Source organism: Camellia sinensis, chromosome 6, assembly GCF_055761805.1.
Source record: "Camellia sinensis isolate YWXY chromosome 6, ASM5576180v1, whole genome shotgun sequence".
NCBI lineage: Eukaryota > Viridiplantae > Streptophyta > Magnoliopsida > Ericales > Theaceae > Camellia > Camellia sinensis.
Window position 1 is genome coordinate 104010672 of NC_138966.1, and position 144179 is coordinate 104154850.

At 35.3% G+C, this 144179-nt stretch overlaps 4 protein-coding genes and 1 pseudogene across 9 annotated transcripts; 1 reads left to right on the plus strand and 4 right to left on the minus strand.

Annotated features, from left to right (window-relative positions):
* The first annotated feature begins 20128 nt into the window (after positions 1-20128).
* Positions 20129-26085, plus strand: LOC114300881 (uncharacterized). Its single transcript, XM_028245762.2, has 6 exons — positions 20129-20442; positions 21252-21384; positions 21542-21645; positions 23631-23802; positions 23904-24044; positions 24118-26085. The coding sequence occupies exons 1-6, from the start codon at positions 20393-20395 to the stop codon at positions 25531-25533; spliced, it is 2016 nt and encodes a 671-aa protein (XP_028101563.2). The 5' UTR covers positions 20129-20392; the 3' UTR covers positions 25534-26085.
* A 1927-nt stretch (positions 26086-28012) lies between these two features.
* LOC114300859 (somatic embryogenesis receptor kinase 1) lies at positions 28013-36934 on the minus strand. The gene is made up of 11 exons (XM_028245743.2): positions 36351-36934; positions 35454-35586; positions 35282-35353; positions 32683-32826; positions 31721-31792; positions 31551-31622; positions 31358-31470; positions 30735-30866; positions 30314-30655; positions 29659-30053; positions 28013-28595 (listed from the first exon to the last, which is right to left on the minus strand). The coding sequence occupies exons 1-11, from the start codon at positions 36436-36438 to the stop codon at positions 28281-28283; spliced, it is 1878 nt and encodes a 625-aa protein (XP_028101544.1). The 5' UTR covers positions 36439-36934; the 3' UTR covers positions 28013-28280.
* A 15503-nt stretch (positions 36935-52437) lies between these two features.
* On the minus strand, positions 52438-102685 carry LOC114300867 (exocyst complex component SEC6). 6 transcript variants are annotated; one of them, XR_014332730.1, is made up of 26 exons: positions 102370-102676; positions 99335-99373; positions 99070-99158; positions 98832-98922; positions 98006-98095; positions 97818-97897; positions 97341-97433; positions 94818-94844; positions 91126-91233; positions 90801-90939; positions 90657-90701; positions 83160-83215; positions 82139-82247; positions 80800-80940; positions 80516-80695; positions 67856-67939; positions 67663-67749; positions 67255-67299; positions 65070-65148; positions 58526-58595; positions 58350-58437; positions 58113-58202; positions 57805-57921; positions 57377-57439; positions 56699-56917; positions 52438-53018 (listed from the first exon to the last, which is right to left on the minus strand). XR_014332730.1 is itself a non-coding variant. In XM_082874362.1 (25 exons), exons 1-25 carry the CDS (start codon positions 102496-102498, stop codon positions 56786-56788), a joined length of 2271 nt encoding a protein of 756 aa, XP_082730488.1. In that variant the 5' UTR covers positions 102499-102685; the 3' UTR covers positions 56549-56785. The 6 variants fall into 6 exon arrangements, 3 of the variants coding, with proteins under 3 accessions (XP_082730488.1, XP_082730489.1, XP_082730490.1); XR_014332729.1 differs by having other exon boundaries at positions 52438-53023; XR_014332731.1 differs by lacking the exon at positions 52438-53018 and having other exon boundaries at positions 56549-56917; positions 57805-57943.
* LOC114300883 (ethylene-responsive transcription factor FZP-like) lies at positions 52584-52982 on the minus strand. Its single transcript, XM_028245763.2, has one exon. The coding sequence runs from the start codon at positions 52980-52982 to the stop codon at positions 52584-52586; it is 399 nt and encodes a 132-aa protein (XP_028101564.2).
* Positions 92977-94040, minus strand: LOC145792525 (ribosomal RNA small subunit methyltransferase, mitochondrial pseudogene; annotated as a pseudogene).
* Positions 102686-144179: the final 41494 nt, after the last annotated feature.

Sequence of the window (144179 nt, forward strand, 5' to 3'; positions counted from 1 at the left end):
CTCTTAGAGACATGCGACACCATGATCATGATGATTCATTATTAGGTGTTATCAAATCTAGTCTTGCTTATGGACCGATTTACTTTGAATGTTTTCCTAATTTCAAAGTATCTTTAATAGACCCTAATATTCTCAAGACTCTTACCCTTAACATCCAAACTAAATGTTACAAAATGGACTCTCTATCTTTCAATATTATGGTTTGTTATCGTGTTTATCTCAAAGCTATGACCACTTCTTGTCCTGACTTCAAATATATTGTTCCAGACCTCTAGCAATCCACCATCTTATTTCATGGTCATCAAGAGAATGCTGGAATAATGGTTCCTCAAGTTATAACTTGGACATACGTCTTACAAGCTGATGCAGAAGATACATGGGTGATTCCTAATGTTGTTCCAACTATTAGATAATGATTTAAATAATCTTGCCACTATAACTGTAGCTGTTAACAGGTGATTCTACCTAAGATCAAATGGTCAACAATGGCCTACTGCCTAACGACTCATAGACTTCTGCGACTTGGGTGACACACTGGTTATATGAGAAGAGACTAAATCAATTCTAAGCCTAACTTGGCTCTGATACCAAAGGAAGCCTAGGTATTATATTGTATATTCGTGACAGGAATTAGATATAGATTGGATTAGATACTAATTAAACATTGTAATTGTTTTTGGAGTCATTTTACATAAACTTGTTTTTCTTTGATCTTTCTTTTTTAAAGTAGAAATTCTTTGACTATAATTAATAATTAATTGACCTGATACAAGGGATAATAATAATCTTAGATTAGACAGTTCTTCTTGTAAATCAACAATATATTACTAACTATCATTAATTTCAATATGTAATTCAGAAATCAAAAGCATACTAGATAAACATCACACTTAGGCCTCATTTGGGAACATGCCCTTTTAGTAATTTTTTAGGTATTTGGCTAAAATATGATGTTAAAAAACTTGTATGTTTGGGAACAACTTTTTAACTTTTTATGAAAAGATGTGTAATAAAATAATATAAATAATTAGAAGTGGGGAAATTGAGTTAAACTTATGAGACTTCACTTGACCTGCTGTTAGGTAAAGTAATGCCAAGGACAATTTTGCAGCATGAAGTGACATGTGCTTTGGGGGAAACATGGGGGTTGTTGACAAATTTATCAAGAAGGTGCATACGTATAAAATATTTTTTTTGTATATAAAAATATTTTTAAAAATCTTTAAAATATTTTTAAAATCTAACATAATACAATAAATGTATAAAAATATTTCTAAAAATCTTTAAAATATTAACATATGAAAAGTACAAAAAACAAATTTTTTTTTTGTATTTATTAATTTTTGTAGATATATGTGTACACATATTTTACTTTTTCCATACATGTACAAGAAGGTGCATACATGCAAAATTTTCTTCAAATTTGTAATATACTAAAAACAAAAAAACAAGGAAAATGAAAAACCAATTTCCAATGATGGCTGCCTAATACACGATCTTTGATGAAGCGATAGTGCTTAGGTTTGTAGGATAAAAATTGTAGGCTTTTCGATTTTTTTGGTGACTTTTTAACTTTTAGACTAAAACTGCCGTTTACCAAACGAGGCCTTATATTATATTAAAATCAAAAACAAAATGGAAGAAGACTTACAAAGGGTCACACTCTTGGAAGCAAATCGGACAAAGTATCAAAGATACACAAGCACACTCACTACAAGCACACTTACTTCACACTATAATTACACTCATGCAATTACACTCTGCACACTCCCACTAATACTCACAATTTACAATATGAAAATTCTTGAGATTAGGAAAGCGTGTCCACCTCATATGGAATGACTAGCTTTTATAGAAGAGATGAGTCAGGATTGAAATTGTTTGAAGTCCGCAAAGATAAGAAAGAATATCCTTTTGGGATTGTCGGTGAAGAGAACATTATTGTTTCTTTTTGTCGATGGAGTGACCATTATTGCTTTGCACTTGGCTTTGTCGGTGGAGAGAATCCACTTTATGAGCTAGCACTTGATTACTTGAATCACGGGTTTGCTTTACCTTAAAGGGAGAATCCACTTTATTGATATTATTGTCCTTGAATAGTTGCTTTGGGTATTATGGAAGGCTGAGATCACATGTCTCATAAATTATTTAGGTTCACACCTTGACACGTGTCTGAAAAGTCATCAATAAGGTTTTGAGTGGGGTTCCTTAGAGATAATGCTGGAGAAATTATTGGAGATATTGTTGGTTGCCTTGGTTTGGTGAGAATTGGTGGAATAGTTTCCAATACAATGTTCTCATCTGAGTTTGAAAGACATTTTGCTTCGTCCATTGGATCATTTTCATTTTAATAGCTTTTTTGTATTTGTGTTCAAATTTTGATTTAGAAATTAAGGGATACTTGTCCTTTAACTTTTGTTTTAGTTCTGCTTTTAAGGCATCATAATCAAAAGATTTTGATGATTTGGGACTAGAGGAAAGCATGAAAAGAGCAGGATTAACAGAGGCCTTTTGTTTCTGTTCTTTGTAACTTGGGAATTTTGTAATTTCTTTCATTACTTGGAAACAATCAGGCTGAAGTATTGTATAGAACTGAGATTGTATACTGTCAGGCCATGATCTAGGGAAATTTGAAATCAATAACAAAGTATAGAAATTTAGGAAAAGGAGGAGCAACCTCTTTTTGATAAATTTGATAGAAGTTCAGAAAAGGTTCTGGAAGGATGGTAAATTGAAGTCCAAATTGATGCCACCATGGTTTGAACCAATTAAGAATGTCAACAGTAATAATTTCAAAATTAGGGCCAAAATGGATCCAACAAGAGTGTTGAAACAACCGGATTTGAAAATAAAAAACATAGAACCAGGCTTTTTGGTAATCATAATAATTGCATTGATTGGGTTTAATGTTTGTGTTTAATATTTGGGTCTAATGTTTGGGTCAGAAAATTTGTGAAAATTGGTGGGATGACTTCCCCATTCCGTGGGAGGAATGATCTTGAGAATGTGGAGTTTGAAATATTGTTGAAGACTTTTGTCTTCCTTAGAATATACATGCTCGACAGAAATAGAGCGGGTTTTTTCTAAGATTTTCTCATAAAAGATACTGGAATGTTGACCAGAAAATGGTTTAGTCCTTAGTGCCAAGAAAATGCAACTATTTCAAACCTCTATCTGATTTCTTGGCCATGTCAGTCACAAAGGCACAATGATTCCCGTTCAACGATCTATTGAATTTTTCAATAAATTTTCTGATGAAATCCAGGAGAAAGCCCAATTACAACGTTTTTTAGGTAGCTTAAATTATATATTTGAATTTTACAAAGATCTACATAAAGACACCAAAATCCTTTTTACTCACTTATGGAAAAAACACTACTCCTTGGACACAAGAGCATACTTTGGTTGTCCAACGCATTAAGCAATGATCCAAATTTTTACCCATATTGTGTTTTCCAACTATTTACAAAATTGTTGAGACAAATGCTAGCGATATTGGCTATGGTGGCATACTCAAACAACTTTATAAAGGTAAAGAACAATTAGTTCGATTTACCTTTGCAATCTGGAAAGGTCCACAAATATGGTATTCTAGCATTCAAAAGGAAATTTTATCTATTTTTTCTTGCATTTAGAAATTTGAATCTAATTTACTTAATCAAGATTTCTTATTACACATTGATTGTAAGGCCGCCAAGGAAGTTCTTGGAAAAGATGTCAAGAATATTATTTCTTGACCAGCCTTTGCCTGGTGGCAAACAATTTTATGTGTTTTTTATTTTAAAATAGAATATATTCGTGGTGATTCCAATTCACTTTTTGATTTCTTGACTTGTGAATTTTTCCAGAGATCTCCAGACACCTCCGTATCAAGACCTCTGCCCCCACCAAAAGCTTTTAAATATCAACATATTTTTAATCATTATCATCATCGCTCTATTGAAGTTAAAAAAAATTATTCTTGGATGACGCACAATCTCTAAACTTATTCACAGGCTACTTCCTCCAAGAGAGGACCCAGGCCTTGTTTGGTTTGTTTTGCAGAGAAATTTTTGGAAAAAATTCTCTACAAACAAATTTTCAAGATTAATCAAACCAAACAAATTTTTTCAAACAAAATTTCAAAATTTTGTTTGGTTACCTACTTTCCAAAATTATTCGCTCTCTCATACACATCAAATCAATCACTTTTTTTAAAACTCTCTCCCCAAAACAATTTTCCAAAACTATTTCTGAAAAAAGACAAACCAAACAAGTTTTCGTACTTTTTATCTCAAAAACTACTCTACAAACACAAACCAAACATACTCCGATACTAAGCCTAAAACATTGTTTCTATCACCAATGACCATGGTTACTACTATTGTTTCTATCACCAATGACCATATATATCGCTTACAACAACATTCCGATACTAAGCCTGAAACATTTATTTCCCATTATTTCCCCAACAATTGGCATTTTCTACAACATTCTGGCCAACATTCTTGTATCTGTTATAAGAAAATCTTAGGAGAAACCCGCTCTACTTTGGTCGAGTATGCCAAACTCCACATTTTCAAGATCATTTCTCCCGCGGAATGGGAAAGTTATCCTACCATTTTTCGCAAATTTTCTGACCCAAACATTAAACCCAATCAATACAATTATTATGATTACCAACAGGCCTAGTTCTATGTCTTTTATTTTCAAAATCGATTCTTCCAACACTCTTGATCGATCCGTTTTGGCCATAATTTTGAAATTACTACTAGTGGCATTCCCAATTGGTTTGAACCATGGTGGCATCAATTTGGACTTCAATTTGCCACCCTTCAAGAACCTCTTCAGTACTCCTCTCAATATACTGAAAATAGGTTGATCCTCATTTTTCAAAATTTCTATATTTTGTTATTGATTTCAAATTTCCCTGGATCATGGCATGGTGGTATACAATCTCAGTTCTATATAATACTCAATATTTTTCCCGCTAGATTGCTTCCAAGTGGTGGAAGAATTACAAAATTCCTGAGAAACAATATCTTGACAAATTACTCACTTTTTACAAACAATAGAAACAAAAGGCCTCTGTTAATCTTGCTCCTTCCATGTTTTTCTCTAGTCCCAAATCATCAAAATCTTTTGATTATGATGCCTTAAAAGCAGAACTACAAGAAAAGTTAAAGGACAAGTATCTCTCAATTTTTAAACCAGAATTTGAACATAAATACAAAAGAGCTATTAAAATGAAAATGATCCAAATGGCCGAAGCAGAATGTCTTTTAGACTCAGATAAGGTTATTGTATTGGAAACTATTCCCCCAATCCTCACTAAACCAAGGCAATCAACAATATCTCCAATAATTTCTCCAGCATTATGTTCAAGGATCCTCACTCAATACCTTGATGACAACTTTCCGAACACGTGTCAAGGTGTAGACCTAAATAATTTATGAGCCATGTGATCTTTGTCTCCCATAATATCCAAAGCAACTATTCAAGGACAATAATATCAATAAATTAGATTCTCCCTTTCAAAGTAAAGCAAACACGTGATTCAAGTAATCAAGTTCCAGCTCATAAAATGGATTCTCTCCATCGACAAAGCCAAATGCAAGGCAATAATATGCAAAGCAACAATGGTCTCTCTACCAACAAAAGCAATCAATAATGTTCTCTCCATCAATAATCGCAAAAGGAGATTTCTCTCTTATCTTTTCGAACTTCAAACAATTTCAATCCTGACTAATCTTTTCTATAAAAGCAAGTCATTCCATGTGAGGCAGACACACTTTCATAATATCAAGAATTTTCATATTGTAAATTGTGAGTATTAGTGGGAGTGTGCAAAGTGTAATTGTAAGAGTGTAATTGTAAGAGTGTAATTATAGTGTGAAGTAAGTGTGCTTGTAGTGAGTGTGCTTGTGTACCTTGGATGTTTTGTCCAATCTGCTTCCAAGTGTGTGATCTTTTGTAAGTATTCTTCCATCTTGTTTCTAATTTTAATATAATATAAGTGTGATGTTTATCTAGTATGATTTTGATTTTTGAATTACGTGGGGAGATTAATGATAGTTATCAATATATTGCTGATTTACAAAAAGAATTGTCTAATATAAGATTATTATTATCCCTTGCATCAGGTCAATTAATTATAGTTAAAGAATTTCTACTTTAAAAAGAAAGATCAAAGAATAACAAGCTTATGTAAAACGACTCCAAAAACAATTACAATCTTTAATCTGTATATAATCCTTATCACGAAGATATAATATAATACTTGGGCAAGTAACTAGGGAAATTATAGGATGTTCCTAAAGTACCATATGTCTATACTCCTTAACCAATCATCATTCAATATGCCCCCTCATATTTTTCAATCACCCAACACAATACCGCACCTACTTACATTCTCCACTAATTACAATACTATGGTATATCACGTGTTTATACTCTGAGATTACTGTAACTATTAATCAATTAATGACTTTTTGCATACATCATGTCATACACTACACGGAAGTATTGGATATTCCTAAACTACGGTCATGTGGTACTTTAGATATTATGATTGGTGTAGAAGGTGAGATTTATGATTTTGTGTTGAATGATTGAGAAATATGAGAGAATATGGTAAATCATGATTAGTAAAAGAGTAGAACACGTGATGTTCTAGAAATACCTAATAATTTTCCTATATTTCAGTGCCCAAATTATTATTTCTTAATAATTTTTAATTAAGTAAAAAATATTTTTTTTAACACGTATTTTCTATATCAATCAAAATTTTGGATATGGTACCTAAATCAAATTTGGTTGCCTTTTAAAACTTATTTTTTGATTTTTTTCTCGAAAAAATTTAAAATTTAACAAAACTAAACAATAAAATATAATATTTTTAAACTTTTAAAAATTATTTTTTCATTGAAATAATTTTTAAACCAAAATTAAAAAATATAACTAATTAATATATGGAAAATAAGATCCACACACAAGTATGGAGATTCGAACTACTAATCTCCTGATAAGGTGTAGCCCATTAGTTTAAAAATAAAAATAAAAATCAGAGTTTGATCATTGTAACAAATAAATTAATGAATTTTTAATTTTATCAATTTAGGGGTTGTTTGGGGTGTCCTAAATAAGTGCACTTTTTTGTCTTTTTGGACTAAAAGTTGAGGAAAAAAATATGGATATTTGGGTTAACTTTTTGATTTTTTATAAAAAAAATGTGTATTAAAAAATTATATAAAGAAGTGTGTAGGAGAAAATTGTGTAGGAGGCCGTACGGACTGGCAGTGGAGTGGGCTGGTGGAGTAGATGAGAAATTATTGTCTCCTTCTCGGGCTTTGATTGGGTGGTGTTGTTTAGCGCGTGGAGGCCCACCGCGGGTCCCATTTTTCTAATCGGAACCGTTCAATGTGTAAAACTCATCGAGTACTATATATTTGCAAAAATTCACGTTGATTGGATATCGATAGCTATCTGATCGTGTCAGTTTTTTTTTTGTTAACTGTTAACTATAACACCATTCATTTTTATATAACACTGATTTGATCATGTAGTTAGCGATATCCGATAGACGTGATTTTTTACAGGCATATAATACTAGACGAGTTCTACAAATTGAACGGTTCATATTATCAAAACGGGACCCATGGTGGGCCCCAATGGGCCAAACTTTATCATCCAATTTAGTTTGGGGCACACATGGAAATTTTTTTTTCCTTCCTTTCACTGAGTAGTTCACCACGTTAGTGACCGAAAAGTTGATTTGAATGAATATTTGTATATTATTTTTTAAATATTTTTTTTAGTGAATAGTGATAATTTTTTAACTTTTTTGGTAACTTTTTGGCTTTTTGGAAGGTTGTCAAACCAGCCCTTAAATCCTAGGGCTGCACAATGAATCCGTGAAATCCGTAATCTGATCCAGTCCAGTCCAATCCGATAGGTTTGGATTGATTTTTTGAATCCGCGATTCGGTTTCAGATTGAAGAATTAAAAATCTGTAGTCCACGGATTGGTTCCGGATTGAACCTCATGGTTCCGGATTGGAACCGATCCGGACCGTATACAAATAGTCTATATTTTTATTATATATTCTCCCCCTATAGTATCTTCTCTTATTCTATATAAAACCTAAACTCAAACCTAAACCTGTATAATATCTTCTTTTATTACTTTTGTTTGTTAGTTTTTAGTTTTAATTTATAATGGTCTAAATTCTTATGGTAAAACCAATTTTTTTATGGTTGTTTAAATTCTAGAACGGTATGTCGCTATTATAGAAAAATATGTTGCTATTTTGAAACTAATATAGCGCTATGTTTATCTTTTTATGAAATTAAAGTGTTATATATATATATTTTTATTATTTAATTATGTGAATCTGTGGTCCTAAACCGATTCAATCCGTGTTTACATGGATTGGTTCGGATTGGTTCCATGATTTAAACGGATTGGATCGGTTCCAATTTTTCAGGAACCGTTCCAATTTTTCAGGAACTGTAGATAACGGATTGGTCCTGATTTTACCCCAATTCGGTCCAATCCGGACCATGCTCACCCCTATTAAATCCTAATCTTTGGACTTATTTTCAATCTAAACTATAAACTTATTTTCATTAAATAAAATGATCAGAAAAAAGATATTTTAGTCATTAAACTTAATGTAAGTGTATATAAAATGTCTAAAGTACTAATTTTCGGTTGAGTTTCATGACTAAAATATCATTTTTTTGTTAGCTTTATTTAACGGAATTAGACTAATAGTTTAAATTGAAAATAAATAAAAAAAAATTAAATTAAATTAGTAAAAGGGCACTCAAACCAAAAGTCCAAAATTAGATTTTCTTTGTCCAAAGGTGCAGATGCTGTTTTTCTTTGTCCATGACAAGCTATCATACAATGACCAAAATACCAAGCCACTTCCGTCTCTTGCTTTTATTCCCTTATATCTTTTTCTTTGCTCAAAATAAATAAAAACTTTCACCTCACTCACTCTCTCTGGAGGTGTTTGGGAAGGATTTTTTTTGGTTTTTTTTCACTAAAAGACAAATTGATTATAAAACCAAAACAAACAAATCCAAACAAAATATCACATCAAATCCCATAATCATTTCACTTTTTCTCTCACAAACATCACATCCAACTATAAAAAAATCTAACTATCTTCCCAAACACAAAAAAAAATTTATCCAATAATATCCTACAACTAAAAAAATCTACAAAAAAAAGCCACTTCCCAAACCCTCTCTCTCTCCCTCTCTCTCTCTCTCCCTCTCTCTCTCTCTCTTCTCGCAAATTCACAGATCCTCCGTTGCCGCCGTGACCTCTACTATTAGAGATTTGCAACTCCTCGTCGTCAACTCCTCCAGCACCATTGTTCCTCTTTAAAATTAATCAGACTTGTAGTTGTTCCTCTCTAAAATTGATTGGACTCGTCGTTCTTCTTTGAAAATTGATCGTTCTTCGTCATCAACTTCCTTACCATGGAAGTTTCAGTAAAGATCAAGCAAAGAGGTTCGAAGGTCTATCTCAGATCACGAAGGCCAAAGGCAGTCCGCCACTCCCCTGCTCTTGGATCCAAACCCCCTGTCATGACCCGAACCTGCCCCTATGGGTTAAGGACATAACTGGCCAGTAATCAAGGGATTACCTACTGCCTCAAACCAAACAAGACATAACTCATCAGAGAAAGGGGCCAAACGGAAGCAATCTAACAAATTGTCCATAGAGCTGTGCTTACATGGCACATCATAACAATCCATATACATACATGTTAATAACTTACATCAAAATATGTAGTAACACAAAGTTCTGTACACACAGGATCATTTAAGTCTAAGTCAGTCAAACCCAAAATTTATGTACAAAGTACTCCAATGTTTTCGCCAATATAATCAAACCATATCAAAAGAACAAAAGAGGCGAAAACAAGTCTCGTGCGTGAGTTGTTTGGGCTGACTCTTCAAAAGCTTGACTGTTTCTCACATACTTCATTGAGGCTAGGTTTGGACCTCCCTTGGCTCACCTACAGACACATGAATGAGCGTGAGCGAAACCCCAGTGAATAATATCAAATAAAGAAGATATACGGATGGTATTTAGAATAACATACATCAGACGGCCTTGGGCCCAATTCATATTTATATCTAGTATATATATATATATGTATGTATAGGTCAAGTGACTGCAGTTCCAAACACATCAAACGGCCTCGGGCCCAATTCACTCATATCCGACGGCCTTCGGCCCAACCGTTCCTGTCCGACGGCCTTTGGCCCATCCATTCATGTCAGACTATCATTCATGACAGACGGCATTTGGCTCAATCATTCATGTCAGAAGGCCTTTGGCCCACCCAATTGTATCCAACGGCCTTTGGCCCAATCATGTGGCATAACAGATATTTGTCCCTAATTCAATTTAACAAACTTATAAGACTTACATGGAAGTAGGCAATTAGACGAATAACATATTTCAAATATCTTTATTAAGATATTACTCACAGTGTTCTGCAGGTGGATTCACCCTTGAGGTCAACCCTACACATTACATAACACATATGGGTCACAAACGATTCAATCTGTTCTTAATTCATACATCCCTCTTAGGCTTCTTTCTTATTCTTTTAACTCAATTATGATGCTCAATGCATGCCTAAGAGTGCTTAGAAATGAAAGAGAACGGGAAAACGAAACACAGAACACCTATACAAAATTTCTGAAACAGGGGTCCCCGCTCGAGCGTAGACTTGGCTTCTCGAGCGGACCCATTAGGTCTGCAAAAGTACTGGTTGCCTTATTTTTATGCTTGAGCGTGACTTCGGACGCTCGAGCTGAAAGTCACTCTACATAGCTCCCCGCTCAAGCATGAACTTACCCGCTCGAGCGGACATCTATGCCTGCAAAAAGTTCTGGGAGCTCGTATTTCACGCTCGAGCAGCGATTCCCCCGCTCGAGCGGACTTCATGAATTCTGGGTTTTCCAGAATTCCCTTTGAGCTTCAATCATGTATTCAAGTTGATATTTCTTGCATCTTACTGCCCATATTTCTCATATATGTATACTAACATGATACAAACACCAATTACAACATTATGAAACTCAAATCTCATGGATCAAATACATGCATGCCCCAAATCATACCAAATTTATTTCCAACACAACAAATTCATACATTCAACACCCATGCTTCTATGAATTGCACTTGCATGTGGAACACAACTTCTATTCTCAACTTAGATGATGAAGAGATGGTCAAATGTATGGACTTCAACTAAAATCTCACATGGATTATACATTTTATGCTCAAACATGCAAATTCATAGCAATTTCTCACATGCATGAGTACATTGACTTCCAATTCATCAAAACCAACTCAATTCATGTTCTTGATCATCATTCAACTTTGAATTCACAAAGTTACAAACTAAAATCCATGAATTAACTCACCTAGAGGCCCAAATCTTCCAAATTATGGTTAGTTCTTGAGTGTAGTTTCAAGATCACCAAGTTCCTTAATCAAATCTCTATCTTGAGCTCCCTCTCTCTCTAAATTCGGCCCCTCTCTCTCTCTCTAGAGTATAATTTCAGATGTTGAGCTCCAAACAACCAAATGAGAGTGTAAATTGGCCCTTTATATAAGTTCCTCTAATCACATTGTTTTAATACTAATTAATTGAGCAATAACTCATCAATTTAATCTATTTAATTTGATCCGAATCAATTTTCAATTAAATTTCACCGTGGGCTCTAAAAATTACGCTAATCACAATGGCGTAATCAATTTCGGGTTTTGTGGCTAACAGGGCCTTCAATTTAATTTCTAAAGCAGAAAATTAAACAGATTTTCTTACGGTGAATAGATAGAAATTCAAAACCACATATATTCATATAAATGGCACTCAAAATCATATCAAACATATAATCACAATCATAATTAAGATTAATTAGCATGATACGGACCAGGGTTATCACAGTCTTCCCCCCTTTAGGAAGTTTGGTCCTCCAAACTTATTTTACCTTTGTCGGGAAACAAATGTGGATAGCGCACTCGCATTTCATTCTTTTTTTTCCATGTGGCATCTGTCCCATAGTGTTCTTTCCATTTCACTTTCACCATTAAGATGGACTTGCTTCTCAATCGTTTTACTTGCCGGTCAATGATTCGTTCCGGCCATTCGGCGTACTCCATATTTTCATTAAGAGCTGCCCAGTGATAATCAATCACATGAAACGGATCTCGAAGATAACTCCTCAACATTGATACATGAAACACATTATGGACTTGTTCGAATCCCGGTGGCAAAGCGACTCGATAAGCAACTGGACCAAGCCTTTCCAGAATTTGAAACGACCCAATGTAACGGGGCGACAACTTACCCTTATTTCCAAACCTGACTTGGCCTTTCATCGGAGTCACACGGATAAACACATGGTCACCAACCTCATACTCGAGAGGTCTTCTTCGAACATCTGCATAATTCTTTTGTCGGTCCTGAGCTGTTTTGAGCCTTTGCTGAATAATTTTGATCTTCTTAGAAGTGTCTTACACAATTTTGGGCCCAAGTAAAGCTCTATCCCCGACTTCTGTCCAACAAATTGGTGATCTACACCTTCAACCATACAAAGCCTCGTATGTTGCCATACCGATGCTGGAGTGGAAGTTGTTATTGTATGCAAACTCTGCGAGTGGCAAATAATCTTCCCAACTCCCTTGAAAATCCAAGGCACACATTCTCAGCATATCTTCTAATGTCTGTATGGTCCGTTCTGATTGCCCATCTGTCTGTGGATGGAATGCAGTACTAAGCCTCAGTTCTGTCCCCATAGCCTTCTGCAAACTCTTCCACAATCTAAACACAAATTTCGGATCTCTATCCGAGACAATGGATACTGGGACTCCGTATAAACGGACAATCTCATCAACATTTATTGTAGCCAGTCTATAAGCATTAAATGTAGTTCTAACAGGTAGCAAATGTGCAGATTTAGTCAGTCTATCAACTACAACCCAGATATAATCCATACCTCGGGGAGTTCGGGGTAGACCAATAACAAAGTCCATAGTCACATGTTCCCATTTCCATTCAGGAATAGGGAGGGGTTGAAGTAGACCACCTGGTTTCTGATGTTCAGCTTTAACTTGCTGACATTGAAGACATTTGGACACATACTCTGCAATTTCTTTCTTCATTTTAGGCCACCAATAGCTCTGTTTCAAATCCCGATACATTTTATGATTGCCCGGATGCATAGCAAATACTGACTTGTGAGCTTCATCCAGAACTCTTTTCTTTAGCTTTGGAATATTTGGAACACACATTCAGTTTTGAAACCTTAACACTTCATTTTCAACACTGACTTTGCTTTTGGACTTGTCTCAAATTCATCGATCACTTTCTTGAGGAATTCATCCCTTTTTTTTTTGTTTCCGTTTAATCACGTCAATGATTGCCAATTCAGCTGAGATAGTGGCTATCAATCCGCTCTGTTCACACAATACCACTTCAATCTCAGACTTCTCAAAATCTTGCAAGATCTCTTTCTGTTCAGTAAACAAACAAGCCAAATTCCCCATTGATTTTCTGCTTAAGGCATCAGCAACTGTATTAGCTTTCCCGGGGTGATACTGAATTTCAAGATCATAATCCTTTATCAATTCAAGCCATCTCCTTTGTCGCATATTCAACTCCTTTTGCGTAAAAAAGTATTTCAGACTTTCGTGATTCGTGTAGACTTCACACTTTGCCCCATACAAATAACGCTGCCAGATTTTCAAAGCAAAAACAACTGCGGCCAATTCTAAATCATATGTTGGGTAGTTTTTCTCATGTGGCCTCAACTGCCGGGAGGCATAGGAAATTACCCTTCTATTCTGCATTAATACACAACCCAAACCTTTAAAAGATGCATCACTAAAAATCACAAAATTTTTCGTACCTGACAGTAGTGTCAAAACCGGTGCAGTGGTCAATCTTTTCTTCAGTTCATGAAAGGGAGTTTCCCTTTCGTCATCCCATTCAAACGGTTGCCCTTTGCGTGTCAGCTGAGTAAGGGGTACAGCTATTTTTGAGAAATCCTTCACAAAACTCCTGTAGTACCTGGCTAAGCCCATGAAACTACGGACCTCTATTACATTTGTCGGTGTAGGCCAATTCACAATTGCCTTTATCTTCTGTGGGTCCACTGAAATCCCCTCTTTGTTGATCACATGTCCTAAAAATATGACTTCATCTAACCAAAATTCACATTTCTTTAGTTTAGCAAATAATTTATTTTCTCTAAGTATCTGTAACACAGTCCTCAGATATTGTTCATGTTCAAATCTATTCTTGGAGTATATCAAAATGTCATCAATAAAAACCACAGCAAATTCATCAAGGTAAGTTTTAAAAATTCGGTTCATTAAGTCCATAAACGCTGTCGGAGCATTAGTTACCCCAAATGGCATAACAAGAAATTCATAGTGGCCATACCTTGTTTGAAACGCGATTTTCTCAACATCTTCTGCTTTCACTTTCAACTGATGATACCCGGATTTCAAATCAATTTTGGAAAATATTTGTGATCCCTGCAACTAGTCAAACAGGTCATCAATACGAGGTAGGGGATATTTATTCTTTATTGTTACCTTGTTCAATTCTCGATAGTCGATACACAAATGCAAGGTTCCATCTTTCTTTTTCACAAAGAACACTGGTGCACCCTATGGTGAAGTGCTAGGTCGGATAAACCCTTTGTCAAGCAAGTCTTGCAATTATTCTTTCAGTTTTTTCATTTCAACAGTAGCCATTCTGTAGGGAGTTTTAGAAATAGGCTGGGTGCCTGGCATAATTTCGATCGTGAACTCTATCTCCCTGTCCACCAATTCCCCTGGTAATTCATTTGGAAACACATCTGGAAATTCGCTAACAATAGGGATATTGTTCAGTTCAACATTCACAGATTGTTCAGATAGCACACAACACAAATAACCCTGGCACCCTTTCCTGATTAATTTACATGCCTTCATTGCAGATATTAAGTAAAGTGGAGGCACTACCCCCTTACCCACAAACACAATTTCTTTATGTTCTGGTGGTTTAAATACAACCCGTTTTGTCACATAATCAATGGTGGCACAATATTTGGTTAACCAATCCATGCCCAAAATTACATCGAAATGTCTAAAGTTCAAGGGCAACAAATCTACATATAGGATAGCATCCTCAATACGCATGTCACAAAACCGGTATATAGATTCACACAATACAGATTCCCCAGATGGAGCAGATACACATAGCAGATATGGTAATAATTCTAGAGGTCTACTCAGTCTAGATACAAATACACATGTTACGAAAGAGTGTGTTGATCCGGAGTCAATTAACACAAAAGCATCCTGATTACATATAGAAATATTACCTAAGACAACTGCGTTAGCATTCCGTGTATCGCCCAGAACAAGCGCAAAAACTCTCCCTTGTCTCACGGTATCTCTGGTGGTAGTAGATCTCATAGTATTTCCCGGCTTCGGGATTGATGCAGTTGAGTTAGCAGCTAGCTTTCCACTGTTTTGATTCCAATCTCTGGCTATATGCCCTTATTTACCACATTTAAAACAGGCTCTTGACACATGGTAACAAACCCCACGATGCCTTTTACTACAAATATTACACATTGGGGATGTATCTCGTGAAGAATTTGAAGTTCCCGAGGAGCCCATATTCTGTTTCTTTGAAAATTTCTTCTTCGAAAAGAAGCCCTGTCTTTTGTTACCCGTCCAATCAGTCGTTGATCTGGTCTGTCTAGCTATGTTAGCTTCTGATATTATGGCCCGGTCTAGCACCCCAATATAGGTTTCCAGCTTCAGGACATTTACCCTTTCTAAAATATCACTTCGAAGCCCACCTTCAAAATGCCTCGCTTTTTTATAGTCAGTATCGATCACATGTGGTGCAAACCTAGCCAATTCAGTGAATTTGGCCTCATACTTAGCCACTGTCATGTTGTCTTGTTTTAGTTCCATGAACTCCGACACTTTCCTATCACGGACACATTGAGGGAAGTACTTATCATAGAAAACTTCCAGAAATTTCGTCCAATTGACATCTTTATGATTTTCATGCATTAACATCCACCATCTTCTTGCTTCATCTTCTAGCATAAAGGTAGCTAGAAGTACTTTCTGTGTCTCCGAACAAGGGAACACTTCAACTAGGTTTTCGATGCGGAGGACCCATGCTTCGAATTTCAACGGATCTAATCCCCCATGGAACTGTGGTGGTTTTATTTTCTTAAACTTTTTGGTGAGAGCTATTATTCGGTCATCATTCTGATTATCTGGCACAGGTGGCACTGGAGGAGGAGGCGGAGGGTGTGGTTGTTGCCACTGTTGTTGCCACTGTTGTTGTTGCCTCAACGTCTCTGCCATTTCCTGAATCAATCTTGCCATTCTATCCATTCTGGCAGTAGAAGACTCCTCTATTTCGTTACCTCTTGTTCTCACCATCTGATTAGACTTGCATTATACTTTATACAAAAGTTTCACAAGTATGCATATAATAAAGAGCATACATATTCACATAATTTATAATGCAAGTAGTTCATAATCATATAGCGTACAAGCATTTATCTCAAAGCATTTAAGTACATTCTTGATGTTTTCAGATTCATACATCACATGAATGCATCCTAGATCTTTTCTAGATGCTTATTGCTCAGTGGACAAGTGTGTGAGTTATTAACTCATGCTCTGATACCACTCTGTCATGACCAGAACCTGCCCCTATGGGTTAAGGACATAACCGGCCAGAAATGAAGGGATTACCTACGGCCTCAAACCAAACAAGACATAACTCATCAGAGAAAGGGGCCAAACGGAAGCAAACTAACAAATTGTCCATAGAGTTGTGCTTACATGGCACATCATAACAACCCATATATATCATGTTAATAACTCACATCAAAATATGTAGTAACACAAAGTTCTGTACACATAGGATTATTTAAGTCTAAGTCAGTCAAACCCAAAGTTTATGTACAAAGTACTCCAATGTTTTCACCAATATAATCAAGCCATATCAAAAGAACAAAAGAGGCGAAGACAAGTCTCGTGCGTGAGACGTTTGGGCTGACTCTTCAAAACCTTGATTGTTTCTCACATACTTCACTGAGGCTGGGTTTGGACCTCCCTTGGCTCACCTACAGACACATGAATGAGCGTGAGCGAAACCCCAGTGAATAATATCAAATAAAGAAGATATACGGACGGTATTTAGAACAACATACATCAGACGACCTTGGGCCCAATTCATATTTATATCTAGTATATATATATATATATGTATATATAGGTCAAGTGACTGCGGTTCCAAACACATCAAACGGCCTTAGACCCAATTCACTCATATTCGACGGCCTTCGGCCCAACCGTTCCTGTCTTTCGGTCTTTAGCCCATTCATTCATGTCAAACAGCCTTTGGCCCATTCATTCATGTCATACGGGCTTTGGCCCATCCATTCATGTCAGACTATCATTCATGACAGACGGCCTTTGGCCCAATCATTCATGTCAGACTATCATTCATGATAGACAACCTTTGGCCCAATCATTCATATCAGACTATCATTCATGATAGACGGCCTTTGGCTCAATCATTCATGTCAGACGGCCTTTGGCCCACCCAATTGTATCCAACGGCCTTTGGCCCAATCATGTGGCATAACAGATATTTGTCCCCAATTCAATTTAACAAACTTATAAGACTTACATGGAAGTAGGCAATTGGACAAATAACATATTTCAAATATTTTTATTAAGATATTACTCACAGTGTTCTGTCGGTGGATTCACCCTTGAGCTCGACCTTACACATTACATAACACATATGGGTCACAAACGATTCAATCCATTCTTAATTCATACATCCCTCGTAGGCTTCTTTCTTATTCTTTTAACTCAATTATGATGCTCAATGCATGCCTAAGAGTGCTTAGAAATGAAAGAGAACGGAAAACGAAACACAGAACACCTTTACAAATTTTCTGAAACAGGGGTCCCCGGTCGAGCGTGGACTTGGCCGCTCTAGCGGACCCATTAGGTCTGTAAAAGTACTGGTTGCCTTATTTTTTCGCTCGAGCGTGACTTCGAACGCTCGAGCTGAAAGTTACTCTACATAGCTCCCTGCTTGAGCATGAACTTACCTGCTCGAACGGACATCTATGCCTGCAAAAAGTTCTGGGAGCTCGTATTTCACGCTCGAGCAGCGGTTCCCCCGCTCGAGCGGACTTCATGAATTCTGGGTTTTCCAGAATTCCCTTTGAGCTTCAATCATGCATTCAAGTTGATATTTCTTGCATTTTACTGCCCATATTTCTCATATATGTATACTAACATGATACAAACACCAAATTACAACATTATGAAACTCAAATCTCATGGATCAAATACATGCATCCCCAAATCATACCAAATTTATTTCCAACACAACAAATTCATACATTCAACACCCATGCTTCTATGAATTGCACTTGCATGTGGAACACAACTTTTATTCTCAACTTAGATGATGAAAAGATGGTCAAATGTATGAACTTTAACTAAAATCTCACATGGATTATACATTTTATGTTCAAACATGCAAATTCATAACAATTTCTCACATGCGTGAGTACATTGACTTCCAATTCATCAAAACCAACTCAATTCATGTTCTTGATCATCATTCAACTTTGAATTCACAAAGTTACAAACTAAAATCCATGAATTAACTCACCTAGAGGCCCAAATCTTCCAAATTATAGTTAGTTCTTGAGTGTAGTTCCAAGATCACCAAGTTCCTTAATCAAATCTCTATCTTGAGCTCCCTCTCTCTCTAAATCTGGCCCCTCTCTCTCTCTCTAGAGTATAATTTCAGATGTTGAGCTCCAAACAACCAAATGAGAGTGTAAATTGGCCCTTTATATAAGTTCCTCTAATCACATTGTTTTAATACTAATTAATTGAGCATTAACTCATCAATTTAATCTATTTAATTTGATCTGAATCAATTTTCAATTAAATTTCACCGTGGGCTCTAAAAATTACGCTAATCACAATGGCGTAATCAATTTCGGGTTTTATGGCCGATAGGACCTTCAATTTAATTTTTAAAGCAGAAAATCAAACAGATTTTTCTACGGTGAATAGATAGAAATTCAAAACCATATATATTCATATAAATGGCACTCAAAATCATATCAAACATATAATCACAATCATAATTAAGATTAATTAGCATGATACGGACCAGGGTTATCACACCCCCTCTCTTTCTCTCTCTTTCCTCAACTCTCATCGTTCGAAGCAACGTCACCGTCCTCTACTCTGCCATTGCCACCTCAATTTCAGATTTGAGCGATGAAACCCTAGCCTTTGCCGTCGGAAGGCCGTTGTTGAAACCCTAGCCTCCTCAAGAAGGACGTGTTCTTCAGATCTCTCTAAACTCAGATTTGTACATTTTGAAGACAGATTTGGATTTCAAAAACATGTCTAAAGCTCTCTATGGGAGATATGAGCTCTCTTTTCTCTTTTCTTCTTAAGGATATGAGCTATCTTTTCTCTTTTCTTCTTAAGGTTATGGTGATGGTGATGATGATGATGATAATGATGATGATGGAGCTATTTTTAATTTGTTCAAAATTATGCTTTGTGTTTTTTTTTATCTAAAATTTGGTTTGGCTTGGTATTGCAACAGATAAAAACATATAAAATTTGCTCTTCAGTTGATCAGATGATGATGAGGAAGATGAGGAGGGGAAAGGGAGAGAGAAAGAGAGAGAGGGAAGAGATTTGTTGGTGTGTTGTTGCATTGAACAGATAGATATAAATTTAAACAAATAAACATAAATCTGACAAATAGTTAAAAAATTAAATAGATAAAAAAAATCAACTAAATTAAGGAATAAAATTAAAAATAAAATGTCCTTCAAAATTAACGAAAAGATTTTTCACCAAATTATTTCACAAAGAATGAACATCTTACCAACAAAAAATATTCACGAAATCTAATTCTTTATAACTTTCTTAAATTGGATTTATAACTAAATTTTTCGTAATAAAATTTAAAATTTATTTTCTTACCCCTTATAAAAAAAAATTTGTTGGTTGTAAATTCTCCAATAAAATTTAAAAACTCAATTAATAAATAGAGTTCTTGTGTAATTAGATAAAGGAAGGAGGGAGAGAGAGAAAAGATACTTAACCCATCATCGACCGTATACTATTCATCACATCACATCACAACATCATCGTCTTCTTCTGATCTCCCTACTTTCCTTCTCTCATATTCTCAGATATCTTTTTCTTATTTTGTGCTCTTTCTGTTGGGTTTCAATTCATCAGTGCTCTGTGATCTGAGAGAGAGAGCTTCGAAGCTAGGACGATGTCGATGCTCGATTCTTTCTTCAGCAAGGGTTTCAAAGCTGCCAAATGGTAATTTTCTTCGATTCCTCTTTGCCATATATTTTTATCTGTAATTACCGGTAAATTATAATTCTTACAACTTTGGAATCTTAGATTTGGTTTGAATTATTGAATTTTTGGTTCGTAATTTCAGTGGATTTCTGTTTTCTTCGATTTTCTTACCTTCCAAACGGGGCATTGGATTGCCCAATTTCAACCCTTCGCTGTGTTGTCATTATACGTAGAGGGTATTCCTCTTTTAGCGCGATCACAGTTTTAAATTTATAATTACGTGTAAAATTTGAATGAATAATTGTCAGTGCAGTTCTATGTTGGGTTACTGGTAGATTCGTGTGCTTGTCTTTGTATGTCAGCAGTGTAGTATTCTAGTTTATTTAGTTATATCTTTGATTTGGGTAGATTCTTGAGTTTTTGGTTTGTAATTTCAGTTGATTTCTATTTTACTCAGTTTTCTCACCTTCCAAACGGGGTATTGGATTACTCAACTTGAAATTCTTTGCTGGGTTGTCATTATAAGTTTTATATAATTAATTGATACCCAGAGTTCTTTTAAATGCAATTTACACTCACATAGATGCACACATGGATGTAATATGCATTACAGTTGTTTAATTGAAAAATTATGGGTAAAACGGAACGAGTTACATCGTTGACTCGAAATTGTCAATGCAGTTGTATGTTGTGTTACGGGTGTTTATTTGCATTTGTGTGTGTTTATGCGATGCATCGTAGTATTCTTGTATATCTAGTTATATCCTATATACAGCACAATTTTGTCGACCATTGGTGGCTTTAACAGCTATGTTTGTTATTTACAGCAAGACCCTGCTGAAACTGACAATTCCACGCATAAAGTTGCTAAGAAATAGGAGAGAGATTCAAATAAAGCACATGCGCCGAGACATTGCCAAGCTCCTTGAGACTGGTCAAGAAGCTACTGCTCGCATTCGGGTAAAAGCCAGTTTTTTTCATTTTTAGAATCTCATTTTGTGTGTGTTTGAATGGGAGCATAATGCATTCTTTTGTTGAGTTGTAAGAGTCTTTGTGCTTGTATTGTGGTAGTAACTTTGTTTTCTCCTTTTACTTCTATTTTAAATATCCTGTTCAGGTGGAGCATATTATCAGAGAAGAGAAAATGATGGCTGCACAGGAGATCATTGAGCTATTTTGTGAACTTATCACTGTCCGTCTTCCCATTATTGAAGTGCAAAGGTCTACTTCTGAATGAAAATACCGACATTATATGTTTTTTTATTACTCTGAAATCTTATTCTAATTCTTGGTCTACACATGTAGTCACTGTATATAACTAGTTTGAGGACTATGACAAAAAGTGTGCGCTGGTATCAATGTTGATTTCAGATGCATAACTTCATGCCTTGTAATTGGAAGATTTTGGTGTGAAAGTTTTGCATATATGCTTTGGATTTTGTAAATAAGTTTGGAATATTAAATGAAACATACGGGAATGCAGCAAAATCAGGTTAGCAATGTGGGCCATCTGTTTCATGTTTTTGGTAACTTAAGATTTGGGCCTGAAATAATTTTCTGAGAAAGGGGTTTATTTACCAGTAGTAGGAAGGTGCCTACTACTGTATACGGATAAAATAAAATCTCTTGGCAGTTGTCCTAGAGACCTGGGATATGTCAACTTCATTTGGTTGGGAGTGGTTAGCCCTTTATTGTGTCAATGAAAGAAAGAAAGAAAGATGGGTATTAGGCATAAGACTTATAAGTTATGTCCATATAGAAATTTCTTTTTAAGCATTGTGGTGCTAAACATATTTGATTCTTGTTACATATTTAATTGCAGTTTTCTAGTTTTTAAATCTGGATGAGAAATTGTTCTGGAAATTTTGTTTAATCGTCAATGGTGATTTGTGGTTGGCCTCTATTTCAGACTATGTTTCTGTAGAATGTCCCATCTTCTGTACATAGCACGCTGAGATGCATCCATATTTGTATGATATTTACAGAGAGTTCATGTCTTTGTATGATTACTTACAGAGAGATCATGTCTTTGTATGATACTTACACAGAGATCATGTCTTCGCATTATACCATGTGAGCTGAAAAGATTGTGTCTCTAAACAACAGCCAGATTGAAAGGGCTAATAGAAAAAATAGCTTGTGAGAAACGATTAAAGAGCGTGAACACTAGTTTTTGCAAGCTCATTTGCATGTGAGTTAATGCTGATGTAGCATGGAGCTTGATTGAGAATGCAACATTACAGGATTTGAAACTTGAGTGCTTGACCAATTCTCACTAAAGTATTAAAATCTTAGTGCAGGAAGCCCTAGGGGCTCACTCAAGCTGATCTTAGGCCAAGTTTGGCATGATTGAAAAAAGACGAAAAGTCAAAAAGTCACTATCCTATTTAAGTCACATCATCTTATTTAAGTCACATCACCTCTCTAACACATCACTTCAAACCCAACCCAAACCCAACCCATATTTCATAAAAAGTCAAAAAGTGCACTTATTTAGTCTTCCCAAACTAGGCCTTAGTCACTTTATATGAGTAAGGACCGGCTCTTAGCAAAGAAATAAATAAATAAATAATAAAAATTAAGAAAGGAAGGAAGAAAGAAAGAGAAAAAAGAGCCATGTAACAGCTGACATTGCATGAATTATTTTGGCATTGTAGTTTTTGGATTACTTTCAAATTCAGCAAGTTTTTGTTCAGTTTACCAATCGATTCAGCATGAGGAATTAGAAACATATTTCACATTGCCCTTTTTGTCCTTGAAGGAGCGAGCAATAAATGAAATTTGATAAGTTTGACAACTTACGGTATGGTGTTACCTTGCTTTGGTTTATAGAGCTTTTTTAGTCTCGTGTTACTCTTGTAAAATGTGCCTGGATTTGTTGGTGTTAATGCCATGTAGTTTGTCAAAAATTGTAGCTACAGTACTCTATAATCCGTCCAATAGAGTAGAATGTTACTTTGATATTTCATCAGTTAAATTTGGCTGCAGATACACCTTCACATGGGTCTCACCTTCTGTTTTCACAACATTTTGTAAATGTGTTTTATTTCTTTTATTTGTGTCAATGAATCTTGATTCGTAATTTCTCTAACTTGTTAGCTTCTTACGTTCTTTTATCCATATGAATTTATACTCTACTTCTAATCAGTCAAAGTCAGTGTTGTTTATCTCCTAAATTAGTTTCAAACACCCTCGATGATAATCAGGGAATGCCCTTTAGACTTGAAAGAAGCAATTTCCAGTGTGTGTTTTGCTGCGCCAAGATGTGCGGATCTGCCGGAGTTGTTGCAGGTTCAAATATCATTTGCTGCGAAATACGGAAAGGAATTTGTATCAGCTGCAACCGAGCTTATGCCAGAATGTGGTGTCAACCGCCAGGTTATATATATAATTATCATCTAATTTCATACTTAGTTGTGCAATTAGCTGCCTTTTCTTCTTCTTTTGTTTAACGATTTTTGTTTGTTTTATAATTTCAGCTGGTAGAACTGCTATCAGTTCGTGCTCCTGATCCTGATGTGAAACTGAAACTGCTGAAGGAAATTGCAGAAGAGCATGAGTTAGATTGGGATCCAGCTGCCTCTGAAACTGAATTATTGAAGCCGCATGAAGACTTATTGGTACATATTTGTGTATTGATTGCGTTGATTTCACGTTTCTTTTCATGCCTAATCTGTGTGTTCTTGCTGCCAGAATGGACCAACTCAGTTTGTCAGTGCATCCAAATCGCCTCTTCCCAAGGAAAAGCATGATGAATCATTGCACTCTGCCTCCGAACAAGACCCCAATGAACAGTCAGATTCGGACACTGCCTTTGACACGTTAGATTTTCCTGAGGTTCCTAAAGTGTCAGTACGGCCAAGTATAGGCACTGTTTCAGCTCCAGAAATGCTTCCTTTCCCAGAAGTCAATATTGAATCAGCAAAAACTTTTGATGCAAATGGAAGTCCATCACATGAACCGCACTTCAAGCCTGATGATGAAGTGTTTCTAGAGAAGTCAGTAGCTAATAGTACTGAATTGCCCAAAATTCCCGTTGGTTCAATGGAAGATAAGCAATATGTGCCATTCATATCTGCCCCATCACTATCTTCTGCGACGTTTTCTGTGAGACAAAGTGAGCCACCTCCACCTCTGTCTAGGACCAAAAGTGAAGCCAATGTGGATTTGCAGGATGTGTTGGCTGCGGCTCACGCTGCTGCTGAAACGGCTGAACGTGCTGCTGCTGCTGCTCGCTCAGCAGCTAGCCTCGCTCAGATCAGAATCAGTGAACTTGTCAAGAAAAGGAGTGACGAGATCTCTGATGGTAGTAGTGTCAAGAACCCTTTTCATGCAGATACTTACGAATCCGCTGCGGTGGATAAGCCACATCTATCTCATCAAAACTCTTCAAGTGATAGCAGTGGTATTTCAAATCCTCCCACCCCACATCAAGAAGTGTCAGGTCTTCCTTCATATGACGATCCCAAAATGGAATATGATTCTCCCCTTTCAAACAGACATATTCCTGGACTTGACACTGCTCATCACCAACCTCAGAGGTTGACTTCGATGGATGATGAATCTTACTCATCATACCCAAGCTTGTTTACACGACAGGACTCGAATCTCAGATCTGGTGTCCATTCGTTCTCCGACAATTACCGATCCACCAGTGAGCAGCAGGTGTCAAGTCTTCCTTCATATGATGATCCCAAAGTGGAATTTGATTCTCCCCTTTCAAAGAGTGACATTCCTGGACATGACACTGCTCTTCACCCACCTCAGAGGTCGACTTCAATGGATGATGAATCTTACTCATCATACCCAGGCATGTTTACAAGACAGGACTCTGATGTCCATTCGTTATCAGACAATTACCGATCCACCAGTGAGCAGCAGGTGTTAAGTCTTCCTTCATATGATAATACCAAAGTGGAGTTTGATTCTTCTCTTTCAAAGAGCGACATTCCTGGACATGACACTGCTCATCACCAACCTCAGAGGTCGACTTCAATGGATGATGAATCTTACGTATCATACCCAAACTTGTTTACACATCAGGACTCTAATGTCAGATCTGGTGTCCATTCGTCTGCAGACAATTCCCGATCCACCCATGAGCTTTGAGTTGGCTTATCATCTGTCTGCCTTCCCTCTTTATGCTTTTTTTGGCTCTGGTGAGTGAATTCTTGAGTATTTGGTACCCATCCACCCATGAGCTTTGAGTTGGCTTATCATCTATCTACCTTCCCTTGTATGATTTTTTAGCTCTGGTGAGTGAATTCTTCAGTCTTTGGTCTCTTGCAATGTCAATTTAAGTTGTGGCTGTAAAGTGATGAAGTGATCAGACAATAGACATAACAAGTTTGCATGTCATGGCTGCCTTTATGATAATGAAATGAGGTGACAGTCAGAGAGTGTTCCTCTGCTTGAGTAATGGAAAGGAAACACCATGCCAAGGCAGTTCATGCTACATTATACGTCTGAGTTTGTATGTAGGAACATGTGATGTATAAAAGCTTCATGTATCTTCAAAATAAAGGTTTTCTTTCTTCTTTCAGCTTCCATTTTTTGTTTTGTTTTGGTGTTTTTGTTTGTTTGTTAGTGTGATTATGTTCAGAACAAATTACATGAACATTTTGTTTTTTCAATGATCATTTCCTTGTATTATTATTAAAATATTTCAATCTAGTTACCTGTATATACATGTATTCATATTTCTGTCAACTGGTGTGGTCAGTCATTTTAGAACCAGGCTTGTTCACCAGCATTGAGCTTGGAGTGGCCTCCTCTGAATTGCATTGTGTGGATACTTTTTGCAGAGCCTTCTTGAGCTCAAGTGCCCATCGAGGCTCTCTGAACTCTACTCTTGCAAGCCTCCTCGATGAGTAAGACCTTTGAGCGTGTACTTTTGGTGCTGCCCCCAATCATTCCTAGTTAAAAACTAGAGTTACTTCAATTTACATCACAAAATAAGCTTTCATTACACTTGTTTTCCAATTACATTCTCTTTCAAAATTTAAAACTTCATTTTTTATGTCCTCACACTGGGCATAACACCAGACAAATCCTTATCTTTGCACCACCAACCTTTCAAATTGTAACTTTACCCTCATCCCAACCACCACCCCTGGCCACCTCCAACCACCAGCCCTCCCCCATATTGAACCCCCCTTTCCCAGCCCCACCATCGTGCAAGAGAGAGAATAGATCTAGGGTTTTTCAAGAGAGAGAATATTCCTAGGATTTTAGATCTAGAGTTTATGGAAGAAGATTAAGGGGTGGAGGCTATGGAAAAGGAAAACTAGAGGCGGCGGCGGCAACAAGGGGTGGCTGTCAGTGGCAGCAGGGGTTCTAGACCAATGGAGATGGCGAAAAAGTGATCGGTGATATGAGAAATTAACGGTTTTAAATTTTTTGAGTTTAGGTGCTGCATGGTAATTTTATACAAAGAAAAAATTTAAATAAAAAGATGAAAAATGAGATGTAAAGAGATTTTTGTGGTATAAATAGAAACACGCAAGATAAATCAATCAATCATGCAATTACAGCCAATGAAGCAGATTGGCCTCACAAAGAGCTGACATTAGAGTTTACCAAATTTAAGTCAACATCACAAGATTATGTGCAAGTTTATTTACAGTGTGTTTAGTTAAAGGATTTGAAAAAAAAATAATAATAATAATAAGAAAATATATAAATAAAATATGAATAAAATATATTTAAATTTTACCTAATTTTATACATCTTTTTTCTTTTCTTTTCCAAATCTCTTTCTAAATCTTCCAACCAAATCCAACGTTATTAGACAAAATATATTAAACTCATGAAACATAGTTTACACAAGAAAATTAACAGCACATAAAATAGACAGTCTGTCCATCCTATACGTTATCAAGGTCAGATTGGGACAACAAAACCGTTCGAGAAACCCAAGTCACTCCTAAAAACATGCAAAATTTGCATCTCTGAAAATCTTCCTTCTTTAGCACTAAGAGACTCCTAACCTAGAGACACCCAAGTAGCACATTTTTGTCTACAAAAATTGCCAACACATTAAATCCATTCACAAAATCAAATTCTAACAAAGATCAATTTCCTCTGCAACAATGGCAGATTGCAAATGCCTTGCATATCGTATGGATACAGTAACTAAAGAGATCTACCAACCATATCTACAAAATAATATCAACTTCCACTAGCAGCAAGAAATGTATTGTAAAATCAAATTCCTCACTCTCATCTATACTGTAAAGATGTGAGGCTGAGTGTATGAACTTTGAGTCTAAGTGTATGAACTTCTAGACAAGGCCAAGTGTATCAACTTCACATAGGCGTACAAATTTCAAGACTAGGGGAAGCAAGCATACCATAAAATGACTAGCTTGAACACCAACCATGCTCTATACCTATCCTCTCTGTGGAACTGACAAAATCAAAAATAAACTCACGGCATGCGATGGTTTTACCTAGCTCAAAACAGGTTTATATCACACTACTAGCAAAGACCACACCCAGCAAATATAGAGCATGGACACCAGTAATCAGTAGTCCCCTTCCTCTATCCTTGCTCGTCATTAATTTTCAACTCGGCCAAGGCTACAACTTGTTAAATCACCTTAAACTGCAAATATTAGTGTGGATTACAAAAATTCTGTCAATACAAATTTATATGCACAAGTGTAATGAATATAATTCACAAAGGGCTCTTACAGAGTTACAGTAGGCTTAAAGGAGGATTTTGTTAAAAAGAAGAAAGAAAGAAAAAAAGTAAGAAAAAAAAAAAGGAAAGAAAAACAGAAAACTTTGACAGCCAAAAACAAGAGAAAAAAAAAAAAGAAATACTTTTTTTCTTTACTTCAACCATGAATGGGTCACCTTGGACCAGATAACTCGAATGCATGTAGATTTTCTGTCGAGTCAACAATCCAGTCAGAGTGTGGGTGAGGTGCGAGTTCAACCTCCTGGCGAAGAACTTCTACCTTTTGCCACTCATCCCACTTCTCTGCCAAGCCGTCACCCTCTAGCATTCTCACCACTTCCGACATCTTAGGTCGTTCCATTGGGGAACCCTGCGTGCAGAGCAGCGCAACCTGTATAAGCTGTTCCACTTCGGACTCCACATAATTGTTCTGCAGATCGGGATCAACAAGCATTTCTAGCTTCTTCTCCTTCAGAAGTCCTTTTACCTGAATAAGAAATGTATGTCTGATGTTAAAAGCTTATATGATGGGACATATAACATAGTGAGAGTCTGATCATTTGTGCAACTCATTTTGATAACAAGACAATGAGCTACGAAACTGTTCGAGATGCAATAAGCAAAAGCTAGAGATCCCAATCAATTGCTCGTTCAATTTCGGCAGATCCTGTTTCGCTGTTCCATGTTGCCACATTGGGTGGGTATTACAGTTCGTGCAGCCATATGTTATGCGGATTCTTCTATTTGCCCCAAAGTACTTGTGGCCACTGTATATAATGTGTAAGGGTGTGAGATGTGTGTCCGATACCCGTACCCAGTTTAACCACTTAGATCATCAAAAAATTTTAAGATTTTGAAGAGGAAAGAACTCATAATTGCTCGTAAATAAATATTTCTAGTCTCATATGGATCCGAGAGATTTCACAAGTCTTGTTTAATTATAAGTATGTTTCTATGTAATCACAATATCTAATCTAAGAATGTTATATAATATGAAATGTGTGTGTGTATGTGTTCATGATAAATCTCCGTACCCATATCTAACTTTTGAATACATATCCCAATATCCTAAAATTTAGGTTTATGGAGGTTGATGCTGACACGCAGCTCCACCTGATATTCATAACCAAATAAATCCATGTAACATAGGTTGAGTCATGTCACGATGAGCATTTCATATCTGAAGGCTTCATAAGGGACCCAAACCATCATACGAAGATTCCTCCCCTAAGTTATACTAATACGTCCACTTTTCTTCTCCAGTGTCAAGAATGAAAATAATGGTGAGAACGCAAGCACAATGAGCAAACACATGTACCGTTACCATATGCTTTTAGCATTATTTCCACTCTTAGGGTTTATGTGGTCACAAAACTAACACTGCCTGAACTATCTAACAAAAGATGAATCTGCTAGGCCAATTTAAGCTTATTAAAAAAGACCACAAGTAAAACAAAAGCTAAGTGCAACATAAAGATCAACTATAGGAATTTTTTCATGAACAGCACAATAAAATCAATAAAAATGTACAGAAAAATATTAATGCATACCCAATCAAGCAACATGACATCATCATCATTTGCAAGACGAGCAAGATCAAAAGCTCTTTGTCCTGTTATTAGCTCCAGAAGCATTATTCCATACCCAAAAACATCAGTTTTCTCGGATGATTTTCCAGTGGAGAGGTACTCAGGTGCTATATGCCCAATTGTGCCACGTACAGCAGTAGTGACGTGGGTGTCCTTGTAATCCATAAGTTTAGCCAAGCCGAAGTCTCCGACGACAGCCTCAAACTCCTCATCCAACAAAATATTTGCAGCTTTTACATCACGGTGAATAATCTTTGGGTCACAGTGATCATGCAAATAAGATAGTCCTCTTGCGGATCCCAGTGCAATTCGCTTCCTTGTCGGCCAATCAAGAGGTGGTTCGGAGGGAGGGCGCTCTACAAAAATGCATAAACAAAATAGTTAGTGAAAAATTGAAGGTGACATGATCTTTCTTTCTAGTAAAACAATCTGCAAGTACCAAATGATAACTAGATTTTAAGAATGAGATCAATAATGCTCAAAGCATGAAAGGAAATGGGGGTGGAAATGCTGATCCCCAACATAAATGCTACGGCCATTGAAATCAAGCAAACGTGTGTGAAAGCAGTGAAAAATAAAGCACTGACAAATGTATATAAATGTTAAAAAGAATTACCTCTTAAACATGATGCAACACTACCATTTGCCATATAGGGATAAACAAGAAGCCGCTCAGTTGGTGTCATACAAAAACCACGTAGTCTAAGGAGATTCCGATGCACAGCCATGCTGATCATCTCAACTTCTGTTTGAAATTGCAACTCCCCGCCAGGTGTACGCTCCTCCTTTAGTCGTTTTACAGCCACCAATGTGCCATCTGCCAGCCGTCCCTTGTATACCTTACCGAATCCTCCTCTGCCCAAAATATTTTTATTGCTAAAACCATCTGTTGCAACTTGTAATTCTCGCAGCGAAAACCTTTTAAGCTGCCCCAGATGAACCTCTGGATCCTCTTCAGCTGCAAAGAAATGTAAATAAGTGGTAATCAAACAGTAAGATACGTTCAGTTCAACCCAGTTCTCGATTAATTCACTAACCTGGCACATCAAAGAAATATTCTTGTGGTTTCCTCCGACGCCACCATGCAAATGCAATTGCAGGCACAGCAAACAGCAGAGCAGCACCAGCAGCAACACCTCCAGCAATTGCTCCAGTGGCACCATTCCCTCCTATTTATATTTAAAGAAATAATAAATTCCATCCCCTTCATAACGACACCATGTAAAATCAAACTTAATCACATTAACACAGTTGAACTAGGATTCAACAAAATTAACAACAATACAACAGAAAGGATAGCCAGAAAATTACTACTTGCACAAAGTTGAAACTGAATCGGTAGAGTCATTCACAATTGTGCAAATTAAAATATCAAATGATCTTCAACAAATGACTACAGAATGCAGATGTCCCTGCAATTTTTTTTATTTTTATTTTTTGAATTTCAAAGTTGAGAACGAGCTACTCAACCCACCCCACACTTGAAATGAAACTGATAAATGCACATGCACCTACTCACACAATAGCACTTCAATAGCTGATGATAAGAATAGTTGATTTATTCCAAGATGGAACTAATCAGGCCAAAAGATGAAAGACATGCCTTAACCTACCCAACATCATATAATGAGAGAAATTTAAACAATTATAGAACAATCACCTGGAGTTGAAATTGGTGGCAGCGGTACAAATGGAGGTGGCGGAGAAAATGGAGGAGATCCTGGGCAAGGGTGTCCGGTAACCGGACCACAGAGGTCCAGGTTATTAGCAAAACTGTAATTGGAAAATCAACCATTCATCATTACCCATGAAATCAGTCTTGATGAAAGTGGATCAATTAAACAGCAACAAACCTGATGGGTGTAAATAGTGAAAAGGAACCATTATCTGGAACTGTTCCTGCGAGATGGTTGTTTGATAGATCCCTGCATAACAATGCAATACAAGAACATCACATGTGAGAGAGAGGGGGCGGGGGGGAGAAGTTCCACATCAAGAAATAATGAGACAACTTGGCACTCACAATACTTGCAGTGATGAGATATTAGTCAATGACATAGGAATGGGACCAGTCAAGCTGTTGTTGTTGAGCCGGCTATCCTTACATGGCATTGGAAGAGTATGTTAATATCCAAGATAAGCAGAGAGATGTTATCATACTAATCAAAATTGTAAGCATAAACAGGAGAAAAGTTGGAATATGTTAGAATACAAAGTCTCTCAGTGTGGAATCATGTAAAGAAACACAAGGAATATTGTGAAGAATGTTGAAGCTGAATGCCAAGTCCATTTGCTGGCTATATATATGTCAAGAGCCCATATCTTGTTTTGCCTAACGGATAAATATTTAATATACATTTTAAAACAAGGTAACTCCATCCATTTTTTGAAATTTTGTCTTGTCAGAGACTCTCTTGTTTTCATTAGTATCATAATCATGGCTCAAATGCATGTTTACAATATTGTTTGGGCAAAAAATAACATGAATCTTTTGCTTCCAAATTATTATACATGAGACCAATAATTAAAAATAAATGTTGTTTGCAAGGTGTATTTGCTAGGACGCACAGGAAAACTCTGGGTCCAATTCTAATTGGATAAAAAATTTGGACAAGAGATCTAATTGATGACGGGGATTTTTACTTTTACTTATTTATTTTCTCTAATTGAATCTTTAATTTTATTTTCTCTGATAAAAATACTTTCGCCTATCCTTCTTACCCTCATCCCTCCAACTGTCACTTTCCATTAAAATTGCAAAGCCATCTGTTTAAATTCTCAGAAAACCCCATGATTTCCAGATCATTAACGGATTTCTGACTTCAACAACACAAACACCAGTCAAAACCAACCAATTCCTCAAAATTGCCAGTACCATTACGGTGTTAGACACTTGTCATGCGTCTCACCAACTAGTAAAGAAAAAGCAAGAATAACTATAAGATTAACAGTAAATAAAATCAAGTAAGAGATAAGAATACACACAGGAAGCGCAGTTTCGACAGTTTGCCCAAAGTGTCTGGAATGGGACCAGTAAAACCGTTCAAGTAGAGATCCAAGCTCACCAAGTCAGTCAGATTTCCAAGGTCACTAGGAATTGGTCCACTTATATTATTACTGTAGAGTTCCCTGTCAATAACAAATTGAATCAATGATTTGCATATGAAAATTCACAATAGCATATACATACAAGTTAAAGATTACAAACAAATCATAAATACATGCATGAAGCCATCTATTATAAAAGTATTTTCTCCTTTAAGCGCTCAAAGGGTAGTCCAAACTCCAAAGCCAGTTCAAAGCAAAACTAATCAGGACAGGAATGAAACTCAACATCTAGCTGGAAGTTAGAGGAACATTCAAATCAAGCAATCCATTCTTTTTCTTTGGCTGGAATTTAGCTGGAATAAGCAAACCCAAAGACGGATCTTACAGAACAACATCTCAATATGTAGTTATATGTTTATAGGATGCAAATTCATGCCAACATCTATCTTAGGTGCTACAGTCCTACACCCAAAATACTTTGTTAGTTCTTGTATTACAATTCATCCTCATCATGCTTTTATTTTTTATTTTTGGGGTATTTCTTAAAAGAACAAAATTAAAGGAAGAAATTTTTTGAATCGCTAAATTTAACAGAAATTGCTAGGATATTTTTATAATTTTCTTAGCAGAATATGTTTTCTGCTTTTTCTTGTGTTTTGTACAATGAAAAATGAAAGTGAACAAAAAATATTTTTTGTGGTCAACAAAAAATGAACTGACTTGGGTGAAAAACTAAAAGCAGACAACCTATTTTGGACCTAACAAGCTAGGCCAGAGTCTTACCAACACGAACACTAGTATCCCCATCACCATCATCACCCCCTGCCCCTAACATCACACCACAACTTCCATCACCGCCACCATCACACCACAGCCATACCACACCACCCTACCACCATCGCTGCTGCCAGACCACACCACTCAACCACAACCACTAGTATCATCATTTTCAGGGTCACAACCAAACACAGGAAAATGTTTTCTGTTGTAGACGTTTTTTGGAAAATATTTTTCTGCAGAAGCATATGAAGAGTTCATTATAAATATTTTTCTTACTCTAAAATCAAATTCACCAATTAAAATAACAATTTTTTTCGCTACATTAGTTCTTACATATCTTCATTTTTATTCAGTCAAGATTCTATTTTCACCTCAAGTTTTGAAGTAATAACTTAGTTAAGAGTTGGTTTGGTGAGAACCATAGAGAAGATTTCTCAAGATTTACTAAGCCTAAAATTTATTCATTTAAATTGTGATATCCCTTCAAACTAATTCCAAAAATCAACCAAATTTTCACTTTTAAATCTATCGATTTTCAATAGCTAGAGATCAAACAAGTGTTATTAAAGGCGATAGGCGCACTGAAGCACCAAGGTTTCCTAGGGCCTAGGCGCAAAGCACAAGGCGAGGCGTAGGCTTCATCGAAGCCAGGCTCATTTTCACGATAGAAAATAGATAATTTAATATAAGCAAATAATTCATAGCTCAACATAAGCAAAATGAAATATCAAATATTTTAAAACATAGATACTAACAAACAACAATATTTTATTATAGACAAATAATTTAAGGTTCACATAAGCACAAACATCTATCCAACTCATAACTATTTGAAAATAGCAACAAAATCTAAGTATCGAACAAGATAAGCATAGAGAAGGAGATTGAGGAGATGAAGAAGAAGAATAACGACAACCGTTAGTCTAGTACACCTTTATAGAATTAGGGCTCAAAAAGTGTTGGGTTGCAATGTATGTTTAGGGATTTAATCCTTTGTAGCTGTATGTAAACAAAAAAATGAGATTCACTGAAATCAAGGGTTGTAATTGTAATAAACAAAGATTTTAAAAGAAGCGCACAAGTCGTGCGCCTTGAGCTTAAGTCTAAAGTGCACACTTCATGCGCCTTTATGGGGCTTTTTTATATCGCCTGGCCAGAGATGTTCCGAAGCGCATTGACTGCGCCTTGACAAGCCTTGGGCCTAGGCGCACCTTTAATAACACTGGTTCAACCTAAATCATTTGAAACTCACCGGCCTTGGCTTTTACCGCATTCATTACATCAGGGCCAATTACAAATTAAATAGTTTCCACTCTTCCCTACTAGTGTTAGCAAACTCTTTCTCCTTATACTATCCTTTGCAATGCTGGTCCTTCCCACTCACCAAAAGTAATAACTACGATATTTGGTAATAAAAAGTGTAAGCCAAGTATCCTGTGATGCAAAAAAATCCTGCAATCTAGATAATTCCACCTTTTCTTAACCAAATCCAACTCCTTAATTCATTAGTAAATCCTATTACATAGAACATAATTGCTGTCAGTATATGCAAGAGAGAATATGAAACTAGTAGCCAGTGTAATACTGGATAATGTTATTCACTTGTTATTTTGGGACAAGTGAGTACTTGATTACCATTGTCTAGTTGAAAACAAGAAGGGGGCGGGGGAACCAACTACGCATTGTTGACCTAACAATCATAAAATAACAAACTAAAACAGCAAAACAAAATCCATAGCATGAGATCAGAACTTACAAGTACTGTAAATTTTTCAGCTGGCCAAGCTGTGGAACCAACTGACCAGATAAAGCTGCATTGCCAAGATCACTAGCAAAAAGATAGGAAGAAAGGATAAATCATATACAGTACCATGTGCAAAGTAACTCATTAAGTCACTCTTCCAAAGCTATTATGTCGGGTTACTTACACTCTTATAACACTATTATCATTGTTACATGTAACATGAAACCATGTGCAGGGGTTGACAAGGGTAGGATCCCAACTCTGTAGCACATTGTTGGGATCTTCCAAGTTGGTTCTTAAGCCATGCAATGCATCACCTGTTTATAGATGCAAGAAAAAAGCAATTAGATGCCAGCTATAACAATACATAAATAAAGATATGTTATCAAAATTTTGGACTAGGTAGATCAAAAAGAATATTCCAATTGCCACAAACAGCAGCAAATCCAATTAAGATGGCAGACTTAAGTTTCAATATAGGATTATGCAGAATTGGTGGAAACAATTTTAACTTGGTAGTTGGATAGTGTTGGAAAAAATAGCTTATTAAATACAAGGCAATATCAGGAGATCTTAAAAAGGGACTTAATTAATTAGGAAACATATTAGAACATCTTCCAAATGTGTAACACATCTGAGTATCATCCATTCTGTGTGCATTGGACTAGTTATACAGGCAGCACATTAAAGAAACAACAATGCTAATTGGACACAAAAATTGCACGAATGGACAAGATTTATTTCTCAAAATCCTATCCATTCATTTATTTTGTGTTTGATTCATGTATTGTTCATCAACATACAATGAATAGCATTATCTAGAGATAAATGCAAGAATCCAATTGTACTACAAGAAGATCAGCCACCATAATTATTAAATGTACCAAATTTGCAACAAATCACATTAATCAATGTCAGATGAAAAGAGAAATTCAATTATTTCCAATCTACGGAAACTTTTATTTCGCATGTTCAAGTATAGCAAACTAAAAATGCCCATTTGTGGAAGCAAACAAATAAAGATTAGCATTTGAATGAATAAAAAAGGAGCTAAAAATCAAAAGCATGAACATCAACACACCTTCCATATTAGCAAAAATGGACCTCAGTGGATGAACCACCATGATCAACCACAAAAAACATGATTTCACAACCAACTCTCTCTCCATCACTACCTAATTATATATGTGTATATATACCTAAATCATACAAAGATGGACAAGTAGATACATATCGAAATGAATAATATGTATCACACTATCACCACCCTGTCAGTAATCTTTTCCCAGATCCAAAATACTCAACACCCAGAAACAGCATTACGAAACCCACAATTCCCACAAAACCCTAGCTCTGGAGTAGCTAAATCTCCACCATTTTTGACCCAAAAACATTCGGGAAAACCAGAATCGAAAGCCGATCTCATTACACAACAGCAAATGAAGCAATAAATAATTTTTTTTTAAAAAAATCTGCAATTGTTTCTCTGCACACAAGACCCTTTTGCTTCAACTTTTTTTATCTCTGTGACTCTCCCTCTCTCTCTCTCTGATTGTAAGAAACCTTTTCACATCTGTATACCCTTTTTCTCTCTCTAGAACTCTTTCTCTCTCTGGTGTTTTGTTTGGGTTTCTCTCTCCACTCAGTTGTGTGGCAGAGTGGTATAATGTGCGTGTGTGCGCTACTATTATATCTTTTTGCGTGCACTGCTTTGAGAGCTGCCCGAACGGTGGACGGGCTACCCAGACTGCCCCAACTCGGTCAAAAACGGCCTTCGCCTATATACCTGCACAAGAATGATACAACTCTCTAAACGTAAATAATGCCTTCATTCGAAAAGTGGGTTAATTTTTTAATTTTTTTTTGATTTTTTTGACTATTTTAATTTGGGTAAAAAAATTTGATTTGGGAAGAACTTTTTAATTTTTTGGCCTTTTTGATTTTTTTGTGAGAGAAAAATGTAATGATTATGAGTTGGATGTGATTTTTTGTTTTTTGTAGCTAAAATAGCTTATTTTGTCTTTTGTGGCTAAAATAGCCAAAAAAAAATCCGGAAAAACCCTTCCCAAACGAACCTAAAAATGATCTAATAAACTCTAATAATATGGAAAATCAAAATAATAAAAAAATAGTTCCAATTTAAAGCACTAAATCAGTAACCCTAAAAATACTATTAATAAGTGCTATTTTAGAAACAAAATAAAAAATCACGTTTTTAAACAAAATATCCAAAAACGCAAGTGTCAAAAACGTAACAAAATTGGTTTGGAAAGTGCCAAAAATATAAGTGTAAAATTACAAATTAGGGCCTATGACAAAAAAATAAAAAAAAAACAAAATTTCTTATGTTAGGTATGGGTATTTTGGTTATTTTAATTTAATTTGACACCATAAACAAATATTAAATTAAAAAGCAAAAAGTCAACTTTTTACCAACTTCCTAAATCACTTTTCAAAAAACTAAAAAGTTTGGTAAAAAATCAAAAATCAGTTTTTTACAAACTTCTCAAAACACCCCTAAATTGGCAAGTATGAGAAAGAAAGAAAAAATAAATAAAGGTTAAACTATCACATTAATAATGGGGTTCACATGATGCCATGTCATTAATGGTGCATTAATGGTGTTAAATTAGTAGCATGAAACATTTTTCAAATATATATATATAAGATACAAACATCACTATCACAGTGGGGCTCACACTCAATTAGAGCTCCTAGAACTTTTTTATTAGAACTCTCAAACATTTTTGTTACTTGGGATGATTTAGAAAGTTAGTTCGAAGTTAGGCTGTATTTGGTTATGTGTTTCAAATATTTTTTCACCCACTAATTTGAGTGTGATATTTATTATGAACTTTCAAATTATAATTTTACATTTACTTTTGAAAACTTCTTTTAAGGCGGGGAAATTTGGCTAACTCGGTTGTCCTCCTGGATATTCCCTAAATGTCCGACCAGTTGATCAGCCGATTGACCATAACAATATTCAATTTTTTTTTTCCCCTTGGGCACCTGTTATTTTTATATTGTAAATAAAAAAATATTTTCAAAATTTTTTAAATTTTTATATGAGTTTTGAATAAAATTTTAGATTACAACAATGATAGAGACCACTAATTTTGGAGCTCTAAAATATTACTAATGACATGACACTCAATAAAAAAAGAAAAAAATACAACATCAAGGCCAAAACATCAAATCATTCATGGTGGGGTCCACTGCCACATCATTAGTGACAGCACTAATTAGTGCTCTCACTCATTTTCCTTTAGATTATGTGTTTTGTTATGACTTGTAAATTTTTTAATCAAATAATTTTTCTAATTTCAAAAACTCAAAACTCCTTCAAAAACTCAATTCAAAACTCTTTTCAAAACTTATAACCAAACAAATTTTTCACGCTTAAATCATAATTTCAAAACTCATAAACTCAAAATACAACTTTATTATCAAATCATATTTAGAAAATTCTACCAAATGTTATCTTAGTTTTTTGGGAAATACTATGTACCCTAAATAATCTACCAAATATTTTACCCATGTGAAAGATTTGGTAAAATATTTGGAGCCTCTAACATTACTCTTAGTTTTTTAACTTTTTTTTGTCTTTTTATGTATAAAAAATGTAAGAAACAATGTGATTCAAAATAAGTTAAAAGCTATAAACGAATTTTTTACTAGCTTTCCAAATTGTCCCTTGCTTCGATTCGGTTGCTACTTCTTTTTTACTAAGGTTTTGTTTAATCCATATTCTTTTAGTACATTATTTTATTTAAATCATAATTATACCATTTGTGTCCTACCACTTTCTTACTACATTATTTCAATCCCAACTTATATTTATATTTTTTTTATAAAAAATAAAAAAAAATGCTAATCTACCACTTTCTAAATAACTCCTTAAATTAAAAGTTGGATTTGATAAATTTTAAATTTAAAAAAAAAAAGTAAAATATTTTTTTAAAAATAAAATTATTGCTTAAAAATTCATGCGTTTTTAAACGTTTTAAAAAAACAACAAAAAGTTCAAACTTTACTAGTATTGAAAAGTGTAAATACGTTGACTTTTTTTTTTTTTAATGATTTGTGTGGAGAAAAACTTGACGATATTTGTTGCCACGGCGCTCCGGTGACTGACTGTTTAAATGAGTATTGTCTGAAATGCTTTAAGAAAACAAAGAATTCTGACTAGTGGTCAATTAAGAGAATTTTCAATATTTAAGTCAAGAAGCTTGAAAGAAATAGAACGAGAGAATTTGAGTGTAAAATTGTTGCATACCTTATTTACAATTGGAATCAAGTATTTATTCCTTCCAAGTAATTGTTAGAGGTGGTTAAGCTTCTCATGCTACTCGTCGTGTCTGTCTCACTATTGCTAGGATTGTATTTCACATTTGCAATTTCTAATAGCGATTGGTTCTTGTAGGATCACGCGTTGAATCCTTTTTAGTTATGGTTCGTGCCTATAAACTAGCTCGATCTTTCGAGTCGACTTTTCATTCTACTCGGAAGTACTACTTCTAGTTGATTACTATGAGTAACTCTTTTCTAACTTGATCAGGAGACTGAACTCTATTCCTATTCGGACTCTTGAGATTTGTAGTTCGATATTTAGAGCATCTCCAACGATAGTAGGCATTTTACTTATCTAAATATTACTATAAAGTATACATTTTATTTTGTCTGTCAACTGTTTCATGTTTTTACTCTAACCTTACTCTTTATTTTAGTTATTCATCTAAATACTATTAACTTCATAGAATGTCACATCAGCAACAAAGATGGAAGGAAATAATCCTAATAATTAAATACATTTTGCCTAACTTTGAAGACTAGTTACATGTAGCTAGTGAATGTGAGCTGAGCCAAAATGCCTAATCATATGCCTAGTGCATTGAAGTTGAAAAAATTGAGTCACATTAGACATTTTGACTAACAAGCATCATATGCCTAGTTGGTTGGAAATGCTCTTCCTACGTGACTTTTTATTAAAATATTATACTTTTTATATCTTTCTAAAAAGTAAAAGAATTTATTAACGATAAAAAAATATAAATATATATTTTTTAATTGTTGTCCTGTAAAGATAAGACATGTTGCGGGAAAAAAAATTCAATTGTTAACTAAAATAACCTAATCAATTGGCTAAATTTTTTTTTTTTTTTGGCTTAATAGCTAAAATGTAACTAGAAAAAGTTGTAGTCAAATAGAACCTCAATATTTTAGTTAAAATTTTTTAAAAAATATAAAAAAAGGTCAACAATTTTTTCACTATTACAAAAAAAAAAAAATCGAATATTTCTTTCATTTCAATTTACTTTTTGCACTTTTTTTTTTTTTTTGTAAGAAGTGATTTTTTTTTCAAAACATATATGATATTTTTTCACTTCATATTTTAATCAAAAAGTTAAACAATCACTACAAAAATTACTTTCCAAATGGGACCAATCGAACTCTTCAATTATGTTAATTGAAAAATTGGAATTGAGCATATGCTATATATTTGATTTTGTTATTATTTTTATTTAACACAAGGAGTAATAAAACTTATAAATCAAAAAAACTTAATTTGTTTTGGCAATAAACTAGTTAAAAGTCAAAAAAATCAGTACCAAAAATTAATAGCTAAAATGTTACTAAAAAAAGTTGTAGCCAAATAGAACCTCAATATTTTAGTTAAAAAATTTTAAAAAGTTATAAAAAAAAGTCAACAAATTTTTCACTATTACAAAAAAAAATCGAATATTTCTTTCATTTCAATTTACTTTTTGCACATTTTTTTTTTTTTGTAAGAAGTGATTTTTTTTAAAAACATACTGTACATGGTATTTTTTCACCTCATATTTTAATCAAAAAGTTAAACAATCACTAAAAAATTACTTTCCAAATGGGTCCAATCGAACTCTTCAATTATGTTAATTGAAAAATTGAAATTGAGCATATGCTATATTTGATTTTGTTATTATTTTTATTTAACACAAGGTGTAATAAAACTTATAAATCGAAAAAACTTCATTTGTTTTGGCAATAAACTAGTTAAAGTTTAAAAAATCACTACCAAAAAGTCAACTTTTCTCCATACTTTTGTATATGAAGTCAAGAAATTAATTAAAATAGTTAGTTTTCAAAAATATATATATATAAAAAATCATCATCAAAATATATTGGACCATCTCCAATGGTTACTCAAACATTTTATCAAATTTAAATTTGATGAGAAATGAGCTCTTTTCCTTCTTCAACGGTTGCATCAAATAGGTATCAAATTGAGAATTTCACTTTTCTTTCATCAAACTAAGGGCAAAGGTGTCTTTCATCAAATCACTGTTAATTACCGTTACCGAATGTCTCCCTAGATGTCCCCCTGGATGTCCTCTCGGATGACCACCTCAAGACAAAAATTTGTGTTGGCCGGTCGATCGCTTGGTTGGCCACCTCAAGGCAAAAAAAAAAAAAAAATTACACTGGCCGATCGATCGGTGTTCGAATGAAACTCCAAAATCCTCTATTGGAACATTTGATATCAAATAAAATGTTTACTTAAATTTGATGAAAAAATTAATGCACCATTGGAGATGCTCTTATGTCTTACAAAAAATTTCAATGTCTTAAACAGCCAATTTAAATGAGGCTTTGGTCTGGCTAGATAGAAGAATTAAATTTACAATTTAATGTCAAGAATATAATTTTATTTATTTATTTCAATATCTATTTAATAGCTACATTAAATTTTGGTCAATCTAATTGTACTAAAAAAATTAATATAATTATGTTAAAAATATAAAATTAATTATATTTTTTTCAAACTTTAGAAGAAGTTAGTATAAAATTAGTCATGCACAACCAGAGTTAAAAAAATATAAATAAATAAATAAAGTTTAAAATTTTTATGAAATCACACATCGATACATGTTATGTATGTAAGTATGCATAGAGTAGAAAGCGACAGGAGTGTGTATAACCCCGGTTTGCGGACAACGTGGGATCCACCCTGTCTCGGAGAGGCCAAATCCTAATCGATACTCCGTTTTTGTGAAAAATTACGAAACTACCACACTTTTGTCCAATTTTAATGTACACCAAAAGTATATAGTAATAACAAAAGAGTCAGCTAATAAAGACCACTTTGAGATTTGAGACCTCTTTGTCCAATAGTGTTTGTTGCTTTCTTATTTTGACAATGGCCTCATGTTTAATTTTGGAGTAATTACAAAGTAGGTGAAAGATGAGAGTACAATTAAAAGAAAAAAACATGGACAGTACAATCAATTACACATCTTTTAAATTACAATAAAGATAGAATATTTTTGGAAGAATGATATAAAAAAAAAAGTACCAAGATTTAATTCTTATTATAAAATAATTTTTTTTTATTTTTAATTTTATCATTTTAAATTATAATATTTTGATTTATTTTTTATATAAATTATCTATCTATTTACATTAAGTAAAATTGATGGAAAAATAATATTTTCAATATTTTCTAAAAATATTTTATGTATATATATTGAGTTTAATGACTAAAATAATATTATTTTTTTCAATTTTACTTAACGACAAATATTTTATGTTCATATATATTAAATTTAATGACTAAAATATCATTATTTCATCCGTTTTACTTAATGACAATAGGTGAATGGTTTAGATTAAAAATAAATCAAAAGATTATGATCTAAATTAAGGGCACTCAACCCATAAATCTAAATTTAAACTTTGGGGCAAATTACACTAATAGTCCCTATAGTTTGGGGCTTGTGTCACTTTAGTCCCTGACTTTTCAATTGTGACACATTTGACCCTGAATTTTGAATCTTGTTCCAAATAAGGACAATTGAACATACTATTGCTTAATTTCAAGGGTAAAATCGTCAATTTGATAAAATATAAATTAATTTGACAAAAATAAATGTCAAAAAAATATTTTAAAAATTATTTCTACCTACCAAAAATAAAATTATGTAAAATTGATAAAAATTAATAAAAATTACATGATTAATTTTTAAAAATTAATTTTACATGATTATCATCCAAGTACATAATAAAAATTAATTTTACATGATTATCATCCAAGTACATAATAAAAATTAATTTGGTAAAAAAAAATATATCTAAAAGATTCATCAATTTTATATAATTTTATCTTTAGTAGTTAGAAATAATTTTTAAAAATTCAAAAATAATTTTTTGACATTTATTTTTGTCAAATTAATTTATATTTTATCAAATTGATGATTTTGCCATTGAAAAATCTAATAGTATCTGCAATTGTCTTTATTTGGAATAAGATTCAAAATTTATGGTCAAATGCGTCACAATTGAAAAGTTAGGGACCAAAATGACACAAGCCTCAAACTATAGAGACCATTAATGTAATTCACCCTAAACTTTATTTGTCCAAAAGCCCACAAGCTAAAACATTATGTCCATAAGGACATATTTAATCAAAATGACAAAACTACCCCTATTATATCTATATCATAACAAACACACAAGGCAAATGAGAGAGAGAGAGAGAGATTGAAACCCTAGAGAGAGAAATTAGCGAGACCTCGTCTATCGTCGCTGCTCTGCCACTGCTGCTCTGCCACCGCTCACCGTCGCTCTCTTTTCCCGACTTCACCATCTTTCTCACTAGAGTTGCCGCTCCTCTCTCTTTCTCTCTCACACATATCTCTCTCTTCATCTCCAACGGTGAACTGGTAATCTGAACTAGATCGTAAACCGTCGACCTTGCAGAGAACTTCATCGTTGTCCATTGAAAGATGACAATCTGTTAACTGATCTAACACCGATGATCTCACCACCAACGAGTTGGAGATGGGGCCATCGTGAGGGTCTTGGCGGGAGAAGGCAACGAAGTTGATCTAATATGTTTGTCGATGTCATGACCCAAACCTACCCCTTATAGGTTTAGTGTCGTAACCGGCCAGTAATCCTTGAATTACCAAAGGCCTCTGAATAGATTATCATACAAAAAATGGTTGCGGAAGTAGATATATAAAACATACATAATCCCTTGAGCCATGCAAACTTATATGAAACAGAATATTTAAAACTTCATAGATACGTATCTAAAAATCATTCTCACATTGTACCCACACACTTAACTATAGCATCTTAAGTACAGCCAACGAAAACAAATCAAGTCTTATATATAGAAACAGTCGGAGCTTATAAAACGGGATACTTCAGGAACGTCCACGTGAGGCACAATGGTTGGCTTGACAAAACGGAAGTTAGACAAAAGCCCTTAGGCCTGGTCCTACACACACTTACCTACATAGACGTATATACAAACAGTGAGCTAAAGCCTAGTGAATAACATTAATGTAAAGGGCTTAGTGAATGAATTCTAAACATATCATATTCATTAAATAGATCATAACAGAATCATTTATCATATTAGAACATAATAATGGTACATCCCATAAAACATATCATATTGTCTTTCAACTAGAGTAATCGGTTCCGGATACTGATTAAACACATATCACCACAATGAAATGACCAACGAGATCTTGTAATCACATATATGTCATAGACTCATATTAACATGTCGTTTCCCATGACTTGGGACTATCTATGAATGCCATAATAGATTCCAAACATAAGACATTTGTTCACGTAAACAAATTGCATTTCAGAAATCATAACTTATCATATCACATTGGAACATAATTCATATGCACATATCTTTACAATAATGTTACTCACAATGGGCTTCCAAAAATGGTTGGTCAGCCTCTAATTCTCGACCTATAATCAAAACGTACATAGCACAAAACACGTCTTATAATTACACTTACACATGGCCATCACGGCTTAGCATTCTTTACATGGATTCTTATTTTTTCTTATCACATTGCGTAAAAACACACTTGTAATCTCTTAACTTAGTACATTCATATCTTAGTGTGTTTCTAATTCATATCCTCATTATTATGGCTTAATTAAGGCTTAGAAATGTCTAGGATGCAATGAGGATGCCAAAATGCACTTTGAAGCACTTAGTTAAATTTTTGAAAGTAGGGTCTTCGCTCGAGCGCAACTTTGGTCGCTCGAGCGGCCTGTAAAATTCTGTAAAATTTTTGGGAGCTCTCATGTTACGCTCAAGCGCAACTTTGGTTGTTCGAGCTGAGGATAAAAAACAAAGGTGATCGCTTCAGCACAGGTTGTGTCACTCAAGCGTAGTACTCATGTCTGCAAAACTTTTGAGAGCTTGCATTCTTCACTCCAGCGGTTTGCGAATTTTTTTGGGTTTTCAAAACAGAGTTTTGAATTCCAAACATGCAATTTAAAGCTTAGGGTCATGCGTGGCTTGGTCAAAAACACAAAATTACTTTAGAAAACAGATATACACGACCCCTTAAAAATCATTTGCTTTGAAATTTCATGAATTTACCAAAATTGAACGCAATAGCTCATGTATGCAAGATTTCCAAATCTTTTTCTCTAAACTCATAAATTTATCAAATTTGAGCTCAAAAGCTCCATGCATGTACAAAATCTCCTTTCCAAAACATGTATTCAAAAGGTAAACATGATGAATGAAACATGCATGTACCATATAACTTACAATAACAATTTAGATGCTCAAAATCAAACTTAACATGGTAAGGTTCAACATGTATGTAAAATTCTATTCAAAACTTTTTAAACATGAAATTTGCTTACAAAACTTGATCTAATATGCATGCATGTTAATTTCATGGTCTAAACTCAACATAAATGATAAAGCTCATGATCAAAATGATGATTTAATACTCATATATGCATGCATGTATGAATTACAACTCAGTTCTTCATTCAAAGCTCAAAATATGCATTTAATTCTTATTTTTCATGTTTTCTCATGTTTGAAGACCTAGGTTCACAATTTGGGAGTTGAATTCTTACCTAGAGTCTTCAAATTCTCTTGTTCTTGCACAATCTTAAGCTCACAAATAATAATCTTCAAATCTTCCTTCATATTTCATTCATTATCTTATTTTCTCACTCTAGAATTAGACTCTCTCTCTCTCTCTCTCTCTCTCTCTCTCTCTAAGATGCAAATATCAGATTTTGCTCTCAAAATGGTGAAGTTGAGCTCACAAATGAGTTCAAGACACAAACAAATCACATTTATAAAGATATAATGGCTTATTACAATAATTAGAACATTTGGCAACCAAACACAACTTAATTAAGTAAACTAAATCAATTTTTAATAAATTTTGCCATATGATTCTAAAAATTCCAAATAACATATTGATGTAGCCAATTTCAATTTTGGATTTCGATAAGGCTTTCAATTTTCAGATCAAAATAAAATTTCAGACGGATATTTCTACGAGTAACAGATAGAAAGCCAAATAGCATACAAAGTACACAATAAACACATAATTTATTTTAATCACTTAATTAACAGTCTTAAATGGATTAGTAATTAATTACGGATCAAGGTTGTTACAGTTGGGGTTCTTGTTATCGATCTCATCATCAACAAGCCAGTAGTTGTTGAAGAATATAAGAGCTTATCTTCAATGGTGGTAGCATCCACATCTCTATCTCTATCTCTCTCTCTCTCTCTCTCTCTTTCTCTCTCTCTCACTCTCTCGCTTTCGCTCTTTTCAACCCTCGATTCTCATCTCCGTCTTTCCTCTTCATGAAAAGGTTATAGAGGCGTCATCACCATGACTAGTTCCAACAAGACAGTAGTCTCTCACTTTCTTATCTCATTTCAATTCATTTTCTAGATCTGTCATTGAGGCGTCGAATTGAATGAAATATGTGAATTTTATTATGAGTCTATTTATGTGGAGTCGTTGATTGACGATAGGGTTATTTCATTGACTAAATGATTATGCAAATGCTAATTTAGTATTTTTGTTTGTTTTATTGTTCAAATTTGAATTTTTTTTTTTTTTTTTTTTTTTTGGCTTGCATTTGAGAGTTGACAATCGTTTTGACACATCCAAAACTAGATCCATCTTTTTTCACTACAAACGAGCTCGGTTTCCAACCATCGCCGCCTTCGAAGACCAAATAGGGCACTCTATCTCTGTATTTATGATGGACACCAAAAAAAGGAGATCGTCCGACAGTGACTTTTTTGGAGGTAACGAGGCCATTTTACATACACAACTTTATTAAATGGCCTTTGGCTTCTTTTTCTCTGTCTGTCTCTCTCTCTCTCTCTAAGTTGCTTTAAATGTTGTTTAAGGAGATAAAAAATGTATTGTAGAGTGGGTTTTTTTATTTTTTATTTTTATTATAGTTGTTGTGATAAAAAAAACATATATATAAAATTTTTAATAGATAAAAAATTTAAAATATAATTCGGGAAAAAAAATTGAATAGATAATAAAATTTGGATAGATAGAAAAAAAATTAAACAGATAATACAATTTAGACAGATATTTGAAAAGATAAGGCGAAAAATTGAATAGATAGGCAAAAAATTTGAAGAGTTATATAAAATTTTGAACAGATAGGTATAAATTTGAACAGATAGTCAAAAAAATCAAACAGATAAAAAAAAGTCAACAAATAAGTTAAAGGGTAAAATTGAAAATAAAATGTTATTCAAAACAAATAAAAAGACTTCTCATTAAATTATTTTACAAAAGATGGACCTCTCACCAATAAAAAATATCCACTGGACCTAATGCCTTATACCCTCATTGGGTTGAACTTTTCAATAATTTTCTCTTAAATTAACAAAATAAAAAATTAAGGATTTGTTTTATATAAAGGTTTGAGTTTATTTATTTCTTTTATCTCTTATCTTTTTGTTTTTTGTTTTTTTGTAATTTCTCCAATAATTTTTAAAGTGTTGGGTTTTTATTTTTATATTTATAAATTTAAATATGAATTTGAGATAACTTGATGGGCATGTGGAGACTACCACAGGCTCCGTTTCAATGATTCGAACCATTCATTTTGTAATATCCTCCATGTATATCATTAATGACAAAAATTAAGTCGATCTGATTATCGCAATATTTTTCATTTTATTAGGTTTGTTTCTAAAAAAATGATGGTTCATTTTTTAAAAATATACTTATCATCCAATTTTTTTTGGAGACTATAAACCAAAATGTTATCAAATTGACCTAATTTTATCTATGAATGATATATATTGAGAACTCTACAAAATAAACAGTTAAAATTATCAAAACGAGACTCATTGTAAGTCTCACAAGTTCTTTAAGTTCTCTTAAATTAAAATTTGAGTTTAAGAGAAACATCACCACTTTTCAAAAAATTACAAATAGATGAAATTTTTTTAAATGATAAAAAAACTAAAGATATAGGGAAAATTGTCATTTTAATATATGGGCAAAATAATTTAATATATATTATGCCATTATTAGAGGGGAGTTTTGCACAAATATGTTAAAGTTGTAGAATTTTCTAATGCAATTTATTCAATTATAAAATGATGAGTATACTATCAAGTCATACCAAATGTTACAACCGTTGGATTAGTGTTTCCTACCAACAATTTGTGGGACCAGACCATGGCATGACTGGTGGTATATGCTCTCTATCATCCTTACATTTGTAAGATCATGGGCACAACATAGTGGCATCCACTGTGTCTATAATTTTTGTAACAGTTAGACGATAAAGGTCTATATTGAGAAAGTAGTTAAAACTCAGTTTTTTAATTTTTTTAAGATCATATTACTTTGTTTTTATTTTTTATATATTTTTTTTTATAAAAACTTAAAAAATTAACTTTTAACCTACTTTTCAAAATATTCTAAATTCATAAAATTTACTCAGAATTTTATTCAGAAACAACAATGTATTTATTTAAGGTTAATTGATGAAAACTCTAATTTAAAGAGGAAATAAGGAGTTAGGTTTGCTGGTTTTTTTTTTGGAGGGGTAAGAAATACACTATTTGTAAAATATTGTAGTGAGAAATACATTTTGTTATTTTGAAAGACTTTTTATTCTTAGTTTTGCCCTTTCAATTTTTATTTATCTATTAAAAGTTTTATTCTATCTGTGTGATTTTTCTATCTGTTGAAATTCTATCTATCTGAAATTTTCATCTACTTAAATTCACCAACCCTTATTTTCTCCTATTTGTTGAAAGACTATTTTTTCTTATCTGTTCATTTTTTTTCTTCTATCTGTTCAAATATTAAAATATCAAGCCAAACCCTAGTTTTTTTCTATGGGCCTTTGATCTAGATCCGTTGTCTTCTTCGACCACCGTGGAAGGTGGTGCCGCCATCCTAGGTGCTCACACAAAGCGAGAGTTTTGGAGAGAGAAAGAACAAAAAAGAGAAGAGAAAGATAGATAGTTGGCAATCAGAGATCTTGATCTTGGGATTGGAGGAAACGACGACGACATTGCCGGTGCTAGTGGCGGAGTGGTCAGAAGAGTGAGACATCGCGGGGTGGCTTTGATATGTTGCCGAATAGCTTTGATCTGTTGACCTCCTGTCGATCGATCTTCAACGGCAAGGTCGATCTGTTGTCGAATAGCTTTGATTCGACAATCGTCCCTGCAAAACCCTTGCCGCCAATCGTAGTTTCAAATAGTGAAATTGACAATGGTGGATTAGTCGGAGGAGAGAAGAGAAGAGAGATTTCCTAAATACAGGTCATTGGTGGGAGAAGATACTGTTGCGGATGAAGGCGGTGGAGCTCTAATGGCAGCGGTGATGAAAAAAACGCAGATGTGAGAGAGAGAAAGAGAGAGAGAGAGAGAAAGCGGGAGAAGGTTTGGGGACATGGGGTTTGAAGAGAGAGATAAGTGTATAAATATATATAGATAGTTGATCATTTTGTAGAAACATGTCCTTATGGACATAGTATGTTAGAGCATCCACAATGGACACACTAAGCTGTGTGTTAGTGTGAGGTGCCATGTTTTGGCTAGTTGATGGTGTTGTTTGGGGCTGCAATGGAGTTGTTAACGTGTGTGTTAGTGGTGTGTGTTAGTGTCAGATGTTAATATGCGTGTTATCTGCAGCGAGCGTTTTAGCTAGCGAAGGAGAGAACGAATGTGCCCCCCGGAAGTCCCCCGGACGTTCGACTCCGAATCCTTCAAGAAAAAAAAAAAAAAAAATTTTTAGTCTTACCGGTTGACCTGTCAAAGGCAATTTTCTTTCTTTTTTTTTTTTTTTGTTTACTTGTTGGGATTTTTTTTTAGACTTGAAATTTAATTTTGGGCTTGAAATTTTTGATTAAACTAAATTATTTATTTATTTTATTTATTATATACATATATATATATATATATATATATTTAACACACACCTTAACACATCCATTGTACCACCATTCATTCACTATTAACTCACTAAATTAACAAACTCTTAACACATATTTTTGGATCCCACTTTCAACATTTTTTGTTATATAACACACACTTCAACACACAATTTTAATAGATCCATTGTGGATGCCTTTAGTGCCTAGATCTATGGCTATGCAATTTTATAAAATGGACCTATGACTGAGCTCTGTTTATTTCATATATAAATCTCACAATACATTAATTAAATCTCAACCACACACCTTCTTTCATGGTAATTTTCCTGACTCTTTTTCTGGGTCACAATGGAGTTTATGTTGTAAGTTCATTTTCTTCTTTCTTGTAAATAGTTTCATCCTTAAAATTTATACAAAGACTTTTAAAATTGTTTAATTTTTGAGTTGGGGTTGATTTGAGATAAGAAATTTTAGTTCGGTTTACCTATTTTATAAAATTTTTATTTTTTATTTATATATTATTTAGTAACATAATAAATTAAAAAAAAAACAAAGATAAGGAATATATATATCCCTCTAATTAAAACATTTGTTAAAGATTCAAAATCATCTACTATTGGATAATAATCCAAACTTAACTAAATTCATTTAAATGGGCAAATTCATTTACAACCCAAAATTTAGTAGTTCAAATATACAGAGTGAAGTGGGCAAACTTAAAATTTATAAGTTTATTATAGGATTGGGTTGTGAATAGCTATTTAGGGTCAATATCGGGTCAAGACGAGATTGGCCCGACATTGAGATAATACATACTCTTATTATATAATGCGAGTCTAGTCCAAACCCAACCCAATCCCGTCGATGTCCACACTTAGCCGAACACCTCGTTGATGAAGGCTAACCAAAAATAGGGTTGAGCAAAAAATGAAAATAATCGCAAATCAGTCTAATCCAAAACAAATCGTATGGTTTAATTTGATTTTTTTAATATTCGATTCTACCCTAGTTCACAAAATAGGTAAACCGCAATTCAGTTCACGAATGTCTAGTCCTGATTTCGATTTAGAGTCAAACCGGACCATTTTTATATATACACATACATAACTTATTATTTACATACACGTTAAGTATATGACCAGTACCCCATGTTGTTGTCTGCTGATTATTTTGTAGAATCTGCTCTTGATTTTTTTTAATTAATTGAAGAATTTTTGTGTTTTTTTTTGTGTGTGTGTGTGTGTGTCATTACAGTACTTGGCCTTAATTGTTGAACAATATAATTGTTTGGAGTATTGCATTGAACAATAATTGCTTGACAATACTCTTTTGTTAATGAGCAGGAACAATTTGGTTGATTGATGTTTGGAAAATAGTTAGGTTTTTTTTTTTTTTTTTTTCCTTTAAAAAATGATGACATGTTCCTTCTTATCTGAAAAATGATAGCAGGTTGCATTTTTTTTAATAAAAAAATGTCAATGATTGCATGTTGCTTATCAATGTTTGAAACATGATGCATTTTGTTTGATATTTGATGTATTGAATAACTGGTTTCAAATCAAACTAAATTGAGTCTCAATATGTAGTTCTTTCTGATTTGATTTTATAATTTTTATGATTTGTTTTAGTTTCAAGTTTTATAAAATCATAAGTAATATTTGATCTTTAATTTTCTACTAAACTGAATCAAACCGAACCATGTTCAGCCAAAAAAATCCATTTCTTATTTGTAATTGTACCGTATATTTTGTATATATCATACTTGACAATCTAATTCATTTTTCACTCCAGCATGCAAAAAAACCAGATCACTGTTTCCATTCTCTCTATTTCCTCTCCCCCAATTCAAAATGTGCACACAGCACACAATTCAGAAAATTTGTAACTCTTTTTTCCTTTTTTTTTTAAAATAAAAATAAAAATAAAAATAAAAATAAATACTCGTATGGTTAACTACTCCAAAAAAGTACTGCTATATGTATCAAATTCAACCCATCTTTTCAATTTATCAAATCATCAAAAAAAATTAGATGTAAAGCAAAAGAAGCAAGCATTTTTGTCACATGCAAAACAAAAACCTTGTAGTAGAGAGAACTCAAGGAGAAAAGGAGAAGTTGCTAGGTTGGCTAAAACTCTGTAAAATGGAGGCAATAAAAAGTGACTCATCACTTTCTTCTATATCTGGACTTGGTGGTGGCGGTGGCGGTGGCAGCGGTGGTGGTGGAGGAGAGGGAAAAGCCGAAAATGGGTAATGAAAATTAGTCCGAGCTCTTTCAATGCCGCTGAAGGAGATGGAAGAGAGATCATAAGCCAATGCAGCTTCCTCAGCAGTGTCAAAGGTGCCAAGCCAATGCCTCTCCTTTGTGTATGGATTTCTTATCTCAGCGGCGTAACGGCCCCATGGCCTCCGGCGAACTCCGAGGTATCCACTGGAGTGTCTGGAGCTTCTTCTTCTCTTGGGGTTTCTGTTGAGCAAATGGGGAAGATTTTCCATATTGGTTGCTTTGGAGAGCTTTAAGGTGGTTCATAACTAGCCTTATATACAAATATGGAAAGAGTTAGAGAGTTCAAAAAAAAAAAAAACATTAAAAAAATAAAGTGTGTGACCTAAATCCAAATTTAATATTATGTCAGTTATGCTTCATTAATTTAAATTTCTTTTATCAATATAATTTATAAATATGAGGAGAATTATATCAAATTAAACAATTATAATCACTCAACATAAATAATCCATAATGAGAATATTTTTTGAGACATTTACACATAAGTCACCAACCCTTATTCTCTATTAAGTCTTGACTAAAAATTTTTGGACCTTCAAGTCTCATTAATTTTTAATAGTCAGAATCGCCTTTCAAAGATTGTTCATCATTTATGATTATCTATAAAAGAATATGGTGATTTAACATTTATTTTGATTTTCAAAACTTTAAAATATCAATTTTCAAATTGAAAATAAATAAAATTATGTTTTTTTTGTTAAAAAAATTGAATTATTATTTTGTACAAAACTGAAAATTTTATGTTTATAAAAGAGTATGATGATGGAACATTGATGTGCAAAACTAAAAAAAAAAATTAAAATTAAAAATGAAAAAACTGATAATGTTTTTAGTTTTAAAATTAGAAAAAAACTGATAATGTTCTCGGTTTTATTAGATAGTTGAATCAAACTAATAAGTTGAAGGGCAAAAATGTTTAATTTCATGCTCTGTTTTTTTTTCATCAATTAGTGAAACAATTATCTGAAATATTACTATGCAAAATTAATAATATTTTTAGTTTTAAAAATTGAGAAAAATTGATAATATTATCAGTTTTACTAAATAAGACTTATTGATTTAAAAAAATTTAGATAGAACCTAAGCCACTATAACATTTATAAATAAGGCTTTTAGGTAATTAAGGGTCAATGGGCTAATTTATAAATATAAAGAGAAATGTATCATTTTTAATCGTTTTTTTTTCTTTGACGAGGATTTGCAGAAGTGGCAGACTCAGCTAGCCCAGTTGGTTAAATGAATTTGGTTCATAAATTTTATTTTTTGACAAATTAATTTTGCCAATAAAATAAGGTAATATAAATAGTAAAATTATATAAAATGATGTAGCTGATTTTTGTCTTACCATTTCACAAAAAAAAAAAAAGCCTCATCAGGTACTCTATTATGGCCCCATTTGGTAGAGTTGTGGAAAAGTGATTATAGATTATAACTTAACAGATTATAACTTACCGCTCGATCAAAAAAAAAAAAAGATTATAACTTACAGCTGTGAACATAAGCTGGTAACCTGTTTGGTGCAGCTGTGGAATTATAGATTTAAGTAGCAGAGTAGTGTTTGGTAAATAAGCTGTAAAATTTTTTTTTACTGTATAATTGTCATTTTTGCCCTTAATGTTGTGATTTCATTACATATTATTTTTTATATATTCATTTTAATTATTTATATCTATATTTATTTTCTTTATTATTATTATTATTAATTGTGATTTTAGTATAAAAATTATCAATTTGCTCATCAATTATTATTATTATTATTAATTTGTTCATCAATTATTAAAATTAGTATCAATTTGACCATCATTATTATTATTATTATTTTTCATATTATTCTTCTTCTTTATTATTATTCATTTTAATTATTTTTAGTGATATTTCAATTTTTCATTTTTAGTGATATTTTTCATTCTTCTTCATTTTTAGTCATATTTATTAGTATTATTATTATTTTTCATTCTTCTTCTTTATTATTATTATTATTTTTCATTTTTATTTTTAGTGATATTTCATTTTAATTATTTTATCAATTTGCTCGTCAATTATTTTTTCAATTTTTCATTTTAGTAAAATTATTTCATTTTTTCATTATAAAATTAATTAGTGTCAATTAATTGCTTAAGTAGCATCATTAACTACTAAAATTATTAATTAGTATCAATGCTTAATTAATGGCTAAAATGGCTTAATTAATTCTGAAAAGTAATTTTTTAAATTTTTTTCGTATTAAATATTAATTCTATTTTTATTATTTATGAAAAGTATTTTTTTATTTTTTTAGTTAATATTAATATTGATTTTTTTTCTTTTTTTTTTCAATTTATTTTCTAGGGTTTCAACGCCACTGGCGAATAGCCGCCGGTGGCTAGGGTTTCTTGGCAGATCAACACAGGTCGAGAGCGAGCGAGAGAGAGAGAGAGAGGGATGGCGGTTGTTACGGTCTCAGATCGCAATCGCGATCGCAAAGAGAGAGAGAGAGTGAGTGAGTATGGAGCAGATCGTGATCGTGATGGCGGTGGTTAGGTTTCAGATCGCGATCGCGATGGCAGTGGTGACGGGAGGTTCGTGAGAGAGAGCTCTGGTTTGTTCGCCAGCATAGAAGAGTTTTGGATTGATCGCAGACACGAACAATGCCGAAGAGAGAGAGAGATCTACCGCGATCGTAGAGAGAGAGAGAGAGAAATCACGCCGAAAAGAGAGACAGATCTCACCGGAAATCACCGCCGGAAATTGCGTCGGAAATCGCCTCTCAAGTTTGTCACTCTCGAAGTGAACAGTGACTGAGTTTGGGGTTTATATATTGGTGTTTTGGTAATACTTGAAGTTGATGAGGGGCATTTAAGTAAATTTAGCCTTCCTTCTCAGCTTGCCGTTTAAGCTGATTAGGAAAAGCACCCCCATAGCCACTTTTCAAATAAGTTGATTTTTAGCTTACAAGAAGCTATAATCTGCATTCTTAAGCTACACCAAACACTTCAAAATACCTTAAATTAAGCTAAAAACCGAAATAAGCGACTTATAAACCCTACCAAACAGCCCCTATATCATGTTCATAGTATTTTTCACAAAATAAACCCATTAGAAATTTAAGGCCATAAAATTCTAAATGTAGGAGGTCACTTATAGATATATATATATATATATATATAATGGTCAAAAGTGGGGTAGGTATAAACCCACTATAGACTTTAATTAGTGGGTGCATATATTATGGGTTGCTTCGTTTTGTTTCTCTATGTGGCTTGTTTTTGTGCCTCACTTCCTTATTTTCCTCACTCATGACAACTCTTGGGGTGAGCATAATGCTTAAATCACTACACACCATCATGTGATTGTTCCAAATGTTGTCTCTCTCTCTCTATCCAACTCAGAAAGCCACAAACACATGCTCTATGGGTTGTGAAGAAGCCCTATTTTATACTTCAATAATACCTTGAGAGCAATATATGCACGTGTACTCCACACAAAAAATAGCAAAGAAGTCCCATTGAGACAACCTAGGTTTGCTGCTAGAACAATACTATATATGTAATGAGATTTATATTAATAAATACAAGTGAGACTTATTAAAAATAAGATAAGAAAACTATTTACATATAACATTATTTTTATTGATACTCAAGTAAACATTCGCTACAAGTCTATATGAGGGAAAAATTGAGAGACTTTTCTAAAAGAGTAAAATTAGAGGATCACATAAATAAGTGAAGGAATGTGCTTTCAGGTTGATGGTAATAGAATATTTGCAATCTAAGCAGGAGATGGCAAGTTCGACCCTAAATTTGGTTAGCTGTATTATTATCTTAGACAAGTTCACACTACATTATTTGAAATTTTCAAATGAAATGCAAAATTGTCAAAATCGAATGTTGCAAAAGGAAGAATTATAGTCAAAATAGGCAATAAAAAATAAATGAAAGAATATTACTTCGATTCATAAATTTGGGCCGCCAAAATTGCGTGAGGTCAATGACTCATGCTGTTATTTATCCCAGGATAGAAATTTGAAACAGAACTAAGTCAATTTTCGCCACAGAGATCCTTTGGATTGATTCAGGCACTTCACCCTCGGAAAAACAAAACCAGCCTTTGGGGGGTTTCCATTTTCCATTGAATGCTCGTATATCTCCTTACACTCTTGTACAACCTGTTTGACAAAGAGAGAATCTTATCCTTCAAAAAGAAAGCAAATTTTTTACAAAAATTTAATTTTAAAACTAGATAGGATTTTTTGTTGCTACTCCTATCGTCAAAAGTTTTAGAAAAGTTTGAGGCTTATAATGGTGGGGAGAAATAAAAAAAACAAGGAGATTATGGATTTCCTATAAATGAATTAGCAAGGTAGCACATCAAGAAATCAAAATTGGCATCACCATATGTTACCATTTATTTCTATCATTTAATTAAATTTATTTTTTCTTTCAATACTTTAGAAAAACTACATCCTTCTGTGATTCCACTAAATGGTCTCTCACAATTAGATTAACAACGTGTTTTTCAATATCATGCTATCTAATTCCAGAGAACTGTCCTAAAACCCTCTATTGGCGGTTCGAGTTTCCTCAGACTTCGGTATTGAGGATCCAATTATTAAGAATATACATACCTCCTTTGCATCCTTCCGTGGTATGCCTTCTCGCAGTCCCACAAGTTTTTCGACGACCTCGGGCTGTATTCCCAAGAAAAAAAGGGGAAGTTTAATCAGAATTTTCCATGCAAAGGGATTCAGAAGAGACAATAGTCTAATTCTTTCCCAGGTTCAAGACATGAAATCAAGTCAAAATAAACTAAAGGCAAAGTAGTGTATACTAGTACTCAAATAGCAAGGGGCTAATGCAGTAATTTGTAGCTTGACACCTTGGAATGTGTAACCATAAAACAGATCCGTCTTTGAAAAATGCCCTATGTGGCATTTTTGAGGGTTAAATTGAATAAATACAACGGTTAGTGTTGTTTCCCTACTAATGAAGTGCCTTCAGGCACAAGCAATTTCGTTCGTGTGTTGCAATCACAAAATATTGTTCTAGAACTTACCGGGCAGTCAGGGTGATGCTCAAGGATATTTGTGTAAATGAGTGTGAAAGTATCCAAACTTTCAGCAGAAGCAAGCTCTCTCAAGTCACTTAGAATCCTCACTCTGTTTTCAACTTTCTGTAGCATAAACCATAGTATTCTGTATTAAGAAGCAGCACAAACAAATAGATAAAAGAAACATATCAAAGAATCACGACATATCCAAAGATTGTTTGTAGAAAGGATATTATTAACTTGAATCATACATTACACATACAACTCAAGGCTCTACAATTTAAGAATTTCAATAAACATGGGTCAGAACTTACAGAAATATTAATATACTCTCTGAAGAAATCCATGAGGACTTCTTCATCCAACCTCATTCGTTCAATTGTTTCCTCCTTGATGTAATTTTTCTACAAAAAAAAGAAGAAGAAGAAGCACCATTTGGATAATAAAAAAGGCTGGCTACATGAGAATACATGCTAAAGGATATCCAAAAAATGAAACTTAATACTTAAAAAATAAAATTGAATCATAATATAGATTTTCTTTAACAAAACCTGGGCAATTAGATGATCAACATAAACAACTACAGTTTCTTCCAGACAAGCTTCAACAAATCTCCTAAATGATCTTTCTTCAATGTACCTGAAGAGAGCACAAGAAATTTAGAAGAAAAAAAAAAATTTGGTATGTGGAGCAACAAATGGAACCAAGAATTCTGAAGCAAACTTACATTTTTACATCTGTAAAATAATCACCAAATGTTGCAACTAGGTACTCTGTAACCTGCCCTTCAGACCATTCTGAGAGATACAGCAGAGAAAATCAACATAATTTTTCTAAGACCGATAAAAACTTAGATTCATAAAATTAACTCAGATATGTTGTTTTTAATATGTTAGATTAAACTATTGCAATATAAAAGTTGAAATTTTCTGAAAAATGGACAGCAAATGATTACAATTTACAACATAGTCTAGAAGAAAATATGACATTCTAGCTTTTTATTTTATTTTTATTTCTTTTCCAAGGGGCTTTTTTATATTTAAAAGTGTAACTCAAGAATATGAAATGCAGGTATCTACAGTCTAAACCTCATAATGTGGTAGGCAAACATAGAGAACTCAAAGTACAATGTGGCAAAAACCTTATTTTTGGATTATTTTTTGCTGAGTCCTTGTATCCTTCAATTAGAGGTGGCTAGAGTGGCTGCAGCGGGAGTTCTTTTGGGGTGGGGGTGAAGAGGTTAGAAAATGATCAATTTGTGAAGAAAGGTGGTGGTGGTGGCAAAGTATGGTGTGGGATGGGGGATTGGTGTTTTGATGTTGTTAGGCAAACACATGGAAGGAGTTCGTGGACAGGATCTGGCTAGGGAGGGAGGAGTTTTGGAAAAGAGTTTGTTATTGGGTGGAGGTGGGGGATAGAGTGAGGTTTTGGAGGGATAGGTACTGTGGAGAGGTGCCTTTGGAGGAAAGGTTTCCATTGATTTTTGGCATTGCGAAGGATCAGGAGGCGGCAGTAGCATCTTATGGCTCTGTACAGGGTCAGACAGTGGTGTGGAATGTCTAGTTGCGGTGAGAGGTACATGATTGGGAGATGGATCAATTGGAGTAGTTTCTGGGTTTCTTGTATGGGGTGCGTTTTGGGGGTGTGGGGGTTGATCACATGGTGTGGATCTGTCCTAGCTCCGAGGGAGTGTTTTCAGTTTCCTTGTTTTATCATAGTATGGAGGATGGGGTGGAGGTTTCTTTTCCTTGGAAATGTGTTTGGGTGGTGGGGTGCCCATCTAAACTTGCTTTCTTTGAGTGGACAGTGGCCTTAGGGCATATTTTGACTATTGATAACTTGATTCTGTGTCGTCATATCTTAGTTAATTGGTGCTGCATGTGTTGTTGGGACGCGGAGTCGGTGAATCATTTGCTTATTTATTGTCCAGTAGCTTGTCATCTTTGGATGCTCATTGTTGCTATTTTTGGTTTGGTGTGGGTTCAACAAGCTTTGGTGTTGGCGGTGTTGCAAAGTTAGGCTGGGGGCGGGTTGAGAGGAGGCGCAAAAAGGCGTGGGTGCTTGCAGGTCATTGTTTGATGTGGTTGGTTTGGTTAGAGCAGAATAGACACATTTTTCAGGGGGTGTCTGATTCAGTTCCGTGTTTGGAATGTCGGTTGCTCACTGTGTTGCATAGTTAGGTTACGGTTTCGGTAGGTCCAGATGTGTTAGCGTTTGTCAATTTTGTTGAGGACTTGATTAGTTAGGCCTTGGGCTGATTTGGCCTTGTTTTTGTATTCTTTGCATCGCCTTGATACTTTTTTAATAAAGTTAATTTATTTATAAAAAAAGTCCAACCCTTAGTTACATCCCTGCACTTGACAGCCATACCATGTCCATGTAACATGGCTTCTATTTAACAAACTTGAGTTATTACTTAACAGTTTTGGTTTATAGCAACATTGGTTTCTTCTTCTTGTTGCTGTTTTTTTGATAAATTGGCTTTTTGTTGTTTTTAATTTTACACTTGTTCTTTTATGTGAATAACTACATAAATCTTAATTAATTATTAGATAGATTTCAATTTATGTTCCAAACATTTCTATGTATTATCAAATTCCTTTTGTCTCTCCTAAAACATTTCTGAAAGGTTTCTGGTTTTTTTGCTTATCGAAACAACAGACCAAAATAAGAATTTGATACTTGGGGACCAAGCAATCAATCCTTGTGCAAGAAAGGCCTGCACAGGGGCTCCAAGGCTTAGGAAACATTGACCTATCGATTGCATGGGGCCATAAAACCAAAGCTGAAGCCCTCCCTAACACCAATTGGTTTTAGGAGAGATGGTGGAAGCAGAGTGCAAAAAGATCCTAACACAAAGCCATACAAAAATAGGCATAGATGTCATGCATAAGACACAAAGAACTAATAAAACCAACACTCATATATCATTCTTTAGAAAGCGTCTATAGGTCATTAGCCTCAACCTTAAAGTCCATGCCTCAGATTTATGATAACAAAATGAGGACTATAACTCAATCATAATTCATATTATATGTTTTACACCTGCATTTCATATTCAATGAGTGGAAGATAGAATATTCCAATGAAATTGAAACTAATTATGTTTTCCAAGTTCTTGTCTTTGAGTTCCTCAAATATTATATCTTCTTACCTTAGCATAATTGAAGTCTTTATGACTACTCAATTCAATGACAAGTTGACAATATAATTCTCATGTGGAAGCTAGGGGGAATTGGGCCACAAGATCTAGTGTTAGTTGATATGAGTTCTTACATTGTTTGTTAAACCAAAAACAACGATATTCATTCTATAATTGTAGTCACTAATATGATTTTACCATTAAAAATTAGTTAAGTTACCAAAAATATAATTACTCAAAACAACACGACAATGTATGAGGACTTAGCTTAATGCCTTGAGGCTTAAACATCAAACATTCAGAAACTATTAAACTATTATATGCCTCTACTCTACCCTTTAAAATATCACTTACAAATTAGGGAATATAAAGATAGAAGCTGTAGAAATTTTAATGTATAAAGAGAAATAGAGAATTGTATAGATATTGATTGTATTATTGATTGATATTATTTTGATATCTATTACAATGATTCATGATTCCTATATATAGAAGAGGGTGAGTGTGTAGTAGGTAAGGATTATTGATTGATATTATTTTGATATCTATTACAATGATTCATGATTCCTATATATAGAAGAGGGTGAGTGTGTAGTAGGTAAGGAGTAGGTGAAGTGGAGGTGGTAGTGGTGTAGTGGGTTAGGTTTAGTGGAGTAGGTGAGGTGGTAGTGGTGTAGTGGGTTAGGTTTAGTGGAGTAGGTTTAAGTGGGTGAAGTAGGTGGAGAGTAGGTGGATTTTAACAGCCCCCCGCAAACTCAAGGGGGATAGGAACTAACCAACTTGAGTTTGGAGAGAGTAACAAAACAAGAAAATACATAAAAATAAAAGAGGATAAGAGACACTGTATGGTCGTGTCAGACCATTGGTGAGGACACTGGATGGCGGTGTCAGACCGATGTAGAAGACAGTTTATGGGGTCATGTCGGACCGTTGTAGCAGACACTGTGTGGTCGTGTCAGACCGATGTAGAAGACAGTTTATGGGGTCATGTCGGACCGATGTAGAAACTAACCGGAATCAATGTCGGGACAGTTTACAGAGTCTTGTCGGACGCTTTGAAGGAGCGAACCGGAATCAATGTCGGGACAGTTTACAGAGTCTTGTCGGACCCATAAAGGAGCTAACCGGAATTAATGTCGGGACAGTTTACAGAGTCTTGTCGGACCCATAAAGGAGCTAACCGGAATCAATGTCGGGACAGTTTACAGAGTCTTGTCGGACCCATGAAGGAGCTAACCGGAATCAATGTCGGGACAGTTTACAGAGTCTTGTCGGACCCTTAAAAAGTCGCACCCTCAAAAGGTGTGCCCAATCTTTCAAAAAGGCGTGCCATCAAAAGGCGTGCCCAATCCATAAAAAGGCGTGCCATCAAAAGGCGCGCCTACTTCATCAAAAGACGTGCCCGACAGAAAGCGTCAAGCCATCAAAAGGGGCGCCTGACACGCGGCGATGCACGTGATTGACAAAGCGCGTGTCGGCCTCGTCGTCTCTGTCTTTATAAACCAAAGCGAAGTCTGAGGCTTGGAAGCATAACAAACCAGTTGAAACCTCTTCGTTCTCTGTAACATTCTGTAACCAACCCTTCTCTGAAACACTCAGCAACCCAAAAACATGGCTTCTTCTTCCCGTTCAGCTACCCAGAACATAGCCTCTTCTTCCCGTGGTCTGCTCACTCTCTTTCCCGACCTCAACGAGTCAACAAGAGAGATAACTGGGGCGGTGGCCTGTGAACCTCAACCAAACACCTCTGGTTTTACTCCGTTGAACTTTCCGATGCGGTCGGTGGAGCAAAAAATGGCAGTGCAAACGGATATTGAAGCTAATCAGTATACATTGAAGCCCTGTGTTGAAACTATGACTGCGGTCACAAACTTGTCGCACCGGCTGCAGAGTAGGACAAATGAGGTGCAGCAGTTAAACGCCCAACTGGCTCTGCTCCAACGCATGTATAAGGATGCGCGAGCAGAGATAAGTGTGCTAAAGGCGGAAAATAAGGAGCTGAAGCGGAAGGCCACCGTTATGTTCCGATTTGGAGGTCCTCCATATGCTGTAGTGGAGGAGCAGGGTGGAGTGATCGTGCCCAGTGGAGTGGGAAACACGGAGGCAGCACTGTCAAGGGCCGCCCAGGACGGAGGCAAGAAGAAGAGACCGGCAGAGTAGAGAAAAATCCCACGGTTCCGATGTGTGTGGGTTTGGTTCCTCTTTTTTTTTTTTTTTTTTTTTTTTTTTTTTTTTTGTGTGTGGTGTAAAATGGTGATCGGGGTTGATCCCGGAGATGAATAAAAATGGGTGTTGTGCAAATTTGTAAATTGTTTGTTTGTTTGTTTGTTTTTTTTTTTTTTTTTTTTGTTTTAAGAAACAAGAAGATAAAATAAAATAAATAAAGGTAAAGTGGGGGTAGCGTGAAGCAGCATGAGTTTTAAAAAGTGAGTAGGTATGAATTAGAGTGGGAATGGATTTGTATAAAATAATAATAAAATAAATGAGTGGAGAAGGGTGGTGTGTAAAGTTGGAAATGTAATGATGAAATGTGTGTGCGCCTCGTGAAGCAAAGCATCTAATAGCCCACTGTTTGTTAAAACTGGCAATGGTTTTTTTTTTTTTTTTTTTTTTTTTGGTAAGAGCAAAAGTGACAGACAAAAGTGGGGCGGTGGCTAGACAAAAAAAAGAGGGTTTGTGTCTGTGGATTAAAAAAAAAAAGAATTTGTGGATTTGAAAAAGAGGAGAGAGAGAAGAATGCCTCAATCAAAGCACCTAATCTCGTATGAACCGGCTTTGGTAATATAACGGACCCACTCAAGTGTACTGTACCCACTCTTTTCCCATATCCAACCTCAGCTTCTCTGTCATTGACAGCTTCTTCATGGTGCCGATGGTGGTGGCGCAAACCTGAAGCATTCTCCACAGTTTGATGCAAGAAGCTTTTGAATCCAAAACCCGATTCGTTCCCTTGATGGGAATTCATGGTGCTCTCCCCGATTTGCTCTTTAGCGTCATCAATAAGGCTACCACTGTGGCATGAGTCTGATACAATTGTAATGCGGCAACCTTCTGGTACCTTGTCTACAAACTCCCTAAAATCATCATCAGCGATGAGATTCATGTCAGTGGGGACGATGCATCGTGCTCGCCGGTCTCGGCGGGGAGACGGATGCCGTGGCCGCTGTAGTGAACGAAGAGGAAGTCGCCAGGCTGAGTAGATCGGAGGAGATCGGAGAGAGATCTGTGATGGTGAGTGGCTTCGGGAGGTTCTCGATGGGATCTAGCGTTTGGTGGCCGTTAACAGCGGTGATACAGATCTTTGAAAAACATTTTGGATCATCACTGATGTGTATGAATCAGACGCCGAGAGCAACGGCGCGGTTGGCGAGGGAGGTGACGAAGAGTGAAGGTATGTGTAGAGAATTTTAGCGGACTAGGTTGAGGTCCGGCGGACGGCTAAGGTGAGGTTGCCGTCCGCCGGTGAAGCGAAAATATTAGGTTCTAAACCAGCTCTGATACCATGTAGAAATTTTAATGTATAAAGAGAAATAGAGAATTGTATAGATATTGATTGTATTATTGATTGATATTATTTTGATATCTATTACAATGATTCATGATTCCTATATATAGAAGAGGGTGAGTGTGTAGTAGGTAAGGAGTAGGTGAAGTGGAGGTGGTAGTGGTGTACTGGGTTAGGTTTAGTGGAGTAGGTGAGGTGGTAGTGGTGTAGTGGGTTAGGTTTAGTGGAGTAGGTTTAAGTGGGTGAAGTAGGTGGAGAGTAGGTGGATTTTAACAGAAGCTAAAAAGATGATATATCTATCAATTAGTTGCTCAACATAAAGATACTGTGGACAAATTACAAGGCTAAGTTAATCCTTTTGACCACAACCATCATGGAACATAATAGAAGATGTACCAACAACATCTTCCTACTATTCACAAAATCCATAGTCTGCTACTCCTAAATGCATTTGGACAAGTTTATGCATTGACAATGCAAAACAACCACAAATTGAAGCTAATTCACAACAATGATGAAGAACATCTGATCATATGGAGTTTCCATTAGCAGATTGCAAATATTTTGTGATACAAATTATAAATAACTCAAGAAAAAAAACCATAGTGATATTAATTTATTTACCTTTTTGGTAAAGCTTGACTATTAATTCCAGCACTCCAGGATCTTCAATGACGACACTAACAGTCATATGCACAGCTTCCTACCATCAAGGGGAAATTAGGTAGAATAACCATACAGGCAGTAACCTTTCTAGAAAAAAAACAAATTTTCCTGAAAGATATATGATGTTTGCCAAGTAAAATATCACCAATGGTTCACTAGCTCTAGCACTTAAATAAAATCGTGACTAAACATGAAATTAGAAGATTGACTGGAATGAGATGGGGAAAAATCACAAAAACAGAACAATATATTTTTTTTGGATTGGCACCGGCGTGTCCGGATCAAAGCCCAACTAATCCCCAATGCATAGGCCCCCGGCAAGAAGTTTCCCACAAGTGCATCATGGTTAATTCAAGGGTTTTTCCCCAGTCTGACGGCCCCAAGAAAATGTCAGCACCTAAGAGGTTTCGATCCTGAACCTTGGAAGGAGCACATCCCCAAGACCCAAGGCCTTGGGACCAGGCCAAACAGAGAAATAATTTTTAGCAATCCCTTCTCTGCATCTACTCAATTCTGCCATATGGGTAGACGTCTCCCATCATAAAGCAGTGCAGCAAGAAATTTTAACACTAACAGGATTCAATAAAAAGAGCTAGCTGAAATTCAGTAAAGAAAACAAAGACCATTCTTTTCAATGATGAAACTGAAAGAGACAAGTAATGAGCATATATTATCATGTGATTATCAAACTAAATTATTTATCAGCAGTACATTTTATTGCGCTCAGTAGCATACTGACACAAAAATTCAAGTTCTTGTGAAAAAGGGGTAAATTACACTTGCCCCCCCCCTTAAAGTATGACCTTTTTGTCACTTTGGTACTTAAAGCTGACATTTTCCCTATTTGGTCACTAAACTATTTGGTTTTTCCCAATGTGGGGTGAGTTATAATGTGGGGTGAGTTGTAGGGGGTCGGTGGGAGAGGTCATGGGGAGGGAGAGGGGATGTTTCACTGAAATGATTTTACATAAAGATTTTTATTGAATGTTTTTACTTAAATGATTTTACAAAAAAAAAGCATATATATATTTAAAAGAAAAAGTCCATGGACTGCCCTTGGGTAAGGGCCGGGTCGAGTTGGGTAAGGATCAGCCAATCACTATTCAACTACGCCAAATCAACATCATTGTTCAATACACATCTACCTACACATATAGGCTTATAACCATTATCTAATAAGGAAACCAAAAAAAAAAAAAAAAAAAGAGGAAACAAAAATCCTGATGAAATCAAAACTCCTAAATAAATGAAAATTCTGAAATAAACTAAACTTTCCAATCAATTATTCTTCAACCAACTGCTTTTCCTTCCCCATCAATGACTCATCAACTTAATACCTCTATGGTTATAATTTTGGATTTCTCCTCTATTTTAGATATAATATAAGTATTAAACTACTTTTTTTTTTCCCCACTCGCTCAGCATTTTCCTAGTCATTACAATCTTATTAAATTTTTTCTTTAACAAACCCTTCTCACCTAACATTTCTAAGCCTCAATAGAGATACCATCTGATCTTAAAGTCTTACTTGATTTCAGTACAATTTTCACCTCACACTTTATTATTTTATTATAAAATGTATTCTCTAGTTCCATCAAGACTACCATTTTCCTCTCCTCTTAAGCTTTGTAATTGTTAGTCCTTCAACAGTTTCTCAAAATAACCTTTTGATTTGTCCTTAATCTCTTCATCCTTCACCATTACGCTTGAATTTAAGCTGATTAAAGGCTCTTGATTTTCTTTTCTAAACTTCTTTTGTTTTTTTTTTTGATAAATAAAATTTTATTACGAAAGCATCAAGAAGATGCTAAGAGAAAAAAAAACTAACCCCTAAAGCCGGGGACCTAGATCATCAACAAAGTCTAAGAAAACAAATAAATCAGGATCTAAGTTTGTAAATATTATTTTCTCCAAAAAATGAAAAGAAACCAAGAAAATGTAAATAGAAAGCAATATAGAAGAAGACTAACCATATATTTTTAAAGGCTCAGCGTCACTACCAAATAATGGACAGGGAAGCCCCAATATAACCTTGGGCCCATAATTAGATGGTTACAGAATATAGAGGTAAAAAAAAAAAAGACAGCATGAAGCATATTATACTCCCACAGTTGAAAATTTGAGGGTATAACCGTCAACATACCTTTGCAACCTCCAGGAAACCTTTGCAAGTGTCTTCAAAATTAACCTGTGGAAGTGATAAAAAACAAATTTAAAAAAAAAAAAATATGTTCCACAATCTTCAATGCATAAAATTTATTCACTAAAGTAATATATCAAATTCACTTGGTAATCTACAAGTATGAGACTCTTGAAGAATTAATGTTGTTAAAGACAGCCCTTGGGAAACTCTCATTACACCGATTACTCATTTTCATGCATATTCTATGGGGATTGGGGAACACAAGTCATCCTTTCACAATAATGCCAAGAAAAGTACAGCCAAATTTGGCAGCAAGTAATATGGACAGAAGGCCCAGAAGTGAACTAGCAAGAGATCAAAGGAAAGAATGTGAGAAAAGAAGTGTATCAAGTAACTAAAATAGCAAACCTGTTCAGCATAGTTCTGTGGAAGAGCTTCTAAAGTGCTGTTACTCAACTCCATTGCAAGATCATAACAACGCAGATTGTTGTTAACCTGTTAATGTGTAAAAATTAACAGCAAGATATAAATGGTATTATAATTTGAATTAAAAAAGTTAAATGATATAGCCATATGCTACCGATCTACAAAATTCACACACCAATGCACATAAAGGTTCTAGACCAATTTCAGAAGCCGGTTCTTCAAGTGTCTTCCTTTCAGCTGCTTGAAAATCAATCATTACCTAAAGAAATGCACCATGTACAAGGATATTATTAGCGCATATTCTACATAAAGACCTAATATTCATAGGTTTGAAACCCTAATTTGAAATAGGAAGCTAAATTAGAACATTATTGGGAAGCTTAATCTCTAATAAAACAAGAAACTAATTATACTAAGATTGTAATTAAACTATAAATAAAAATAAACCAAACCAAACTAAGCCTTTTGTTCCTACAAAAACCTATAGGTGCAACGGTAAGAAAGAGTGATTGGATTACTCTAAGTGGAGCGGCTAGGGGGAGAGGAAGACCTAAGTTAATGTTAGAATTTACCATCACCTACCACCACTACCACCTCACCTACTCCACTAAACCTAACCCACTACACCACTACCACCTCACCTACTCCACTAAACCTAACCCACTACACCACTATCACCATCCACTACACACCATCCACTACACCTACATCTATATAAGGAACCATTTGTAATAGACAGAATATAACAACAACATTATATCAATTAATAATACAATTTCTCTATTTTTCTTTATACATTAAATTTCTACATGGTATCAGAGCAGGTTTAGAACCTAGTATTTTCGCTTCACCGGCGGGCGGCAACCTCACCTTAGCCGTCCGCCGGACTTCAACCTATTCCGCTTATTTTCTACACATACCTGCCATCACGCAAACTGAAGAGCTTAGTCAACTTCCTCAATTTTGGGACCAGCACCACTACCACCAGCAGGAGGAGCATCATCATCATCCATAGCAGCACCACCGGCACCCTGGTACATCTTGGCAATGATGGGGTTGCAGATGCCTTCCAGCTCCTTCATCTTGTCCTCAAACTTTCTTCTTGTGGTCCTCATCCTCAGCCTTGTATTTTTCGGCCTCTTGTACCATCTTCTCGATCACTGTAACTATGCTGTCAACAGCTACTTTCAGAAGAAGAGTCAAGTTACTGGCAGCTGTGATTTCACAGGCACTGCCACCACCACTCAGACCCTCACTAGCTCAACTTCTGGATGTGTTTATCCCAGCTCTGCAGGGAGTAGCACCACCCCATCAACAAGCACAACTCCATCCACAACCACAACTACTCCCTCCTCTATATTTGGCCTGGGCCCCACAGGAAGTGGCACCAGCATTACCAACACTGACAGCAAGGCCAGTGTGACCCTCCACCAAAACAAACACTTGTTTTTCTGCTCTTTAGCTCTAACCCTTTTGTTCTCAGGCCCTATCTTTTTTAGGCTTTGAAAGATTATTGGGGTTATTGATGTGAGGGGGGTATGATGTGTGGATGATATTCTGCCGTGACAGCTCGAGCAAAGCATGTGATATTCTGTTCCCCACTCCTCTTTCTTTTCTTTTCTTTATTTTCCACTTCCAAACCCTTTATTTTTTTATTCTCTTTGATCACCCACGGGTAGGACCTTTACACCCAGCAGATTCTCCCCTTTCTTTTCTTTTCTTTATTTTCCACTTTCAAACCCTTTATTTTTTTATTCTCTTTGATCACCCCCATGTCTGACCAAACACCACTCTTCTTTTATTTCACACTTTTCTTTTATTTTAAGATATATATATATATATATATATTTTATTATAATCTATTTCTCCTCTCCCTACTTTTATTTTATTTCATTTTATTTTTTTTTTCTATCTTTTTTTTTTTCCATCAATATTTTATTATTATACCACTCGTTAGTGAGCATCACCCTTTTTCCATTATCTTATTATTATTTTTTTTTTATATTCCACAAAAAAAAAAAAAAAAAAAACCATTTACCAATTTGCACAACAAACCATATTTTATTCATCTCAGGGGGTCACCCCAATCCACATTTTACACCACAACCAAAAAAAAAAAAAAAAAAAAAAAAAAAAAAAAAAAAAAACCACACAAGATCACCATCACAACAATAACAGATTTGTTTTCTTTTCTGCAGACGGCCACCCACCGACCTACTCTGCCGCCGGTCTCTTCTTTTTGCCTCCGTCCTGGGCGGTCCTTGACGGTGCTGCCTCCGTGTTTCCCACTCCACTGGGCACGTTCACTCCCCCATACTCCTCCACTGCAGCATATGGCGGCCCTCCAAATCGGAACATAACGGTGGCCTTCTGCTTAAACTCCTTATTTTCTGCCTTCAGCACACTTATCTCTGCTCGCGCATCCTTATACATGGGTTGGAGCAGAGCCAGTTGGGCGTTTAAATGCTGCACTTCAACTTAGAAAATATGAAGAAGAAGAACTCCGAAAAATATGAGGAAGAAGGAATATATTTCTGTTATATTCAAAACTTCTTATCTTACAAGATCAAATGACACTCCTTATATAGGAGATATTACAAACATCATCATAACCCATTATATGCCACTTACATATTATATATTACCACTATCTACCACTATCATATTATATACATGCCACTATCTACCACCAACACCACTATCATATTCTATACATGCCACTATCTACAACCAACACCACTATCATATTCTATACACACCACTATCTACCACCAACACCACTATCATATTCTATACATGCCACTATCTACCACCAACACCACTATCATATTATATGCATGAACACAATTTCCAGCACTCCCCCTCAAGCTGGTTTGAAGATATCTTCCATAGCCAGCTTGCTAGTCAGCTTATCAAATTGCTTCTTGTGTAGTCCCTTCGTTAGCACATCAGCTAATTGTTCACCTGTTGGAAGGTAGGTCATACAGATTATGCCAACATTGATTTTCTCCTTGATGAAATGTTTATCCACTTTTATATGTTTTGTGCGATCATGTAGAACTGGATTATGAGCTATAGATATAGCTGCTTTGTTGTCACAATAGACCTTCATAGGTGTCGGGTGAGAAAACTTTAATTCTTCAAGAATTCTTTTAATCCACATTACTTCACAGATTCCATGGGCAACAGCTCTGAACTCTGCTTCTGCACTACTTCTAGCTACCACATTCTGTTTTTTACTCCGCCATGTAACTAGGTTCCCACCTACAAAGGAGCAGTATCCGGATGTTGATCTCCTGTCTGTAACACTTCCTGCCCAGTCTGCATCTGTGTATACTTCAACTTGAAGATGTCCATGTTTCTTGAATAGTAAGCCTCTCCCTGGAGTTCCTTTCAAATATCTTAAGATCTTATAAACGGCCTCAAAGTGCTCTGCCCCTGGTGAGTGCATGAACTGACTTACCATGCTGACTGCAAAGGCAATATCAGGCCGCGTATGAGACAAGTAAATCAATTTCCCTACAAGTCGCTGATATTGTTCTTTCTCTTAGACTTCTTCAGCCTTAGCAGCTTGTAACTTCAAGTTAGGCTCGATCGGAGTCTCCGCCATCTTACAACCAAGCATACCTGTTTCTCCAAGGAGATCAAGAACATATTTTCTCTGATTAACGAATATACCTTCCTTGGATCTTGCAAATTCCATTCCGAGGAAATACTTGAGGGCTCCCAGATCCTTAATGTGAAATTCTTTTGCGAGTTTCTCTTTGAGAGCTGCTAACTCTGCTTCATCATTACCAGTTAAAATGATGTCATCAACATAAACAATCAAAATTGCAATTTTACTGTTTTTTGAATGTTTATAAAATATTGTGTGATCTGCTTGACTCTGCGAGAAGCCACAACTGATAACTGCCTTCCCAAAGCGTTCAAACCACGCTCTTGGTGATTGTTTGAGTCCGTATAATGACTTGTTCAATCTGCATACTCTGTCACTTCCAAGTCTCCGCTCAAATCCCGGCGGTAGGCTCATGAACACCTCCTCTTCAAGATCACCATTGAGAAATGCATTTTTAATGTCAAGTTGATGTAGAGGCCAATCTGAATTTACTGCAAGAGATAACAGTATTCTGATGGAATTTATTTTAGCAACAGGAGCAAACGTCTCCTGATAGTCGATCCCATAAGTTTGAGTGAAGCCTTTAGCTACCAGTCTCGCCTTGTATCTCTCAACGCTTCCATCTGCGTTACATTTTATCGTAAACACCCATTTACACCCAACTGTTTTCTTGTCTTTGGGTAGATCAACTATCTCCCAAGTACCACTTCTCCTTAAAGCATTCATCTCCTCCATGACTGCTAATTTCCAATTCGGATCATCCAATGCTTCCTGTATATTCCTTGGAACAAACAAGTGTGAAATCCTAGATGTGAAAGCTCTATGGTTTTTAGACAGTCTTTGATAGGAGAGGTAATTTGCAATAGGATGTTTAATGCAATTTCGGACACCTTTCCTAATTGCTATAGGTACATCAAGGTCGGAAATAGAAGGAATAGGATTACCTAAAATTTCGATGCCAGAACTCGGGTGGACATTCGGGTCATTAGGATGGACATTCGGGTCATTATTCCTCAGATGAAATCGCTTCCTAGTATAAACCTGAAGCTCAGGATTTAGATCATTTTGTAGTACTTCTCTCCCTAAACAAGAATCTTCTTGACTAGGCACCATAGAACTTGGTTCTCCTAAGTGATCATTATCAGACAGATGTGATTTTTGTGTAGGATAAATGACATTGGGGAGCGGGATAGAAATATCCCAAAAACGGTCTTCTACTCCACTTGTCTCCCCCTGAAGAGAAGTGTTGGGGAAATAGGATTTTGTTTCCACAAATGACACATCCATACTTATATGAAATTTCTTGTTTTGAGGATCGAAGCACTTATACCCCTTTTTGTTTGAGGAATAACCCAAAAAAACACATTTTATAGCACGGGGGTCAAGTTTTGAACGAAATTGACTGGGAACATGAACATAGGCAGTACATCCAAAAACTTTGGCGGGTAAATCAGAAAACAACCTCGTGTCAGGAAAAAAAGTTTTGAGACAATCAAAAGGTGGTCTGTATGTTAACACCTTTGTAGGCATCCTGTTTATCAAATAAGAGACTGTTAAAATTGCTTCACCCCATAAATATTTAGGAACATGCATGTAAAACATTATAGCACGTGCTACTTCAAGTAGATGTTTATTTTTTCGTTCTGCAATGCCATTTTGTTGAGGGGTATCCCGACATGTAGATTGATGAAAAATCCCCTTTTTTTCCAAAAACTCACCCAACTGCTCATTGAAATATTCTGTTCCATTATCAGAATGTAAAATACCAATTTTGGTTTGAAATTGGTTTTCAATCATATTGTAAAAATTTGTGAATAAATTTTTCACGTCAGATTTTTTATTCATCAAATAAATCCAACATAAGCGGGTATGGTCATCAATAAATGTAACAAACCATCTTTTACCAGAAAGAGTAGTGATTTTAGAAGGGCCCCAAACATCACTATGAATCAAATAAAAAGGTTTTGAAGCCTGGTAAGGTTTTGGCAAATAAGTAGAGCGATGAAATTTTGCAAAAATGCAACTTTCACAATGAAAAGAAGAACAATCAATCCCTTTAAATAATTCTGGAAATAAATGTTTCAGATAAAGAAAACTAGGATGTCCTAGCCTATAGTGCCATAGCATTATTTTTTCTCGAACAGAGATTGAACTGGTACTATTAAAGCTCTGAGCTTTTTTATTACTAACAGGTACTTCATCAAAGTAGTAAAGACCTTCAAGCATCCTAGCACGCCTGTTAAAATTGATGTATTATTGATTGATGTTTGATTGATAGATTACAAGATTGATATTATTCTGTATATATTACAATTCCTATATATAGAGGAGAAGATGGTAGTGGAGTGTGTGATAGTGGAGGTGGATGGTAGTGGAGTGTGTGATAGTGGAGGTGGATGGTAGTGGAGTGTGTGATAGTGGAGGTGGTAGGTGTGGAGAAAGATAGTGGAGGTAGTAGGTGAGTGGTAAATTCTAACAGCCCCCCGCAAACTCAAGGAGGATAGAAACTAACCAACTTGAGTTTGAAGAGAGGAACAAAACAAGAAAATACATAAAAAAAGGATAGGAGACACTGTATGGTCGTGTCAGACCATTGGTGAAGACACTGAATGGTGGTGTCATAACGTTGTAGAGGACACTGTATGGGGGTGTCATAACGTTGTAGAGGACACTGTATGGTGGTGTCATAACGGTGTAGAGGACACTGGATGGCAGTGTCAGACCGATGTAGAAGACAGTTTATGGGGTCATGTCGGACCGTTGTAGCAGACAATGTTGTGACAGTTGTGGTGACAGTTTACGGAGTCTTGCTGGACCCTTGTAGAAACTAACCGGAATCAATGCCGGGACAGTTTACAGAGTCTTGTCGGACCCATATAGAAGACAGTTTATGGGGTCATGTCGGACCATTGTAGAAGACAGTTTATGGGGTCATGTCGGACCGTTGTAGAAGACAGTTTACGGAGTCTTGTCGGACCCTTGTAGAAACTAACCGGAATCTATGTCGGGACAGTTTACAGAGTCTTGTCGGACCCATAAAGGAGCTAACCGGAATCAATGTCGGGACAGTTTACAGAGTCTTGTCGGACCCTTAAAAAATCGCATCCTCAAAAGGTGCGCTCAATTTGTTAAAAAAGGCGTGCCATCAAAAGGCGTGCCATCAAAAGACGTGTCCACTTTATCAAAAGATGTGCCATGAAAAGGCGTGCCATCAAAAGGCGTGCCAGGTTGTCGGCGTCAAAAGGCGCGCGATGCGCGTGGCTGCCTCTGTGTCATGGTCTTTATAAACCGAAGCGGAGGAGGCAGAAACTGAGACAGACTGCTTAGAAAGAGAGGTTTTGCTGAGAAGAAACTCTGTAACACTCTCTATAACACTCTGTTGCCCAGAAAAAATGGCTTCGTCTTCCCGCGGGCTGCTCACCCTCTTTCCCGACCTCAACGAGTCCACAGGAGAGAGAACTGGTGCGGTGGCCAGTGAACCTCAACCAAATACCGCTGGGTATACTCCGTTGAACTTTCCGATGCGGTCTGTGGAGCAAAGAATGGCAGGGCTGTCGGATGTGGAGGCCAATCAGTATACTTTGAAGGCATGTGTGGAAAGCATGACGGCGGTCACAAATTTGTCGAACCGGCTGCAGAGTAGGACAAATGAGGTGCAGCATTTAAACTCCCAGCTGGCTCTGCTCCAACGCATGTATAAGGATGCGCGAGCAGAGATAAGCGTGCTAAGGGCAGAAAACAAGGAGCTGAAGCGGAAGGCCACTGTGATGTTCCGATTTGGAGGTCCGCCGTATGCTGCAGTGGAGGAGTATGGAGGAGTGAACGTGCTCGGCGGCGTAGGAAACACGGAGGCAGCACCGTCAAGGGCCGCCCAGGACGGAGGCAAGAAGAAGAGACCGGCGGCAGAGTAGATAAGAAAAACAAATCCCGCCTGTGAATGTGTTTTTTTTTTTTTTTTTTTTTTTTTTTTTTTGTGTAAAAGTGTAATCGGGGTTGATCCCTGAGATGAATAAAATATGGTTGGTTGTGCAAATGTGTAAAATGGGTGCAATGGGGTTTGGTATTTTTTTTTTTTTTTTTTTTTTTTTTGTTTTAATAAGAATAATAATAATAATAATAATAATAATAATAATAATAAAAAAAAAGAAAAGTGGGTGGAACCAGCACATGGTGTTGATTGTAGGGTGCATGATGGTAATATAGAAAAATAAAAGAAAAGTGTGAAATGGTGTGGACAAAAGGTGCTGTGAAAAAATAAATAAATAAAGAAAGTGAAAGGAGATAAGAACAGCATGATTGCTGTCATGGGCGGTGCATTTTTTTTTTTTTTTTTTTTTTTTTTTTTTGAAAAGAAGAAAAAAAAAAAAATAATAATAATAAATAAATAAATAAACAAAGTAGTAAAACTCTTCTCTCTCTCAACATCACGTGGGTGGTGTAAAGAGAGTGGTTGTATTGGAAAGACAAAAGGCAGTGGAGAAAAATATTAAAAGAAAAAGAAAGTTGCGTGGGGTTGTGTGCGCTGTGTCGAGGGTTTTGGAAGGGAGTGAGAGATAGTGGGTTGATTAAAAAAACAAGAATGTGGGTGGCATTTCCTTGTGGCTATGTGGACAGCTGTATTACCCTTCTTATCACGTTCATTCAGTATTAAGTGATCAGCAAGCAATAAATCCTCAACTACCGAAGTATCCTGACCCTTTACAGCCATATGGAGTGCTGTTTGGCCTTTCTTATCTTTGACAGAGAGAATTCCTGGATCTCTGCTTATAAGTGCTTCTACAATTCGAAGAAGGCCATATCTTGCAGCTGTGTGTAATGCAGTTTTCCCATTTTTCCTCACTATCCGCATTGAGCTGGCATCTGCATCTAATATAGCATTCACTACATCCAAGTGATCCTGCACAGCAGCTGAATAGAGGGGGGTAGTGTTTGAGGAGTCACATACCCTACAAAGTTCAGGCCACATGCCCAGAAGTTCCTTCACAATCCCCAAGTGACCGCGCTTAGCGGCGACATGAAAAGGGTGAAAATCGGACTTGGACCTGATCATGGCGGTCTGTAGATCGCAGAATTTGAGCAAATAACTGAACATCTCTTGAAAGTTGTTCTCGGCAGCGATGTAGAGAGCTGTCTCGCCCGAATCGTTCTGCAGAGCCATAAGAGATGGATGATCAGACCCTTCATCCTCGATGAATCGCTTCAGCGATTCGAGGTCGCCTGATCGGACGGCCGAGAAGAATGATTGGTGGGTTATGAAACGCAGAGACTTGGAGTCCATGTAGTAGGGTTTCAAAATTCTTGGGGCTTTGTCCTCTTTCTGTGTGTGTGTGTGTATCGAGAGAGAAGCAGCTTTTGAACATTGTTTACATACCATGCAGAGTAGTAACGTCATCAAACAAAGACAGACTTGTAGAGAGAGAGAGAGAGAGAGAGCATGTGTAGAGGTCCGGCGGGCGGCCAAGGCGAGGCTGCCGCCCGCCGGTGAAGCAGAATTACTAGCTTCTTAACCTTGCTCTGATACCATGTTAAAATTGATGTATTATTGATTGATGTTTGATTGATAGATTACAAGATTGATATTATTCTGTATATATTACAATTCCTATATATAGAGGAGAAGATGGTAGTGGAGTGTGTGATAGTGGAGGTGGATGGTAGTGGAGTGTGTGATAGTGGAGGTGGATGGTAGTGGAGTGTGTGATAGTGGAGGTGGTAGGTGTGGAGAAAGATAGTGGAGGTAGTAGGTGAGTGGTAAATTCTAACAACGCCCAATCATCATCCCCGAGTTCTGGTCCTGAAATTCACAATGGGATTCAAAAAATGTAACACGACAATTAGAATCCTTAGATAGTTTACTGACAGACAAAAGGTTACAGGCTAAGTTGGGGACGTGAAGAACAGCATTGAGATTAATTTTCTCAGTTAGTTTAATAAATCCTTTTCCTGCAATAGGTGAAAAACTACCATCGGCTATTCTGATTTTGTCATGACCAGAACAAGGGAAATAGGTACTAAATAAATGGGAAAAACTAGTCATGTGATCGGAGGCACCGGAATCTATGATCCACGGAGAGAAGTTTAGGCAAGAGAAGGCTTTAGGATTTCTACCTGTTTGTGCCAACAAAACACTAGGAGTACCGGTTGAGGAGTTGGATTTTATCAGCTTTAAGAGTTGATCAATCTGCTCTTTGTTGAAGGGACCTGAATCGGCTTCATTAGCGGTAGGAAAGCCACGATTCTTCTCTCCTTGTTTGCTGCTTTTCCAGTTGACAGGTTTGCCATGAATCTTCCAACACGTTTCGCGTGTATGGCGAGGCTTGTTGCAAAAATCACACCAGACCCGTGGCTTATCATCAAACCTGCGCTGGTAATTTGCAGCCTTGTTGGCCGCAGCATCGCTAATTAAAGCAGAAATTTCAATTGATTCACCATTACCTTTTTTCTTAAGCATGACGCTCCTTCGGCTCTCTTCCCTTCTGACTTCGGCAAATACTTCGCCAATGGATGGGAGAGGAGGTCTGCCAATAATTCTTCCTCGCACTTCATCGAACTCAATGTTGAGGCCGGCAAGAAACTTGTAAATACGGCTGTCTTCCACAGTTTTCTTGTGGTGGTTGCAGTCGTCAACCGATTTCCATTCGTATGTGTTGAAGATGTCAAGATCCTGCCACAACCTTTTCAACGAATTGAAATATTTGGTGACGGAATCATCTCCTTGACGAATCTCTCCCAACTTCAAAGTTAATTCGAAAACTTGAGATTGATTTCCTAGGTCAGAATACATCTGACTAACATTATCCCACAATTCTTGTGCAGTATTATAGCACATGTAATTAGAGCTTATATCCTCCTCCATGGAATTGACCAACCATGTCATAACCATGGAGTTTTCAGCGTCCCAATTGTCGAACAGCGGATCATTAACAGCAGGAGCCTTCTTGTCACCAGTGATGTAACCGATCTTTCCTTGCCCACGGATATACATCCGGACAGATTGTGACCAGCGGAGAAAATTATCACCATTTAGGCGGATGGTGGTGATTTGGACAGAGTGAGAGTTGGACGTTTTCATCGGAATGGCAGCGGCAGGGGTTGAAGTGGTTCCGGACGTGACTTCCGACATGGCTATGACGGTTTTAGGGCTGCTGTGTTTTTTGTTGCTCTGATACCAACTTAGAAAATATGAAGAAGAAGAACTCCGAAAAATATGAGGAAGAAGGAATATATTTCTGTTATATTCAAAACTTCTTATCTTACAAGATCAAATGACACTCCTTATATAGGAGATATTACAAACATCATCATAACCCATTATATGCCACTTACATATTATATATTACCACTATCTACCACTATCATATTATATACATGCCACTATCTACCACCAACACCACTATCATATTCTATACATGCCACTATCTACAACCAACACCACTATCATATTCTATACACACCACTATCTACCACCAACACCACTATCATATTCTATACATGCCACTATCTACCACCAACACCACTATCATATTATATGCATGAACACAATTTCCAGCACTTCATTTGTCCTACTCTGCAGCCGGTTCGACAAGTTTGTGACCGCCGTCATTGTTTCCACACATGACTTCAAAGTATACTGATTGGCCTCCACATCCGACTGCACTACCATTCTTTGCTCCACCGACCGCATCGGAAAGTTCAACGGAGCAAACTCCGGGGCGCTTGGTTGAGGTTCCAATGCCACCGCACCAGTTATCTCTCTTGTTGACTCGTTGAGGTCGGGAAAGAGAGTGAGCAGACCATGGGAAGATGAGGCCATGTTCTGGGTAGCTGAACGGGAAGACGCGGCCATATTTTTTGGGTTGCTGAGTGTTTCCGAGAAGGGTTGGATACAGAGTATTTACAGATTGTTACAGAATGGCAACAGAGTGTTCCAGAATCTCTTTCTCAGAAACGGAAGAGTTTTTTCAAAGGATTTTCGGCGGTTTTAGACTGGTTTGCACAGCCTCCGCCTCAACCTTGGTTAAATAGCCGAGGCCGACACGCCACTTTGTCGCTCACGTGCCTCGCCGCGTCTCCGGCTCACCTTTTGATGGCTCGACGCTTTCTGTCAGGCACGCCTTTTGATGAAGTGGGCGCGCCTTTTGAGGGCGCGACTTTTGAGGGCTCACTATATATCTCCATATATATATATATATTTGGGCAGCTTATATACACCATCCTACAGTGTATTTTTTAAGGGTCCGACAAGACTCTGTAAACTGTCCCGACATTGATTCCGGTTAGTTTCTACAAGGGTCCGACAAGACTCTGTAAACTGTCCCGACATTGATTCCGGTTAGCTCCTTCAAGGTTCCGACAAGACTCTGTAAACTGTCCCGACATTGATTCCGGTTAGTTTCTACAAGGGTCCAGCAAGACTCCGTAAACTGTCACAACAACTGTCACAACATTGTCTGCTACAACGGTCCGACATGACCCCATAAACTGTCTTCTACATCGGTCTGACACCACCATACAGTGTCCTCTACCACGTTATGACACCCCCATACAGTGTCATCTACAACGTTATGACACCACCATACAGTGTCCTCTACAACGTTATGACACCACCATACAGTGTCTTCACCAACGGTCTGACACGACCATACAGTGTCTCCTATCATTTTTTTTTTATGTATTTTCTTGTTTTGTTCCTCTCTTCAAACTCAAGTTGGTTAGTTTCTATCCTCCTTGAGTTTGCGGGGGCTGTTAGAATTTACCATCACCTACCACCACTACCACCTCACCTACTCCACTAAACCTAACCCACTACACCACTATCACCATCCACTACACACCATCCACTACACCTACATCTATATAAGGAACCATTTGTAATAGACAACATTATATCAATCAATAATACAATTTCTCTATTTTTCTTTATACATTAAATTTCTACAGTTAACATGGGATGTGGTAGTAAAAATGGATAAACATAAATAAGAATCTGATGGGGAAGATCTAAGTTGACATTCAAATAGGGTGGTAACTCCATATGAAGAAAGTTCCCTGTCAGCATCCTAATTTTTTGTAATGAGATTACTCTAAAAGATACTATTACTCTATACATTATGCAAAAATAAGACAATAATGAAACAACTGCCCCCAATTAAAAATAGAACATGGCCTCCCATTGAATAAGGTATATAATTTAAGTAAAACTTGTAAAGCTGAACTTACCTGAATAATGGACAAAGCAATTCTGTACAGCATGACATCGGTGCTATTTTCACGAACAATTTGCACTTGCTCGCCAAGGATCCTAAACAAATCAACAGCAGCAGGTGTATATAGCTTCCCATCTTCTGTTTTCTTTGGTGGCTGTACCTTATCAGCCTCAAGGATATTCAAGTACCATTTCTAGAAAATAGTGACAGCAAATGGCAAAGGAAAGACATGTGATCTGAGCAGTGTTGTAAAACCAAGTAACAAACCAATAAAGCTATCAGAAAAATTATGATTACCCTTGTTGTAGCTTGCATTCTTTCAACATATGCATTCATAAGGGGATCCATTGCACCACTCTCGGAACAAACTTGAGCTAACGACTCATCAACACCAAGGCTTACCAGATTATCTTGGTATTCAACCACCCAACCAGTCACCTAATTGAAATAGATAAGAACAACCAATGTAATGAAATTACAACTAGAAAAGACAATAACATAGTGAAATGAAGCTCACAACACCACAAAATAATGAACTGTTATAGAAGAAAAAACACATTAGATAGGATGATAAAGAAGATAAATCATTAATCAGATAAGATGAAACAAAGGATCATTAAATAAATTAAAATTCATGACACCACAAACGCATAGTAAAATGGAAACTTTTGAACAAGGAATACTTAATCCTTGCTTAAAAAGAATTACTATCCAATGAGTAATTAAAATTGTTTTCCATTCCACAATTTGCTTTTTAGTAGCTTTTTCAACTACAATGCCACAAGTTATGGAGTTTTTTTGGTGATATGCAAATCAGAATAAATGGGCATATCAAAAAATCTAGTATTCATGGAAACTAAATGTTGATTTATAATTTCATGCACATTAAAAAACGTAACAAATTTCCATAGTAGTCAGTAAAAACATGTGAATCTAATCAAGAAATGATGTAACAAGGGTACATTGTGCATCCCTCCCACTAGGATACCCATAATTGTGATGTATACATGGTTATGAAGTACAAGTTGAGACACGGAAAAAAGTGGTGTCACTACTATTGTCACACTCCAAGTAGCCTACTGGCCCGCAACTTGAATGGAGTGGTTCTACCAACATGACCCAAAAGCATAAGCTGGTTAGCAGTAGTCACTTAATTCATTATATAACATACTAACATTTCATATTCTATTAATATGGGATATCACAATCTCCCCCACTGAAGTATGCAACATCCTCATTGCGCCCTACCTCTCCGAGCGACATGATTCCAGGACTTCAAAAAGACTCATAAGCTAGCACACTTTGCAAGGTTGTTATCCCCCCTCACAAGGGCACACATGTCCTCCTGTGTGGAGCCCACACTTCTGGTCAAGTTAAGTTCTGATAACCATTTGTCATGTCATGTCCCAAGTAACCTACTAGCCCAACAACTTGAAATGAGTGGGTCTACCAACATGATCCAAAAGCCTAAACCCAAATTGTTGGAAGTAGTCCACTTGGTTCAATATATACCATACCAACATGTCATATTCTATCGATGTGGGATATCACAACTATGCAGTACAATACGTATGCACTATTGATATCCTTAAAATGACAACATTTGAAGATTAGAATATTCAATATCCAACGATACCTTCAGAATTTCAATGTTTGTAAGATCATTTCCCCTGTCACTAAGCAGTCTCAGCCACTGAGTGAACCTCTCAGTGTAAAGATTTACCAAGAACTGGAATATTTCATATCTGCGAGTACAAAATTCGAATTCATTTAAGAAAAACAAAAGAACGGGAAAGAAAGGCAAACAAAACATGTCTTCGGGAACGCATCTTGACATATTCACAAGAACACATGTGCACAGGCATGTGTGTGCACACAAGCTCAAATCTACCAGAAACAGCAACAAATTTAAATCCAAAAAGACAATAAAGAACAAAAAATGTATATTACGTTCTCCCAAGTTGAATTGCTGGACACTAGAACCTGCAATGTTTTTAGTATTGTGAATTTGTGATTAATGTTACTTTTAAACTGTTTAGAGTTTACTGGATTTGGGAACTATTTTGAGCTTCGAAGGGGGAAAAGACTCAAACAATTGAGACTTTTGAGCAATCCAACTAACAAAGAAGCAGATAAGAGAGCCTAAGTTTTCCAATTTGCACTTTAGTCACTATCAGATAACCAAAAGCTGAACCAGTAAGGAAGTGGGCCTTACAATGTGTACTAAAATAATAGTACACAAGAGAGCCTTTTCCAATTTGCACTTTAGTCACTGGGAATGCTTTCGAGTCACTTCTAGCCATACCATTACTTATAAAAGCAAGATTACAGTTTCACTCCCAATAATGTTTTTTCTCAACAGCCACCACACCAGCCTGTAATTTGGAATTTGATTGCTTATTGCTTATTATCTAGCTTGGAGTCTTTCACTCATATTTCTCAGTGAACATAAAAAAGTGATAAAATTAAGTAATTCAGGGTAAACACCTTCATATGCAGTAACAAAAATTTAAAAAAAATACTAAAAAAACAAATAAATAATAAGCTAAAAGTGAAGAGAAATGAGCAGATTTTAATTAAAGAGAAATTTGTCTATTTCAGACACAAGCTGACTACAAGATGAAAGAAAGCAGATGTAGAGTTAACACAGGACAAACCTTGGAGGAAAACAAGGAGCCACATAGTCATATATATCTCCAAGCTCTTCTCCAATCTAAAAGTCAAAAAAGATAACTGAATTCATCATGAATGAAAGCACAAATTTACTTCCTAACATTCCACAACAATAGAGACATGGAATTACAATGGACATTTAAGTAGATATAAGGTTTATGCGTAGCAGTTGGAATTAGAAAGATCAAATGACTTGCAACCAAGCATTAACTGTTATATTTACCGCACAACCACACACTCACAATGGGAGAGATTTACTCTTTGTTTTTTTTTTTGTTTGTTTGTTGATAAATAGAGATTTGCTTTCTTGGCTAAGAAACAATTGATTCTAGAGAAGGGTTGAAGAGTTTTTTACACATAAGAAACAAAACACAACCAAAATAGAGTGGGCATGAAACTTAAAATAGAGAAAGGTTGAGGAATTTTTTTACACATAAGAAGCAAAACACAACCGAAATCAATCAAATGTGTTTGATTACACCAATAGAAGCAAGATTATAAATCTACTAATCCAAACCAACCCAAACCAACCCAAACTAAGCCTTGTGTCCCAATCAGTGAGCTAGTGATATTTCCCATCATATATTAACAAGGGTGGACATTACCAAAATTACAACTCACTGGTATGGCAAAATTACATCGATCTCCCTTGACATTTGAATCACATCTCACAAAACCTCTCACTGTTAGAAATTCGTTAAAGACCCTAATGGAATAGTATAATGTAAGCAATTTTATGGTTAAATTTCATACTTTGCCCTTAACATGTTGGATCCACGAATGGGCCAAGCTATTGACCATCTTCCCAGTCTTTCTTCCTTGGCCTTCTCTCTCAGACATGTTCCTTTCTCTCTCATCCTCACCACTCATCCTTTGCACTGCCTCCAATGCCGACACCAATACCGATGCCTCCAACCATGATCCCCGTAGTGATGACGCCTCCTTTCGCACCCTCAACACTGACACCTCCAGATGTACCACCAGTGGCCTCCATCCGCAACCCCCAACACCACCAATTTCATATTTGACCCCCCAACACAGTCAACCTCCAGATCTACCATGAATGGCCTCTATGGCGAACCTATATCTCTCCTCGATTGCAGCCTTCATCGTCATCATCGCCACCAAGCCCTAGATCTAACATCTTCAAATCGCAATCCATGGAATATGTTGGGATGCCACTGTAGAGATGTCACTGCAAGGCAGAGAAAGAAGGCAAATGGAGGGAGAAAATGAGAGAGATAGGGAACCACTACCACCAAGTACCATCCTCCGGTAAGATGTTCCTCCACTGCCAAGCCACTATACTTAGAAAATATGAAGAAGAAGAACTCCGAAAATATGAGGAAGAAGGAATATATTTCTGTTATATTCAAAACTTCTTATCTTACAAGACCAAATGACACTCCTTATATAGGAGATATTACAAACATCATCATAACCCATTATATGCCACTTACATATTATATATTACCACTATCTACCACTATCATATTATATACATGCCACTATCTACAACCAACACCACTATCATATTCTATACATACCACTATCTACCACCAACACCACTATCATATTCTATACATGCCACTATCTACCACCAACACCACTATCATATTATATGCATGAACACAATTTCCAGCACTCCCCCTCAAGCTGGTTTGAAGATATCTTCCATAGCCAGCTTGCTAGTCAGCTTATCAAATTGCTTCTTGTGTAGTCCCTTCGTTAGCACATCAGCTAATTGTTCACCTGTTGGAAGGTAGGTCATACAGATTATGCCAGCATTGATTTTCTCCTTGATGAAATGTTTATCCACTTCTATATGTTTGGTGCGATCATGTAGAACTGGATTATGAGCTATAGATATAGCTGCTTTGTTGTCACAATAGACCTTCATAGGTGTCGGGTGAGAAAGCTTTAATTCTTCAAGAATTCTTTTAATCCACATTACTTCACAGATTCCATGGGCAACAGCTCTGAACTCTGCTTCTACACTACTTCTAGCTACCACATTCTGTTTTTTACTCCGCCAAGTAACTAGGTTCCCACCTACAAAGGAGCAGTATCCGGATGTTGATCTCCTGTCTGTAACACTTCCTGCCCAGTCTGCATCTGTGTATACTTCAACTTGAAGATGTCCATGTTTCTTGAATAGTAAGCCTCTCCCTGGAGTTCCTTTCAAATATCTTAAGATCTTATAAACGGCCTCAAAGTGCTTTGCCCCTGGTGAGTGCATGAACTGACTTACCATGCTGACTGCAAAGGCAATATCAGGCCGCGTATGAGACAAGTAAATCAATTTCCCTACAAGTCGCTGATATTGTTCTCTCTCTTTGACTTCTTCAGCCTTAGCAGCTTGTAACTTCAAGTTAGGCTCGATCGGAGTCTCCGCCATCTTACAACCAAGCATACCTGTTTCTCCAAGGAGATCAAGAATATATTTTCTCTGATTAACGAATATACCTTCCTTGGATCTTGCAAATTCCATTCCGAGGAAATACTTGAGAGCTCCCAGATCCTTAATGTGAAATTCTTTTGCGAGTTTCTCTTTGAGGGCTGCTAACTCTGCTTCATCATTACCAGTTAAAATGATGTCATCAACATAAACAATCAAAATTGCAATTTTACTGTTTTTTGAATGTTTATAAAATATTGTGTGATCTGCTTGACTCTGCGAGAAGCCACAACTGATAACTGCCTTCCCAAAGCGTTCAAACCACGCTCTTGGTGATTGTTTGAGTCCGTATAATGACTTGTTCAATTTGCATACTCTGTCACTTCCAAGTCTCTGCTCAAATCCCGGCGGTAGGCTCATGAACACCTCCTCTTCAAGATCACCATTGAGAAATGCATTTTTAATGTCAAGTTGATGTAGAGGCCAATCTGAATTTACTGCAAGAGATAACAGTACTCTGATGGAATTTATTTTAGCAACAGGAGCAAACGTCTCCTGATAGTCGATCCCATAAGTTTGAGTGAAGCCTTTAGCTATCAGTCTCGCCTTGTATCTCTCAACGCTTCCATCTGCGTTACATTTTATCGTAAACACCCATTTACACCCAACTGTTTTCTTGTCTTTGGGTAGATCAACTATCTCCCAAGTACCACTTCTCCTTAAAGCATTCATCTCCTCCATGACTGCTAATTTCCAATTCGGATCATCCAATGCTTCCTGTATATTCCTTGGAACAAACAAGTGTGAAATCCTAGATGTGAAAGCTCTATGGTTTTTAGACAGTCTTTGATAGGAGAGGTAATTTGCAATAGGATGTTTAATGCAATTTCGGACACCTTTCCTAATTGCTATAGGTACATCAAGGTCGAAAATAGAAGGAATAGGATTACCTAAAATTTCGATGCCAGAACTCGGGTGGACATTCGGGTCATTAGGATGGACATTCGGGTCATTATTCCTCAGATGAAATCGCTTCCTAGTATAAACCTGAAGCTCAGGATTTAGATCATTTTGTAGTACTTCTCCCCCTAAACAAGAATCTTCTTGACTAGGCACCATAGAACTTGGTTCTCCTAAGTGATCATTATCAGACAGATGTGATTTTTGTGTAGGATAAATGACATTGGGGAGCGGGATAGAAATATCCCAAAAACGGTCTTCTACTCCACTTGTCTCCCCCTGAAGAGAAGTGTTGGGGAAATAGGATTTTGTTTCCACAAATGACACATCCATACTCACATGAAATTTCTTGTTTTGAGGATCGAAGCACTTATACCCCTTTTTGTTTGAGGAATAACCCAAAAAAACACATTTTATAGCACGGGGGTCAAGTTTTGAACGAAATTGACTGGGAACATGAACATAGGCAGTACATCCAAAAACTTTGGCGGGTAAATCAGAAAACAACCTCGTGTCAGGAAAAAAAGTTTTGAGACAATCAAAAGGTGTTTTGTATGTTAACACCTTTGTAGGCATCCTGTTTATCAAATAAGAGGCTGTTAAAATTGCTTCACCCCATAAATATTTAGGAACATGCATGTAAAACATTATAGCACGTGCTACTTCAAGTAGATGTTTATTTTTTCGTTCTGCAATGCCATTTTGTTGAGGGGTATCCCGACCTGTAGATTGATGAAAAATCCCATTTTTTTCCAAAAACTCACCCAACTGCTCATTGAAATATTCTGTTCCATTATCAGAATGTAAAATACCAATTTTGGTTTGAAATTGGTTTTCAATCATATTGTAAAAATTTGTGAATAAATTTTTCACGTCAGATTTTTTATTCATCAAATAAATCCAACATAAGCGGGTATGGTCATCAATAAATGTAACAAACCATCTTTTACCAGAAAGAATAGTGATTTTAGAAGGGCCCCAAACATCACTATGAATCAAATAAAAAGGTTTTGAAGCCTGGTAAGGTTTTGGCAAATAAGTAGAGCGATGAAATTTTGCAAAAATGCAACTTTCACAATGAAAAGAAGAACAATCAATCCCTTTAAATAATTCTGGAAATAAATGTTTCAGATAAAGAAAACTAGGATGTCCTAGCCTATAGTGCCATAGCATTATTTTTTCTCGAACAGAGATTGAACTGGTACTATTAAAGCTCTGAGCTTTTTTATTACTAACAGGTACTTCATCAAAGTAGTAAAGACCTTCAAGCATCCTAGCACGCCCAATCATCATCCCCGAGTTCTGGTCCTGAAATTCACAATGGGATTCAAAAAATGTAACACGACAATTAGAATCCTTAGATAGTTTACTGACAGACAAAAGGTTACAGGCTAAGTTGGGGACGTGAAGAACAACATTGAGATTAATTTTCTCAGTTAGTTTAATAAATCCTTTTCCTGCAATAGGTGAAAAACTACCATCGGCTATTCTGATTTTGTCATGACCAGAACAAGGGAAATAGGTACTAAATAAATGGGAAAAACTAGTCATGTGATCGGAGGCACCGGAATCTATGATCCACGGAGAGAAGTTTAGGCAAGAGAAGGCTTTAGGATTTCTACCTGTTTGTGCCAACAAAACACTAGGAGTACCGGTTGAGGAGTTGGATTTTATCAGCTTTAAGAGTTGATCAATCTGCTCTTTGTTGAAGGGACCTGAATCGGCTTCATTAGCGGTAGGAAAGCCACGATTCTTCTCTCCTTGTTTGCTGCTTTTCCAGTTGACAGGTTTGCCATGAATCTTCCAACACGTTTCGCGTGTATGGCGAGGCTTGTTGCAAAAATCACACCAGACCCGTGGCTTATCATCAAACCTGCGCTGGTAATTTGCAGCCTTGTTGGCCGCAGCATCGCTAATTAAAGCAGAAATTTCAATTGATTCACCATTACCTTTTTTCTTAAGCATGACGCTCCTTCGGCTCTCTTCCCTTCTGACTTCAGCAAATACTTCGCCAATGGATGGGAGAGGAGGTCTGCCAATAATTCTTCCTCGCACTTCATCGAACTCAATGTTGAGGCCGGCAAGAAACTTGTAAATACGGCTGTCTTCCACAGTTTTCTTGTGGTGGTTGCAGTCGTCAACCGATTTCCATTCGTATGTGTTGAAGATGTCAAGATCCTGCCACAACCTTTTCAACGAATTGAAATATTTGGTGACGGAATCATCTCCTTGACGAATCTCTCCCAACTTCAAAGTTAATTCGAAAACTTGAGATTGATTTCCTAGGTCAGAATACATCTGACTAACATTATCCCACAATTCTTGTGCAGTATTATAGCACATGTAATTAGAGCTTATATCCTCCTCCATGGAATTGACCAACCATGTCATAACCATGGAGTTTTCAGCGTCCCAATTGTCGAACAGCGGATCATTAACAGCAGGAGCCTTCTTGTCACCAGTGATGTAACCGATCTTTCCTTGCCCACGGATATACATCCGGACAGATTGTGACCAGCGGAGAAAATTATCACCATTTAGGCGGATGGTGGTGATTTGGACAGAGTGAGAGTTGGACGTTTTCACCGGAATGGCAGCGGCAGGGGTTGAAGTGGTTCCGGACGTGACTTCCGACATGGCTATGACGGTTTTAGGGCTGCTGTGTTTTTTGTTGCTCTGATACCAACTTAGAAAATATGAAGAAGAAGAACTCCAAAAATATGAGGAAGAAGGAATATATTTCTGTTATATTCAAAACTTCTTATCTTACAAGACCAAATGACACTCCTTATATAGGAGATATTACAAACATCATCATAACCCATTATATGCCACTTACATATTATATATTACCACTATCTACCACTATCATATTATATACATGCCACTATCTACAACCAACACCACTATCATATTCTATACATACCACTATCTACCACCAACACCACTATCATATTCTATACATGCCACTATCTACCACCAACACCACTATCATATTATATGCATGAACACAATTTCCAGCAACTATCCTCCCTGTGAACTTCTCCAACTGTGATCCCCAGTGAACCTCTCTAGATCCAAATCCATATTTTTTGTGTGTGCGCGTGTGGTGGGGGGAGAGTTAGAGTTAGAGTTAGAGTTAGGGTTTGAGTTTGATTTCTTAGTTTTTTATGGGGTTTGATTTATTTGTTTTTTGTTTTGATTTATTGTTTTATGATTGTGATGGTAGGGTGAGGGGAGATAAGAGTGGTGGTAGGGTGGTTGTGTGTTGAGGGCAGTGGTGGTGGGCAGAGACAATGGTGGCGACAACATAGTGTCCGTTCAGTTGGGCAAAGACATAGTGGTAGAGACAAGATGGTTGTGCGGTGGGAATAAAGGCTCACTATGCAAAGCGGGGAGAAGGAGAAGGAAATGGTGGTTGTACAGTGATGGTGGAGGAGTGGAAGGGAGTGGTGATTGGTTGTGGGGAAAAGAGGGGGCAACAGAGAAGTTAGATTTTTGTTTTGTCTATTTTACAATTGAGGGTATTTTTGTCTTTTTACGTATTCTGTTAACCGAGTTAACTTTTGAGGCCCATTAGGGGAGGTGCGTTTAATCTGTCCATACTAGTAGGACCAGCTGCAATTTTGGTAATATCCAGGGAAGGTTCGTGTAATCTGCCCTGACAAGAAATCTCAGGATTTAACCTTCACAGAAGAAACAATATCAAGCAAATATTGCTTTAAAAAGATACTAACTTGTGTCATACTGACAGGATCTCAAACTTTAATGGGGCTTGCTTTTAAATCATTTTCAACCTTAATACTGGTTTAGATTATATATTTACTAAAGTCAAACCATATATTCAAATCAAAACTATATGCAAGGAAAGCCAATATCCTAGATATCCATACGGCTATTAACATTTCACAATTTTGCACAATTTTCTCTTTTCTCCCTTTAAGGAAACATTACATTCCAATATCCAAGTGAATCATTAAAATCCAAATGCATGCTTTCTGAAGCTTTCTGTTACTTTGTCTGATTCTTCTTTGATCATATAGGTAGAAAAAATACGTTTCTTTGAAGGCAACCCCTCAGCTATTAGAACAAACGAAAAATAAAAAAACAAAGATGTGCATACCGTTCGAGCTTCCTCTAAAGCTGCTTTTAGGTCCTCAAATACAAGCTGATGCACAAATTACTGTTAGAACGAGAATAATCAAAAATATAATTCAGAACATTTCTATTCCCTTGTTGCATAATAAAGAAATTCTGTAAGATGTACCTCTGACAGCAGTTTGTTAAAACGGACTTCAACAGTCTTGCTTATTTGCTCATAGCATTTATCCTTGTACCCTTTTCCTTGGGATTTCACTTTCTGCTGTATAAGGTTCCTAGAAGATACCATTGCAGTGGTAGATTTTCTGCAGGCCAGAAGGGAATGAGCACCAACATGACAAAATGAAACCTCTTTGAGTAAAAAAAAAGCACAAAAAATTTTGAAGATACATCTGGAATAGTTTCCAGAATCAAAAAATGAAGATATTTAATGGGAAGACAAGACATTATCATGTAGAGAACCAATGCACAAAAGCGATCAAGGCAGATACTTGGCATTTCTACGAGGATTTGCAACTGTTGCCATTGCTCCAGCTCCCTCAGCCTCAGCTGCTTCCTCTGCAAGTTGCTGATCAAAGACTTCTTGCATTTCAACAACCCTAATGGAAACAACAGGAGAAAGAAGATTTAAATAATCAGGTAAGAGTGGACTAAAATTAAGCACAGAATCAATTACAATATTGTAAAAATGTATGTATTATTGATTGATATATGATTGATTGATGTCTTATATCTTATATTACAAATCAGAGTGACTCATTATATAGGAGAGGGTTTGGGTAGTAGGTGAGGAGTAGGTGAGGGTAAATTGGTGGTAGGTGTAGTAGGTGTGGTAGTAGGTGGTGGTAGGTGTAGGTAAAGGTGGTGGTAGGTGTAGGTAAATTCTAACAGCCCCCCTCAAACTCAAGGAGGTTAGACACAAACCAACTTGAGTTTGGAGAGAGTTACAAAACAGAAAAATAAACTGATAAATAAAATAAAACAGGATAGGAGACACGGTATGGTCGTGTCAGACCGTTGTAGCAGACAGTTTACGGGGTCATGTCGGACCGTTGTAGAAGACAGTTTATGGGGTCATGTCGGACCGTTGTAGAAGACAGTTTACGGAGTCTTGTCGGACCCTTGTAGAAACTAACCGGAATCAATGTCGGGACAGTTTACAGAGTCTTGTCGGACCCATAAAAGAGCTAACCGGAATCAAATGTCGGGACAGTTTATAGGGTCATGTCGGACCTTTGAAAAAGCTAACCGGTATCAATGTCGGGACAATTTACAGAGTCTTGTCGGACCCATAAAGGAGCTAACCGGAATCAATGTCGGGACAGTTTACAGAGTCTTGTCGGACCCTTGAAAAAGCTAACCGGAATCAAATGTCGGGACAGTTTATAGGGTCATGTCGGACCGTTGGAAAAGTGGCACCCTCAAAAGGTGTGCCCAATGTTGTCAAAAGGCGTGTCATTAAAAAGGCGTGCCCAATTCATCAAAAGGTGTGCCGGACATGATGGCGAGGCACGTGGGCGCCTTGGCTTGCGCGCCCGTTTGTCGGCTGGTGGCAAGAGGCGCGCGATGCGCGTGGCTGCCTCGGCTATAAGACGGAGGCTGAGGCTGAGGCAGAGAAAAGCTGCGAAAAACCTCTGAAAAAAAAAACTTCGTTGTGCTGAGAGAGAGAGTCTGAAAAACTCTTCGTTGTGCTGAGAGAGAGAGTCTGTAACACTCAGTTGCCCAGAAAATGGCCTCGTCTTCCCGGAGTCTGCTCACTCTCTTTCCCGACCTCAACGAGTCAACAAGAGAGAGAACTGGAGCGGTGGCACTGGAACATCAACCGAGTGCCCCGGAGTTTACTCCGCTGAACTTTCCGATGCGGTCTGTGGAGCAAAGAATGGCAGTGCAGTCGGATGTGGAAGCCAATCAGTATACATTAAAGTCATGTGTGGAAACCATGACTGCGGTTACAAACTTGTCGAACCGGCTGCAGAGTAGGGCAAATGAGGTGCAGCAGTTAAACTCCCAGCTGGCTCTGCTCCAACGCATGTATAAGGATGCGCGAGCAGAGATAAGTGTGCTGAAGGCGGAAAATAAGGAGCTGAAGCGGAAGGCCACCGTGATGTTCCGATTTGGAGGTCCTCCATATGCTGCAGTGGAGGAGTATGGGGGAGTGAACGTGCTCGGTGGACAAGGAAACACGGAGACCGGACTGGCACGGGACGCCCAAGATAAAAGTAAGAAGAAGAGACCTGCAGTAGAATAGAGAAGGAAAAGAAAAATCCCACTGTGGGTGTGGTTGTTTTGTTTGTATTTTTTTTTTTTTTTTTTTTTTTTTTTTTTGTGTAAAATGGTGATCGGGGTGAGGCCCGATATGAATAAAATGAGTTTGCAGTTCGTCTTCTTCCTCCGTGTTTTTTTTTTTTTTTTTTTTAATAATAAAATAAATAAATAAATAAAGAAAATAAAAGAAAAGAAAGAAAGTGGAGCAACGGGTGAGGTGCAAAAGGTGATGATAATGTTTTGTGAGTGGAGAATAAAGAAAAGAAAAGAAAGGGATGGTGTGGTGTGGGTGGTGGAAAAAGAAAAGTGGGAGAGAGAAAAAAGCATGTTCTTGTGAAAGCCCACCACTCGTGAAGATTCACATCAGGAATTTCAGCGCTTTAGGCCAGATTTTATCGACAGACGAATCAACTTTTGGAATGGGTACAAAGTCTCTCTTGCTTACATCCATAATAAATTTCACATCAGCGACAAGCTTCACATTTACAACTAAACGGTTGAACTCGGAGTCTCCAGGATTAGCCAATAGCCTTCTTGCAAACTCTTTCTGAAGGAGAAGCGTTGCGCTCCGAAATGGGTGCGACCCAAACACCAACTTAGCCACCAGAGGCGAAGATATTCCATAAGGAATGTTGGCCACAACAAGATCAAACCTTGGAAATTCTGTTTTCAACGCATCACCGCATATAACAGTAAGTCGGTCCCCAAACCCATTCTCTGCAACGCGACTGTGGAGAATCTCCACCATTCGCTTGTCAATTTCGACCGCTACGACCTTCTGGGCAGCTTCGAGGAGCTTGAGAGTGAGATTTCCTGTGCCGGGTCCGATTTCAAGCACCGTATCGGTCGATTTTATATCAGATTTTCGTACGAAGGAGTCGAGAACTCGTGGGTTGGTGAGAATGTGTTGACCCCTGCTTTTCAACAGATGTATGCGACCTTCTTGATTTTCTTTTCTCTTTCGGATATTGTCATCGTCGTCTCTGAAGTTGTAGCGACTCCGACGACTAGGCTTTGAATGAAGAAATCGCAGGCCGAGGATGAGTCTTGAAACGTAGACTGAGATGGGTTTTGGATGAATCTGGACCGTTGCTTCACGGGTTGGGTGACGAATCAGTTTGTTGAGGAAGGAGAGAGAGAATTAGAAATTGTGGGTTTGTCCGGCGGACGGCCAAGGCGAGGCTGCCGTCCGCCGGTGAAGCGGAATCACTAAATTCTCAACCTTGCTCTGATACCATGTAAAAATGTATGTATTATTGATTGATATATGATTGATTGATGTCTTATATCTTATATTACAAATCAGAGTGACTCATTATATAGGAGAGGGTTTGGGTAGTAGGTGAGGAGTAGGTGAGGGTAAATTGGTGGTAGGTGTAGTAGGTGTGGTAGTAGGTGGTGGTAGGTGTAGGTAAAGGTGGTGGTAGGTGTAGGTAAATTCTAACAAATATACAGCAGAATATTGCATAATACATTCAAGTTTGGAAGAATGGAACCCATATCTTGTAAGTTCCCGAACAAAAGTAAGATAGAACATATTCTATGTATAGTGCAAAACCATATCATATGAGGTGTGCCTGATTAAGACATCCTCTTATGCAATAATTTTGGAATTAAGATATGAGTAATTCTCCGCAAACAGAATATTTGTACAAAACGTTCATATAGAATGATGTGGCTTTTTTTTGGTTCTTTCATTTCAAATCAAAACACCCACCATTGTAGTTCAAAATTTCAAAAAGACCAATGCCACATCATTCTTGATGGGTTTTTGATATAAAAAATTCTGTTCATGAATCATTTTCCTTGGGATATTTCAGTCCACAATTCTATGTAAGCATAGTATCCCTTATACAATAGAATCAAAACTACTCCACATTGCACAGTAAATTAAACAGTTCATTTGATTCAAACGTACCTCAAAGCACGAACCAGAGTTTGTGGGCTGCAAAATAAGGCATATAATGAGAAATTAGCACACATGAGCATCGTGAGGGACATAAAGGAGATTAGTAAGGAGGTTACGGGTGCAGGATATAGTTAACAATTGATGTTGACAGACCATGTAGCATAATTATTTTGCAATAAATTATGTAAAGTTACACCAGTACATTAACTAGCAAAAAGTAAACTACCATTAAAGTGGCTGTTGCATTCTATTATGAGGAACAAAAAAATGCCTTTTAATACTACATATTGACCATTTGTTTCAAGTCCCAATTGTGTCGACTACCTCCTATGCCCCAACTGCAACTCTACATTCTCAATTCCAACATACTTTTCCAATTGAAGATGTTCCACAGATGAAGCATCAGCGCTTCCTCAGCCTCCCTCCCAGACACAAAATATATACTTTTCCTTTTAACATTTTCTTCATTTATAAGTAATAATTTTGGTAAGAATAATACAAATGTAAGGAAAACAAATTATTGAGACACTTTTCAATGTACCACTACCATTGCCTTGTTAAATTTTTATCTTGCATTGTCTTTTTAAGCTTTTTCTTTGTGCTCTGTCTTGCCAAACTTTTTCCTTAACATTTATATTACTTTCATATATGGAAAAGTGTCTGCATGCTTAAACTTTGGCAGTTGAAATGCAGAATGAGCAGGAAAGCTATATTAGTTTAAAAGCATAATGTACACCAAAGTGAATAGTCCCCTTTGTTTACAGTCACACACATTGCCAAGACAATGTTAGAATTGGTTCCATTGATTTTAACGAAATTTCCTAAGTTTCGATCACCAAAATGTGCCAGAAAACTATTAATTGAACCATATTAAGAAAGATGTAGCACAATAAATAAAATTAGAAAGATTGAGATTAGTAGATTTTAACATTTATCATATTAGTTTACTTAAAATCAAAAAAATTTTTCCTAGAGACACATTACATGTACACTAGTGTGCTTATGTAGTCCAAAAGAAGAACAAGAAAAAGTAAAATCAAGGAGAACACAACTTTGAAAACTGGCATGATTTTAAGGCTGGAATTATGGTTTTAGCTTTAGTAGAGAATTAATTTGGTTTTTATGTTTCACATGTCAAGGGTATTTTGGTGATTTTAAAATTCTCAAGATAGGGATTGTAGGGATTGCCCATGAGTGTTCATATGGATTGAGCTATGTTTTTGGGCTTTCATAAAGGTGTTATCTGGTTTTAGACAGGTTTTGAAAGTTAGAACTCTATTAGAAATGGGAGTTCTTAAAAGGATATCTAAAGCTATGCAATGCTTCCAATTAAAGAGAGAGAACATGCTTTAGAGAATTTGTGAAGCATTTTAAGGATCCATTGGGATAGAGTGATGCATGTGGGATATAGGTTCAATGCCTTGAATTTTTTCCTTCTTCTCTTCTTTACTTTTCTTCACTTTTTTAAACATACACAACTCTAGAACCAGATCTATTTTAAGCAATTTCCTAACCCGACAAATTCTATTTCACAACTTCAATCTCTTGCCCGTTATGACCACTCAACCCTAATACCTAAAAGAACACATACTATCCTAGTTAATGTTCAAGGGTGTTATTCACAGCCCCAGAACAGTCCCAAAATTCTCTTCATCCATCAATAAACTCTTAAATCCACCCCTTCGTTACACCTTTTGAAACCATTGCATCCCCATATTTTACCAACTTTCTAGCCTCCATAAACCAATTAAAATCAGCCCTAGAACTAGATCTGTTTGTTGCTGCAGCTTATTAACTTTGGGCTCACTACTTAGCAAAGAGTGTACCCCACACTTGTCTTACATCACGTGCGGCTTGGAACAGACTCATCTCAGATTTTGCATCTAAAAACACTTATGAAACGTTAATGAATAATGACCAAGATGCTGATAAGAATCCCTTTTTAGTGCCAGCCTTCTGATGAGTACTTGAGCATCCAACGTACAAAAAAAAAATGAACATATTGACCAACAGTCACCATATCAGAAATAAGTAAAGGAAACACACCTGGCAATTAATCTGAATTGTCCATAGATGACAGCACCTAGAGTATGCTACAAAGTTGCTGCATAGAATTTCTTGATCCACTTATCTGACTCAAAGTTGGCTAATTAACGATGCAAGTACTTACAGAACCACAAATTCCTCAATGATATCATGCAGAGGTAAGGTTGCCTATGCTTCAATGAAACATTAATTATTACCTATTCACATTTTTGTGTGTGCAAGTTTTTATGCCTCCGTTTCTGTAGTTAAAAGAGAAAAAGACTTCAGCCAAATACTGTTCTAGGTCAGCACAATGAGCAGATGACAAGTTTAATCTCAGGTAATCAAAATTGTATTCAAAAGACAAACAGATATCTTGACCATAAAATGAAAATTTGTAAAAGCATCTTAACAAAATCCAGTTGCATGAGATGATGAACATTCTTCCGATGCAAGAAGTGAAGACCAAAATTTAAAAATTCCCCAGATAAAGATGAGTATACCTACCTTTCTTTGGCAAGTTTGAAGAAGTTGGAAATATGACCCCACAATGTCTTCTCAAATGTTTCCCAAGTGCGATCCACATCCTCAAAATATTCTCTGAGAAACATTCCACATTTTAAATCCAACATTTTGGGGTCCGCTATGTAGCAAAAAGATAGCAATCACCTTTTACTTCCTATTGACACTTAAGGATGGATGAGTAGGTTCACAGACACTAACCAAAATAAAAATGAGCCATTGTTCACCACCAGATACCTATTTCCAAACCAGGTGGTACGAAATGGATGAGCCGCTGAGAGAACAGCGGCACAAGAATGCAAAATCAAGTTTGCTCCTGATCCTAATAAAACTATTTCTGAATAGTTAAAATTTGCATAGTGTATCAAGGGAGCTTCTCAACTAATAAAAACTTGTTGCTCATATTGAATTTACTTTAAGAACTATGAGAACCATAATGAACTTAAAGGAGCATATTCTGACCTTAGTCTGCCAACCTCTTCTTTGTGAGATGCTGCAGCTGCTAATGCAAACCTCCGCTTTCCATCAAGAGCTGTTAACCTCTATGAAAAATTCAGGATTAAACATTAAAGAACAAGAAACTATTACTCCATATGTGATAATGATGGATTTTCTCAACTCCAGACCAATTGTGATAAGAGTTGCTCTACCTCATATGTGTTAGTGAGTTCCTTATCATCACTCAAAGAATCCTGTGCCTCAGATGCTTCAACAGAAATTGACATCATCCCCTCCACATCCTACAAGAAAGCAAGAAGATAGAACACCACTACTCAGCTAAAAGGAAGTCACATGGAAGCCATTTTCACTTGAAAAGGTTTGACAATATAACCACCAACAGCATGTGAATCCAATGCCTCCCATTCCCTCCATAAGAGTATACCACATCAACCAGTCAATTGAATAATTGGTATTACCCTATGAAGCACAGACACTTCAAAATAGGTGTCGTAGCAGTGTCGGACACAGGGACACGTACGGGATCCCCTTAATTTTATTTTATTTTATTATTATTTTTTATTTATTTATTTATTTATTTTTTGTAGGCGACACGGTGGAGACATGGCATTAAATTATTTTATTTTATTTTATTTTTTTCTAGGGGACACGACGGGGACACGTGTGTTCAAATATGGATTATCTATTAATATGTTTAAATATAGTGGTTTATATATATTTTGAATTAATGTTAGTTTTTATTAATTTTGATTATTTGGTAGAATAATATTAATCTACATAAATAATAAAAATAATAATAATTTGCCATGTCTCCCAACGTGTTTGTGTCCCCATTTTTTTGAAATCACCGTGTCTAGTGTCTGCGTCTTTACTTCATAGGTATTACCCCATTGGCAACACTTAAGCATGCAATTTATCGATCTACCCTAAAATGCATGTACACATCCAACATACATAATCGTACGCAATAATTATGACTAGAAATCTTATATATTAAAAGTAAGAAAACAATTTTACCTTCAAAGTTGTGTTCAAGTTATTCCTTGCATTGCTAAGGAGCTTTATCTGATCATGATTTTCAATTAATGTCTGGCATTCTTGACACAGCCTGGTCCACACAACAAGCACTCAGATGAGCATCAAGCTAACCATGTCATATTGCATGAGCGCCAAACAATTATAAGAAAGCAGTTAAAAAGATAAAATCCTCTAGAAAGTTATTATATTGACTTGGATTGCCTTGACAAAAACATACTTTTCAATAGAAATGAAGTTCTCACGAATAAGGTTTATTGTCTTTTGAGACAAGGAAAGTGATTCTAGCCCAGCTTGTGCCTGCTCAACCTGCAGCCCCAGATATAATTTCAGTAAAACATAAGATTATGGAAGTATAATCATGTTAAAGCTTCATAAGCACTATAAACCTTCCAAGAGATGGAGAACCCAAGAGGAAAAACACGGCCCACAAACTGACAATATGCATACCATTTTTCTGAATTGTAAGATAGAACTGAGAGTACCTGTTCTGCAACCATTGTACTGAGTTGTGCATCATTTGCCTGACATTAGAGCGCGCATGGCCAAAATTCAGTAGCCAACCCAAAAGTTCTTGTAGAATGTAAATATAACACATCTAAGACAATGTCACCACCCCCACCCCTTGCATACCAGCGCCACACCAAGAGGTTTGGGGAAGGTGTGGAGTGTGGAAAGTAGCCATAGATGGTAATTTACACTTTGCACCCCTGCACTTTATATAAAATCCTACTTTTGGTCGCTTAATTTTCAATTGTAACAATCAACCCTAGCAATTTTGGTCAAGTTGCAATGTGGTCCTTCCATTAGTTTGTTGTTAAATTTCCTAATAAAATTTGTCAGGTGACCCTCACATAAGGCACTTTGAGGGAAAATTTGTGATTTTCTTCTCTTTTCTACTTATTCTATTCTATATTTTTCCACATTTTTTCTCAATCTACCATATTTTCTAAAGTCACCACCACCAACCACCCCTTCCCTAGTAGGTTTAGAAAATATTTTACAAAGAGAAAATATTGTTAAAAAAATATAGAAGAAATAGAAAAGAGAAGAAAATTACATTTTCCCCCCTTAAAGATACCTCATGTGATGGTCACATGACAATTTTCATTAGACAATTTAATACCAAACTAATGGAAGGACTATATTGCAACTAGACCAAAAGTACAAGGGGTTGACTGTTACAATTGAAAAATGAGGGACACAAATGAGATTTGATGTACAGTGTAGGGGTACAAAGTGTAATTTACCCCCAAAAAAGGTAGCCTCAATATGTTAAAATAATAAATCAATTGCCTTGTATGCAAAAATTACAACCCAAGGCACATGCCTTAAGTGAACCACACACACTTGATTTGACAAATATTTAAGGGCCTTCAAGTTCTAAGCATGTTAAAACCAATAGATCAAGTCCAACCTCAAGATGACCCAAGACCATTATACCAAGTTACCAAAAAATCTACAATGTAACATTCATGTCCATAATATGATTCAGCACACACCGGTTCAAATATTACAAGATCACATTTTGGCTAATTAATCATGACAAACTCTTGAACCGACTTTAAGACAAATAACAAATCCTAAAGAACAAAAATATATATTTTTTTCTTGCGTATACTTCATGATGTGCATGGAGATTTTTTTGGAAAGTAAAGGTAATTAATTGATAAGGAATAGACATTTACTGAGAAAACGAAGGGCAGACTCATAAACAGCAAATAAGATAAATGTAAAAACTGGGCTGAGGAACATTATCTAAGAGAGGTGTTCCAGGAGATTACTATAAAAAATACCAGTATGCAGTACAAAAACAAATGTAGGAGCAAGCTAAGTTACTTAGAATGTGAACCATGCCCAATACAAGGAACGGGAATAAGAACGTAGTACACTACATTTAGGGATAGGCTTATACAAATCACACTCTTAGAATTTAAGGTACTTCTAAACATGAGAGCAATTTGATTTCAACAATTAGATATCCTATAAATAGTCTACTACTCTTCAAATTAATCATGTAATAACACATTTCTAAAAGCATTATGAGCCTTTATTTTTTTAATTTTGTCCAACCAAAACTCCATTCTCTCTATATTTTAGTTCATTTATACTTGATTTCTTTCCTTCTATTTGTGGGATCACCTTGGGTCGATATCAATGGGGTAGGCATTCACTTAAGCCGGGCCTATGCTAGAAAATACCAAAAAAAAAAAAAAAAAAAAAAAAAAACTAGATGGGTGCATCTATTAAATAAAAATAAATATTATGAAATTAAAAACTAATAACTTTATAATCAAGTTGACACAAAAACTTCATATTTAGCCATAACATCCGAAGTACAAACTTAGATGGGTGCATTTTCCATCTTAAGTGCATTTTTGTATGTAAACAAAAACTAAACTAAATAAATTATAATGCATATACAAACTAATATATGTACATGTAATATATATACATCTAATTAATATAATATATCAATAATCGGTCTGGACAGCAAGGAATACTCCCAAACCTGGCCCATTAATAGACTGGCGTAAAAATTCATCCTAGCACAACCCTATGGGTTTAAAAATCAATTTCAACCCCTCAAAAAAGTGGGCTGAGCTAGGCAGGCTACCAGCCGGTACTCCTCATTTTGGAATTATAGTGTATGTTGTTTCAAAATGTAAATCACTAGTATTAGCCTATTTTTTTGGTAAAAACGGTTGCAATGATCCTATTACTCTATTTTGAAGAATCAAACCAAACTAAGTTGTGTCCCAATGGGGTGAGATCGACTACATAAATCTTTTTTTGTCATTTTGTTTTATCACTTACTATACTTGATAACACTCACATTTCTAGTACCAAGACCATGTCCCCCAGTCAATTGAGCAAAAGATATCCACAAGTAACAGAGCACATACAAAAGAAAATGGGTTAATTACACTCACCTCTCTTAAGATTTGGAAAAAAATACAGCTAGCTCCACACTACTGAAATAATTATACTAATCTTCCTTTTAGTATGATTGAAGTGACCGAAACTGATGTCAACGGTGGATAGACATTGAAATAAACAAACTAAATGATAATATATTTTTCTATTCATATAACTAACAAATTATCGATGAAAAATGAGCTAAGTGTTATGTAAATTAAAACTTTGAGAGCAGTCAATGTAATTATGTAAAAAATGTGGGATTGATTGTAATTTTTTTCAAAATAAAATATATAATGTTAATCATGATTGATATTAATTCAGCCCAACATATAAAATTGCACCAAATCAAATCCAATTCAACCACTAAAAATCGATCTATTCCAAATCTGAAGATTGTAATTTTTTTCAAAATAAAATATATTATGTTAATCGTGATTGATATTAATTCAGCCCAACATATAAAATTGCACCAGATCAAATCCAATTCAACCACTAAAAATCGATCTATTCCAAATCTGAACAGACAGAAGAACTAATTCAACCCTCAAAGAATGATTAAAACAATGACGAACCCAGAAAAGCTTTAAAAAAAAAAAACCTGTTGACGAGTAATGTAGTCGGCCTTGATTGATGAAATGGATTGCAAGAGTTCGGGAAGAGGCAAGAGCTTTGCGACCTCGCGTACAGCAGCCTCTTTGGCTTCGATGCCCAGATCTTCACCCATCATCTTTGCCACCAACTATACACTCATCTCTCTCTCTCACCCCTATGTATATGTATATAGTTTCATTTCATTTTCAAAATCACAGTTAGATTTATTCGGCACCTAATTGGAATGAAAAACGATATGGATGGCGCGATTGCCACGCCCACATGAATGGTTGCTTTGCTTTGCTTTCCCCCCACTCAAAATTGGGTTATTTACATTTTGATCCTTTAAATATTTTTTTTCATCATTTTATCCCCTGGGCTCCCTTTAATTAGAAATAAACAAATTATGAAAAGTTAAAATAGTAAAAAGTAAAGTAAAAGTGAAAAAGAAAGTATATTTTCTTATATAAATTTGATTAGGATGCAAATTTTACTAGAAAATAAGAATTTCAATTATAAGTTATTATTTTTATAACAAATTTAATTTTTTTTTATATTTTTCGATGTTTTTTGCAAAAAATTACAAGTTTAGTTACCATGCTATTATGAGTTGTACAAAAAATTTAACTTTCTTGTAACTTCCACCACTTTCATTCTAAACAAACATAGAAAAAAATTATTATTATTTTTTTTTTCATTTTCGTCACTTTCTACCATTTTCATCCAAACTAATCCCTAGAGTTTGTAATGTTTTCTAGGGTTAATTATGCTTTTCACCCCTGTAATTTGATTCAAAATTTACTTTACTTTCTATAGCTTTAAATTGAATAATTTGTTTCTTATATTTTAAGTATAGTTTTAATTTGGTCATTCTGTTCGAATTGAAGGTTAAAATTGACAATTTTAAGATACTTGTCAATTTTTTAAGATATATGCGTAGGCAAAATTAATAACAATTTAAAAGGAATGACTAAATTAAAATTAAATTTAAAGTATAATGATCAAATTGTTCAAATTATAGTAGTAGAGAATAATAAGGAAAATTGAGTCAAAATATAAAAGAGATTTTTATTTTTTTATTTTTAAGATTTATGATATTAAGATTTTATATGATAAAGGACAAGCAATATTTTCATAATGGTTGGTGTCCCTCAGCATTTTTTCAGAGAAATTTTGATTCAGAGAAATTTCAAAATACAGAGAAAAGAAAATCTGGGCTAAATTTCTCTATGTGATGGCCAAAGAAATTTGTAAAACTGAAATTTCTTTGTCATTTTAGAGAAATTTGTAAAAGCATCACCCCTTGTTCAGTTGATTTTTTCTAGCAAAAAATCTGAGCTAAATTTCTCTGTCATTGTAGTGAAATTTATAACAGCATTATCCATTGCTCAGTTGATTTTCTTTGGCTAAAAACCTAGGCTAAATTTCTCTTCATATGATTGCCAGAGAAATTTGTATTCAGTTGATTTTCTTTGACTAAAAATCTGGGTTAAATTTATCTGTCATGTTCATTTTCTTTGGCCATCACGCTTTTACTTAGTACTCTATCATATATTTGAATTTCACTGGACACATTACCATCCCCTTAAAATATGGATTTATCTGAGTTTATGTTTGTTCATGTGTATGTGAAATTTCACTAGCCACTTGCTCTAGAGAAATAAAATTTCTCTAACTATCACACATTTAGTACTCTCTTGTGTGTATGTGGAATTCAAAGAAATTTAGAAATCACATAAAAACATATAAGAAGCATAGAGAACTTCCAAATCAAAATTATCCAGCTCACAAAATAACATGTCCAGAGAAAATTACACAACAGATAAATTCTCAAACTTAACAAATAAAGCATCTAAAATTTATCTATGTTAAAATAACTACAACTAAACAACTTGCTTAATTCACAATATATAATTCAGAGAAATTTACAAACCATACACATATTACAAACTAACCTTATAAACTTAAATTAACTTTGAAAATCACAAAAACAAAAACAAAAACATATTCAAATCGAAAAAATACAGAGAAAATCTTATTAGCTAACTATTCCATAAATTACAATTAATTTTCCCAATCTATAAATCTAATCCAGAGATATTTATAAATTACAAATATATCCAGAGAAAATTATATCACTGCTCCAATTCACAAATAACATGTCAAGAGAAAATTAAAAACAATAGAAAACCAGATGAATTATCACATAGAAACTTCAAAAAATAAAGAATAAACAATTTATTTGTTACTTATTTGATCTATCAACAAACTTCATAAACTACCAAACCCAGCTCTTTTTCTTCAAATTCATAAACTACCAAACTTACCACATTTTCTTCTTATTCTTCTTCTTTTCTCTCTTTAAAAGTTATTACCAAACTCACCACTTCTAAATCTTTCTCTTTCTAAAAACTATCAACCTACGACTGGCTCTACTCTCCGGCGACCCTCACCAATACAACCACCCTTTATTGTCGTCTCACCTCACCTCGTCTCGATATTGTCGCATCTTCGCCTTTCTCAACAAAAAAAAAAGAAGAGAGAGAGAGAGGTGGGTGTTAGGTGTTTGAAGGTATGAAAGGTGTTCACACCATAATAATATGGTGGACTCTCTCACACCAAATTAATTCTTGATGTAGGTAATCAAGCAAACCTTCTTGTAAGGGAATGGAATGATCTGGGGGTGTTTGAATTTAAATTAGCAGGACACAATGCTTCATATCTTTTTGGAAGCATTGTAACCATTGCCAAAGCAAATGGTGACTCTTGGCAATGGTGGTCAAGATACTTATAAATAGTTGGCATGATGGGTTCATTTGTTTGCATTGAAACCCAATATATATTCACACATTGTTTTATCTCCGTATCATCAATTCCATCTTGCGTGATAGATACCCTCACGGGAACACCAATCTTTTGGCCATTGTTAGTCTATCTTACAGAGGTATCAGAGCTTTGTTTACACAAATACACAGATGACGAATTACAGCCTGGAAGAACAAAATTTTTCCGAACGAATTCTACCAAAAATTCAGAAAGTTATTGATCGTCAATCTTCGGCATTGGTTAATTTTGTTTTCTTATTTAATCATCACCAACGTGTTGTATTCCCAGAAAAATATCCAAAGAAAATAACAGTTGGTAGTGCTATTGTTCTGAACCTTGCCAAAAGTGAGGCCGAATTATACCGATGGAAGTAATTTTATAAAATTATTTTTGGTTCAATTTGCGTCTCTAAATTAGCACCATCTTGTTCTTCTCAGAATTTTGATCACAATGGTGAACTTCGTTATGAAAAACGACACAAATTTGATCCACAAAATTCAAATTTCAGTGTGTGGTCGTCGACTCCCGTTACTGAAGAAGACAACCTGTGAAGCAATACCGTTGAAGCCTTTGTTTTGAAAAGTCCATCTATTAGGCCAATTTCAAAAATTAAAAGAAAAGGTCCAAAAATTAGAGTTACAACAAGGAAGTCAATAGCTTTGGGCCTAAGAATTAAAAAGAATTTTCTTAGGCCAAATTTCATAGGCGCAGCCCATAGCTCCAAGCGCGGCCTAGAGATGCGGTCCGCCTAACACGCTGACCCGCATGCCAGCCTGGACCCGCGCCCATCTGCCCAGTGCGACCTGCGTCCATCTGACCTGTGCATTGACCCATATGTCACGCTGGTTCATTCCCAACCGGTTCAGTTCAGCCCTTGAACCGGTAGCAGCCTGGTTCAAACAGTTTTTTGGCTCTTCTCGCTCATTTCAAGGCCGTTTTCAATCATTCAAAAGTCAAAATTTCCAGAATTCTTTGAAAAAATTTTCCGTGGGCAATTGTACTAAATTTTTGGAAGAAATAATTAGACAAGGAGGCTATCCAAGGGTGTTACATAGTAAAACATCCAAAGAATTTTTTTTTAATAAGCACCGTCATGTCACTTAGGCTCGTAACTATTTTTACAATACTCATAAGCAAAGTATTGGATTTAATAGGCCATTGGGTTTTCATCATCCTTCTTACCCAAGACAAGACAACCGATTTTTTACCATAGAGGCAGACTCAAAAACTTCAAGGCTTATCCTTATTAAGACTTGTTGTTGACTTGTCGTTGTATTTAATTTTGCTTATTTGTTTATTTTAGTTTGTAATATCCACATTTGAATTTTTTATTGTAACACATTTTGTTTTTATTATGGCTATTAAAAATGCCACGGATTCTTCAAGAATTGAGATGCTTAACGGAACTAATTTCCAAGCATAGAAATGCTACACTTCTTATCTTATTACACATGAAAGAATATTGCACACTTTATCCACTTATAAACCAGATAATGATTCTAATTGGTTTCAAAATAAATGGATAGAAGATGATGTAATGGCAAAGGCAACTATGTTAGATAATATGAAAGACAACATTATTCCGCTTTTTGAAGAACATGAAATTGCAAAACAATTAATGGAAGTATTAGAAAGTAAGTATGGAGTTCGATCGGACACTCAAATTAAATTGCTCTTGGACAAATATAATAGCACTCGTATGACTGATAATGATAGTGTTGGTGATCATGTTAATCAAATGGAATTAATTGCTAAAGAATTATTCAACGTTGATCACCCTTTGTCAGACAAGATGCAAGTAACTACCATACTTAATAGTCTTCCATTGTCTTGGGATCATGTTGTCACATCTTTAACTCTTAGTGGAAGAGAGATTTCAATGGTAACATTGCCTGTACTCTTGCTTTTGGAAGAAGAACGAATGAAGCAGAGGCTTAAAGAAGTTTTGTCTTCTAACTTGTTGATGGCACAATCTTCGTTACAACCACAGAATAATTCCCATACACCATTCAACAAGAAAAAGACAACTTCTTTCAAGAAAAAATTGGAAGAAGAAGTTCCAGAAAGGATGGAAAAATCAACAAGGATGGAAAAAACAACAATATCACAAGAATCAGACTGGCCCATGTTACAACTGCGGTAAAAAATGTCATATCAAAGCCACTTGTCTTTAGAACAAGAAGAAAAATCATAATCCCATTGCCATGATCGTTTTTGAAGCAATGGTGCTTGAACCTTCATTGAATTCATGGTGGATTGATTCTGCTGTAACTAGGCATATTATGCAAAATAAAGACATCTTCATGGAGTTTACTGAAAAGAACATTGGTGAACACAGAATCTACATGGGCAATAACTCCTATAGTGATATTTTGGGCATTGACAACTGTCAATTCTCTATTAATGGAACTTCTATTGTGCTTCATGATGTGCTTTATGTACCTAGCATTCGTCAAAATTTAATTTCAGTTCCCGTTTTAACCCAAAAGGGGTTTGAGATTAATTTTAGATTTAACACAGTGTTGATCAAGAAAGGGAATGTATTAGTGAAATGTATAAGAGTGAATGATATGTACTCTCTTCCAATTGATAATAATAAAGTATGCATTTCTAATTATTTGTCTGTTTCTGCTAGTAATAGTTCTTATTTATGGCATCTAAGATTAGGTCACATTAATAAAAATAAAATGTCTTGAATGTTTAAAAGTGACTTATTGCCTAAAGTAGTTCCGATGATTTTGATATATGTGAACCATGTATCAAAGGCAAAATGACTAGCAAGCTATTTCTCAAACATTGGAAATCTTCGGAATTACTTGAAATAATTCATTTGGACATTTGTGGCCCTTTAAGAACTAAACTAGTCGAGGCATGAAATACTTTATTACTTTCACTGATGATTATTCAAGATATGGACATATCTACCTTCTTAAACACAAATCAAAGGCAATTGAAAAGTTTAAGGAATATAAATTAAAGGTAAAAAAGCAACTTGGACGGTCTATTAAACACTTGAATAATGATAGAAGTGGCGAATATGAAGTTATGGATTCTTTCTATAAGGACAATGGCATAAAACATTTGTTTACAATGCCATACACACCACAATAAAATTGGATTGCAGAAAGATGAAATCATACTCTAATGGAAATGACAAGGTTTGTGATGGCTCATGCTGATCTTCCTATTCATTTTTTGGGGAAAGCTTTGTCTACCACTGCGTACATATTAAATAGAGTCGAAATAAAAGCCAAACCTCTAACTCCTTACAAATGCTGGCATGGTACTAAACCTAATGTTCAAAATCTTAAAGTTTGGGGATGTAAAGCACATGTACTTATTCCCAAACCTCTATGGGATAAATTGGGAAGTAAAACTTGGGAATGTAAGTTTATTGGCTATGTTGAAAATGGAAGTGGTTATTGTTTTTACCATCTCGAACGTGGATTAATAGAAAGTAGAGATGCTATTTTTCTTGAATCCACTGATCTTGTTACTCCTATTGAACAAATTGAATTTCTCTCCGAAGTATCATGATTATTCTCTTCTTTTTTTGTCCCTAGCACCATCGATTCTCCCAGAACCACCTAATAGTGGGAGGAAACGACAACTACATGATGTTGTGTTACCTACTTTGAATCTTGAGATAAGTGGGAGTAAGAGAGCAAGGCGTCCATCTACATTTTTTAAAGATCATTATGTTTTTTAAGTTGAAGAACTTAATAACTTAGTAGATGATCTTATTAGTTATAATGAAGCAATGAATAGCAGTGACGCTACATAATGGCTTGAGGCAATGAATGAAGAACTTGACTCGATCAAGAAAAATAATGTTTGGGAATTAACTGATCTCCCAAATAAAAAAAAGCCATTAGTTGCAAGTGGGTTCTTAGAACGAAATTCAAAGTAGATGAGAGTTTGGAGAAATACAAGGCTAGGTTAGTAGCCAAGGGATTCACTCAACAACCTGGAATAGACTTTGTCGATGCATATTCTTCTGTTGCAAAATTTGTCTCAATAAGGATTCTAATGGCAATCGTAGCTAGGATGGATCTAGAATTGTACCAGTTAGATGTTAAAACAACTTTTCTCAATGGAGAATTAAAAGAGGAAATTTATATGATGCAACCTGATGGTTTCTAGATCCAAGACAACGAGAATAAAGTCTACAAGTTGAAGAAATCCCTGTATGGACTCAAACAATCTTTAAGATAATGGTACTTGAAATTCCACCAAGTCATTTTAGAAATAGGCTATATTATGAGTCCATTAGATCACTGTGTTTATATCTGGAAAAATGATGACAACTTAGCAATATTGTCTTTATATGTGGATGACATATTGTTAGTAGGAAATTGTTCAGATATGATTATGAAAACCAAAATTTTCTTGGCATCTAGATTTGAAATGAAAGACATGGGTCTTGCAACCTATGTTCTAGGAATTAGAATTTCAAGAGATAGAAATTCAAAATTATTATATCTAGATCGAGAAAAATATTTAGACAAGGTGCTCAAAAGATTTAATATAGATAATTGTAATTCTTTAAGCACACCTGTTTGCAAAGGACAAAGTCTTAGTAAAAGTATGAGTCTTCAAACTAAGTCTGAAATTGAGAAAATGAGAGATGTCCCATATGCTCAGGCAATAGGTAGCCTAATGTATGCTATGACAAGCACGAGACTTGACATCTCTCATGCAGTCAGATTGGTAAGTAGGTTTCAATCCAATCCAATAAGGAACATTAGCAAGCAGTCCAAAGAATATTTAGATATTTAAAAGGCACTAAGAATTTGAAATTATGTTTTGGTTTTTGTGCTTTAGACATAAAAGGATACACTGACATGGATTTTGCAGGAGATGTAGATGATAGAAAATCTACTAGTGGTCATGTGTTCTTGTTTGGTAGAACAACAGTTTCTTGGTTAAGTAAGAAACAGAGTTGTGTTGCAAAGTACACTATGGAAGCTGAATACATAGCTTGCAGCATAGTTGTGAGTAATGTTGTCTGGATAAAATGATTTGTTGACAGTTTACAATTAGGTATACCTACTAGACCGGTCAATATGTTTTGTGACAATCAGTCTGCCATCTCATTAATAAAAAGTGGAGCGAATAGTTCTAAGGAAAAACGTATTGATGTAAGTTACCACTATATTCAAGATATAGTGGAGAAATGTGAAATTAAAGTCAACTATATATCCTCAGAAGAGATGGTGGCCGACCCTATGACCAAAGGGTTGTCTCTAGAAAAATTCAGAGAACATGTAGCTAATATGGGATTGAAAAATGCCTAGCTAGGTGGTTTAGCTACTTGTATAAGAGCATAGTCGGATGACTCTGGGGACGCCTAGATAACCGATGTTTTGCGACTCTATCTTGCATGAAAACGTGTGCTTGGTTAGGTAATAAGATAGAGGAACTGACAAGGTACAGACATCATAGTTAGCACGAGACGTAAAGTCCATGATATGCAACGTACTGACTAGATGATGTTGCCTGCTTGATCAGCAAAAAGTCGTTGATAAGGTGTGTTAAGGAAATCCTTCAAGAATGGGCCTTAGAGGAAGTACTTAACAAAATTTCGGCGCAGGTTGACACATGAGGAATGTGTGTGGCTGAAGTCATCAATGGTGATTGGGTATGGACTATGAACCCGGGACTGAAAATTAATGCCGTTCATTTGAAATATAGTGAATTGAAGTCATTTGGAATATATTGTCAGTGGGAGAGCACATTCGTATAGTCAGATTGGTGGCAAAAATGTGCGCACGTATGGCCAAGTCACAATCAGACGTTGAGGTAAATTCATAGATGAAAGTTAACATGAGGCAAAATTTTGATACCAAGACAAAACATGTCCAACTCAGGTTTTATCACCAATATTATAGTGTGCTCAAGTGGGAGATAAAGGTATAAGAGGTGTTCACACCATAATATGGTGGACTCTCTCACACCAAATCAATTCTTGATGTAGGTGATCAAACAAACCTTCCCGCAAGGGAATGGAGTGATCTGGGGGTGTTTGAATTTAAATTAGAAGGACACAATGCTTCATATCTTTTTGGAAGCATTGTAACCATTGCCAAAGCAAATGGTGACTCTTGGCAATGGTGGTCAAGATACTTATAAATAGTTGGCATGATGGGTTCATTTGTTTGCATTGAAACCCTACATATATTGACACATTGTTTTATCTCCGGATCATCAATTCCATCTTTCGTGATAAATACCCTCACAGGAACACCGATCATTTTGCCATTGTTAGTCTATCTTACAGTGTTGGTGTTGGTATGGGTGAGTTGAGTGGGTTTTGTAATGAGAGACCTAAACTAACAAAAAAAATCATAGTGGACCTCTTCTATTATTAAAAGTTGAGGAGGGATGTTTCACTAATTTTCTCAACTATAAAACTAAAAAATATAATTAATTCATTTTTTCTAGTTTACTATTAAAATCAACTTTCGTCCATTTTTTGACGAAAAATATCACCTTGCCGAACCACACTACGAAAAATATCACCTTCCGAACCACACTATGAAATGGGGCATAAAATCGGTAAGTTATACTTTGCTTCTTTTTAAGTTTTACTATATTTTCATTTTGCCTATTGAAGTATTTTTTTTTTCTTGATTTTTACTCCTGATGTTTAGACCTGTTCATTCATTCATGTGAAGCGATTGGCTATCAATTGGGAAGGCCTCAAGATTTGGATGGGAGTGGTTCCTCCCAAGATTTCTCAGGCTATCTGTTTTGACTCTAGACTATGTTTGTAACACTCTACTTTTGTTTCGTTTGTTTTTTTTTTTGTGAATTCTTTCACCCAGCAAAAAAAATAAAAATAAAAAATAAAAAAAATCATTTTTTTCTTAATTTAATTAATTAGAGTCTAATTTTAGGACTCAAAATTCAAATTGGATATACAAACATAATTTTTATATAAAAATTCTATACAAAATGGCTTGGTATTTTAAGGTCTTTTCATTTTAAACTTAAAAAATCCTTCATTATGGCTCATAATTATAAGATGTTATTGTCACACTATTTTGGATAGGGTTGTGTAAAATACTGCCTAATCCACTAAAATCGTTCAATCTACATCGATTCACCCACTAACCATAGGTTGGTTTGATCTGCATTTTAAAATTTATAATCTACTTTTGAAACTGTTCGCCTCACCATAATTAATACATATGTTTTTTATTTTTATTTTTAACTCTAATGAAATATCAAAGTCAAAATCAATGTGAGAGATATCTGAGATGTGAAATTTATTGTAAACTAATATTATATATATATATAATATTATGTAAAAGCAGTTAATGTTATATATATGAAAAAAATTATGTAAATTAGTGTCATATATTATGCAAGTAGTTGATAATTTTTTAAGGTTGTTATCAACTAATGAATTGAAACTGTCCAAACCACAGTTTGGTTATAGATAGCAAATTTTTCAATCAACAATTCACAATTTGGTTATAATTTTATCCTCAAACCAAGCCAAGCCAAACCTACAACAAACACCACTAATTTTGGATATGTTTTATGTATAAAAATTGTATTCATAAATTATTTTCCAATTTAAAATGCAAATTTAAATCCAAACACTAACCTAAATCCATAATGAGAAGGAGATTTTATGTGAACTAGGGCCGAGCTAGGCCCAGACATTGTAATAGACTGATCTGTGGGCCGTAGTGAAAAGGGCTTCTCGGCTGGACCTTGCTTCTGTGAGCTTGGTTCGGAATAATGGCAATTAGCTCGGTCTATGTATTCTGAATCGAGGTGTGGGCTTCGCGTAGCTCGGTCCCATGTTGTATGAAAGCTGGGCAGGGGTACTTTGAACCGAGCTACCTAAATAAGTGGGCTTAGTGGTTAGCCAAGGTATTGATGAGAGAGGATGCCGGGCTTGGTATAGTTTGGCCGAATGCTATCTGCATCATTGCTTGAGTGTATGACCGAGCTAATATAGCTCGGTTAGGCCGCAACAGCCTAAACAAAGGAGGTAACCATCTTATTTGGTTGGTGGAAAGCAGAGTGTTATGATAATAGACATTTTTCATTGAGCTTGAGATTCCTAGGAGGGCTCTGCTATGGAGAGTAGAGTCCTATTAGGATTGTGCAAACCATCTCACTTGGTTAGTAGTGAGTGGGGTGTGTGGCTCCTAGAAGGACTCTTATAAGGAGAGTTGCAATCCTACTAGGATGGAAACAGACAGAATCTATAAAAGCTCATACCAGGACCTATGTACAGGTATCACAATTCTCACTCTAGAATACACAGAGTTTTTGTGTCTATTGTCTATTTGCTGACTTAGGCATCGGAGAGGTATCCGACACACACCTGCCGGCTAGCTCACGTTTGTGTTTTCAGAAAGTAAAGCGACGACGCTTGAAGGAGCGCAAACTTGATCAACAGGATTATACGAGGAGATTATTTCGTGCTTGTACACATAACATAAAATTTGAAACCCAAATCGTAAAACCTAAAATTCTAACCCAAATTCTAACCCTCTATTTCCTTCTATGTCAAATTTTAAGCTTTCATTGGGTTTTGGGTCTTAAAATTTTAATATAATGTATTTATTATACCATATGACTACCAATATGGCATTTTTTCAATTCAAAATTAGACAAAATTGATTTCAGAAATGAATTGAAAAAGGAAATTATAAACATGGGTCAAAGTGGGAAATTTTTGCTAAGGGTCATGAAAGAATTATGAATCATTAGGGAGCAAAGTGTATTTTATCTAAAATTTTGATATAGTATATTTTCATGTCGCGTGATTGTCAATATTTTATATTTTTTCATTAAAAATTTAAGTGCAACTTGATCCTAGCCCAAGTTTATATCTAAATGTCTCATCTCAAATATGATCTTAAATCGTTATTAAATCTTGAATGTGTTTAATAAATTCACATATTGAATAAAAATGAATATTGTACACTAAAAAGTTTAAAAATATCACCATGTTTGGTTTTCAGTTTTCAAAAATAATTTTATGAGTCTTCAATTCGTATTTTTATATTTTTAATGATTTTTATAAATATTTTAATCAAGTTTTTTTTTTTAAATTTTTTTTTAGATTCACATAATCTTAATATACTTAAAAGTAAAAAAATTGTACAAAAATCTTTAAAAAAATTCATTGAATACAACAAAATACAAAAATGTATTAAATTTTTGTATTTTTTGTATGTGGTAAATGTTTTTAATTTTTTTTCACAAATACTATACTTTTTAAAAATATTTAGATTAGGTGTATCTAAATAATAATAATAAAATTACGTAAAATATTAAAACAATTCACTAAAAACAGAAAATATATGGAAAATAAAAAATTCAAATTTCTAAAAAGTAGATTCAATTTTCTGAAACCAAACAAGATAAATAATTTTGTAGTTGAATTGGCACAAAAAAATTTAATATTTTGCTATTACGTCTTACCTCTCAACGTAGATAAGTATATATATATATATATATATTATCTTAAATGTATCGTCTTTATTAAAAAAATAATAATAAAACTAACTAAAGTATATTTATATATGTTATATGTACTAATTTATACATAATATATGATTTGTACAATAATAATTCGAGAAATGCCTCATCTCCTATTTCATCACCCTCAATTGCACTTTTAATGAGGTGCAAACAATACTAACATGTAGGAAAAATAAGAAATACATGGCAGAAATAAGCAGATTCGTTTATGCTCAAATTAAATCTAATGATCATGTGAGTCACGTGTCTTCATTGATATTTTCGAACAATTCTCAACAGTAGAGTATAACTATTACCCACGTTATTCACAATACAAAGGCATGATTGCTCTTTAATGGCAGAAAGCTAAAGAGAGAAAGTTTTTTTTTGTGGAAAAACTATTCAGTTAAAACTCATATCACATTATATATGATATGTATAGATGTAAGAGATGTAACTACCCACAATTCTATCTTCTCAAGAGATGAGATTGTGGGTTATTCACCCTTATCGCTAAGATAAGGTGATTTGAAATTCAAACTAATAGGGTCTCTAAATGGGTCATGCCACCTTGGGAGCTCAAAACCTAAGTCCGAAACTCGACTCGATTTCCAATATCTCCCACTCGCACATGGGTTGGCATGACAATGCCACATCTCGATCTCAATCTCAATCTACCCAAACATTGAATAAGCTCATACTTGCCAATGGATTGTGCAACTGCTAAGAACATCTGTATGTGGGAGCTCTACACTAGAAATTCAAAAGAGCCAGTATAGAGACATCAATTCGAATATAAAAATAGTGTCTTATATACCTTAGACCCATCTAATTACACCGGTCCAAAAACATCTCTAATCCTTTAGAAGAGCATGTTTGATCCTCTCAAATTTTGCAATATATTCACACTCAATCCGCGTTTTATACAGAGCAATGTGAGTTGCTAGTAGTGAATATACAATGGAGATGTAATACTAGATGATCATCCTTTTACCCTCATAATTTAGGATTGATCGCTTTTCCAGTGATGTTCCTTAAGGCTGAATTATACATGGCCGCAAGTAACATGCCAAAGTAGCATAACATTAAACCCTCACCTTATGACATAGTCAAAGGTCACAAAAGGGTACAAAAGTGAAAGTTATATTAATAATGACATGTAAGACTCACATGGTGAGGAAGTAGGAATCTATTCTCTCATTTCATTACTTGGTTGCCATGCACATGTAGTATGAATACATGCTACAATGGAGTAACTCTTCCAAAGAGTGACATCATACTGATACACCATACAGATCTTAGTCTAGTTGCTCTTAAGCACACGAGTCGCTTTCTAGTGTCTAACCCCAAATTCTCTATTTGCTTGCCTTCTAGGCGCCAAATGAGATCTTATATTTGGCTGATCATAATAGGCAATACATACGAAGTGGGTATCAACATCTATGTTTAGTCTTCAATATGACCTCATCTTGACTGCAACCAATGTGACATACAAGTGGATAATTTAAGCCTCTCTTGACTCCAAATAAAATAAACCACTAGTCTCATCCTTGCTCGCTTCCAAGCACTAAGGACGATTGCTCGTGTTAGTGAACCAATCTTATCTGCTAACATCATCATCTGCTAATCATTATGCTACCCATCATAATAGTATCAATATCCCATAATATCACCAAAAACAAGTGATCGATTAAAAACACAAAAACTACAGTTTGCATAATTCTAGATTCCAAACATAGGCCCTATCAGCACTTCTTGCGATAAGCATATACAAGGGAATCCACCATGTACGTCTCACATGAAGTGGCTCAAGATCACTACTTCTTACACAACTACCTCTCTAAAGACATTTTGGTGATCAATTTGCATTCATTCAAGGTGCATCCACCAAGCACAAATGAATGTAACAATGAGCAAATTCATACACCACTAGTAGAGTATCCTATCTATAGTCTAATGAACAAGGTCAAGGTCCAAACTACTCAATTGATCATCTACAAAAGATAACACTCATCATACAGCTCCTATAACAAAATATAAAGGAATATAGGTCATTTGCTTTCTCTCTAAGATAATTTGAGGATTCACTCAATAACTAAGGCTCTAGCTTATGCTGACAGATAAGTCAATAGGTTTGCAATTTCACATCTAGAATCATTATAGGGTATTGCTTATGTAAGTCATCAAAGACAAACCCATAATTCTCCTAGAACAATCCCTAAGGATAATGCATCTAAGTTTATAAATTGCATCACCCATGTCCATCATGTCTAAAACAGAGGACTGTCAACCCTAGGTGGTGACAACCCTATAAATTCTTGACTCATAATGACTAAGTAAGAAAAAATTTCTTTTGGACCATTGATAATACCTAAGCAGTCTTCATCAATCATCATTAGCCCATCATGACTCGATCAAATCTAAGAACCACTAATTGAATAATTACTTTAGGCTGTAAAAGAATTATTGAAACTAGCAATCTTTTGCGCTCATAACTTTTCGCCATAAAAGCAGAAGGTAAAAATCCCTACGGATCTCCTTATCCAATTCTCCAATGAAAAGTTGGGTTACAATGTATACAAAGTAAAGTTCTGAACTCATGTCAATCATAGCCTAAGTCGAAGTATACCTCACTCCCTAAGAAGAAGTCTCCTCATAGTCTACACCTTCCTCAATGGTACAAATTTTCGGTATCTAGCGAGCCATATGCTTCTAAAAATGACTATCCAAATCGTGCATGACTTTAGAATAGTTTTGCGTCAAAATAGAAAGTCAACAAAATCCTAGAAATGGTTAATCCTCAAAGACTTTGTCTTAAAATGTGCAACATTGATCTATTTTCTAAAAACAGGAGATTAGAGAGCCTTTGGCACCATTATAGGCTGTTTATCATCTTGTCGAGCAATCATGAGTGTTTCCCTCTCAATCACCCAGTAATGACGTGGAAAATTTCACATTCGTTATTACGCAACTAAAAATATAGAGTATTCTTCTCTAATGAAATAATCCATTAGTAGGCGCGTCGCACCCACTGTCCCTAGAATATTAGAAATTTCTTTCCATTCTCAACTAGGCTACATAAAACACCATACTTAAATTCTCTATCTTATAGAGTTTCAAAACTCTATTCACGTCACCTCTGCTAAGAAAACTTTATGTGACTAAGTTCACCAATATAGATGCCTTTTTGAGGCACTCCAACTTACTTGTGCGCAACCATTGCGAACAAAGTTATACATTCACATGAGACCAAGATGCTGCAAGCGAGTGAGACCAAGAAGGCCTACTCAAACCATCCATGTCATCCTCTCGTCAATGCGATTAAGTACAATAATCCACCAGTTCATGACTAATGTCATAAACTAATTCTAATCATCCTAATGTGTAAGTCAAGTGTAAAGGTTTAGACCCAACTAGGTAATGACGCACAACTAACTCATGCTCACTAGATCATAAAAGGATGTCATGGACATATCAAGTGGTCTAAGTCACAAATTTAACTATTAAGTACTAATCCCATGCACCTTCAAGTCAATTTTATTCTCCATACACTTTACTACATCTAGTTAAAACATGATAATACTCATCTTGCTCTCTCTATTTCTCGCTTCATAGTTAATTGCTCCTAATTTTACTATTTACTAGAATGAGAGAATAAGCTACTAACCTACAACTGCTCTTGAAGCAACTCAAGCGTGAATCAAACTAAAGAGTCTAATTCAACACAATGCTCTTACGAGCGATGTGTCAAATTCTTAGAGTCATAATAACCAACTTGGCCTTGACTTTTTAATTACTATGCTGCACCTTTTACGCTTAGTGATAAACGACATTCAAAGGTGTTAGCCTAGCTAAGGAATCATACAAAGAAGCACTGCCTTATGTCTCACACTCAAGTGTGGAATCAACAAGTGTTCAGAGTTAGACAAGTTGGCAGTGCTAATAGATTTTGAAGCCACTAGGCTTTAATCTTCTGACTTAATGTTAATAGATTTGCAACTTCTAAGCTCTAATCTTTTAATTTCAAGTGACACTTTAATGCACACTATCATAGTGCGTGAAATTTTGCTCCATCTACTTCCATTAGTTGGGTAGAAAGCAAAACACTGCTCATACTGGTTACTTGTCTTACACTTAATGACTAACACATTTAAGCTCGCATATCTTGAATGGTGTGACTCTTGGATATTGCTTCATTCAATGATACAACATCATTAAAAGTCAAATTACAAAGTCAATTTGCGCATCTCAATAGCCAGGATCATATCTAGATCTATTGAGGGCTTACTAATCTATTAACTCCAAACTCGCCAATCAAAACTGCTTAGCATGCCGCTAATCATAGCACGCACATCAATTTTTATTTGGCCAATTAAGGCAGCAAAAACCACTGCGACATTGAGTCAAATTTCCTTATTTTGGCTCAACTAAGGTTTGGCCAAAAGTCTCTAAGACTTTCTGCTCATCTAAAGAATATAATTTCATTGTTCACAATTGAACATCTCTACTATCTAGGTCAAACAAATTAACTTCCATAGGCTAAGTTAATTAGAGGAAAAATGCGCACTAGGATTAATTTGATTAACATATCACAATATAATTTTTCCCCAAAAATCTAAATTAAATAGTAACAATATTACACAACTCACAAGATTGAAAATTCGCTATGCATGTAATCATCTCTTGCATCACAAATGAAAATTATCTAAAATTTAATTTAATTCATGTGCATAATATTGGTTTTCGAGAGTAAATCTACAAAGATTTCTTTCAACCAAACAAGCTCCCACCAACTATGACATGTATAAAGCATGATAAAATATTAATTCTATATAATAGCTTCTCAATGTGGTTTCATAAAAGAAAACATGCTAGAATATTTAATCATGGAATTAAAATAAATAGAATGTTGCATTCAAGTTCTTGAATCAAAACATTCTCTAAGTTCTATGCATAAATAAAGAACTAAACATACTAAATTAATTTTAAGAATAAGCCATAACAGTGCTAAATAATTTATGTAAAATTTTGATTTTTTTTGAAATTTTGAGTAATTAAAACTACACAGAAAATCATAAATAAATAATATAGAATATGAAATAGTACAACACTCATACCAATAAATAAAATATCATTACGATAGTGTACTGTAAAATTTCAAGTCCAGAATCCAAGTCATGCTCTCCCAAGAGCGATTTAACATAAAAATATTGAATTATTCATTAATGAAATATATTTTATTTTTCAAATTTTTTTGAAACAATAACAGATTATAGAAAAACAAATTACAAGTCTACCAGCATAAGTCATGCTTCAATCAGAATTGTAAAAATAATTTAGAAACAATTAACGTAGTTTTAAATATAAAACAAACAAATAGAGCCTTAAAAAACATAGAGCTTGCGTTAGTGCTTACATTATCAAATGGCATCATCACCAGTCAGCACTTGCACGTGTCAGCGTGTCAGTACATGACTCATTACGCATATCAGTGCTTACATCAATGCATCAGTGTGTGAGATTAGCTGCCACGTTAGTGCGTCAGAACACATCAGAATGTCCATCAGTGCGTGGAAGTGCATGACACAACTCTTTGCACGTGATATACATGCGCCGTTGTAGCTTGCTTTTCGTGTTCTTTTTAATATGATTAGCCCTACAGTTTGGACTCTCGTGGTTCTGAATCTGTTTTCACAAGTGCAATGTGAAATAGATAAACACAAATAAGTCCAAATCTGACAAATCTTTTGAAAAATCGATGCTTGAACAAATGCCAAAAATGGACTACTTTACCAAATTTCAGAGTCACCACCTAAATATTTTTGAAAAATTTAGGAAACCCGTGACTCATGCCAAAGGCCATTAGTTCATGATTACCAAAGTGTCTCGACTCGGGAACTTAGACATGAGAGGGGAAGGTCATGAATTGAACACCCCACTCACCCGATCAAAGATCGACCTCTACTAATCACGATGTAATTCTTATTTACATTATATGTTCTTGTTCTAATTTATTTAGCTATGTTACTATGTGATGCCCGCAAGTATAGACTAATTTGCAAAGATTGGAACACTTTGATTTTATGTTTATTTGAAAATTGGTTTGAATACGTGTTACTTGAAAAAGTGAGTTTGTATGTACGTTAATCAAATTATCCCAATTTAAGCAATTAGCCTCCATTCACTGGCATTCAAACAAGTATATCACTTAAGCACTTAGCCTCATGGAAAACATACTAAATTATAGTAACACAAACATACAATGCAACATACTAAAGCAATAAACGCTCACCTAGTATTCCAAGGCACGCTGAAAGAAATAAAATAGTTAGAAAAAATGTATGATCCTAACGATGCACAATGACTAATTCAACACATATAAAATGTAACTAATAAGCTCGGCTACTAACATGGCATGTGATTCAATTCAAGACATGCAAGAAAGCACAAATTCAAGAAGAGAATTCGAAATTGACATCGGTTGGTATGATGAGTCGAACCCGATGCATGCAAAATGAATGGATGCAAATTATGGTAATGTTTATGGAATTAAAACATGAATGCAACATGCAACCATCATAAGCGCAGTAAAACACGAATGCAACATGCAACCATTATAAGCAAGAAAATAAAAGGGAGAAAGAAATGGGGGTAGGAAGACATACATACATTATAACATATTTACCTTCATGCAAGAGGGTCCGAATGTTTAAGTGTCTGAATTAAACTAACTACTACAAATTCGAATGAATAATGAATAACTAACTAACTATCTAAGTTATTACAACAATGATATTAACAATAAATATTACAACAATAATATGAACAACAAATATTACAACAGTAATAGCTAAAACCATAATATGAACAACAATATTACAGCATAATATTTTAATTATGCACAAGGATTGTATGCGCGTCGATGAAGACGGTTATCAGAAGCTGCTCTGTTTCACCCTCAAGCACTGCCCTCTATTTCTACCAAAATGCTTTGTTTACCAAACATTGGAGCCCAACCGGCCCCCAATGAGGCCTGGTCAGGTCCAAACAAGGCCGGTTGTGCCCTATTTTCATGCAAAAAATGTTTTTGTGCTCTCAGGTGAACCAGTGCAGACAGAGCCTTTCTAACCCCTGTTTGTCCCTTTTGCTCTTCTCTGTCACGGGAAAACTCAATAGAAGAACGAATGGTAGCAAGTTGATTGCTTGACTATTTCGAGCACGTTTGGACAAAAATTAGTAAGTGCAATGAAAGACAACCACCCTTCCCTTCTATCATGAAGTTAGCTCAAAGAGGGAGGAAGACACGTCTTAAAATTCATCAAAATATCACGAATTAATATATGACGTGATGGAATCGGCATAACGTTCGATCGAATCCAACCAATTTTATTCATCTTCTTTATGCCGGTTTCATTGATTTTAAGCCAATTTTATTAGTCCTTTCCATTACTTAATCAATTTGTCCAAGAGTTACGTCCACTAAAAGAAGAGAAACATCAAACGAGAAGTTGTTTTCAACATTAGAGAGATGTAATGCACTGATAATGAACCTTCAAAGAGATTAAACCATTTAGCATTGTAGGTATCTTTCTTGTATTTAAACAATGCTTGTTTGAAACAACTCTCAAAGAAAAGGAAAACCAAGAAAGGAGGGAGGGGCGCATAAATGATTATGTGAAGTTGATTATTACAACTAAGGCCCCGTTTGGGAACAGGCTAATTTAGTAACTTTTTGGCTATTTGGCTAAAAAGGTAGGTAAAAAAAACTTATATGTTTGGGATGACTTTTTGGCTAATTACTAAAAGATGTGCAGAAAGTAGAGAGAAAAGAGAATCTTTAACTTTTTGGTATGAGTTGTTGACTTTTTGGCTAAAAAGGTAACTTTTTGACTTTTTGGCTAAAACAATAAGTCCCCAAACGGGGCTTAAGTAAACAAAAAGCCATCAACTCAAATGACTCGGTGTCTAAGGCCTAAACAATCGAAGCCATGAGGACTTACAACACAACAAGCAAACTATTCAAAGCATAAACTATTTAAATGAAATAAAAACAACCTTAAACAGCCCCTAACATACAAAAAAAAAAGAAAAGAGAGTAGCTAAAAGTAAGAGAAGGTATGTAAAAGGAGTAGAGAAAAAGCTATGGAACAAAGCCTAAGGAGGGGTGGCTAACCCCTCCACTTTTTGCAATTGTAAATCACATATTTCAGCCCCAAAATAGTCCAAAAACAGTGGCTAAAACTATGTTACAAGAGCACAAAAGATAGGTAAAAACAAAGAGATACAAAATTAGGAAGCAAGACTAAGGAGGGGTGGCTAACATCTCTACTTTTGGGACATCTAAACCACGTTTTCTAGCCTTTTTAAGCTCTGAAAATCAGTATGAAAACCAAAGAAAATAGTGCAAAAACAAAGGGTATGAGTTATGGGATAAGGTGCGCGAAAGGGTGTTAAGCCTCTCCACCTTTGGTAGCTCTTCAACCCCAAGTTCCAACACTTGGAATGGGTCCAAAATAGTGGGAAAACACAAGAAAAAGATAGAAAAAGATTGAAATGAACGCAAGGAAAAAGGTGACAAGCTTATACCTCTTGAAGAGAGCAAGCTTTGGTTGTTGATCAAACTTGATTCCAAACACCCTCAAGTTTCTGAAATTTAGTTTGAAATCTTAACAAAAAACTCCAAGAACAAGCTCTAATGGTGTATGTATTGTGTATGTATAGCTAAAAGGTGATATGAAATCAAGGAAGCTTTTGGAAGGAAAATGGATGTTCTTAGCTCTCAAAAACCTTCAAGGCCTTTGGAAATATTTCCTAACCCTTTAGGTTCTGAAAATATGTTTTGAAATCTCTACAAGAAAGCTTCAAATCCAAGCTTTAATGGTGTATGGAGGGTGAGAGTTGATTTGAAGAACAAAGGAAACTTGAACGTTCAAGGATAACTCATCAATGGCTAAACCTCTTGGAAAGTTTTTCTAACATTAAAATTTGAAGTGGGAGGTCCTATTTATAGAATTTGAGCCAATTTGGTCAAAAATATTTTCAAACAAAGCTAGCTATCCAATTCCTGCCAATTGTTCTCTTTGGCGCTAATGAGACCCGGCTGAGCCCAAAACCCACCGCCAGCCCCAAAAATGAAAGGTCGGGTCTAAAAAGGCACTACGGACAATTTTTCATTGACACCCGGCCGGGTCCAAAAATTTATGTTTCAGGCCCGACTTTAAATGGACATATCTTCCTTATTTGGACTCGGTTTTAGGTGATTCGTGAGTCTAAATTGAAGCCTCGGTGTAGCTCGACTTTTTCGCGCCCCCCTTTCAGAAGATGAATAAGCCCTACAGTAACGGACTCCCGTGGTTCTGAATCTGATTCCACAAGTGCAATGTGAAATAGATAAACACCAAAGAGTCATAATTCGACAAATCTTTTTAGAAAATCAATTTTGAATAAAAAATGCCAAACATGGATTGCTTTGCCAGATACAGAGTCGCCACCTACATATTTTTGGGAAAATTTAGGAAACCCATAACTTGTGCCAAAGGCCATGTGGTCGTTATCACCAAGATTGTATCGGCTCGGGAACTTAAGTACAAGAGGGGAAGGTCATGAATTGAGCACCCCCGCTCGCCTGATCAAAGATTGGCTTCTACTAATCATGATATGAATCTTATGTACTTTATATGCTCTTGTTCCGGTTTATAAGGCTAGCATGCACACTCACATATAAACTAACTTTGCAAGAATTGGAACACTTAATTCATGTTTGTTTTTGAAAATTATTTCGAATATGTACCACTTGAAAAAGTGATCGCATATAAACATTACTCAAATTATTCCAATTTAAGCAATTAGCCTTCACCCACAGGCATTCAAGAAATTTATCAGATAAGCTTTTAGCCTCATGGCAAGCATGCTACAACATGGCAACAATCACACGCATGCGATATACTAAAGCGAGTAAAGGCTCAACTAGTACTCCAAGCCAAAAGAGAAACTAGTTAGAATAATGCATGATCCTAACTATGCAATATGGCTAATGCAACACATGCGATATGCAGTTACTAGGCTCGGCTACTAATATGGCATGTGAATCAAGTTGATGATATGCGGTCTAAGCACTTATTCAAAGAAGTATTAAACGACAATGCAAGTTAGGATGATGAACCGAGCTTTGGTGCATGAAATATAAATGGATGTAAACATGGAGAATGCTAATCAAAACATGATGTCCCTAAACTAACCATCATAAGCTAGTAAATAAAAGGGAGAAAGATGTGGGGTTAGAAGACATACACATTATTACAACATTGCGCCCTCACACAGGAGGGTCCGAATGAACTAACTAGCTAACTAATTAATACAAAAAAATTAAATTAACTATGCTACTTAACTAATTATTACAAACCGAATTAATTAATTATTTTAGCTAAGAAATAATTACAGCAAGAGACAAATTAGGTATTCTAACTAATTAATTACAAAGCCACTATTTAAGCACGACATTAATATATACAACACGGATCCCGAGGATCAATGGAAGACTTATGTATGAATGCGGTTTTCACCTGAAAAAGCCACAGTTTCTGCTGTTGAATGCCTCTGTTGCATAGTAGACCATTGGCACTGATTTCTACCTCTAGACCAACTCTATTCTGCTGGGGGAGTACATTGCTGGATTTTACATTGGTGGCTAGCAGAGGGCCTTCCGGCCACAAGTGACAGAACTTCCCTACTGCAACACAGAGCAAATAGAGCAGAGATAGGGTATTCTCAAGGGTTTGTTTGCACAATTTACCTCTCCTTATCATTTGAACAGCTCAAAGGAGCAGTAAACTTGGTTCACAAACCATCAATCTGTGCAATTTTATTGCATGATAGCTTATGAACCAAAGTGTGCAAGTTCAATGAATGCAACAAAACAAGACTTTCAAAACCACCTCCCTATCATGAAAGATCAAGGGAAGTAGTTAACAATGAATCTTGAACCATTTTCATCACTAATGAGTACGAAACGACTCAAGACTCAAGGGTTCAATTAACGTCCGATTGAACCTAAACAAATTATTATCTTGCACCTTTTTTAGCCTCAATTTTATTACTCCATTTTAGTTTACCAACCATTCTTTAATCAATTGAGTCCAAAGGGTGAATTTAAGTCTTCTAATGGAAATATGGCTCAAACTAAGAGTTGCTTTAGGCATGAAAAAGACATCATACTGTTGGTAATGAACCCCTAAAAGGGATTAAACTATTAAGTATGACATCTCAATCTCAGGCATAAACAAACAAGTAGTTTGAAACTATTTTCAAAGTAAGACAAAAGCCAAGAAAGGAGGGAGGTTACAGAAGTGATTAAGAGTAATCACAAGTATGGAAAGCCATAAATAAACACTATTAACTCAAATAAGATGGTGTTTAAGGCCTAAAACACCAAACTCATGAGGACAATTGTACTATAAGCATGCAAAACAAAGCTCAAATGCAACAAACACTTAGAAACAGTCCCAAAACAGTCTAAAAATAGTCTTAACATATGCTGAAATTAAGACAAAAATGGCTAGATTAATAAGCTAAAACATGGATCATGCTAGGTTAGTAAGCAAGACACAAGGAGGGGAGGCTAACCCCTCTAATTTTGGACTTCAAACCATGATTTTAGCCACTAAAATAACCCTAAAAATTAGTGTTTAAAAGCTCAAAAAAAGATAGTGCAAAGATGGAAAACACAAGGGTAAAGGCCTTAAGATCAAGGTGTGAAGAAGGGTGAACCACCCCTCAACCTTTATTGGCCTTAAAACCGAAGTTTCAACCCAAAAATACAGAGGTTTTATAGCCCCAAAACAATTGGAAAATAGCAAGAAAAAGAGTGACTAAAGCAAGTAAAGGGACAAAGCTTTACACTTCTTGAAGAGAAGAATCAATTTTAAGCAATAAACCAAGGTAAACACACCCACAAGAGCTCAAACAAAGTTCAAAGGTACCTCAACTCCAAGATGGAGAGGTTTGGTAAAGAGTGTATAAGCAAAGATGAAGAGTGTATAGGCAAATGTTAAGAAATTTGCAAGAGGGAGAGAGAATTGTAGAGAGAGAGGAAAAATTTTTCTCCAAAATTTTTCTAACCCCAAAGTAAGAGGGGAGGCTCTCTATGTATAGACAAACATGAAACTCCCTCAAAAATATCCATCCATACACGTGGGAGCAGATGCAAGCATCTGTGCAAACAGCTGGCACAACAGTCACAAAATATCTGCAAAAGACATTGGTGGCTGGCAACCAAGAGTGATGGCTGGCAGCCCAAAGCAGTGGTCGGCAGGCCACCAGGGGTTGCAAGCTTGAAAATCACTGGGTTTGGTCCAAAAAAAAGGCAACAGTGGTGCAAGGTTTGAAAGGCTCAAGATTGTGGCATTCCCCTGAGGACTTCGAGCACTTGACAAGCATATGCACTCATCATTGGGTGTGCAAGCGATGACGTCCAAATCGTAAGGGCTGTCAAAAATAGGGTGTCTACAGTTGCCTTTCTTTGACAGAACTCAGAGTCATGAAATGACGTGAGTGAATGTCAAAGCCCGAAGACAACCTATTTTGACAAGGCCATAAGACTTGGACAAACAATCAAGACAGAAATAAATGGTTGCGCTTGTAGGCTGCCTACGTATCCCTTTGCAAGGAATTAAACCAGCGTAGTTCTGAGGCAAAATGCAAATGATATGCACAATGACTTTGAAAGCTGGAGTCACACGCTTCGTGAAGCTGACTATTTTGAAACTCATGATCATGTAAGATAATGCAATAAGCAACAATAATATAACGAGATAACAACATATGAATGAGCAACTTCAAGCTTAAAAACCAACACAAGTTTCCTGCAAAAAGATCTAAAACACACTCTGACTACGCCAAAACGCAAGATGAGGAAAGAAAACACTGACCAAGGTTACATTTCATGCATCTTGAGAAACTGAGAAACGAAAACAGCTCGGGTTTGTGTTTCACATGTCCCGAGAAACAAGAAAAAGTCGTTCAGGCTCGCGTTTCACGCGTCCCGAGATAAAAGTCACTCAAGGTCACGCTTTACACATCCTAAAAAATAAGAAAAATCACTCAGGGTTGCGTTTTACGTGTCTCAAGATGAAAACCGCTCAAGGTTGTGTTTCATACATCTTGAGAAATAGAGGAAAGCCACTCGGGCTCGCGGTTCATGCGTCCTGAGATAAAACACGCCTAGGGCTGTGCTTCACGCATTTTAAAAAATAAGAAAAATTGCTTGGGGTCGCGTTTCACGCGTCCTAAGATGAAAACCACTCAAGGTCGCATTTCACACATCTTGAGAAATAGAGGAAAGCCGCTCTGGCTCGCGGTTCACGTGTCCTGAGATAAAATACGCCCAGGGCCGTGCTTTACATGTCTTGAGAAATAAAAAAACCGCTCGGGCTTGCGCTTCACGCGTCTTGAGATAAAACATGCCTAAGGCCGCGCGTCACGCATCCTGAGATACAAGTAAATCGCTTAGGCTCACGTTTCACACGTCCCGAGATAAAACATTCTTAGGGCTGCGCGTTACGTGTCTTGAGATACAACAAGCCCAAGGCTGCGCATCACGCATCTTGAGATAAGGGAAAACCGATCGGGCATGTGCTTTTCGCGTCCCGAGATAAAACAGAGAGGTGCGAGATAGATGTACAAAAGTGATCATGTGCGATAGATGCACAAAGTGAACAAAGATTACAAATTAATACGGTGACAACGCATGTTCATGCAAGATAGACAACCGACATATGATGTTAATTGAAAGCATGTTCTGTGTAAGAAACAAAAGCATATTCTATGTAGGAATGAAAGTATGTTCTATGCATGAATCATGAATGATGCAGGACATGTGTGCAACATAAGTGTATGTGAAATGCACATTCTATGCGACAGAAGAGCATAAATATGTAATTCAACACGACGACAAAAACCAATATTCGGTGACGACCTTCGACTTACCTCTCGGAGATGTTACAACATGTTCCCAAAGGATATACCTCGTTCATGTTAACCAGTGAGGAACATTGTGCGCCTAAACACAGTTTTGAGCTCCCTTAGAAACCATCTGTGATTTTCTCTGTGTTTAACCTACTTATAAGTTTGTAATTTTCTCTAGACTTTTATTTGTAATTTGTAATTTTCTCTGGACAAGCAAGTGTGTGATGGCCAGAGAACAACACAGAATTTGCCAGAGAAATCAACATGCAAGTAAATTTCTCTGACTACATATGTAGAGAAATTTCAAAGAAAATTAAATGTGCTAGAGAAATTAATATGCAAATAAATTTCTCTAACTATGTTTGCAGAGAAATTTTATAGGCAAGTCAGAGAAACTCTGAATTTCTCTATAAAAATTGAAATTTCTCTATGTCGGGGCCAAATTTTATCCGAGTCGGGCCGAATTTCGCTAAGTCGAATTTTCTCTATAAAAATATTGAGGGATCCCAAGTACTATGAAAATATTATATGTCTTTTATTTTATAAAATCTTAATATCAAGGATATTAAAAAAATTACCCTAGTTAAATTGTATTTTGTAAAAATAATTTTACAATAATAAATTTATCACAAAAAATTAAAGTAGAATTTTTTATAAATTTAGATTTGGTCCAAGCACCGACTTGCAAAAATCATTAATTACGCTCAATTTCTCAATACACTTTATAAAAATATTTAGGATTATAATTTACTCTCAATACATTCTATGTTTTTATTTTATTTTATTTAAATTACTTTTCAAAGTACACTCAAATAATAAATAAATCAAAATCCCCAGATTATACCACTCTGAAAAACCCTGAAAAAAACCCTCAAACAAATTTCTCACTACAGCTATTCGTTTTGTTTACATATAGAGAACGATGACACCGGTAAAGGACACTAGTGATACATCAAAATCACTTAAATCCTGGTCATCATCTTCCATAACAAGCTCAAAATGTTCCTCAACCAAAAACGCTTATTTCTTGGACGCCATAAGATGCAAATCAAGATACTCTTGTAAAAATTCATCAACTTCAACTTGTGGGTGAGTTTTACAATATTCTAGATCAACACTAGTCCTTTTAGGGTCTTATTAATCATCAAACCATGAATGATGGTCCTGTTCTAGAACAAGATAACTGTTTTATTGTGAATTCTATTTCCAACATGTCTGAATTTCAGATGTGGACCTTCGTAGTTGACGACGCATGGAGATAGGACAACTTGGTTGCTAGTTTTGCTTGGGCATATTACAATAATGATAAGATTGAAGTAGCTCGGCGAGCTAATGACCTACATCTTTTGTCACCATTGATGGTTGAAGCAAAGGCAGTGATAGATGCAATTATATGGGCTAAGGATCAAAGTCTCAGATGTGTTTATATATGCACCAAGTGTCAAGTTTTGATAAATCTCCCAAATCGCAAAGCAAAACTGGATTGGCATATTGCTCCTCTTATTAATGATCTTTTGTGTATTACTAATGCTTTTAATTTTGATTTTGTATGTATTTCTAAGATCTCTAGATCTGTTATTCAGCCAACTCACAATTTGGCGAAATCTATAAATGGTATTGTTAATTAATATATTTTGGTTTTAGCCTTTCTAAAAAAAAAAAAAAAAAAAGTTATGGATAAATCCACTAGTAAATTTAGGTTTAATATCTATTGTTCTAATTAGTAAATTTATATTGAGAAAATAGTTGATAAATCCATTTTAGCAATTGCCTAAGACATTAGATTCAGTGAATATTTTTTGTTGGTGAGATATCCACCACTTGTGAAATAGTTTGGTGAGAAATTCTTTTATTTGTTTTGGAGGACATTTTGTTTCCAATTTTATTCTTTAGTTTATCTGTTGACTATTTGTTCAAATTTATATCCATCTGTTCAAATTATTTTTTATTTTTTCAAATTCATATCTATCTATTCAAATTTTTTGGCTATCTATTTAATTTTTTTTTGTCTATCTGTTCAATTTTTTTTAGCCTATCTGTTGAATTTTTACAATCTATTTTTTCTATTTGTTCAAATTCACACCATTTTCAAAACTTTCTCTCTTTATCTGTTTCTCTCTCAACCTCTTTTTTTTTTCTCTCTCTCTCTCTCTCTCTATTGAAAAAATCTCTATTCAGTTTGGATAGATTAGAGCCTTTTATCTATACACATTTTAGTTCCAAAAATTTGGTTTGCATAGATCAAATCTTATACATGTATCTTATCTGTTCAAATCCAAAGAACCAGAATAAATTAATAAATAAATAAATCAAAGGTCTATGATTTGTTGAAATTTTCCTTTATTTGCACAGATATACAATCCAATCTTGAATGCATGAACAAATATACAAAGATATATACATTTACACACACACATACACACATGTTGTACTCATCCTTTTTTCATATGATCTAACATTAAACAAACAATAAAAAAAAAATAGAGAAAAGATGAAAAGAGAGAGAGAGAGAGTAATGGATGAATATACCACTACTACTACTACTGCTACAATAATAGTAAATGTCTTCAAAAAATGTTTGTGAAATGTAAAAAAATTGATCCCACTCTACAGATCATAACTTAGATAGACCGAACTCAAATCTGAACTCATATAAAATGTTTGCAAAAAACCAAAAATCCTGAAATCTGAACTTAGTATCCTTAGATCTATTAAAAAAAACACAGATATGTTCGAACTTATATTTGGACTTCTCTAGCGGAAGAGATTTGACCAGAGAAAGAGGAGCATGGTAGGATCTGGGCTCACCATCGCCGTGAGTCATATCGTTCACTTCTATACAGGCCCGGTCCTGAGATTTTCGAGGCCCAAAGCCGATAATCAACTACTAAATTTCTGGGGCCCTTCACATTTTTTTTTATTGAATGAATTTTTTTTTTAAGGTAAAGAACAAAAGATTTGTATTAAAATCACAAAAAATACTTAGCATTACATTATAACAACTAACAACTAACCAAATTTTCATTCTCATTATCCACCAAATTTTCATTCTCATTATTCACCAAAGTTTCAAATTCTTCACTATTCAAGTCTTCAACTGATTGTTTTGTTTGTTTGTCACTCGTAAAGAATTTATCAATAGCTCCTCTTTGACGCTCGACTAATTTTTCGACTCTTTGCTTCTTTCTCCTTTTTGCAAATCCAGACGGATAATTTCTTTTAAGAGTCATGATGAGCTGAGATCAAAATATTTTTTTAGATCAAAATTTGAAACAAGAGCACCACCACTTAACAAAACACAAAACTTTTAAATTATGTGATATGAACTATTAAACTTAAACAAATTCTTCTTGATGATGTAAATACCAATATTATAATAACAATTAATTGTGCAAAAGACAAGACAAATATTTAATTAATTGAATAAAAAAAAAATGCTGAGATCAAAATTTTTTTTTAGATCAAAATTCAAAACAAGAGCACCACCACTTAACAAAACACAAAACTTTTAAATTATGTGATGTGAACTATTAAACTTAAATAAATTCTTCTTGATGATGTAAATACCAATATTATAATAGCATTTAATTGTGCAAAAGACAAGATAAATATTTAATTAATGGAATAGAAAAAAAAAAAAATTACCTGTGCTTGCTGCTGCTCTGTCCGTGTCTTGCTGCTTCGTTGCTTTGCTTTGTTGGCTTGGGCTGCTGTTGTGTGCTATCAAACAAATGTAGGGAAGGTTAGATTAAGAGAAGATAGGGTTAGGAATTAGAAAAAAAAAAAACGAGGCCTTTCAAACTGTTGGGCTGGGCCTTAATTGTTGGCCTTTTAATGGGTCAAAAAAATTAAGTTAGTTTGAGTCTTTTTTTAAATTTTTTTTGGACTTTAAACATACATAATATATTATACTAACTTATAATAGGAGCCCCCTCCTATTTTGGGCCTATTTTGAGGGGCCCTAAGCCATGGCCTTGTGGGCCTATGGCCAGGCCCGAGCCTGCTTCTATATGCTAAAGTGATGGTGATGAAGATACTTACTTTGGATTTATCATCAACAGATCTGAGCCTAAGATCTTGATGTTGTGGAGAGAAAGGGAAGAAGAACCAGACGGTGGAGGCGAAGTTATTAGCAAAGGTGGGGTTTGGTATCGGTGGAGTCTTCTTCGCAGCGTCTGATGGAAAGTGAAGTCTGAAACCCTGGCAACTGACAACAGAAGGAACAATGAGGGTTTAGAGGAGTTATGAAGAGAGAGAGAGAGAGAGAGAGAGAGAGAGAATAGAGGGAAGAGAGTGAGGGCTATAATTAGGATTTGGAAATGGGTGTCTTTACGGTAGCTATATTATATATATGGGGTAGTTTGGTCTTTTCACGAAAACGTGTCCTTATGGACATGTAATTTTTTAGCGTGGACCTTTGGCTAAAAGAAACTTAGATTTGGATTTATGGCCTGAGCACCCATTTATATTAGAGTATAATAGGAACTAACATTTTAAAATTTTAATTAGACATACTAAGGGGTTGTTTGGGGTGTCCTAAATAAGTACACTTTTTGTCTTTTTGGACTAAAAAGTTGAGGTTGAAAATATGAATGTTTGGGTTAATTTTTTGACTTTTTATGGAAAAATGTGTATTAAAAAATTGTATAAATTAGTATGTAGGGAAAAATTAGTATTGAGAGTTGTGCAGCCGTAATTATTGACTTTTGGTGAATAGTGATAACTTTTTTAACTTTTTGAATAACTTTTTAACTTTTTTGAGACTTCCCAAACTTGGTCTAAGTTTTAATTTGAGTGCAAATAGAGTCACCCAAAAAACACCTATTGGTCCAAACTGAAATGGGTCATTAACAACCCAAAACACTATAGTTCAAACTTTATTAAGCCTTTTCATTTGTGGGAATTCACTGAATATGTCCGTTTTATTTTTTGGTGCATCAAAAAGTTCTGTTCATTTTTAATTGTTGCCAAAAATTTGTATTTTTAATTTAGGAACATTTTCATAAAAAGTGTCACTAATTTTTAGTTTTTAGCGACAATTCGTCACAGAAAAACGTTATCAATTGTTAATTTTTACTGATAGATTTAAAAAATCACCACAAAAAAAAGTTATTAATCGTCAATTTTTAACGACAGATTTAGAAAATCATCACACAAAGAGTCACTAAAACTTGTGTGACTTTTTAATCTGTGCAAACACATGATGCACGTATCTTTATAACAGGATATATCAGTAATTAACTCTTCATTTACAAAATATATCTAATAAGTCCAAGTATATGGGCTCAAGCTTTTGTTCTTGGTCCAACTTCAGCTTAATGGTTTCCACTTAGATCCAAACCCATAAAACCCATCATTTCCAAACACAAGGCTAAAGGACGTAGGAAGATTTTGATGTAGAGAATTTACATATCTATTTCTATTGACAAAGCTGCCTATTCATAAAAAGACAAGGGCGGTCATGAGATTTAGGAAGCCTAAGGTGACACTTTGAAAATAAGGCTCTCTTACATTGAAAAAAAAAAAATTCATGAAGAAAACGATAAGTTATAATTTTTTTATTTGTTTGTAGCTACAAAAAAAATTTACTTGCACATATAATCATTCAAATTATAAACAAAAATTTACTTTCATATATTAAGATAGGAAGCAATCATTACAAATACTTAAAAAAAATAAAAATATAATCTTGTTACTTGTTTTTGGAGTCACATGTTCAATTGTGCCTATAGTATTTAGGCCCTTTTTTTTTATTATTTATTATTTTTTATATATCTAAAACGTAAAATTATATTTGAAGGTCCCTATTTTTAGCCTAAATTTGGAGGCTCAAGACGCAGGCCTCTCTTGCCTGCCCTCAGGGCCGGGCCTGATACGAGTTTAGCGGATTTCAAAATTACAATTCGTAACATACTTCCGTAACATACAATTTTATCTATTTACCTTAATACTTACTTCATTTACAAAATTACCTTACTACCTAAATCACTTCTCCTGTTTGGAAGAGATTACTATTGTTTACTTACACTTACTTTTGTCTAAAGTAATTTTGTTTTGTAACGTCGGTTGCTATGACTGATCTAATCACTTTCTAACAAATTGTGCAAATTACTAGACGCGTCTTGGATAAGATTTAGAGTCAATCCGGAGTCTTTAATAGTGGATTAATTATTGGGGACTATGCTTTCATTGCATTCACGATGTTGAGATATTCAATATCATCACTTGAGCATCTTTCGGAGTCTTCTATACTTCAATAGTGGATAAATTATTGGGGACTATGCTTCTATTGCATTAACGAAGTTAAGATATTCAACATCATCTTCACCTGGAGAATCTTTATTGGGAGTTAAATCAGGGTCTTTGCCTAACAATAAGCTTGGAATGAAAGGTGGTGTTTGATAATCTAATTCAATACTTAAAATTGAATATATTAAGTGAAAATTAATTAAGTTCATTTAATAATCACAAGTTATATTACTTAAAAATTTATGTGACTCTTCACATGTAGAAAACCTATTTAGGGGTGGTTTGAGATGATTTAAATAAGCGTACTTTTTGACTTTTTATGAAATATGAGTTGGGTATGTGTTGGGTTTGAAATGATGTGGTAGAGAGGTGATATAATTTAAATAAGATAATGTGACTTAAATAGGATAATAACTTTTTGACTTTTTAACTTTTTAAGGTTATGACAAATAAGGCCTTAGTTATGATTGAATTTATAAATACTTGTACATAAGTATTAACGTACAGCGTTATAACCTCACAACCGCTACCATTGCTATCGCCATCACTAGCACCACTGCTACTACTACTGCCTCCACTATTCTTCCACGACTACCACCTAAATCGCCATTCTCATTGTTACCATAAGTACCACTATCGTTTCACAACTACCACCGCAATCATCACTATCATTACCATCACCACTACAATTACTACTATAACCATTCACCTTCACAACTATTGCTACTATTGCCATAACTACTACCATCATTATAACACTACAATAATCACTATCATTACATCACTGTTGCTACTTTTTTTTCCTTTTTTTTTTTTTTTTTTTTTTTTTTTACATTATTTCTCCACCATCACCTCACCTTTCTATATCTCCATTGGTATTATTATTGGCACTATAGGCATTATTGCATGTACCACCACCACCAACTCACTATCATAATATAAAATTTAAAAATAATAAATAATAAATATGATATTATATATACCAACCAATTCATTTTAATTCAGCATTTAATTTTTATTAAATAGTTAATTTTTAATGTTTAATTTTATCAGAACCATCATATTAATTTTTTCCTTTTAAAGAGTGCCATAAAGGCTGCTATGTTCATTCCCTTCTCATCAATCTTTTTTATTTTGTTGTTATCCCTTTTAAATTGGAGTAATGCTAAGTATTATGAAAAAAATATCATGAAAAATTTTATGAAAATTTACCACCATTGAATTATATACAAGAATAAAATATCACATACTAATTAAAAAATAAAATTTTTTCATAAAACATTTCATAATAATTCATAATGTCTCACATTATCCTTTAAACAGTGCTATAAAGGCTGCTATGCTCAGTAGTTGGGCTTTGCTGTCAACTTGCAAGCCCACCAAATATTGGGATTTTTTTGGGAAGAAACTAAAAAAAGTCAGTTGTTTTAGTCCAAAAAAAAAAAAAAAAAAAAAAGTCACTAAAAAAATTAAAAAGTTAATTTTTTACCAATTTTTCAAAACACTCCATTATTGTATCAGACACAAAAAGGAGAGCAATTCTACAAATCCCAAATAAATTATTAAATATCCTACTCAATATTTATTTGAGTGTATATGGTTCATAAATAAATTAGGACAAATTACATATACCCCTTGAGGTTTAGTAAAATTATAGATACCCCTCTGAGGTTTGAGAAATTACAGATATTCCCCTGAAAGTACTATTTGCATAATAAATTAGGGGCCAAATTGTTATGAAAATATAAACCTTAGGGGACAAATTATTATGAAAATATAAACCTCAGAGACAATTTGTTATGAAAATATAAACCTCATGGGGTATCTGTAATTTTTAAAATCTCAGGAGGGTATCTATAATTTAACTAAATCTTGAGGGAGGTATATGTAATTTGCCCAATAAATTATTAAATATCCTACTCAATATTTATTATTTGAGTGTATACGATTCATACGGATCTCATGTGTTTGAGTTTTACAGCCACGTGAGCATTATATAAAATATTTAGTAACAATTCATTTAGGGTCTCTAAAATTTTTAAATCAAGAAATATTATATATTTCTAATGACACCGTAGTGTTTTAAGAAGTTGATAAAAAGTTAATTTTTTTGACTTTTTTTTGACTTTTTGGTGACTTTTTTTGTGTAAAAATATCAAAAAATCAAAAAACTTTTTTAGCAAGTTCCCAAAACGCCTATATATATATATATTTTGTGAGGGAGAATTTGAAATATGTGTAATCAGAATCAAATCAAGCATATTAGTTCAATTTAAATATAAAGTAATTAAAAAGTTAGAAAATTGCTATAAAAAAAAGTTAATATTTTTATTTTAATTTTTTTATACATTTTTTTTTAATTTTTTTAAAATCAATTAAAATAATTAATTTTCAAAACAATCCTATTTGCAGGCCAAAAAATGGACCACGAGACTCTTGAAAATTATCCCACAATAAAATTTCTGTAGTCAACTCTTGCTCAATGGGGACACTTGTGGCATAATGATCCACATGGTGAGTACATTTTTTCCCAGAGCCTCAAATCTGAGTTGTCTGCCATTGGAAATGTACGAAGGCACTATAATTTTATGTTTGGGATAATGGATTATTTTGAGAAAATAATTAAAAATTATTTTTTAATTTTTAATTTTTAATTTTTAATTCATTTTGAGTTATGTGGTGTTTTAAAAAATTGACTTTTTGGCTAACTCCATTTGGGAATAAGTTTTTTTTAATATTTTTTTGACTTATTGAATAATATATTGTAAAAAAAATTAGTATGTTTGGGATGACTGATAATTACAATTAAATTTCAACAGAAATACACAAAATAATAAAATGGTAAAGAAACCAAACCGAAGTCTGCATGGTAGCAGTTTCCTTAAAATAGATTTTGTCGCCTCACGGGTCGAGTGCTTGAGGAATCCCGGCGTCTGTCTCCCAGGATACGACGGTGAAAAATCAGCTACGGCAGAAGCACTCTCTGTCTAGCTTAGCGAACAGAAATAGTGGCAGCACTCTCTCACAGTATGAACTTTCTGGCAAACTGACATGTAAAATGGAAGCAAAAATTTCTATATAGAGACTTGACAGGAGGGTCTCAATTTATACATGTATAGGGGAGAGAGGAAGAGCCACCAGCTTTTATGACTAGTCATTAAAGCCCCATTAACCAAGATCCATAACCCCTTTTCAGAAAGATGAAAAGTTAGGATGCCCAACAGGTTCACACTCTTTAGCCAAAAAAAAGGATTTAAATACTCTTAAAATCCCATTCATGAATCTAACATCATGAGGCAATTTCTTGGCAATTTCTTATTCAATTCTCAATGATTTTTGGCCCACTTAGACCCAACACTGGTTGGGACCCACTTTAATATTTAATTAAAGGTACCACACTTTAATATTAAATTAAAGTCACCAAAAAACTATTTTTTCCAACAATCCCTCACATGAATAAAAATTGACCGAAAGACTCAACAAATGGACACCGTTCAACAATAATGACTCGGAGAGAGAGTACAACGAACTAACCCCGACATCAGAGAAGGTAGCTTTTGGCTTTGAACCTCTCCCAGTGAAAACCTATCGAGTTTACTGGCTGATCAGTGAATAAGACATCTTGAACTGCTCTGCCGTTTATGTAAACTGAGACAATAGATCTCACACGGGAATTACTCCTACCACCATTCTGTTCTCACTGGTGTGCCTTGTATGGCCCTGGGCATTAGCCTGGTTCAGCGAGTGGTTTCAAAGAATCTTGGCCTGCCCAATTCTTTTAGAAGCGGCCCCACTTCACACTCACATAGGTGACTCTACTTGAGTATCCTACTATACTCAGCTCAACAGCTTAACATACAAGAGTCATTAAAAGCTCAGCTTAACCTCTACACTTGCAGGTATCACTGATAGAAGGAATGGCTAGAGGTTTAACCTCCTCAGTGACATACCACCGTTACACACAATTAGGTTGTCTCATTGAACCTAGATCTTGGGATCTCTAGTCAACTAGGTTGGGTTTCCATTCCGGTAACTTCCAAAGGCCTCAACCTCATTCCTTTTGACGACGTTTCGACTAACACTCGATTTAAGCCTTTGGTTAGCGGATCTGCAATGTTGTCCTTAGACTTTACATAGTCTAAAGAGACAACTCCATTCGAGAGTAGTTGTCGTATGGAATTATGTCTATGACGGATATGTCTAGACTTTCCATTATACATATTACTTTGTGCCCTACCAATTGCAAATTGACTATCACAATGAATATAAATAGCTGGCACAAGTTTAGACCAACGTGGCAAATCTTCAATGAAAATGGAGAAGCCATTCAGCTTTTCTCGCTGCATTATCAAAAGTAAAAAACTCTAATTTCATCGTTGATCTAGATATACATGTTTGCTTGGAAAATTTCCAAGACACGGCAGCCCCACCAAGAGTGAACACATATCCACTAGTGGACTTTGAGTCTTTTATATCTGATATCCAATTTGCGTCACTATAGCCTTCAAGCACCGCTAGATATCGAATATAATGCAGCTCATAATCCCGAGTGTAGCATAAATACCTTAACACCCGCACAATGCCCTTCCAATGAGAAGCATCGGGATTACTAGTGTATCTACTAAGCCTGCGAACCGAGTAAGCTATATTCGGCCTAGTACAACTCATCAGATACATTAAACTTTCAATTACCCGAGAATATTCTAACTGAGAGACACATTCTTTATTATTCTTGGTAAAATGTAGACTTAAGTCTACAGGTGTCGATGACACACTCGTATCTGATCCACTAAACTTCTCAAGTATCTTATCAACATAATGAGACTGAGAAAGTACAATTCCTCCATATGTTCTGGTAATCTTAATTCATAGAATAACATCTGCAATGTCCATATCCTTCATGTCAAACTTATAATTTAACAACATCTTGGTAGTTTTAATCATTTCATCATAACTACCTATAATGAGCATATCATCAACATATAGACACAAAATGACATAACCTCTGTCAGTGTCTTTGACATAAATACACATGTCACATTCGTTGAAAACCCATTTGACAACATTACGTTGTCAAACTTCTCATGCCATTGTTTAGGCGCTTGCTTTAAACCATACAATGATTTGACAAGTTTACAGACTTTCTTGCTTTGCCCTGGAACTGAAAACCCTTCAGGTTGCTCCATGTATATTTCTTCACTCAAATCCCCATTTAAGAAATAAACATGCATTCCTTGACTCCATGATGGTATTTCTGTGAATGTCTGAAGTTTCAGACTTATGTACAAGAAACCGATATGCACTACTATTATGTGCATAACCAATGAATATACAATCCACGGATTTCGGGCCTATCCTAACCTGTTAGGGTGTAGGAATCGCCACTATTACAAGACACCCCCACATTCGTAAGAATTTATAAGAAGGCTTAAAGCCTTTCTATAACTCATACGGGATCTTGTCCACTTCGCTTCAACACAAGTTTCACACTTGTGTTTCGTTAAAACGACCTTGTCGAACTCAAAAACCATGCTAAAACATGTTTACTGAGAAGAGACCTAGAGACAAGATTCTTACGAATGTCCGGAACATACAGGACTTCGTTCAAGGTTAGCTCTTTTCCTGAGGTTAACTTCAGAACCACCTTTCCCTCAACAAATGAGGTAGTAAAGTTTCCCATAAACAACTTCTTACCATTTGTAACCGGTTCGAAAGTTGTAAATAACTCCTTCTCGGAGCAGATGTAGCCTGTAGCCCTAGTAAAACTAAAAGCCTCGCTACCACAGTTGTAGCACTTCCCAAAGAACCGATAACTAGGTTCCTGTGGCTTGTATGCCAGTTTCTTTGCAACACCACCCCTTGACCCCAACTTAGAGCCCTTGTTCAATGGGGGGGCTTCTTCCTCATCCTAGAAAATTTGGCATGCTCAATGACATTGGCCTTCATTGAGGAGGTACTCCCTCATTTCTTTCTATTATCTTTCTTATTACGGAGTCGGATAATCAGGTCTTCTTTGTAGAATTTATACAAAGTTTTAAACAAATCCTTGTGTCACAATGATGATGAAACTCTCAAAATCATATCACAGTAAATACATTCCCAGAATGTCATCAACCGAATTAGGCACCCAAATATATTAGGTTCGACCTATCACTCAGAAGCCAATAGTCTTACTATTAGGAAACACAAATCCAGTGTTCAATAGTCTACTATTCGGAACTTCATAACATGGCCAGTAGTCTTATCACTAGGAATCACTAATTTCTCAGCATGTGATCAGTAGACTTTCTACTACTAGGAATCACAATGTCTTACCCTATGATCAGTAGTCACTTTACTACTAGGAATCACAACGTCCTGACATAGGATTAATAGACTCTTTCATTACTAGGAATCATCATGTCTTGACATATGACCAGTAGCCTCTCCACTACTAGGAACCATGATGGCTTGACATGTGATCAGTAATCTGTTTACTACTAGGAACCACAATCTCATAACTGTGTAGCCAGTGGTCTAACACCTCCTAGGAACCACCAGTTTTCTATCTCTGTGATCAGTGATCGTGTATTCACTAGGAGCCACCAATTTAAGAATATATTTGGAATTTAAAAATCTAAAAAATATTCACCTACTATAATAGGTTGTCTCAACTTTTCTTTCAAGTAAAGTCACATACCAATCATAAATGCTGTAAACAACACAAGGATACCATACTAATTGCCACTGATCAATTCAGAGATATTTTAATGCAATCTTATGATTTCCTTAATCATACTTGATCTCTCAAGATCTTCCTTTCAGAATCTCGCGAGGCTAAGGTCGTCAGGTGGAACAACATTTCTGTTTGTCACCTTTTGAAGCCACAATAGAATTTTACTTCTGTGATTCCATAAATTAAACTTAACCCTTAGAAAATCCCTCAGATGGAAATTTAATTCAAAACTAGTCTCACCATTTAACCTAGAATCGAACATGGTCAGAAATGCTCCTAGGAAGACTGGAGGAGTCACATTGGTCCCACTTAAAACCCAGTTAATCTTTTGACAAAACATTCAAGAGCATGTTGACTCCTAGTCTATAGGAAACAATTTAAAAATTAAGATTTTCAGGGGATAAACCAGGTTATAACAAATCGATTCCCAAGCAAATAAAATTTGCTACCAGAATTACACCATAAAAGTTAACCGGTACTCCCGGAACCAAGTCCATTATTTCTGAATAAAATCAAAAATATTTTAGCTAATGCTAAAATTTGGTTTCCTTTCTCAAAACCAAAACACTTTGGACATAATCAGATTATAACCAAAGACTTTCTTCAAACACGGTTTTCCAACACTTTAGGAATAAAATGATTAAACCCAAAGACTTCCTCAAGCTCCAAAGGTTTGAAACCAAATCCGTCTTAGTTGTCATTTCTGAACAAATAGGAACTACTATTTAGCCAAAGCTAAAACTTTGATTTCTATCACATAAAACCAAACCAAGTTCCAAACTTACAAGCAATTTAAAAATTGCCATAGCAATTACACGCATATAAAATGCTTCTAACAAAACAAGCAAATAAAACTTGCCACCACAAATTGATAAACAAACCAACTAAATCTCAAGCAAAACAATAAATATAATAAATAATTGAAACCATCTAGCCAACTATTTATAAAATTAACTAATGAATTAAAATGTCAATTTAATTAAAACTTTAAAATAAAGTTCAATACTCATGAGTTATGAATGAAATTAATTCATAATAAACATTTAAACTAACAACTCCAAATAAATAAGTTAAATTCAAAGTTAATGCACCCAATTAGATAATTTAGATTAATGCACCCAATTAAATTCAAATTAATCATGTACACAATTCATAAAAACTCTATAACTTCAAATACAATAAACTAAAATTAATAGGCAAGAGTTACAAACAAATAACCATTTAGCAATTAACATATGCAAATAATTTCAAAAACATTAAATTATGTAATCTAGTCTAGAAAATAATAAGCATGTAACAAATTAAAAACTAGAATAGAATTAGCTTGTCAAAATTGCAGCATCCATAAATTATATTTTATAACCTTAAAATTCATGCAAATCATGGTAGGGGAATGATGAACCATACGCATAAAATAAGATCATACTAATACAATTAAGTATGCAAATTATGATAGAGCATTCTAATTAAACTAAGCAATTAGAGAATAACATTGCATAATTTACAATCATTGAATTTTCAAAGGAAAAACAAATAGTGGACTTTCTCTTTAGTACAAGTCGTCTACTTAAATAACAGAAGCAATAGCATGTAATATGTCTAAAACACATATGGATCTATTCACTAGCAAACACAAATATATTAATTTACTCAGAAGGATGAATCAGTGCAAGAAGGCATGAAAATAGTTTTATGTGCATGCAAAGAAGCAAAATCATGAATCGGCAATTAACCGACAGAAAATGAAACAATGGCCTATTCATATAAATTACTTGAATCTCTAAACATGCAAATTTATATTTTGTATCATTGAAACAGTGAACAATTCCGTAGCAGTTCCTAGTAACATTATACAAAGCTAACCTAATTGTCTATATAAATCTATTCGATCAATTTCATAAAAAATATATAAAAGTCTGTTTTAAGCTTATTGTCCAAATTGTGAAATTAAATAAATAAATTTATGAAGAAATCAAAATTATATACCAAGAACATATGCTGATAATTACAACTAAATTTCAACAGAAATACACAAAATAATAAAATGGTAAAGAAACGAAACCGAAGCCTGCACGGTAGCAGTTTCCTTAAAACAGATTTCGCCGCCTCACGGGTCGAGTGCTTGAGGAATCCCGGCGTCTGTCTCCCAGGATAGGACGGTCAAAAACCAGCTACGGCAGAAACACTCTTTGTCTAGCTTAGCGAACAAAAACAGTGGCAACACTCTCTCACAGTAGGAACTTTTTAACAAACTGGCATGTAAAATGGAAGCAAAAATTTCTATATAGAGACTTGATAGAAGGGTTTCAATTTATACATGTATAGAGAAGAGAGGAAGAGCCACCAGCCTTTATGGCTGATCATTAAAACCCCATTAATCAGGATTCATAACCCCTTTCCAGAAAGAGGAAAAGTTTGGATGCCCAACAGGTTCACACCCTTTAGCCAAGAAAAAGGATTTAAATACTTTTAAAATTCCATTCATGAATCTAATATCATGAGGCAATTTCTTATTCAATTCTCAATGATTTTTGGCCCACTTAGACCCAACACAATAGATGGTTGAGACCCAT

What these genes read in the sequence shown, in the direction of transcription:
- LOC114300881 (XM_028245762.2), top strand. Translation starts at nt 20,393, where the DNA reads ATGTCGATGCTCGATTCTTTCTTCAGCAAGGGTTTCAAAGCTGCCAAA. An exon ending in AAGCTACTGCTCGCATTCGG is followed by an intron (nt 21,385 to 21,541) that starts GTAAAAGCCAGT and finishes TATCCTGTTCAG; the next exon opens with GTGGAGCATATTATCAGAGA. An exon ending in AATGTGGTGTCAACCGCCAG is followed by an intron (nt 23,803 to 23,903) that starts GTTATATATATA and finishes TTATAATTTCAG; the next exon opens with CTGGTAGAACTGCTATCAGT.
- LOC114300883 (XM_028245763.2), bottom strand. Translation starts at nt 52,982, where the DNA reads ATGGAAAATCTTCCCCATTTGCTCAACAGAAACCCCAAGAGAAGAAGA.
- LOC114300867 (XM_082874362.1), bottom strand. Translation starts at nt 102,498, where the DNA reads ATGATGGGTGAAGATCTGGGCATCGAAGCCAAAGAGGCTGCTGTACGC. An exon ending in AACTCACTAACACATATGAG is followed by an intron (nt 97,898 to 98,005) that starts GTAGAGCAACTC and finishes AATTTTTCATAG; the next exon opens with AGGTTAACAGCTCTTGATGG. An exon ending in TAGAACCTTTATGTGCATTG is followed by an intron (nt 67,750 to 67,855) that starts GTGTGTGAATTT and finishes ACACATTAACAG; the next exon opens with GTTAACAACAATCTGCGTTG.
- LOC114300859 (XM_028245743.2), bottom strand. Translation starts at nt 36,438, where the DNA reads ATGGAGAGAGAGTTGGTTGTGAAATCATGTTTTTTGTGGTTGATCATG. An exon ending in CATTTTTGCTAATATGGAAG is followed by an intron (nt 35,587 to 36,350) that starts GTGTGTTGATGT and finishes ATCTATAAACAG; the next exon opens with GTGATGCATTGCATGGCTTA. An exon ending in CTGTCGAAACTGCGCTTCCT is followed by an intron (nt 31,793 to 32,682) that starts GTGTGTATTCTT and finishes ATGTAAGGATAG; the next exon opens with CCGGCTCAACAACAACAGCT.